The 121,896-nt window shown below is 42.2% G+C and overlaps 1 protein-coding gene, 1 long non-coding RNA gene and 1 other non-coding gene across 3 annotated transcripts; all 3 read right to left on the bottom strand.

Annotated features, from left to right (window-relative positions):
- Nucleotides 1-472: 472 nt before the first annotated feature.
- ZDHHC13 (zDHHC palmitoyltransferase 13) lies at nucleotides 473-48,836 on the bottom strand. The gene is made up of 17 exons (XM_019948132.3): nucleotides 48,710-48,836; nucleotides 33,760-33,905; nucleotides 30,844-30,966; nucleotides 29,182-29,259; nucleotides 27,801-27,945; nucleotides 26,321-26,385; nucleotides 24,760-24,922; nucleotides 24,399-24,524; nucleotides 21,264-21,397; nucleotides 18,068-18,168; nucleotides 13,155-13,279; nucleotides 12,224-12,286; nucleotides 11,429-11,522; nucleotides 9,705-9,788; nucleotides 5,771-5,928; nucleotides 3,390-3,487; nucleotides 473-1,085 (listed from the first exon to the last, which is right to left on the bottom strand). Exons 1-17 carry the CDS (start codon nucleotides 48,734-48,736, stop codon nucleotides 947-949), a joined length of 1,869 nt encoding a protein of 622 aa, XP_019803691.2. The 5' UTR covers nucleotides 48,737-48,836; the 3' UTR covers nucleotides 473-946.
- Nucleotides 47,038-47,109, bottom strand: TRNAE-UUC (transfer RNA glutamic acid (anticodon UUC)). Its single transcript has one exon. It is a non-coding gene; the product is annotated as a tRNA-Glu (tRNA).
- Nucleotides 48,837-49,957: 1,121 nt separating the features above from the next.
- Nucleotides 49,958-93,027, bottom strand: LOC109552250 (uncharacterized). Its single transcript, XR_002179053.3, has 3 exons — nucleotides 92,810-93,027; nucleotides 62,207-62,362; nucleotides 49,958-52,840 (listed from the first exon to the last, which is right to left on the bottom strand). It is a non-coding gene; the product is annotated as an uncharacterized lncRNA (long non-coding RNA).
- Nucleotides 93,028-121,896: the final 28,869 nt, after the last annotated feature.

Genomic DNA, 121,896 nt, shown 5'->3' with positions numbered 1-121,896 from the left:
GGTAAACAAAATAAGGCGCTATCATTCAGGGCCAGCTGGACATGATAAGAATTTTAGCTTTTACCCCAAGAGCAATGGGAACCTAAGGAGGGGTTTTCAGCGGGAAGGTGGCATGCATGTCCAGGGGCATATTCACACACACACACACAGACACACACACACACACACACACACAGACACACACACACACACACGAGTTCAAGTTGAATTACCATTTCTTCCAGAACAAAGAAAATGAGCAATTACAATCACACCAGTCGAATATTTTAAGGGTGCTAAGTAAAAACTGTAATTAATCTTTAAGATTTCCTGTTCAATTTTCTAAGCAAAACGGAAAACAAAATTAAATCTTGTTATTGCTACTAACAGTGATCTCAGCTCATTCCTGGGATTTGGGAATTTTTCTTCACATCCTATATATACCTTTTCTCGATTTAAGATTCAAGAAGTGTCAAGTGTCAGAAACCAAGTCTCAACTACAAAAAAAAAATTTTATTAAGTGTGAAAGCAAAACAGGTACATCTATTTAAATATTTTTTACATATTTATAGATAAAACAAAGACAAATAATTTATCAAAAATTACAAGTTTAAAGAATAATACTATTTTGAAACAGCCAATAAAAGTATCTGAAAATACCGCATTTTCTCCGTAATTGGTGAATATTATCTCCAAAAAAAAAAAAAGGAACTTGCATTTTCTTGTGAAAAATATAAAAGTTTTTTTTTTTAGATGTCTGCCAAGATTGTTCAGAAACAGTCCATCTTACTAAGTCTGAAAACGTGTAAGCCTTTCTCGAGAACTTCTGTTTTTACCAAATGCTTTAAAAACCACCTGTGTTTTCCTTTGGGCTTAGGTGAACTCTAAATCTTCACTTCACTTGCAGACCACAGGGCATCAACATAAATACAAACAAATCAGAGTGAGAGCTGTGGGTTGCTTTTCTTCACACTGAGCGAAGAACTTTCTCCTTAGCTGGGTGAAAGACCATGGTGTACTGTGACGTCCAGTCTACTGCACAGGGCTTGACCAAGCCAAAGCAGCCACACTGAAAGAAATCCGCGAGGTTCTGTGTGAACCCAAGGCTGCCAAGAAAGAAAGAGAACACGTCTTACTACATTTCCTGTTAGCATTTGACAAACATTCATTCAAACCATAAACAGTCACTGAGAATTTACAGTATACATCCTTCCAAGATCCTGCAGGAATCTAGAGGTGAATCAGACAGTTCTTGAATTTATGGCCCTTGAAACTGAAGCCCAGTTCCATTTCTGGACCTGAATCCCTATTTTGAGATTCCCTGGCTTGTGCCCAGCAACTCAAGTTCATTTTGGGTCCCCACTCACTAGAACAGTCACTGCCACCATTAAGTTTCTTTCTTTCCATTCCCACTGCTCTAATTCAGACTTGGACTATCTCAAAGGACAGACAGGCCAGAAAAACTATGATCAACAAGATGGGATTCTTCGAATTCTAAGAAACTCTAAATGGTGTCTCTGTCTCAATTCCTTCTAATTCATCCTACATACTGGAGACTGGTCCTCCAAACACCTGATATATTCATAGCCCCTAACCTCCCAGTCAAAACCCTTTAACAATATTCCTCTGCCCAGAGGCTCAAAGCCAAATCCCTCATCTTTGTACTCACAGCCCTATACAATAAAGCCCAGGACTCCTCGGGTATTGAAGCTCCAAACTCATCTTTTGTTATAGCTACTCTGGCTTTATTTTTTCCCATGATCACAACTGCATGGGCCATTCTTCTACCCTGGAACCCACACTCCCCTACTCTTCCATCAGGTAACACCCTTATCCTTTTAAGCCCTACCAGTTCTCAAGGCCTAGGTCAAGGCCCACTTCCCCTTTGGAGCCTTCCTGACTACATATCTTCAGCATCATTTTTCCCTCCATTAAATTCCTGAATGCTACTGTCTGTTCCAGTTATCATGAATATTCATTTTTAGGCATATGCCCCATCTTTCAAGTGCCTAACCCAACGTCTTAAACACATCAGAACACATCTGTGTGTGAGGATGCATGTGCCACTGCTGGTTACTGAGAGTGGTCAAGAAATTTGCAAGGCTTCTAAGAAGGTAGCTTCCCAGGCAGGGGGCTGCCCACACGGAACTGATGGGGTGGAAGCAGGGAGGCATGCTGGGGACCGACAGGGCCCAGTTCAAGAGCTGGCTAGTGAGTAAAAGTAACTTTGGGGAAGACAATAAGACAAATCTTGGGAAGCTAGTTTCAAAGTGGCTCCAAGGCTTTACCTTTAGTTCCTCCAGTAATGCTGCCATGTCTTAGCAATTCCCCAAAACGCCCCAACTCTCTCGCCTCTGGTCCTTTATTCAGACACTTCTCCAGGGCTCGGGATGCCCTTCCTTCCTGCTCCCCACCCCACACCTTTCAAGGCTCAGCTTAAAATTCCACCTCTATCACAAAGAGGTCCATACTTCGGTGGAGTAAATATTCCTCTGGTTAAGTCACTGAGAAAGGGATTTTATTATCACTGCCAGTCTGAAACAATCATCACAAGCTTAACACGACTCTCTACACTCCATCACTTTGGCCGTCTCTTCCCAATTAAGTCAATTTCTCTCCTCTAAACACACATCATAGTCATATCCCAGGCTCTGATTTCCTTGTCTAACAGCCTAACAGTTTCATCTTGTACCGTGAGTGTGCTTTAAAATAGACTGCTCATGAGATATGCAGCGAGCAGTCAAATCCCTAGAGGGCACTGGGTCACCTCTGCAGCGCTCTCAGCCTCCAAGATCCCGACATATCTGACAGGAAGATAAGCTGCAAACCCTGATCTCTCATCTCATAAGATGACGGCAATCCTACAAACACTCTCATTTTCAGCTGGGGACAGGTTTTACACAACCAGTGCTCTGGGGAAAACATATCCCAAACCTGAAAAAGTAACTCTTCCCTGACACAGGTGGGCACTTTAAACATCGGGCTAAAAGAATTACTGGTGATAGAAAGTCAGGTTGAAAATCCTGGCAAAGCTCACAATCTAACGCTTTCTACAGAGAGCCCCGTGGCTGGCTTTCTCAGCCACGTGCTTAGTTATCTCACGCTGACTTCATGCCAGCAATATGCAACCTTGTGACCATGTGGCTTGACTGAAGAGATCTCCCATCTTGGCAAAACTTCAAAGTCACTTACTGTTTGTGCTGAGTCCAGCAGACTAAATCTTACCACCTTGGGGCTCATGACCTTACCACTCATCTCCTGTCACTGAGGCTTCCAAGAAAGAAGAGGTTCAACTCCGTCAGCCAGTTAGAGGATGGCAGCAGGGCTGTGGGTGGTGACACTAGGTCGGGAAACCCATGGCGAGGCCAGCACCTTCCACCGGCTCAGTGGGCAGAATAGGTCCCACTTACTTGTATGGGGTCCTCCTGAGGGACAATGTCTGTTTCATGTGCCTGCTCTGCTTCAGCAGGCTGGTTCTCTCATGAGAGGTCAGGCCCAGAAAAGCAATCTGAAAATGAAGGTGGGAAGGTACATGAAAAACACCACCACATCGAGGCTCATCACTCTTGGCATCCCATCACAGGACACTGGCAAACATTCAGTTCTCCCCTAAAGGCAACATCACCTGGACTGCTAAACAATGATCACGGTGAGGGCAAGGACAGAGCAGCTCAAAACAAGACTCCTATGTAAATCTAGTAGCTGGGCAATTTTTTTTTTTTTTATTGTCTGACTTTTATTAACCTTCAAGAAAGCAGAGTGCATTGACTCAGTCGTGAAATGATTGCTTTAGTAATTCAAGCTGTGGCTTACGGCCATGTTTAGACTCTCAACACATTCAGCATTCAACTTCCAGGTGAATCAAACAACATAAGGTCAGTGTTAATGCAATTATCTCAACCTCTATACGCTTCTTAGTATCTCTTTGAAAAGGGCCAAATAAAAAAGTTAATCTGAAGTGAAGAACATTTAAATCCATAAATTTGGGGAAGTGTAAGAATTAAGGTAACTTTAAAAACTCTCAAATCATTAAAACCAGTATTATTCACTAAGCTATCTCACCTAATCCTCAAAATAATTCAAACATCAAGTTCCTTATCTGTAAGACGGAGATTATCACAGCATCCTCATCGGATTCTCTAAGGATCTGCGATAAGATATTTAAAATGATCCAGTGCACAGGCTGACAGAGATGAAGTAACTGGTCCAAGGCCACACAGCTTAGAAAGTGGCAGAACTGGGGCGGACACCTCAGTCAGTGTGAGAATAAAGCCCACGGTCCTTGCCAGCCATCTATATGCTCAGTTTGACTCCCTACGGTCAAAACCATGACTCACCTGAGCCCTCAGGAAACGAAAGGCTTTAAATAACTGGACTGTCTTGTTTATTAAGAAAACAACTTTACTCTGAATTCCTGTTTTTGAAAACTATCCAAAATTTTGAATCCACTCTCCTGCCTCAGAGAGTATAAACAAACTTTCTTTTAAAAAGTAAAGATATTATAGCCTCAAATGTACTTATTCTAAGAGTCCAGGAAAGAAGAAAGAGAATTAGAACTGATGTCCCAAATCTTAGGTTCTGCTTCTAACTCCACCTCTGACTGAGCCCTATGGCCATAAGCAAGGCGCTCAACATCTCTTAGGTTTAGTTTTCTCATCCATAAAATGGAAACACGACTTTGGCACAGACTCCATCTCAAATGTCTGTGAGGCCATTGACGGGAAAGTGCTTTGGAATACGTAAAGCATATATAAATATTAGGTATTACAAATGATTATAATATTAATAATCATTGATGCTAATATCCATTCTTACTGCCTGAGTCTGTAGATGTCAGATAGGAGACTAGGATGGGTATTATTCAGAAACCTCAGTTCAGCCAGTATTATTAGCTTAATTCCTTTCCTTAGCCTTTTCCCCCTTTTTTCTTACTTTATTTTTTATTGTTATTGCAGAATTGGTTACTCCTCCATAAAAATGGAATACATCTTGCTTTTGCTGAGTAATGCTCTAATGATCTGAGCTCTGGCAATAACCGGCTCAGATGATCACGGCTGTCCATTCCACGGGGGCAGGCCGTAGCAACAATGAGAATGAGGTTATGCTCGTAAGCGAAGGCAGGCAGCAGGGAGGGGACAGGAGCTTCACAGAAAGCTGAAGGTGGTGGCTACTGCCCCGGAGCATGAGCTTTCTAACGGTCACGACCTACTCTGCAAGTGTAATTACCATGTCTGTTGGTTAGTGATACATCTTTCATTTCTTCCCCACTTCTATCCACTTAAGTACTGCATAATAAGAAGGATAACAAACAGGGCTGGGAAAAGTGAGGGAACATAATCATCTCATATTTGCACAATGCTTTACAGTTCATACCATGCTTTCATACGCCATATAATTTAATTATATGATGGAAAAAACCCTTGAAATGAACTGTCAGAAGACCTAAGTTTCCAGTTCTGATTTTGCCACTCACTGGGTGACCTTGAGCAATTCAATTCACCTCTCTGTACCTCTATCTGTAAAAGAGGTCAGATTAGATAAATCCTAGGGCTACACTAACATCTTATTACTCTATCCTTTAAACCACCCTGCGAGAGTAGACAGGCATTATTATCCCCATTTTACAGACAAGGAAACTGAAATTCGGGAGTCAAATGACATGCCCAGACCCACAGAGTAAGTGACAGAAGTGGAACTCAAATCTAAGTCTTCTGATTTGAAATTCTAGTCTTTCTATCTCACTATGGGGTATTGGAAATTTTACTCAAAGGCATTATAAGAAGATAAATACCTGAAAGAGCTGAATTAGTAATAAAAATGTTGACCATGAGAAATGGAAAGTTGCTAACGTGAAGATATATACGACCCAAGGGGAACAGGCCACGATCTGATTGAGGTAGGTCCACAGTCCATCTGCTTTGAATGTTGTGACACAATGATTTGACCAATCTGTGAATTCACAAAAAAGGAACCCATTATTTAAAAAGGCAACAAACTAGTGATCATTCCTCAAGAAGATAAAAATCACTGCAGTTCTGTTTAGGGAGAAGAGAAAGTAAGACATGATAGCACAGATCAGAACTCAACTTTAAGATTTTATCTTCCAAATAAATGTCAGCTCAACAGAGATTTAAAAAAAAAAAAGATACCTCACTGTTAAGGCTATGATAATACTGCATTGGTAGTTGGCAATGAGGGAATAAAAGCAAAAAAGGTCTATAAAATCATCACTAAAATTAGCATATTCAGTATAAAATACACTGGCCAGAAGTGAATTGTTCAAGGACTTGATAACTGGGAATGATTATATATTTAATAAATATTTGTCCTAGAAAATTCTCTATCGTATCCATGTTACAGCAAGATAAGGGTCTATTACAGAACAGAATATAAACTCTTACTAAGGGTTCAGATCAACGGGCCATTCCTGTGGGCACAAGAAATCCTATACCACTGTACCACAGCCTACAGCATGCAGTTACTGGGTGTACTACTGCACTGGGACCATAATTAATCCTGCAGGGGTAGAAAAGCCAGGTGAGAGAACTCATGAGTCAGACACCCCTAGGAAAAGAACAGAGAACAAGATTCATATGGTCGCAGCTCAGTTTTTCCCCAGGAACATCTATTTACATGCCAATCAAAAGTGAGGTCTTCACTATGGTCTTCATGATATTGACCCCCTAACCACAGCCAAGAGCAGCAGTAAGAACACAGGTAGGAAGCAGCAGAAATAAGGGAACAGATCTTCAAGGTTATGTAAAACCAATGACTTTAAACAGGCATCATGAGCATTCATAAAGGACAAGGAAATAAGAATTGTGTAGATTTGCACCTTGAGGTTTCATAAATGCCTCTGACAACTTGATAAGTAGTTTCAGACATTTTCCCAAAGCAGCACTTAAGAGCCCCTGGGACAGGAAGAAAATGAGTCCATGACTTAACTATCAACTGTCTGTCCATTTTTTCTTTTTGAGTCTCATTTGATTTCCAACCACCTTTCATGAATATATGCCAGAAGAATTCTAAGGGCAATCATCATACAGTAACAATCAAGGTAAAAAACGTAAGGTAAATTACACTTTCTTTAGAGCTTCTCATTAGGACTGCAAAGAAAGATGCATTCCATGTACCTGACATAACAAAAAAAAGAATATCATTTCCAACAGCAGGCAGAGGAAACAGCTGCTGAGTGGGAAAGAGTATCTACTTTCTTTCAGCTTATGGATTTCTACTGCTCCCTTCTGGGAATTTTTTTGATAACACAGCATGACTTTGAATGGAAATTTTCATAGGACTGATTTCAGATTTATCAAAGATATGGCTGCAAATGGCCACATACATTATGTTATGCAATATAACACTTTAATATGTACTAACAATACATTCTTATCAGGTGGTCACTGGCTAATGACAGGGAACGCATATTGCTCCAGGTCAATCATTTTGATCTTCAAACAACTCTGACAGTTACGATGTTCTTTCTAACAATGATCTAAAATCTTTCTCCCTGTAACTTGCGGGATGCTGACACTTTGAGTGACTTACTGTCCACCCTGAAAACAGACCTCACAAAAGGGGAAATGCATGGAGGCTGCACAGAGTCAGAGTAGCTGGAACCGGATCCCACGAGGAGGATGAGGGTGCACAGCAGCATTCTGGCACCAGAAGCGTTAATGAGAAACAAAGAAGATGGGATGACAATGAGGCCTCATTAGAAAAATGGAGCACAAGTTCGTTTTTGCCGTCTGTGAAATAACGATAAATGACAGGATGCGTGCATTCGGTGTAAAGAAATACTGTCAGTATATAAATGGGATAAAAGTAACAAAACATGTTCAGCTAGTCTATACAGCTGTTAGTAAATGTAAGGTGGGACTGTTCCTAAGAAACAAAAAAACGTGATACAAAAATTGGTTCAGAGCCAGAGAATAAAGACAAAGAGGAGGGAAGAACCAAACGCATGTAATAAGCAAGCAACTTGGAAAGAATGAATGTGATGGAAAATTACTTCTGTCCTTATCAATACAGTTGTATGCTGGACATAGCCACCACACAAAGATGACTATTTTTAGTGAAGAGAGAGAATGGGGAGAGACAAGAGTGGTGTAAAATCTGGCTCCTCTCCCCGAGGATCAAGTCCAAGGGACAAGTTGGTCCATGGGCCAGCTTAAAAAGGTTTTCCAGGAATATGCTTTATTCTCAGGCCTTAAAAAGGCAGCTCTTTCGACAGAAAGTAGCGCTGTCAAAAAAATCTTTTATTTCTTACACCACAGGACATAATCTAAGAGGTTTTAAAATTTCAATGCTTAGGACTTCTGATGGCCTTTTGACAAGAACTGAGATCAGGGATCACAACCTTCTGACTTAGGTCCATTTGAGATGGTGGCAGTTACAGTGAGCTATGAAAGCATTCCCTAGTGATCAGAGACACCAAAGGTGTCTGTTACGGAGAAGGGCTGACAAGGTAACTGAGACCCCCTCCATGCCTACGGCAGGGTTAAAAATAGATCATTTCGTAGATTTTAATTAACAATCTCTAAACATGAAACCCTAAACAAAACAAAACTTGTAATACTGGATGTTTCTGGAGAAGAGATCTGGGAGGCTGGGGACAGCACAGGAGGAACTGTCTTTCAAAAACTAAACAAAGTTTAAATTAGAGAAAGCCAGTGGGTGAGTGGGGTGGGGAGTGTAAGGTGCGGTGGGACTTGGGATGCTAAGGGGAAAAGAAAAATTGTAGGAAAAAACTTTCCACGTCTTCCTGCATCATTTCAGATTTTAGCTCAAGCAACAAACTAGTATTATTCTACCGGCAAAATCTAAGACTTAAGCATGAATACAACAGGAGGGTGGATGGAAACAGATCAGTAGCGAAGCCTCTGCCTCTAGATCCAAATTCTCCTAAAACCTTCAGAATAAATGAATAATAAACAGTTAAACAAATAAAGTCAAAATAAACTACAAGCACAGTGTTTCTGGTTAGGTAACCTATTCCAAGGTCTGAAAAGCATAGTCATGCAATTCTTAAGAGCTAACCAAAATCCTCCCTGCTTCAATTTAAACCCTGTTCTTAGTCGCTCACCTTGGAACAGCTCAACGTCACTCCCTACATGAGACCCCCTCAATGCCCTTCTGCGCTGCTGATGAAAAGTTATTTGCTTTTCTCAGGGATGCAGAATAAGTGAGCTAATGTTTTCTTCCAAGTTATTATTTCCGACCTTTCGATCATTGTTACTGTTTTCCCATCAGTTCTAAGTTGTGACTTGACATCTGTCAAATGGCATGAGCTTTCAGTTTTGTTCCTTAATTACTGTGACCACCTCCACCTCCCTCCCACAACCTCTCTAGCACCAACCTTTTTTTTTTCCTAGTTTATTTACTTATCACTTCCCTTGCTTTGTACTTGAACACCTACCTGATTTTTACTCATTTCACTGGGGGATAAATCTGCACTTACCTTAAATGAATCTCTATTTCTGACCACTTCTCAAATTTATCAAGGTCACTTTAGAGTAGAATCTCTTCCAAACTACCGACAACTAACCTCTTCTAGCACTTCCTGCAGCTTCCCAATGCTGAGAGAGTCTTAGAGACATTTGTTTCATTTTTATTAGGGTATGGTTTATAGTCATCCAGCCGGAATGTGAGATACAAGAGTTTACAAGAAAAAGTATATGTGAGTGCGGGTGCATAAGTTTGCTATAAGAAAAATTTATACTTACAGATGAAAGATTCATATATAATCCAGTCACACACGATGGAAAGGAAAAATAAGAAGAATATGTAATAATGATGGTTGCCAAAACCTACATCAAAAAGAAAAACATGTTTAATACTTTCTTCCAATGATTTTCCAGATCAAGACCTTATTAAACCACTTCCCTGTCAAAAGCCTTCATCAAAGTAAAAAAGAAATAAGCAGTTGTTTTGCTTTTAAATACAATTAAACCCAAACCAAACAGCTCTGATATGTCATGTTCAATTGTCCATGTTCACTAAACTAATATTTATTCATTACCTACCTAAAAGAAGACACTTCTTTTTTGGATAGAACAAATACATCTCTAGGATGGCCTATACAGCATTGGAGGGAGGGGAGGAGGCAGGATTTGGGGCAAGTCATACCCTGTCTCTTCCTTCCTTCTGTGTAATAAGTTTATATAAGTACAACTTCTGGACATCAAGTACTGACTTAATCAGGGGAACAGAGAAAACAAATCTGAGGGGCAACAGATATATTGCAGGAGACTGACACAGCAAAAGAGGGGCAACCTGCGGCCTGAGAAAGGCCTACAGAAGCAAAGAAGGGGTGAGGGGGCCGGGCAACCAAGCCCCACTGTTGCACATGCTGCCCCCTTGATGCTGGAGATGGCAGCATTTTGATGCTGATGACACAAAAGCTCCTTAGCCACCATCACGTTCCCACCTCCTCCTGAGGTAGCAAAGCCCAGCAGAAGGAGCAACACCCACTGGAACCAGGAGACCCAGATTTATGAATGACAAGCTGTGTGACTACAGGTACATCATTTAATGTCTCTGATTCAGTGTTCTCACTTTTAATATGGGGAAAACATCTCTTCTGTCTACTTCACAGGCCTGTGGCAACCAAACAGGATGATATATACGAAAACACTACGTAAACGCAATGTGATAAAAATATGTGGGCTCATACTATTGTTTTCCCACTGCCATTCAAAGGTGCCTGCTATAATGCCAATCATCTCATCTCTACGGTGGGATGGGGTACACGAAGCCTGGAAGCCCAGGAATTCTCTCTTCACCTGTTCTCTAGGAACAGTGGAGAACATCAAAATGCACCGAGGAAAGCTGCCTGAGCTGAGGCAGCCTTTTGTTCATCAAGATTATACATGCATAGCCTCCCCTGAAGACCCATGACCATAGTTCCTCTGAAGTTCCTCATAATAAAGCCCTGGCTTTTACTGTGACGGCTCGGAGGAAACCCAGGGCTTCAGATCAGAACACTGCCTGGGTGGAAGGCAATCCCCAGACCCCTGCCATCTCTGGTTCTAGCACCTACCTGAGCCTTAGAGGCAAGTAGAGAAGGTGAATGAAAGGGACAAGACACAAAATATGGAAAAGACATGGTATCTAGAGTGGAAGACTGGCACTACTAAAGAGATCTCAAGCAAATAATTTGACCTTTAATATTTTTTCAACTCTAAAATGGAGGTAATAATACCAACCTCTGATGTGCAAAAAGGATACTATATATGAAGGTACTTTATACATGTTAAAATATTATACAAATGACATTAATTATTATTATTAACATCAAGAGTCAGTGTTCCAAAGGTGTTAGACCACAAAGCTGATTCTCTGACAAGCAAGAGTGGACCCCTTACATGCTTTCCACTTTTTCTGAGTCACACACATAACTAAAGAGAGCTGAACTTCAAAATGGTAAATGGAAACTTGAGCCTCTCACCGATGCACCGTCCAGTCCACAGGCAATGTTGATCATACCGAGCCACACAGGAGTCGCACACGTGGCAGTGGAGTGACCTTAATGGCTTCCTTATCTAAGTGGACAATTAAGAGAGATCTAAGCAAAAATCAGAATCTCAAAGTGGTAACAAATCAAAAGCAAAATCTTATTCCTAAATTATAGCGACACTGGCACAAATAATCCTACATCGATCATCAATTCACTTAGAGGCTCTGGGATGCCTTATTACTATTTACTTCCACATGTCTAATTAGGCCATCACTAAAAGGGATTTGAATTCCAGAGCTTACTGACACTGACGAAGGGGAAAAGAGGCAGCACCACACAGCAGAATGAGCCCTGGACTAAGAAAAAGGGAACCGAGTTACACTTCTGGTTCTGCCAATAATTTAGGGAAAGTTACTTCCTCCCTTTAGGCTATGAATCTTCAGTTGCTAAATCAAAGGTTTCACTAAGTGGTTTCTAGGGTCATCATGAGCCTCTGACTCCAAGTTAGTTCTAACATATGCTTCATGGCAGGAAAAAGCAAAGAAAACACACAAAGAGATTTAACCACAGGCAACTTCAAGAGATTACAAACATCATTCTCCCACATGTTCAAGGCAGAAGACTGTTCTGACAGTAATGCAAAATTTTAAAAAACAAATTTTACACCTGGTAAAAAGAAAGGTGTATAAATATACCATGAAGATTTGAGAAATGCTTACATGAGCAATGTAACCAAGAATTTGTTTTTACGATGGGAAAAAAATTATAAAGAAAAGACTCACTCACAAGACATGATGTACAAAATGTTCTGAAATCCAGACAGCCGGTCTCTGCAAGGGTGATGATATTCTGAAAGACATCAAGTTTGACCTTACGTTTGCGTTTTGTTGGGGAATGGATGATGCATGGTTACATACCGTTCTCACAGCTCTCTCTTCAAACTGAGGTAGCTAGAAAGCAACTTAGAAGACTTGCCACCATATCATTCTGTGCTTGAAATATGTGACTTTTCAAGGCTGCATTTTCAACCATAGCCAATAAATTAGAATGCACAAAAATTACACCCCCCTTTTCTCCATGAATGGCAATGATTTTTCAGTTATAATATGCTATAGAAAAATAAATACATACATTATACACTCATAAAAAAGGAACAAAAACCACCTACACATCAGAACTGATGGTTATAAGCACCAAAGGCAGTCTTTCAGGAACACTGGCTTTAGGTAACACAGAAGACAACAGTCTCCCCAACTTCTAAACATTCACGAGCAATGGAAGACACATAATGTCATCTGACAATTTCATGTCTGAGGAAGAGAAGGGGCCTCTTCTCAGCCAGTAAGGAGAAGGACTCTCCTTGATTCCTGCCTAGATACCCTCCATGTACTTAATGGGGGAATTTAAACTGTATGATCATTATCTAAGTATTACTATAAAGAAGTAGGCGCTCACATCTACTGACAGAAATTATACCTGAAAAAGTCCCAGTGGGATATTACTGTAATAAAAAATAAAAATATTTTTTAAACTTTCATATAAATAAATGACAGTGGAGAAATCTGTTTGTTGATTTTAATCATCCCACATTTACAGTGCATCTATTAGGTCCCAGGCACTAGAGACATAGGCACGACAAAAACCAACATGGTTGTGACCCTCTACAGTTTCCATACCCTCCTATAAAAAAATCAGTAACATTACAGAGAAAGCTCACCATCTTCCTTTCTTCTTCGGAAGCCTTAGTGAAGCCTGGATCAGTTGCCCAAGTCTTGTAGAAAAAGTAGAGGAAGGCTACTAGGCTGAGAATGAAAACGAAATAGAAAATGGTGCCTGCTAAATGTTAAAGCAAAGTTAAGGAACATATCAGACTTCCAGTAAGAACAGCCTAATTATGATGAAAGAAAATTTCATCACTGGTGCCTAAGAGTCTCTTCTCTCTGCATTCTAGCCTCACCTTCCCTTACGTACACATATCCCTACCCTCAAACCTGGCCCCATTCTATGCTCTAATCCTGTAGGAATTTGCTCACAGTTGGCTAATAATTAATCTCTTCTCATTAGTTGAAACTCATAAAATATTGATAGGAATAGTTATAATATAGGAAGAACCTCCTAAAAATTGAAAAACCTTCCAGATCCAAATAAATTAATATCTAAACGGTGTAACTGTGGCTCTCCTGTGCACATCTAAAACAGTATTTTCTGATCATTTTAACAAAATTAGTCAAAGAAACAAACCACTGAATTCAGAGAGGCCAACTAAAACTATTTCCCTATATATTAAATTAATGCCAGCAAAGATTTCCTACTGGAAAGTTTTCATAACTTAATCCTTGTAACTGTATTAGGCTGAGTTAATTCAGAAACAAATTGCTCTCCTTGCAAAGACATTACAAATCAGATACTATTTGGAAAGGCAGATATTACGGATAAGTTAAGATAAAGTGTTTCAAGGATAAACATTACCCACTTTGAAGTGTTTTTGAAATGGTACAAATTCTTTGTATAAAAAAGTAAAACTCTGCCCCAGGGAAAGACAAATGAATATGCAATAATAAACCGATACTGCCAGTAGTAAACCAGTTCTCCTTGCCCAATTAAAATCACTATATTGACATAGTAACTGTATCTGCCTTCCAAGGTGTTGCCAAGATGTTCTTGTGCTAAACTTCAGAGTGGAAAAGGTGGCCATAAAATAAAATTCTGAACGCTTGCTATTCAAAGTGTGGTCCATGGGTCCCACAGTAATGGCTTTACCTGGAAGCTTGCTACAAGGGCAGAATTCCAGACCTCACCCCAGACCTGCAGAAGCAGACTCTGGATTTTAACAAGATCCCTAGAGGATGCGCACGCACATTATAGTTTGAGAAGCACTCCTCTAGCCCACAAAAAACAACACAACCACATCTGGTTCAGGTAGGCAGGAACTAATCCTGTTGGTTTAGTTTATCTGTTTATCTGCAGATGGGCCTGGCTTTAAGAAAGATAGGATCCAAAAAAGTTGTGTGAAACTGAAATTTAATTCCCATAAAATCCTGATCAACACACATGACACAGTCTCAAAAACACATTCAGTTTAATCACATGATAATCTCATGTGTATTGACTGGACCAAATTTTGGGCTCTTATTCTGAATAACTTTCAAAACCAATCCCAGGAGAATCAATGGATTTTCTCCTTCCAAGTAACCTGAATTGCACTACATTCCCTCACATAAAAGCCAAACATTCCTTGCTTCCATGTCCTTGCTTTGTGTGGTTCATTGCCCTCAAGTGCTCCCTACTTCACCCCATCTACTTCTAAAACCACATTTTTGGGACGTCCGAGTCCTAACTGCCTTCAAGACCTAACTTAAAATCCTCCTTCCCCCTTTAGGTCTTTCCTGATTCCCTATGGGAAAGGATTCTCTCCCTTCCCTGAACCTAAGAATGCTTATTGTACAGCACTTAGCCCTTAGGTCATAGTTGTTTGTAGACATCGTGGCCTCACCAGTTAACTTGTGACCCTTTTGCAGTTAAAAAGTTTCTCAAAGTGGTTCTAAAATCTGCCTTTTTATAACTTGGACTAACTGGTTTTCATTCTTTAGCTCCTTTATTTCTACACTGTAGATCTACACTATAGGTGTCCTGTAGATAGACCCTATAGAAGCTGCTTCCCCATTTGTTCAATAATTATTGAGTGCTCATTCTATACAGTGCACTGGCTTCCAAATGACAGACTTCCAAACACCTGAAATTGGAAGGCAGCGCTCATACCTCCAGGATAAGCAGCAACAGCATTCCTCCTACAACACGCTCTCCTGGGTATGTTCCTGCTTTGTTCCTGCTCTCTTTTAAAAGAACACATCTCAGCTGTGTCCTGACCAGGGCAGAAGACAGTGAGATTGCTGATGTCTTTTCCTTGGACACTCACATCGTCCTTATATACTGGCTTCCTTGAAAGCTGCATCACTACCCATGCTGGGTTTTTAGTCAAAGCTCCTGGTTCTTTTTCACTTGACCGGAACCTATGTCATTCCCAGAACAATGCACACTTGTACACGTTGATCCTCTGAAACCCAGTATTAGGGGCTTCACATATTTATCCTTCTTAAACTTAACTCAGCTAGAGACAGAATCACAAATGTAACGTTCAGTGGTTCGCCATCTCTTTCCTGAATCCTCATCTTACTTCCAAACTCATCAGTTAGGTCCTCTCTCCTCTCAAACCTGCCTCATAAAAGATAAACACATTATTTGCTGAATATATAAAAGGCACCAGAAGAAACTGTTCATCTGAGGAGCTAACCTAGAGCTGCTCTTAAAATTAATCCCAACATGTAGCCTTCCCACAGATTTTATTCATAAGAGCAATTAATAATAATAATAAAATAACAGGTATTCTTTACAGAATGGGGACTATGGTCAGCACCTTACAGACATCCTAGCGCAGTAGTCCTTGCAGCTGCCCCATGAACTTGGTACTGTTATCTCCAATTTATAGAAAAACTGAGACTCAGTGAAATTATTTGCCCAATGGTACATAACTAGTAAGAAAAAAAAGCCTCAACTCCAATTCATTCTGTCTGATTCCAAAGACCATACTCTTTCCACAGTTTCCCAGACTCTCTTCCCACGATGGGCAAGGCGGCTGTGGGAGTGGAAGCCCCATGCAATCCACACTTGGCAACACGGCTAGTCTACACTCTCAGGCTGGGTCTTTCCAGGGCAGCGCCTCAGTGCACACCCGAGGCGGTTCAAACAGCATTTACCATTCAGCCTGAAAACCACTGATCTGATGGCGCCACCTACTGACCGACCTGCCCTCACCAGCAGTGGCCTCACACGGGTGCTTAGAACAAACGGCTTCATGCTGTACGTGTGAGTAACATACCTTCCTGTCAACTCCAACATCTTAAGATTCTGTCCAGCTACGGAAATCAAAACAGTTCTTCTGATATAATGACATCTTCACAAATATTGAACAGCAGTAAACTCAACTGAATACGAAGCTGAATACTAACTAAATACCTCTGTAATTGAGGTTTTCAAACTACAGTGCAGTAACATGTTTGTTAATACTAATGCTGCAAATTTGAAATAATTCAATGTAAAAACTACCACATTTTAGGTACAAAATTTGGAATAGTGTGAGTTTCTCACATTTTAAAAATTCATCAAGAAACACAATTTTTAAACTGTGCTTACTCCACTGCATGTGAGTTGGTATATAAAAGTATCAGCCAGCCCTTTCAGTACCATGTCAACTACAATAAGATTTACCAGCCTTGGGACTCCTACAAGTGATAAAGTATTTTTGTATCACATTATGATATCATCCAAGCCTTTATTAAGTGGTGGTAATAAGGCTAGTGCTTAAAAAGCTGCTCTCAAATCAATAATTATGAGACAAAGGTTAGATGTAATAAAATCTTTTGAAAAAAGTCAAATGCCCTCCGTAGTATGCTGTGCCATTCATTTAGATTAAAGGAATCTGAAAAATATGAGAGCTAATGCTCAGAAATAAAAAGCATCCTTAAAGTAAAAACATGCTATATAGTGAGGGGAGATGCACTCTGAGAACTCATATGCCTCTCTCACTTTACATTTATTCCTATGAAAAAGTATTCTTGAACTGAGCGTATGCATCTCTCTCATAAACAGTATTCTTTCTTTTCAAGTGTGTCACTACTAGAAAGAGAAATAACATAGAGCTAAAGGAATACGCTTAAAGGTACATGTCTATCTACCATACCCCTTCTTCCCTTACCCTGTAAGGAAAACAAGACTTTAATGTCTTCCTAGGGTCCTTCGAAGGGGAAAAAGGAGCCTGGAAAGAGGTGGGAACATCAAAAATTGGAGAAAATGCCTCTTTCCCAATGGGAGCTATAAGTAACTATAAAGTAAGAAGTAACCCCTATCCCCACTTCTAGGTGACTAGACTTGGCCTGGGCCCTGCTCCTCAAGTGATAAACCTATCCCTTAGATGAGATTTTTTAAGCTACGGGCTGCCATCCATTAGTCGGTCATGAAAGAAATAAATGGGCTATGACCAGCACTTGTTAAAAAGGAAATAGAATAGGATAAAACAACAAAATATCAGAGTAAAGCACATATTCAGATTATTGCTTTCTGAAACATTTTTCACATATGTTTTGGGTGGCAATGCAAATTTATTTATACTGTGTACTGAAAATCACTGCCTTAGATAATAACACTGCACTGACCATTGCTGAGGAGGACATATTTCCTCCAGTATTCTTCCCATGCAGGAGACCTTGGTACCCAGAAGATTTATTCATCACCTATAACTGCTGACCAAGTTAAAAGAACCATCGGACCTTGAAGAGAATCTCAAGGCAATACAACAAATTTTTATGGATCTAAATAAAACAGTAATTCATTATATTGTTTCCTTCCTATGAGTAATCAATACTAGACACCTGCTGTTTCCATAGTGTACTCTGAGATCATTTCCAGAATTCAGTAGATTTCCAACATTAAACATCTTCAACCAGGACCATTAAATGAATATAAATTTGACTTACTTTCCCTGGATCTCTTCTAGTAGCTAAATTTCTAACAATGGCATTAGTAATTTTTAAAAGCAAAATGAGATATGCATTTAAATGTAACCTGGAAGGATATCAGGAACAAATAAGATGAACCAAGTCACAAATATCCAAAAAATGGAACTCAGCAGAAAGACTGTTGGTAAGTACATAAGGCTCTTATACCCGACCAAGAACCTACAAGAAAAAAAAGGATAAAGTATTAGTGAAAATAAGCTCGAATCATATTAATTTTAGCTCTAAATCCCCTTAAGTAATAATAGTAATAATAATGATGCCCTCACATAACAACAACAGCTTTCACTGAGTGCTGTGCGCCACTTTCCATGTGGTAACAGAGTTACACACCATCATCACCCCATTTTACATGTGAGAAAACTGAAGCACCGGGACCTCATAAAGTGAATGTTCTAGTTCCCACAATTAGCTTATAGATTATTCCATTCCCAATAACTTTACACTTTCAAATCTTTTTTACTTCTATTGCAACATATATTTGTATTTCTTTCTTTTCTGGCATATCATATTTTCAAATACTCCAAAATGCAAAAATATAAGTCCTTGGAGATTCACCTTCGCATTTAACAAGCTTTCTTCTAGAGGCTAACAGTGTATTTCTGAAACATACAGATGCACACAACCTTGAGCACTTTCATCCCACAAACAGCTTGCAAAGCAGACCCTCGATGTGAGAAGACACATAAAGGCTAACGGTGACATTAGTCATCAAACACCAACCGTCTCGCTTGGGTCAAAAGCAACCTGGAAGTCCACATATAACTTACTCAAACGTTTAATATTGTTGTTTCAAATGAAAAAATCTGTCTTTTACAATAAATACTCGATATAGTAAATCGGTGCATGAATAGAGTTTACCTGGATCTACTTTAAAATTTATACCAGAAAAAAAAAAGGGTGATGGTAGATATTAAAGGGTTTTTAAAAAGCTATCAAGATCATAAACACAATTATGATAAAATAATATCTGACAACAACTAAAGATCCCAAACCTCAGGTCCCCAGTATGCTGCCAGAATAGGCCAAATAGCGCCCATGTAATCTCCTTGGCATGGCTTGTCTGAGATTTTGCAGCAAAATATGTTTGACCTAATTAAGTGGTGCAGTGAACCACCTAGTTTGTAACAGCCTGCTACTACGACCTGTCTACTTCTAACAGGTATCTCATAGCAGCCTGGATCAATAAGCAACCTCCCGTGGAGCCTAATAACAGTGGAAGTTTACAGCTGCTTACCTCCGTGAAATTGGGACTCTATAGAGTGGGAGAAATAAAAGCAGTTACCATATGAATTTCTCTCCTGTTTGAATAGTGTACATATGCTAAGCCTAGCATACGAAGCCCTCAGCTCGCAAACAAAAGTTTCCATATACATTTTTTGTAATGTGAGTTTCTATTAAAACAAACAAAATCTCAAATGCCCCTATCCTAGGTGAGTAGATATAGCCAGCCTTTGCTTTCTCTCTGGAAAAAAGAAAAAGTGATGATTGTAATTTGGCTTAAAATTTATCTGAAGACCAAGTCAACCCAATTAGTGGAAAATAAATGAATATCTCTAACTTATAAGTTTTCTGAATAGCAGACAATTTTAGGCATTTTGCTATTTTTCAGAAATTTGAACTTTTATTTAACATTTAAATTCATTTCCAGCCTACTGTCCTGCTCTTGAGTGATTAAGAGGTAAAATTCCTCTAATGCTTTGTTTTTTGTTATAACAAAAGCAACTCATGCTTATTCTACAAAACGCTGGTAATCAAAAGAAGGACACAGAAATACTCATAATCGCACCCTGAAGAGAGCAACACAGCGCTTCCTTCCAGATTCTCTTTTATGGATCATCATCGTTACATTTTCCTTTCAGTGACTGAAAATGTTCAACAGGAGAGACAAGTGTCCTGCTTGTATGAGCCTTACATTCAAGGAAACAGTGATTAAGTGCCATGAAGAAAATACAATGGGGTGATGCAGTACAGTCAGTCAGGCATGGCCTCGCTGAGGAGGGGACGCTGCAACTGAGGCCTGACTGACGTCTCCCGCTATGCAACAATATGGTATCAGAACCCTTCAGACAGAGACACAAGCAAGAGCCAAGGCCAAAGGTGGGAATGAGCTTGACGTGTTTTAGAAACAGAAAGAAGGATGGAGGGCAGTGAAGGGAAGAGATGATGTCAGAGGGGAGGGAATGAATTACATAATACCTCACAGGCAAGGAGTTTGGATGTCATTCTGAGAACAAGGAAAAGCCACTTGAGGGCTTTATACAAGGAGAAAAGACAGAAACTGGTTTGCCTTTTTAAAAGACCACCCTGACTGCCAAGTGAGGAGGAACTACAGCGGGTAAGAGATGGAATCAGGAGACCAGTTGGGAGGCTTGGTCTAGGGTGCCAGCTGAGGAGAGGCAGAGAGCAGACCAGAGAGCAGGAAGGACTTGGTAATGTGCTGAGTGGGGGAAGCGAGGAGAAAGGAAGAACAGAGGAGGACAGTAATCCAAGGATGGTACCCCTTATTCATGTGAGGAACTGGGTGCCATTCTACAGGGAAAGGGAGGTGAGAAGATGAGACTGGGGTGTGACGTGATTATTGAGTACTGTGTGTTGGCCACTGTTTAACCATTGTATTTGTATTAACGATGAGGCAGGCATTGTCACAATTTTCATCCTCATTTTATAGACGAAGAAATCGAGGCACAGAGAGGTAAACCAACTGGCTCAAGGTCAGACTGTTATGTGGTAAAGCTTGACTTGAACCCAGGCAATCTTTATATATATCATGTATGAATATTTTCCTAAAAATAGAACCATACCATAGTTACTATTTTATAACTTCCTGTGATTTAATTAGGTTGTTTCAACTAAAAAACATTAAGAGCAAAAGTAACTAGTTTACTAGTTTAGATTTAGAATCTAGATTTAGAATAGGAAAAAACAAAATTTCTGAAAAATGGGCAAAAATGCTTCAAGATGCAAAACAGTTACAAAAATCTCCCCATTATTCACTGAGATTAACAATTCAAAAAGTGAGCTAGGATATTTATTTTCCACCAATTGTCAGTGCAGTTAAATTACTGGATTGACCAATTTGCTTTCAGTCAAATCATATGCCAGCAAAGCTCTTCCCTCCCACCCTGAGGATGTTTCTACGTGATAAGTAACATGCACAGTTCAATAAAAATCTGCAACTCCAGCTAATCAGCAATAGAAATAAGCACTCAAATTGGAAATGCTATAACCAGCCTTGCAGAGATTGATATACACACCTTGGAAACAAAGATGTCAGAAAAAACAATACTATTAGAAGAAATCCTTTTAAAAGCCAAGAATCTGAACTGAAGTCCAATATGTATCCAACAGCCCACATGGTAATCACACAAAGCATCATCAGCAGGAAGAGCTATTAAGAGATTCAGAATTTTAGAACTTTATGGATTTTACCACCTAAGTATCTAATAATAATTAGTTCAATAGAAAAACTACTTCCTAAATATACAGTAACAATTAATACAACAGCAGAACACAGAATTTTTCTTCAAAATTGCAGATTGATAAATCTGAAGTTTGAGAAATTACAAATCTTGGAAACAATCTTTTAAAAGCCTTACATTAATAAAACGTTGCTTAAACATGTTTTGTTTTGCTTTCTTCCACTCCAAGAAATGGTGATCTTTTAAGAAAAGTGTTGATGATAGCTGACATTTAAAAAAATAATTTCTTTCAAACAGTATTATATGTCAGAAAGCATAAAGCAAGACAAAAAGACCACACAAAAATCAACACACCCAAGATTCAACGAAGAGAGTATAAGAGTTCCAACCTGGGCACCGCATGGTGCCATCCCCTGATAAAGAAGGTTAGAAGGAACAAGTCTGAATTGCGTTTAGGGCACATGGAACTGTAGATGCCTATGGACGTCTAGGAGATAGCCAGGAGTCAGTCAGAAAAGCAGGCCTACCACACAGGAGAAAACCTGGTGTTCATCAGTATACAGGTGGGAAAACCAGGAATGAAGAGCATCCTGAGGACTGTGTGCAGGTAGAAAGGGGCAGAATCTTGGCCGTCGGAAACACTCAAGGGTCAAAAAGGTAAGTCCCCAAAGGTAAGTAAGTAGAGTGATCAGTATGACCAGAAAGGCAGGACGAGAACCAGAAGAAAGGTTCCAGTAAAGCCAGGGGAGAGAGCTTCAAGAAGGGAGTAGTTCTCAGTGTCAATGTCACATGGAGGCCAAAGACTTAAACATATCCTCAGTATGCTAATAATTCGGGTTTATTCTGAAAAGTTAAAAGAATGAAGCGTCTACAAACCAACAGTGTGGCTATCTGCATTGAAGCCAGGCACCACATCTGTACAATGCAATCCCTTAAGTGCAACATACATGACCTTGGAAGTAAGCAGGGCTCATGCGACAGCAAAGGGAGAAAATATATTCTGCCCTATCTTCTTCAATCTTTACTTCCCTGAGCCACGTTCTGAGGACGGATAATTTCAAATGATATGAAATCTTTAATATGCTTCCAATTCTAATTTGCATGATAACACAAAATGTGCAAGTCTAGATTTCTTTTTAAAAAAGGTAAACTTGGAATCTACAAGCAACATAATCTCAGTACAGAAATAACAATTAAATGTGGATCTCAAAATTTTAATCCCAGATACAGTACTCACAGATGAGCCACACTATTTCCTCATTCAACAAATATTCCAGTGTGTACCATATGCTAGGCACTGTTCCAGGCACTTAGGGGCACATCGATGAATTTAAGGTCTTTCTCTCAATGGGGCCTAAATTCTAGACAGACAAATGTACTAACTGAATTTTATAGTATATAAAAAGCTGGGGGCTTCCCTGGTGGCACAGTGGTTGAGGGTCCGCCTGCAGATGCAGGGGACGCGGGTTTGTGCCCCGGTCCGGGAAGATCCCACATGCCGCAGAGCGGCTGGGCCCGTGAGCCACGGCCGCTGAGCCTGCGCGTCCGGAGCCTGAGCTCCGCAACGGGAGAGGCCACAACGGTGAGAGGCCCACGTACCGCAAAAAAAAAAAAAAAAAAAAAAAAAAGCTGGATGGAAACCAATGTAAGGACTTCGGCTTTTTTTTTTTTTTTCTTTTGCGGTATGCGGGCCTCTCACCGTTGTGGCCTCTCCCGTTGCGGAGCTCAGGCTCCGGACGCGCAGGCTCAGCGGCCGTGGCTCACGGGCCCAGCCGCCCTGCGGCATGTGGGATCTTCCCGGACCGGGGCACAAACCCGCGTCCCCTGCATCTGCAGGCGGACCCTCAACCACTGTGCCACCAGGGAAGCCCGACTTTGGCTTTTACTCTGGGAGAAAGTGGGAGACATCATAGGATTCTGAGCAGATGAATGATAGTATCTGACTTACACTTTAAGATTCACCTGGCTGCTCTGTTGAGAAGAGACTAGAGGTGAGTAGAGGCAGGGAGATGTCAGAGAGCTGCAGAAATCCACATGAAAGATAACGGTGGCTGGACCAAAATGCCATGGTAAAATGGTAAGAAGGGTCAGATTCTGGATATATACTGAGGGCAGAACTAGCCAATACGTTTTCCTGACGGACTGGATACGTGATTTGACAGAGAAAAGGCAAAGATAACTGGAGAGTGGGAGTTGCCACCTACTGAGATGGGGAAAGCTGTAGATGAAACAGGGACAGTGGGGAGGAGAGATCAGGAGCTCAGTTTTGGATGTTATGTTGATGATGCCTATTGGACGGTGAACTGGACAAATCAAGTTAGCTGGATATACAAGTATGGAAAGGTCTGAACTAGAGATAACTTTGGGAGTTGTCAACATAGAGAGGGCATGTAAAGCCATGGAAGTTCATGAAATCACCAAGAGAATGACTAGAAAGAACAGGGCACTCTACCAATAAAGGGGGGGAGAGAGCAGAGGAGATGGCAAAGGAGACTGAGGAGTAACCGTTACTTCTTTTTCTCTCCCTCCACATACCTAAATGCAAAATTGGTGTAGTATTCATGATGACCCTCTGCATAGAAATCCCATGCCTATTAATCTAGAGTCATCCTGAAGGTATAATTACTAATTATTATTCAATAAGACGATGCTATCATATATGAAAACGTTAAATAGTGAAATCAATTCAATACCCCATTTTAATAATTTTAATTATATTCTCTATTACAACTTAGATTTTCCTGGCCATTCGTGGAGCTTTGGAGCCATCTAGATAAGGACCAACAATAAATTGCCAATAAAAGTGCCAAATTTCCAACTGTGGGTTATGGGATGTGTGGGAAAGATATAATCAGCAGATATAATGCAGCACTAGGCCAGCTCCCTGGTTTCCCCTGATGCCTTAAAAAACAAAAACAAATGAACAAAACAGTTCTTATAGCCCACAGAATAGGCCCCGAATGAAAGTACCTCGCACTTCTGCAGCCACCTCCAAAGTCTGAAATTTTTGTTGGCTCGCATTTTGGCCTCTGATTTTAGCATATGAATAATGAGCCGATTTTTGTTTTGCGCAGCCATATCAAGAGGGGTTTCTCCCTAAAAAAAAAAGTTCAATTATATTTTTGATATATCAATACCATAGATGCTAAACATTTTTAAAAACTCACCAGAATCACAGATTCACTGTATTTATTCCAAGGGTAGCCAACTATTATTGTTTATACTTATCTCGTGGTAACCGAAAACATATGTATAGCTTATCTTTATGTTAATTTATCAGTCTTCTAACTCAAGATATAATAAATTAAGGGAGATAAACACCTGGTCATACCTTAACATTTCGGATATCCAGGCTAGCACCAGCTTCCAAGAGTTTATCAACGGCATTAACATTTCCTGCGGCAACTGCCCAGTGAAGTGGAGTGTTTTGGTGTATTTTGTCAACTACATTGAGAGAGGGATTAAACTTTAAGAGAAATCCAGTTGGTTCTGACCTGTCTCAAAACAATAAAACACCAAGAGATATTAGACAGCTGAATGATTTGAAGGGTAAATGTAAACAATGAAACTGTTTGCTAACGTATCAATGAACCAATCAGTAAGTATTCTGAAAACTGAGGAACTTCTCTGTGCAGAGTTCCATTCTAGGTGCTAATACTGGAGAGTTCCCGCCCCAAGAGATCTATTAAGTGATAGTCTGCTATATAATGTAATTTTAACATCAATACTGTGGGATAACAGCTTTTGTTTTTCAAATTTTTACTTTCATGTTGCTGTTCTATTGGTTAACATTTTTTTTTACACTTAACTTCGGCCAACATTAAATGCTATGTTATTTATCCAATTAAAAAATTAAATGTACAACATTATATTTGAGGAGATAAACCAAAGCTAACTTCACATTCTCCCTCCAACCAATTACTGCATAAAGTGGTATAAATAATGTCCTAAAATATTTGTTTGTCATAGAAAGTGATGGACTTGAAAGCAGAATTCAATGAAATATTTTTACTTTATCGTCAACACCTTCCCTTCTTTTATGACTACTCAAGAGATTCCTTTAATAAAACAATATTCTACCTTACTTATTCTATCAAGATTTTTAAACATTATACCTGACTTTACAGTTACCAGCAATGACAAAATGCTTTCTGACAAAATTCTACCCCAGCCCCACCTCTACATGAGCTAAAAGGAAATGGCATCAGAACTAACTCAGTTCCTAGGGGAGACATCCTAAGTAAAAGCAGAATCAGAAATTAAGTACAACGTTGGAAACAAAACTGATACAGGGCAAACTGTAGCACGTATTTGAATAGAAGAATAACAGAAGTTGGACAATATGGTGATCAATAATCACAAGTGATGATCAATAATCACAATATGGTGATCAATAATCACAAAAACTTAAATATGTAAATAACTGATATGAACATATAAACATACTATTTTCATAGATCAGTTATAATTAATATTTTCAGAGCAGTCAACAATGTCAGAGAACCTCAAAATTTATTGTTTTCTGGAAAGTCTATTTCTCATCTACATTTCAAATTATGAGAGCATTTAAACCTGTAGCCATTCTTGAAAAATGTAAACTAAGAAATGTACGTCATGTTAATAAGTGTATGCTGTGGAATCTCTACCTGTTCTGTAAGGAAATATTTTTTCTTATTAGTAGCTTTCAAACTTTTCCCCAAAGCTACCAGAAAACAGAAAATTTACTTCAATGGTGCTTTTCTAACTACAACTACATTAAAAGTCCATATCACAGTCACAAGATGGAAAATCTTACTTTCTTCCTCAGAATGCTGTGTCATCTCACAAAGACTAAGATACTTAAATTGCTGGATCAAGAGTCAGAATAAGGCAATTCAATTAAACTCACTTACCCAAGTACTTTGTGAGCTGATAACATGAGAGGTGTCTGCCCATTTACATCTGTCATATTCACACTCTGTTCAAAAAGAAGAGTCAATCAGCCTAATTGTAAACAAAGTCAAGATTCTGTCTCCTCTCTTAGTAGAAGTATCTCTTTAATACATTCAATACCACTAGTGTGTCTATAAGAAGGATTCAAATATCATTTGAATAAAAGAATGTTCTGCTTCACATCCATAGGGTTAAAATCCATTGATCCCTACAAAACTTTTTAAAGGGAAAATCTGAATATATGATTTTAAATGTCGTACGCTGTGAGTGGAAGAGAGCTAAGGGAAAGAGAAAAATGTTGATAAACACCATCAAATATGAGACAGTAGAGACCTTAGAAGTCACTTAGTTTAGACTTTAACCGAAACATTAATTCATACTACCCCCTCCTACACAAAGTCATCCAGTCTCTACTTAAAAACTTCCAGTAATAGTGAACTCTTGATCTTCTGAGGCAACTTGCAATTTTGAACTTATGTTTCAAAAAGTAAAATATGAAAAGTTCTTTTTTATTTTCTAGAATATAGAAAAAAAGGGAAATCATACCTCCAAGAGGATATGTTCCTTTTAATAAAATGGACCCAGATTTGAGGTATATGATACCTCAACCAAGCCAAAAAAAAAAAGTCAATTACTGAATATTCTAATGGGCCTTGGAGGAATAAGCCCAAAGAGAAGCAGAAAAGATGACTCGTCATATAGCTTTCCAAAATGAGACCCAGGAAGTTATAATTATTCTACTTGAGTTGAAGAGAGAGTGCTTATTTGAGTCTAAGAGAAAGTGCTTATTTTAAGAGGACACAATCATCCCAACAGCATTTGTGCAAACATGTTTCCACGCCTGTTACAGACGAGACTACTGATATATAAACTACTTGCTACCAGAAAGCATATCCCAGGCAAGCAGAGCTGACAGTGAAACTCCCACCGCCAGCAACCTATAATTTAACCAGTGCCATAAATGGATGCCACTTAAGGCAAGCCATTTTTCATGGATTTACTTTAGGGAACAATAAGAAACATACATTCAAATTGGTCTCCACTGGACTTAAATAATGCAAGCAAATGATGGGTTAATTTAGTGATCTGACTACCATTTCCACATTCAATCAGAAGAAAAATACAGGCTTTGAAGTCATGTTTTTGAAAAACTCTGCAAATTACTTGGGATCATAAGGAAAACTATTATAGGCTTACAAGTTTCAGAAACATCTATTATATGTTACTGAGCTAAATGACCTATCCTTTTTGCTCCAGTGAAGCTGGAAAAGCAGTATTCAATAGCTAGACTTACTGAGGCTAGTATTTGAATATTTGGATATCTGTAACTTCTACTTTAAAAATGAGGACAGAAAAAAAAAATGAGGACTACTAGTAATCATCCTCTGAATCCCTTCAGATTTACAACAGCTGGAGTACAAGAAACATTTCAAAACATACCTGTCCTTTTGAGATGAGATATGCTATAATGGGCATGTGTTGAAATAACACTGCCAGGTGGATGCTGCTGAATCCCTCTCCATCGATAAGAGTGGGGTCTGCACCATACTGCAGTAATAATATGACCATAGGTAAATGCCCTTGTCTGGAAAGAAAGGACAAAAATTATACTGTATTCTGTCACGCAAAAAAGAGAAAAATTCAGGGAGAAACCAATGTTCCTAAGACACGAAGGATTTTGGTTAGATTTAAAGAGTACTGCCTAACAATACACAGATTTTTAAAACACTGGAGATTCTCTAAATGTCTTTTACATAGATGCTCCAAACTTAGAACTATCTGGACGGTCCTTCTTGAGTGCAGGTAATAAACTTAATAACCTCCCAATCTACCTTAAATCTTATGTGTAAGATTACTACCATGTGTAAATAATTTTACATAACTAATGATAAAAATGGAAATTAAAAACCACTTAGACTTTACTGCTGCTATTTTAAAAACAAAAAATAATCATGAAGCAGATATGCCACAGAGTAACATTCACAGACTGCAGGTATACTGTGATAATCTTTTTCTTAGGAACTACATATTTCTCTTTGAATACGGCTCATTTCTCTGTAAAGCACTGTACCTCAGTAGCTTAACAGGGGGATGAGCTAACCCCAGATTCCTCAAAATCCTTGGCTATGGAGAAAAGATTCAATTCCTTGCCTTAAACGAACAATTATTCACTTCACTTTCAGGTTCATATCAATCCCACCAACCACAGAAAGAATGGAGTTAAAATGAAAGATGAAGAAGTTGTTAAGTATCCGCACAGACACTTACTAACTTCAGCTTCAGATGCCAACACATACGAGAGAAAAGAACTGATTGAGTTTACACTCACTGAACTACCACTTTTATCCATGTGATCAAATATTAAACATATTTATTTTGATTATAAAATATAATACAAATATTTGAGGTTGAGCATCATAGTGGAGCCCCAAATTAAACACAAAAACATCATCTCTGGAAACTCTTTAAAACTGTAATTTATTTATTTATTTATTTATTTTTGAATGAAGGGGTAAAAAGGAAAGAAAGCCTTGCAAATACTCTGTAACTGCAATTTTCAATATGGACTACTAGTCATATACAGCTATTTAAATTCAAATTAGTTAAAATTAATTAAAATTATAAATTCCATTCCTTAACTGCATTAGCCACATTTTGCATTTCATGTATGGCTAGTGGCTACCTTACTGGACAGCACAGAATAGAACATTTCCATCATCACAGAAAATTCTACTGGAAAGTGCTGGTCTGTAATATTCAGAAAATGAGTAAGTCACTTTTGATTCTGAGCAGCAATTTCAGTATTTAAAGAAACCTTTACCTGATGGCCCAGTGAAGAGGAGTTGAATTTAAATCTCCACCCAACTGATCTACCACAGCACCTTTCGAAATATAAAACCTGTTAAAAGCAGACATAAATGAAAATAAGATTTAAAACTTAAAATTCATACTAAGAAAGAAAACATCAATTTTTCTTAGTAATAAATGTATTAGAAAACAAAAATTATAATAATACCCCTCCCTAAAAACACTCAGATCTACAGAGGTCTGAAAGATTCACACAACAGCATCAAACAGATCCCTGGTGAAATATTCTCATCATGTTAAGTAGTTACTCCTGCTGTCATGAGCATTCCATGACAACTATACACCAAACACATAATAACTACTCTCTGCATATTCTAACCACCACAACACTCTTGGAATGGTTTATATTCAAAAAAGGTTTCTATGACAGATATTCTACTTAACTGGCAAGAAGAAAGGTAAAACTATGTCACTGCTAACAGTTTAAAATTAGAATTACTATGTGGGAATGAATTCTAAAAGTAGGTAGCAAAAATTAATTCAAAATCCTTTTGGAGGAGTTAGACATTTTGAGCATTTCACTCTCTATTTTGGGGGCACAGATGGGATACACTGTATAAAGTGAAACTATAAAGAGACTTATTTTCTTCAGCAGTTTACAGGCATTAGTCTCATTATTTCAAAGTTGTGCTTCATATATATTATCTAAACAATACACCAGTTTATTTCCACAGAAAAGGAGTTTGCTTGTGAGTATATCTGTATATCTGTTTATTCTAAACTTTAGTATATTTCTACTTTTTTAAACCTCAAGGATTTTAAGTACGTATAATACAAAACATATACACATTCACACACATACACATTTTACATGCTAAGGTATAAACAAAGAAAAAACAAAAACAATGGGTAGGCAGTAGTGCTTTATGAAAGGGAACTATTTTATACAATCCCACACATGCCTACTTTAAAATGTATTCCATATTTAATTTTGTTTTTAAAGTTAAATTATTCCCCTACCTAACCATTCCTCCTGGCGTTATTACAACATAAAATATTTCAGTGATTCTTCTAAACTAGATGAAACTATCTGTTCTATCCTGGAAAATGTGTTATGCTTTCCCTTTTCAAAAAGTGTTCAATTTCATTGCCTGAACTCTATCTTTATGATGGGTCTCTGTGGCTCTCTCTCTCTCTCTCTCTCTCTGGCTGCATTGGGTCTTCGTTGCTGCGCGCGGGCTTTCTCTAGTTGTGGCGAGTGGGGCCTACTCTTCGTTGCAGTGCGTGGGCTTCTCATTGCAGTGGCTTCTCCTGTTGTAGAGCACGGGCTCTAGGCACGCGGGATTCAGTAGTTGTGGCTCACGGGCTCTAGAGCACAGGCTCAGCAGTTGTGACGCACGGGCTTAGTTGCTCCGCAGCATGTGGGACCTTCCCGGACCAGGGCTCGAACCCCTGTCCCCTGCATTGGCAGGTGGATTCTTAACCACTGTGCCACCAGGGATGTCCCCTGTGGCTTTATTTTTAATTTTCCTTTTTGGGCCAGTGAGAGTCCTGCTCCAGACGATCTCTGAGGTCCTTTTCAATACTATGATAACCAATGTGCATGGCACAAAGTTTCAAATATTCATTTACAGTAAAGGATTAGAGATGGTTCAACTAATATATCCCATCTTACTTTACAAGATCCAGCCTGTTGTTAATAGCAGCCCAATGAAGAAGCGACACATTTTCTTTGTCTGGTTGCCTGACATCATATCCTGCTTCCACCAACTCTTTACATCGTTCAAAAATCCCATATCTGAAATAAGAAAATGCATAATTGATACCATTAAAATAATTTCAAATATCAAAATTTCTTCCTTTTACTATGTCTTTATCCCATCTGTCTTTCAGCCAACATAGAAATACAATAATTAACAAAGATATGCACAAAGAGGACAGATTATAAAGCCAAACAACAAAAGTAAACCTGGCTATTGAATGATCAGATTAATCCATTTGGAGCTGAACTTGATTTTCTTAAATAAACTTTAACATTCACATTTGCCCTCTTTCAATAAATTTCATTTGATTTTCCACCAGGAATGCACCAGGAATACATGGTGTTGATTCTGTATGACAATCTTATCCCTGAATCAAACAAAGTCCAAGCAATGACCTCACAATAAGGGAGAGAGACTAAAAGCAAACTTGGAATGGGATAAATTCAACAATAAAATATGCACACAGTATAGGTATAGAAAAGGAAGGAATGATTAGCCCTTCCTGAAGGAGATGGAAGCTGATATACAAGCTATGTTTTATAGGGTGAAGGGAAGACATTTCAGGCAGAAGGAATAGCATGTACGAAAACCAGAGATATAAAACTGCGTGGATGTTTGGTGAAATATAAGCAATTTAGCACCACAGAAGCATCAGCATAAGAAAGGCAATGGCAAGAGATGAGGCTAGGAGAGGTAAGCAAAGACTGCATGAACCTTCTCTGCCATGCTTTGAAATTTAGACTTTATAGTGCAAGGGGAAGCCACTGAAGGTTTTAAAGAGGAAAGCACTCAGATTTTGGGCTGTAAGAAAGATCACATTAGTGGCAGTGTGGAAGCTAATTCAAGGCCAAGACTGAGAAACCAGTTTAGAGGATCTTACAATAGAGACAGGAGAGCAGCAATGGGAGCCTGAAGAAAAAGAGGCAACAGGAATGTAAAAGGAGGGACAGACTGAAGGGATATTTAAGAGAGTTATTTAACTGACTCACTATCAGAATGAAAAACAGCAGAGAAATACCTCCTTTTTAATGCTAAAATAATTTAAAAAATCGTTCATTAGCACTATTTCTTTTCCACAGAAACTATTAAGACCCACCAGACCATTTAGCGCTTTCTCTGAAACTTACTTCTATTTAGAGGGAACTGAAAGTTTCGATATGTCTTCAAGGGTCAAAATCAAACAAAATGGCAGAATTGTCTCTACTTCCTACACTGTTAAATAACCTCTGCCTCACCAAAACGTGTGTGTGCACCTGTCTGTCTGTCTTTATGGCATTTTTTAAAAGATGGAGGTACCCATTTGACAATGCTAAGTGAAAATATTAATAAGAGAATGAATTGTTGATAATGATACATATGTATTGGGGTGGCCAAAAAGTTTGTACGATGTTACAGAAAAACCCGAATGAACTTTCTGACCCAATATTTATATTCTCCATCTTTTAAATATCAACTTTAACATTTTACTGGAAAAGAAATACTCCCTTTACATAAGAAATATAAAGGGTACACAATAATTAGGATTTTGGTGGTTTAGAAAATACAAAAACACCTATCCTAGCTAGCTCTCTTTCACCCTTCCCAAATACTACCTAAATATATTCTCACAACCACTTAAAGTCCAAGACCTGAAGAAAATTTGGGGAAATATACATAATGTGAGTTTTTATTGATATTCCCTGTGAACATAACCTAATTTCTCACACTTATCATTACAGAGCTTTACTGGTTGCAGAGAAACATTTAAATGTTTCCATTCTAATTAAAGCAAATATCTATTTACCTTAAGCCCACTCTCATATTCATATAAATATAATAATACAAACAATATCAAACAATATTCACCTAATGTAGTGGTTCCCAGAGCCTCCAGAGTTCATATAAATTAGTAATTAGAATATTCAAATAATTGTCAATAACTTTTTAACTAACATAAGCAATACATGAGTCTACATTAAAGCCAAACAGGTTAACTAATCACCAAACATCTTTGCTTTTGACAGAAATTATATCAAGTTAGTATAGTAACATTAGTTTCTTTCATGCAGATTAGAAGCTCTGATGGGCAGGCTTATATTTGAGTACTAAGAAAATGGATTACTAATTAACATAATCTGACAGATAAAATATTTCAAAATATATTCAATGGCAAGAGGCGGGGTAGATGTTAACAGTCAATGAGATCCACAAGGGTGAAAACGTTGGAAATGGTTTAATGCAAAAACCCACAAATGGAGATCTTAAGGGGAAACTTTCAAAACATATTTCATTTTCAGTGCAAGCAAAATAACCGACTATAGTTTCAAGTGGTCAGAAAACCTACTTCAATTATACTGACTTTTTTCTAGGGCACCCACAAAAATAGGTACATAGAAAGTACTCAATAAATGAATGTTTAAACCACACACCAGTGTGTGAGTTGATATTTTTCTATCCCATCTTCATATTTAGGTTGTAGTACATTTTAAAAGATTCAGATTTGTGTTCCAAACTCAGAGTCTAGTTTTAGTGTCATTTAAAACCATTCATTCAATCAACAAACATTTATTGGGCATTTAATAGAAGACAGCAACTGTGTAAAAGTACTGGGGTTACAAAGATGAAAAAGACATGCTTTTGCTCAGAAGTTGCTCACAATCTAATGGGAGAGACTAATAATAAACAGCTAAGGTGTACTGTATTAAATGCTCTGATGTTGGTATGACAAACATACTATCACTGGAGAATGAAGGGAGGAAGGTGTACACTGGAGTGCCATGAACCACACATGCGTCATTATAACAATTCAACAGAACCTAAGGATAAAACAAAACATTGGGAAGACTTACTGAGTAGCTTTTACAATGTCACAGTTACTAGAATCCTCTATAAGAGGAAGAGCTTCTCTCGCCTTGGCAAGTTCTTTGTTTTCATGTGCACAGACTTCGTGTCGACCAAATCCTGGAGGGTGGGGGCTGTGGCTGTGATTCCTGCACTGAAGAGTAAGAGTAATTTGACAAGGCTCAGTAAGAGAATTAATGTCACATTCAATTACATCATGAAGCCCTTGGTACTATCAACAATATCTATTAATTAAAAGATTATTTTTCAGTATTAGAGGTATATCTTACAGAAGATTTTCATTTTAATTCTACCCACTAGGATTAGATGCTTAATATTAGAAAATTCCAAATTATATATTTTTTCATAAAACAAAGGTCATCTGCAAAGGCACCAATGGCTTTTGCTACTTGTAGTAGGTGGAGGGTCATGGGTATTGACAGTAGGCCTCTGCTTCAGGGAGTCGTGGTAGACACACCCTAAGGATATCTCCCAATGAATCAAGTTCTTGAATATGTATAACTGGAGTCCCAGAAGAGGAAGAGGAAATAGTTTTAAATATTTGACTAAAGAATAGACAAAAATCTTCCAAATTTGGTGAAAATTATAAACACACAGCTCCTACAAGCTCAACAAACCCAAGCAGAACCAACCTCATAATATTACACCAAGGCATATAATAATCACTTGAAACCAATGATAAAAAGAGCAGCCGAAGGAAAAAGACATATTATGTTCAAGAAAACAAAGATAAGAATGAATTCAGACTTCTTATCAGTAAGTACCAGCCAGAAGACAAAAGCAAAAAAAGCTGAAAGAAAAAACTAAACCTGGAAACACCGACAAAAATATTCTCGAAAAATAGGGGTGAAATATACACTTTTTTCAAACAAACAAAAGCTAAGAAAACTGCCAACAGACCTAATGCTACAAGAAATGATACAGGACGTTCTTCAGGCTAAAGGAAAATAATACCAGATGGAAATCTGAACCAATACAAAGGAATAAAGAGTGATAGAACTACATGGGTAAATATGTATAATTATGTGGGTAAATGTAACACACTTTTTTACATTTTTTAATTCCTTGATGATAACAGAGAAACAGAAATATACTGTTATAAGAGATGTTATAATAGTATTTGCAGAAAGACAGTGATAAGTTAATGTGTATAATGTTAACCCAAGAGCAATCTTTAAACAAATAAAACAAAGTCATATAATAAGCCAACAGCAGAGATAAAATAAAACACTTAAAAGACACTCAATTAATATTCTTTTAAATGCAGGAAAAGTAGGGAAAAAATGAACAAAAACAGACAAGGAAAAAACATACAAGATAATATACTTATACTTAACTATATTGATAATCACATTAAATACAAATGGTCTAAAGAAAACCAAATGAAAGAGTTTGTTAGATTGGATTTTAAAAAAAAAATTTTTTTTTTCAAAAAAACTACATATTGTCTACAAGAAACCTACTTTAAATATAAAAACATATATAAGTTAAAAGTAAAAGGACAGAAAAATATATACCATGCATAAAGGAATACTAAGCATAAGGAATGTAGTGGTTATATTAGTATAAGACAAAGTAGACATCCGCACAAGAAATATTACCAGAGATGAGGAGGGACACTGCAAAATATTAAAGAAGCCAATTTATTAAGAAGCATAACAGGGACTTCCTGGTGGTCCAGTGGTAAAGAATCTGCCTTCCAATTAAGGGGACATGGGTTCGATCCCTGGTCAGGAAACTAAAATCCCACATTCTGCAGGGCAACTAAGCCCACGCGCCACAACTACTGAGCTCGCGCATCTCAAAGAGAGAGCCCACATGCCACAAACTACAGAGCCCATGTGCTCTGGAGCCACAACTAAAGAGAAAACCTGCACGCCACAACTAGAGAGAAGCCCACGTGCCGCGATGAAGATCCTGCATGCCACAACTAAGACCCGATGCAGCCAGAAAAATAAAGAAAATAAATAAATACACAAATTTTTAAGTGACTTAAGGAAAAAAAGACATAACAATCTTAAATACATATGCACCCAAAAGGAACTTTAAAATTCATGAAGCAAAAAAGAAAAATAGAAAGATTCACAATTAAAGTTGAATATTTTAATACTTCTTTCAGCAACTGATGGAATGAGTAAACAGAAAACCATACTGCATAGAGAAGAGGAGAGAAATCAGAAAAGGACAGAGAACACTTAACACTATCCACCAACTGGATCCAGCTGACATTTTCATAAAATTACATCCAACAAGAGAAAAGATATTGTTTCAAGTACACATTTAACACTCAGCAAGACAGATAATACATTGGGCCATAAAACAAGCCTCAACAAACTTAAATGGGTTGAATTCATACAGAGTATATTCTCTGACCACAAATGGAATTAAATTAAAAATCAAGAGATTACTACAAGCAACTATGTGCCAATAAAATGGACCACCTGGAAGAAATGGACAAATTCTTAGAAAACTACAACCCTCCAAGACCGAACCAGGAAAAAAACAGAAAATATGAACATACCTATCACAAGCACTGAAAGTGAAACTGTGAATAGAAATCTTCCAACAAACAAAAGTCCAGGATGAGACGGCTTCACAGGTGAATTCTATCAAAGAGAAGAGCTAACACCTACCCTTCTCAAACTCTTCCAAAATGTAGCGGAGGGAGGAACACTCCCAAACTCATTCTACGAGGCCACCATCACCCTGAGACCAAAACCAGACAAAGGTGTCACAAAAAAAGAAAACTACAGGCCAATATCACTGATTAACATAGATGCAAAAATCCTTAATAAAATACTAGCAAACAGAATCCAGCAGCACATTAAAAGGATCATACGCCATGATCAAGTGGGGTTTAACCCAGCAATGCAAGGATTCTTCAATATACACAAATCAATCAATGTGATACACCATATTAACAAACTGAAGGATAAAAGCCATATGATCAACTCAATAGATGCAGAAAAAGCTTTTGACAAAATTCAACTCCCATTTATGATAAAAACTCTCCAGAAAGTAGGCATAGAGGGAACCTACATCAACATAATAGAGGCCAAATATGACAAACCCACAGCCAACATCATTCTCAATGGTGAAAAACTGAAACCATTTCCTCTAAGATCAGGAAAAAGTCAAGGTTGCCCACTCTCACCACTAGTATTCAAAATAGTTTTTGGAAGTTTTAGCCATGGCAATCAGAGAAGAAAAAGAAATAAAAGTAACCCAAATTGGAAAAGAAGTAAAACTGTCACTGTTTGCAGATGACATGATACTATACATAGAGAATCCTAAAGATGCTACCAGAAAACTACTAGAGCTAATCAATGAACCTGGTAAAGTAGCAGGATACAAAAGTAATGCACAGAAATCTTTTGCATTCCTATACACTAAGGACAAAAAATATGAAAGAGAAATTAAAGAAACACTCCCATTTACCACTGCAACAAAAAGAATAAAATAGCTAGGAATAAACCTACCTAGGGAGACAAAAGACCTGTATGCAGGAAACTATAAGACACTGATGAAAGAAGTTAAAGATAACACCAACAGATGGAGAGATATACCATGTTCTTGGATTGGAAGAATCAATATTGTGAAAATGACTATACTCCCCAAACCAATCTACAGATTCAATGCAATTCCTATCAAACTACCACTGGCATTTTTCACAGAACTAGAACAAAAAATTTCACAATTTGTATGGAATCACAAAGGACCCCAAACAGCCAAAGCAATCTTGAGAAAGAAAAACGGAGCTGGAGGAATCAGGCTCCCTGAATTCAGACTATACTACAAAGCTACAGTAATCAAGACAGTATGGTACTGGCACAAAAACAGAAATATAGATCAATGGAACAGGATAGAAAGCCCAGAGATAAACCCATGCACATACGGTCACCTTATCTTTGATAAAGGAGGCAAGAATATACAATGGAGAAAAGACAGCCTCTTCAATAAGTGGTGCTGGGAAAACTGGACAGCTACATGTAAAAGAATGAAATTAGAACACTCCCTAACACCATACACAAAAATAAACTCAAAATGGATTAAAGACCTAAACGTAAGGCCAGACACTATCAAACTCTTAGAGGAAAACACAGGCAGAACACTCTATGACATAAATCACAGCAAGATCCTTTTTGACCCACCTCCTAGAGAAATGGAAATAAAAACAAAAATTTAAAAATGGGACCTAATGAAACAAGCTTTTGCATAGCAAAGGAAACCATAAACAAGACCAAAAGACAACCCTCAGAATGGGAGAAAATATCTGCAAACAAAGGAACTGACAAAGGATTAATCTCCAAAATATACAAGCAGCTCATGCAGCTCAATATCCAAAAAACCGAATCCAAAAATGGGCAGATCTAAATAGACATTTCTCCAAAGAAGACATACAGATTGCCAACAAACACATGAAAGGATGCTCAACATCACAAATCATTAGAGAAATGCAAATCAAAACCACTATGAGGTATCACTTCACACTGGTCAGAATGGCCATCATCAAAAAATCTACACACAATAAATGCTGAAGAGGGTGTGGAGCAAAGGGAACCCTCTTGCACTGTTGGTGGGAATGTAAATTGTCCTCCCTATGGAGAACAATATGGAGTTTCCTTGAAAAACTAAAAGTAGAACTACCATACGACCCAGCAATCCCACTACTGGGCATATACCCTGAGAAAACCATAATTCAAAAAGAGTCACATACCACAATGTTCACTGCAGCTCTATTTACAATAGCCAGGACATGGAAGCAGCCTATGTGTCCATCGACAGATGAATGGATAAAGAAGACGTGGCACATATATACAATGGAATATTACTCAGCCATAAAAAGAAATGAAATTGAGTTATTTGTAGTGAGGCAGATGGACCTAGCGTCTGTCATACAGAGTGAAGTAAGTCAGAAAGAGAAAAATAAATACCGTATGCTAACGTATATATATGGAATCTAAAAAAAAAGAGGTTCTGAAGAACCTAGGGGCAGGACATGAATAAAGACGCAGACGTAGAGAATGTACTTGAGGACACGGGGAGGGGGAAGGGAAGCTAGGACGAAGTGAAAGAGTAGCACTGGTATATATACACTGCCAAATGTAAAATAGATAGCTAGTGGGAAGCAGCTGCATCACACAGGGAGATCAGCTCGGTGCTTTGTGACCACCTAGAGGGGTGGGATAGGGAGGGTGGGAGGGAGGTGCAAGAGCAAAGGGATATGGGGATAAATGTATAAATATAGCTGATTCACTTTGTTATACAGCAGAAACTAACACAACATTGTAAAGCAATTATACTCCAATAAAGATGTTTTAAAAAATCAATAACTAAACGATACGTGGAATATTCTCAAATATTTGGAAACAAAACAACACTTTTCTTTTTTTTTTTTTTTTTTTTAACATCTTTATTGGGGTATAATTACTTTACAATGGTGTGTTAGTTTCTGCTTTATAACAAAACACTTTTCTAAATAGAGTGAATTTTTAGCTTTAAATGCTTATAATAGGAAAAAAGAAGAAACTAAAATAAATGATCTAAGCTTTCATCTTAAGGATCTAGAGGAAAAAAAAATTAAATCCCAAGTAGACAGAATGAAGGAAACAATAAAGATAGGGAAATCCATGAAATATAAAAAAGAAAAAAATGCATAAAATCACTGAAACCAAAAGCTGGTTCTTTGGAAAGAATAAATCAATAAAATTGATAAAGCTCTAGTCAGACTGATCAAGAAAAAAGATGTCAATGACAAATAGCAAGTTTAAAAAAGGGGACATCATTATAAGATTCTGCAAATATTAAAAGGGTAATAAGGGGCTTCTGTGAACATCTTTATGCCACTAAATTCAACAACCTAGGTGAAATGCATAAAATATCTCGAAAGACACAAGTTATCAAAATGGACTTAAAAAGAAATGAGTAGCACTCTATCTATTAAAGAAATTGAGTTCATAATTTTAAAACTTCCCATTAAACAAAACAAAACAACTCCAGGCCCACATGACTTTTAACTGGCAAAGTCTATGAAAACACTCAAGGAAGAAATGATACCAACTCCTTCAGAATACAGAGGGACTGCTTCCCAGCTCATTTTAGAAGGCAGCATTATCCTGATACTAAAAGCAACAGACATAAGCAGTAAAGAAAACTATAGACTCAATATCCTTCATGAACACAGATGAAAAGATCCTAAATGAAATATTAGCAGAACTGTATTCAGTAATATATAAAAAGGATAATATACATTACAACCAAGCTTAAACATTTCAAAAGAAATCAGTGCAATTCACCATATTAACAAAATAAATATACTCACTTCAGTAGAATAAGCATTTGACAGAATTCAACACCCATGTATGATAAAAACTCTTAGCACACTAGGGAAAGAAGGGAACTTCCTCAACCTAATCAGGAGCATTTTTTAAAAATCTACAGCTACCATACAGTCAACGGTAAAAGACTGAATGCTTGAACTCTAAAGACTGAAACAAAGCAAGGATGCCCACTATCACCACTTCTAATCAACAATGTACTGAAGTCCTAGACACAATAACAGAGTAAGGGAAAGAAAAATGCATACAGATTAGAAAAGAAGCAAATCTACCTTTATTTGCAGACAGCATGATCCTGTACACAGAGAATCCTCAGGAATCTTTTTTAAAATTTATAATAGCATCAAAAATATAAAACACTTAAGATTTTATACTGTATCCAGCATTTTTAGTTGCATTTAAGGTGGAGGTTCACATCAAATACCTAGCAAATCATTCCTAGAGATCAAAACTGGCTATTTTATAATCCCATCTTGTTCTTTACCATAAAGTTGTTACCTGGCTTTTATCGACCTTATTCACCACAACTGTCTCTCTGACCAACTTTTCATTGTTTTAAGAAAATTCTCAAAGGATGAATACACATTAAGAACAGAAAATTGAAGATACTTGAAATGATGTGACTACATCAATTCTCCAGGAATTCCAAAAAAGATTTAACAAATAGTAGTTTTATTGCAGTAAGTCCATAACCCCTCAACAGGTTACTCTGAAGGAGCAAATCCTTTTGTTCTAAGTTACCTTACAGTTAAATTGACTTTTTGGTATATAGTTCTGTAAATTGTAACCACTACCACCATCAAGATCCAGAACGGTTCCAACACCTCAAAAACCTCCCTCAGGACATTCCTTTTTAGCCACACCCTCTCCCTACCTCAACTCCTGGCAACCACAGACATGTCCTTCATCACTAGTTTTACCTTTCCCAGAATGTCATACAATGGAATTAGACAGAATATAATCTTCTAAGACTGGCTTCTTTCACTCAGCATAATGCTGTATGTTATTAATAGTTCCTTCCTTGCTATAAAGTATTCCATTATATGTATGTATCACCGTTTATCCATTCAAACTCACGTGGGTTGTTTCCAGCTTTTGGCAATTATAAATGGAGCTGTATAAACATTCATTTTGTGTGAACATATGTTCTTGCTTCTCTAAGAGTGAGACTGCTTGGCCCTCTGGTAAGTTGATGTTAAGTTTATAAGAAATGGCCGAACTGTTTTCCAGAGTAGCTGTACCACTCTGCATTGCCATTAGCAACGTATGAGAGCTCCAATTGCTCTGCATCCTCTCTGGCGCTTGATACTGTCAGTGTAATAGATGTGTAGTAGTGTCTCATCATGGTCTCAATTTGCATATCCCTAATGGCTAATGGGGCTGAGTGTCATTTCATGTGCTATTTGCTATCTGTTTATCTTCTTTGGTGAATTGTCTAAGTCTTTTTACCCATTTTTAATTAGGCTATTTATTTTCTCATTGCTAAGTTTTGAGAGTTCCTTATATTACACATGCTAGACAAAAGTCCTTTGTCAGATATGTGATTTGTAAACTTGTTCTCCCAGTCTGTAGCTTACCTTCCCATTTCTTACATCTCTTTCATAGAACAAAAATTTTTAATTTTGATGAAGTATAATGTATCAGTTTTTTTCTTTTATGGATCATGCTTCAGGTGTCACCTCTAAGAACTGTCTTGGGACTACAACTCCTCTGTTCAGAGAGGAAGTCCTCCTGCCTCAGAGTTTCAGTGCCTGTGCTGCCAGGAGTCCACTTTCCTGCTCCTTGAACCTGAACTAGAGGGCTTCTCCAGAAGTGCTCTCTCTCTGCAGGGATGCTCACTTCCAGGGTTCAAGTCCAGGGAGAGGGCGGTGGAAGAGAGGAGGGGACCCAGATGGGAAAAAGGTAAATTAGTTCCTGGTTCAGTGGTTTTCTGAATTCTGGTTTTTTCCCCCACCCTACCTGCTAAAATTTTCTTTTGGGAATCCTTAAATAGCTTTCTATCTAGTGCATTCAGTGGGACAGACAGGGTGGAGTGTGCTTTACTCCATCTTACCCAGAGCTAGAACCACAAATGCTTATTTGAATACATAAGTTCCGATTTATCTGGTAACACACACACACACTCACACACACTCACACAGCTAAATAATAAACATATAGGTAGTTAGATTAAAACATAAATAAGAACGTTACTTTTCACCATATCACAGTAACTATAATTACATCTAACTGGAAGAAGACAAGGGGTCAAGGAAAGAGCTGAATATACTATACTCAGAATTTCTCCAGCGTCAATAAACAGCAGATGTAGCTAAAATTGACAGAGAAATCAGTCTGCTTTTCACATAAAACTTAGACTTTTTAAATTATAAAATTTTAAAACTTTCAGTTTAAAACACCAGCAATACCAAAGTGAATAAAGAGTTGATAATCTGGACACTTTCCCTTCCAATCTTGTACCAACAGAGATACTATTATTAACAGTTTGGTGTATCCTTCCTCACTATGTGTATATACTTTAACATATATAACATTACACAGGATACATAGGTTTTTATCATTTTCTTCTTATATTTAACAAAATTTATCCCCAAACATGGGATCCAGTTATATAATTATTCATCAACTTGCCTGTCTCACCTAACAATATATCATGTACAGCGCTGCAGGTCAGTAACAAGTAATAGTTGAATACTATTCCACTGTATAGACCTAGCATAATTTATTCAACCATTTCCCTATTGTTAGACATGCAGGTTGATTTCAGCATTCACTCTCTAAACAACCCTATAATTAACATCCTGTACATTCTATAACACTGATTCCCCAACACAGGACTGCTGGGTCAAAAAATATGTGTATTTTAAACATAAACAGATACTGACCTTCCCTAATTCACACTCCCAACAGGCAACTATGTAAGTGTTCTTTTTCCCTACAAACCTCCTAACTGAATATTATCAATCTTTTTACAATCTTGCCAATCTGATGGCTAAAAAAACGGCATCTTGTTTTGCATTTGCATGCCCCTAGTTGCTAATGAATCTGAGTTCGATTGTTTGTTCTTTATTGGCTCTCATACTTTCTCTTTTGTGGGTTGCCTTTTCATAGTCTACTGTTTTTCTAGTGGATTGTATATCAGTTTCCATTTATATATTAGGAAGATCAAGACTTTGTTTATATACAGACTTTTCATCACAAATAAATGTCACATATTATACAGATACAAATTTATTGCTTCTCATTATGCCTTAAGGCATTAAGGACATCAGCTTCACTTTTCATGCAGAAAGTTGAGGTGGATTACACATTTCAATGTAAAGAGCATGTATTTATTCAGCAATTAATTACTGTGTATTTATGATGTGCAAAGCATTATGCTAGGAAAACAGAAGATGTGGGTACGTATCCTCCAGGAGTTTAAGTCTAATTGGGCAGCTAAGTCAGAGACAAAGAGCGTAAAGTGATAATGGAAGCAATATGTGATTAAATGGCAAAAATGGGTGACAAAGACGAGAGAACAAGAGGTACTTTCTGTTCACGTCATCATTTTTTGTCCAAATCCAGATCAGAGTAAAACCTAAAAATGATTATATAAACTCAAAGCCTGTTTTCAAAGTCAATGGTCTCCAAAGTGAGGCAAGTGCACTCAAGGCCAACCACTCAGTGACCCATTAGGTAACGGAAGAAAATGTTAAAGCTGTTATAATGACTTTTCCTTTTTAAAAAAAAAAAAAGAGGGGAACCCACAAAAATTTATACATTTGGCTTCTTTAAGATTTATGAATTCTGGGGGCTTCCCTGGTGGTGCAGTGGTTAAGAATCCGCCTGCCAACGCAGGGGATACCGGTTAGAGTCCTGCTCCAGGAAGATCCCACATGCCGTGGAGCAACTAAGCCCCTGCGCCACAACTACTGGGCCTGCACTCTAGAGCCCACGAGCCACAACTACTGAAGCCCACGTGCCACAACTACTGAAGCCCACGCGCCTAGAGCCCGAGCTCCACAACAACAGAAGCCACCGCAATGAGAAGCCCACGCACCGCAACAAAGAGTACCCCCTGCTCGCCACAACTAGAGAAAAGACCACGCAGCAACAAAGACCCAACACAGCCAAAAATAAATAAATTAAATAAATGAATTTATGTAAAAAAAAAGATTTATGAATTCTTAGCCCTCGCAGCCTCACTTAATCTGTATATCAAGTAGGTCACTCCTCATGGTCTGTTTACAAGGTAACTTGGGGACAGAGTAAAAGTCCACACCCAGAGGGGTTACAGTGGGACCTTCAACATTTTGCAGTATACATCAGGCTAAGTAATTTTCAAGGTATAGTATCTCATTTTAACTACTTACTAATTTTAAAGTTACCCCTCCCAAAATAAGCAAGTGGCTTAAACTGATTACTACCACCAAGAAGCCACGAACTGAAATAATAATGATAGTAAAAGTACAAGCAAACAAGAAAATGGCAGAGCTGACACTTCTCATAGCAGGTGCTCTTTACTGGCCACATAAAGTAGAAACAAAGACAATCTAAGCTGATGTAACAAAAAGCCAGCCTCCCTCCAAAAAAAATTACAAATTATCAAGAAGGCTGATTTGAAGCAGACTTACATTTACTATCTTTAATTCAAAACCTTACCATGAGTATATACTAAGCTATTCACTCATGAATACAATTTAGAAACACATTGTCAAATCCTACAATAACATGCCCCATGACAATATGAATTTAGAGACTGGCTCCTTTCCCCAGCCCCCAGGTACATCAAACAGAGGGGAGCTGAACTTTTTAAGTCCCAGCCAACCACATGACACGGAATCATCCCCATTAACACATAAGTTAGAGTGATCAATGGCCAACCATGGACAACAAACTGCAGTCAGTGGTACCTGGATGATTTGGACTGCACAGCTGGCGGCCTGAGCTCCCAGCCAGCTTGCAGTGCACGTGCCACTCATCATTCCCTTAATCTCACAACACATGACATTTTACAAAAATGAACATTTCAAATCCTACTTGTCACACTGCGGTTTTACTCTAGGGGTGCAAGCTCAACACTGCTTTACTGATAGGAGTGCATGACCAAAAAAGCTTAGCGGCCACAGCTCTAAGCTATGTCCTGTGCTCTAGGTATCACTCCCTCCCAGGATTCTGCCATAAGAGCTACAGGTGAGAAAGGAGATGACCTGCTTTGGGAGAGGTTACCTTCAGAGACAGTCGCATAAAAATGTTTAAGGAAAACAACCATACATTCCCATCACAAAGATTAAAGCAAAGTTTGTCATGATACTATATCCTTCTTAGAAATTACTCTCTGGTTATCAAGAAAATGTTTTTCTAAGTACTCTCTAGTTGTTTCATTTTACCATGGTGAAAGGTAAACTCCTTGAGAACAAGGCCCAAGTCTCAGATTTCAGGCGGCTGTATGATGGTGGCTAATCATCTACCCGATTTTTGGCTTCAGTTTCTACATTTGTAAAATGAAAGGAGCAGGTCAATATAGCTATACAGTTCTTTCCAAATCCATGTTGTATGGTTCTAAGAGGAGCTGTTACAGTAGTCATTATTGACATGTGTACTGGTAAAGGCATCACCGCATAAACAAACACCCTTTGTGGCAGTGGAAGCGTAACTGATGTATGGCTGCCTACAATGTTAAGGTAACAGAATAGACCAAGCAAATTCTTAAGACACCAGCAAACTCATAAGAGTTTTATTAGTGACTGCTTCACTAATAAAATACCACAGAAGTGATGCTCTGCCAGCTTGCAGGTTCAGGCCTCAGAAACTGGCAGCTTCCTCTTTCTGCCTCTTGAAATGCTCACTCTTGGAACCCAGCTACCATGCTGTCCAGAGGCCCAGGCCACATGTAGGTGTCCCTGCTCAAAGTCAGCATCAACCACCAGACATGTGAGTGAGGGAACCATCAGATGTTACCAGCCCCAGCTAGCAAGTCATCCCAGGTGACAAGTCTTTCCAGCAGAGGCTCCGGACATGGTGGAGCAGAAACAAACCATCCCTGCTTTGCCCTGGCCAAAGTCCTGACGCACAGTCCATGAGCATGACAATGGCTGGTTTACACCACTATGATTTGGGATGGTTACACAGCAATAGATGACTGGAACATACTTAAGATATAAGAGATATTTCTCACATGGAGATATCTTAAATCCAATTATATTTTCTAAATAGTAAATAAGTACTGTTAATTAATTTAAGAGAAAACCAAGATCTAGAAAACCATATTTAAACTCTGATGAGGGTCAAAATCCTGACAGATTATCAAATAAAACAAAGAGAGAAACAGAGATCTGACAGCCATTAAAATTTCTCATGGCATTAACAGAAGCATTCTGTATTAACAGAGCTAAGTATCCAAGCTCATTCACTGGACAATTATTTACAGAGTATGTTAATGGTATTGAAAGCCGAGAAGAAATATAAAGGAAGGAAGGAGGTTAAGGAATGTTGCTGGTAGTGGTGGTGATGGGGAAGGCCTACCACATTGAGGTGACGATTGTGTCAAGACCTTACAAAGGTGGGGGGGGTAAGCCATGTGGTTATATGAAGAAAGAGTTCTCCAGATAGAGCGAATACTAAGTGCAAAGGCCTTGGGGCCAGCATAGCTGTGGTTGATTGAGCAAGCAAGAAAGTAGTAAAAAATGAGGTCAGAGAGGAAAACTGGGGGCCAGACAGTTCTGGCAAAAACCTATCAGTTGGAATCAGGGGAACCAAATTCAACCAGAGCAGGAATGTTTTTATCTGTTTTGTTCACTGATTTATCTCCAGCACCTGTAACAGTGCTTAACACCTGGTAGAATGAATGAAGTCTTGGCTCTCTCAGCAGCTATTTGACTTTTAACAACTGACTCCAATTTTTTTTTTTTTTATGGCCACATCACACGGCTTGCAGGATCTTAGTTCCCCGACCAGGGATTGAACCTGGGCCACAGCAGTGAAAGCACTGAGTCCTAACCACTGGACCACCAGGGATCTCCATGACTCCAGTTTTTTGAACCTCAATTCTTATCTCTAAAACTGGAATAATAATCCCTCCCCACCTCACAGGGTCACAGTGAGGAATAACAATAAGGAAGTATTTTGCAAACTGTAGAGCATCTTATATAGGTAAAATCTATTGCTATTATTGAAAAAGTTAATACCAATAATTATTAACAACAACAATGATCTCTCTACCTTGGCCCATTTAATTTCAACCCCTGAATCATTCTCTCCCTCCATCTGGCAGGGAATTCGGGCAGGGCAATCTTCCCTGCAGAACAAGGTAATGAACTTTAAGCACTTGAAGGCTTTTGTAAATGAGTGGCAGTAATTAAGGTATGATCATTACTGCTACCAACGTTTCCCTGAAACTCTGAGGGGAAAAAAACAAACAACAAATGAGACATAGTTTCCATGTGAAGATTCTACACCCTTTTGTAATATATGGTCTGCTTGCAAACCTTTTTTATTCTATCAAAATGCAAGAACACCCGACAGCTTCCCCACCTGTCTTGTTCCTCACTTAAACCTACATCAGATTGCTGAAAGCAGGAAGGGAAAGGGGGAGTGTGAGGGAACACTCAATATGCGAAAGACTTTTTTTTAGAGGCCAACTAACCCAATCATCTCAAACTGCTTGAATCCCACTAGGGACAGAAAATCTTCTACCTAATTCACTCCAGCTGCTGGAGAGAGCTTCGGTTTTCTCATCTGTAAATGGGGATGATATCTCCTTCTTAAGGATGCTTCAATTCTGGAATTAAATAATGCATATAAAAGCACTTGGCATATGCTAAGAACTCACTAAACATTGGCTGAATCTGAATATTTTTCATGTATTCAACAAAAATTAAGTAAACAGCTATAATATGCCAGTCGGGACCATAAGCAAAAAGGACAAAAATCTAGTTTTCTTGGAGCTAACATATATCTCCTGTAACTTTCCCCACTGGCCCCTTCTGTTTTCTGAAACTACATCTGGCTTCTAGTACGACCTCCTCCACAGAACAGAGTCCTTTGGGATTTTGCAGATAGCTATCACGTACCTCCCTTTCCTGCCACCGCCCGCCCCCCCCCCCCCCCCGCCTTTCTCCAGCCTAAACAAACAGCCTCAAATCTTTCAAAGAGTAAGCAAGGATGTGGAAACGAGAGCTAAAACAGGGCTGGGAGGAGCGAAGGCGGGTTCCCAGACGCCCCGGCCGAAAAAGAAATGATTAGAACCTCATAGACTCCAGGCCAATGTCAAAACGGGCTGGTCCAACTCAGGTGTGTCACCTGACACCTCTCCCAGGAACGCCACCCTCCCCTCCCAGGGCCCGCATGGGTCCCTGCCGGGCACGGGGCGCCCCGGACCGCAGGTGGATGGAGGGCCGGTATGGCACTCATCCCTGTCCTTGCCTTTTCTTCCCGTTCGCCTCGGAGAGAATTCCCTGCATCATTCTCGGTGTTTCCAGGCTTCCTCCTCCCTGGACCCGGCCCCTCTGCCCCCGGAAGCCCCTCTGGGAGCTACCTAACACCCATGCCCTCCCTCTCTCCACAGCCGCGGCCGCCCTCCGAGCCCCCGGGACAGCCTGCGCCCAACCGCACTCACCTGCGAGCCCAGTCCCGGCCCCTCCATCTCCGCAGTGGCGGCGGCGACTCGGCAAAGCGGCGGCAGCTGCCCGCTGGCCAGCCTGTCTGGAGCCGCCTCCACTCTCACTTCCTGCTCGTGGCCCCGCCTCCACCGCGGCTGCCGCTCGAGCCCTGAGCCGTCAATCGGCATCGAGAGAGCCAATCCCTGCCTTCTCCTCGGCTGGGGGCGGGACTTTCGCGCCCCCAGAGAAGCTAGCTGCGAGTAGCCAGTCGGAGGCTCAGTCCCCGAGCCACCCGCGCCGGGCGGTAACAGTCGCTGGCCGAGACTGTGCACTGCTCGCCCAGGTAGGTGTCCACCGGTCCGCATGCTTCATCCTGCCCCTCGTACAGGTCCAGGATCGGGCTGTTATTCCAACATCAACCACCATCTACCGAGTGCACATCCGGACTTGGCTGCGTAATAGCTAGATGACCTTGTGAAAGTCTCTTACTTTACCTCCATTTTCCTCATCTGTGAAATGGAGAAAATAAGGGTACCTACTTCACAGAATTGTCAGAAGGATTAAATGAGAAAAAGCATGTAAAGCCCCTTAGCCAATGTTTGACGTAAGAAGGAATCAATAAATGTTAACTATTAAAACATTTGCCACTGTCTGTTCCTGTGATCTTGGGCAAGTCCCTTTCACCATCTGGGGTTCTGTTTCCTCACACAAAACAGAAAATATATGAGTTCCACCGCTCAGACTAGAGGAGTATTGGGCAAGAGCCCCCCATCTACACTCTCCACGCCGTTTTTTGGGCTGCCCTGAAAAAGGTGGCATCTAAGCTCTGTTCAGCTTGAAGGACAGCTATGAAGCTAGGAGAAAGCTTGGTTCCTGCCCTTGGGGAGTCCAGTGGGCCAATGGGGCTCTCCTACCTCAGCCCCCAGAAAATACTGGAGCCTTTTTCTAGCCCACCATTTAATACAGTCTTTGCAATTATTCCTTAATGTATCTGTTGCCAAAGCAAACCTTTGGAAGTTAAATTGGAAAAGAATTGAAAACATTATGACTCCCTTATTCTATTAAAATAGTTCTAAATCATAAAATAAATGTCTAGAAATTGAACAAAGTGCTTGTTTTTCCTATGATAAATACTTCAGTACAATATAATTGTAAATTTGTATTGTTATTGTTATAGTACCCCTGCCTATTGGGCACACCCAGCCCTGAGTTGCCCCAAAAGCCCTACACCTTCAAGGGTGGGACCTTATTGTATCCACCTGTGAACTTCCAGTGCCTGGCACAGCACTGGGACATAAAAAAAATGCTACAATTTTACTGAGTGGATGCACAGATGGATAGGTGTGTCATCAACTTCTATGATGGAAGGAAGGACAAACTGAGTGACAAATAGAAGTGCAAGCAACTTCCCTCAAGAGCCAGTAGAGCAAGCAATGAATTTGGACAGACAGGATGAGACATTGGGCAAGGCTTCACAGAGGAGAACCTTTAGGTATGGTCATTTTGCTTAGCTAACAAGAGCTCTGTTTATTGATCACTTACTACATATAGGCACCTGTGACAATGTTTTTGAATATATTATGTCTAATCCGTGAGATGGGTGTCATTTTCCCCATCTCCCAGAAGGAAAAACTGTGGTTCAGATGGATTTCATAAACCCCAAGTCACTCAGCTGGTAAGTGGTTGAGAAAGGATTCAAACCCAGGCCTCTTACTGCAAAGTGCTTTGGCTGAAGTGGTTTGGTTGTTTCACTTTTAAGGACTGAATTAGAAGACGTTTTTGCTGGGGCTTCCCTGGTGGTGCAGTGGCTGAGAGTCCGCCTGCCGATGTAGGGGACGCGGGTTCATGCCCCGGTCTGGGAGGATCCCACATGCCACGGAGCGGCTGGGCCCGTGAGCCATGGCCACCGAGCCTGCGCATCCGGAGCCTGTGCTCCCCAACGGGAGAGGCCACAACAGTGAGAGGCCCGCGTACTGCAAAAAAAAAAAAAAAAGAAGATGTTTTTGCTGGAGGGAGGCTTGAAATCTGCTATTTCAATGTTTCCTCACTGATGTCCTAACATATAAGAAGATTCTGGAACAAATAAATCCTAATGCTCTCCTCTTTAGCAAGGCTCCTGCTTCCCTCTGCTTGTTTGTTTTATGCTTCCAGTGAGCCACTTCAGATTGGGATGAGTATGTCCATAATTTATGGCTATAGGAAAGCAAACCCAGTGAGGCCTCAAAGTGCCATCATTACCTCTCATCTTTGAAAATGCCTCTGGCTTGGCATGTAGACATAACACTGGAGAACAGCCAGATGGGTGAGGGCACGTTCCTGGAGCAGACTGCCTGGGCCTGAATCCCAGTACAAGCACTGAGTTGTCATATGCTCTTGGGCAAGTTGCTCAACCTCTTTGTGTTTCAGTTTCCTCATCTGTAAAAATGGGAAAATAGGGACCTCCGTGGTAGCACAGTGGTTAAAGAACCCTCCTGCCAATGCAGGGGACAGGGGTTCGATCCCTGCTCTGGGCAGATCCCACATGCCGTGGAGCAACTAAGGCCGTGCGCCACAACTACTGAGCCTGCGCTCTAGGGTCCGCGAGCCACCACTACTGAGCTCACGTGCCACAACTACTGAAGCCCGTGCTCCTAGAGCCTGTGCTCCACAGCAAGAGAAACCACCACAGTGAGAAGCCCATGCACCGAAACGAAGAGTAGCCCCTGCTCGCCGCAACTAGAGAAAGCCTGCACGCAGCAACGAAGACCCAACGCAGCCAAAAATAAATAATTTTTTTTTTAAATGGGACAATAAATAATGCTTACTTAACAGGGCTGTTGGGAGAACTAAATGAGCTATTGTGTGTAAAGTACTGAGAAGCGTGTGTGATACATGATAGGCAGTATACGTGCGTTAGCTGTTATCATCATCGTCATCCTCCTCATCAGCAGTGGGTGTTGGAGAGAGTACCAAATGGACCATCTGGATGGTGTCATGTAAAGGGCTTAGGAGAGAGATTCAGCAGACCTGGCTTCTAGACCAAACTTTACTGTGTGTATTAGTTGGCTTAGGGTTGCCATAACAAAATACCACAGGCTGGCTGGCTTAAACAACAGAAATTTATTTTCTCACAATTCTAAAGGCCAGCGTCCAAGATCAAGGTGTCAGCAGGGTTGTTTCTTCTAATGCCTCTCTCCTTGGCTTGCAGACGGCCGTCTTCTCCCTGTGTCTTCACATCATCTTCCCTCTGTGCATGTTATCTGTGACCTAATCTCCTCTTCTTATAACGACACTAGTCATGTGGATTAGGGCCCCAAAATCACCTCATTTTAACTTTCTTCTTTAAAGACCCTACTTCCAAATTCAGTCACGTTCTGAGGTATTAGGTGTTAAGATTTCAATATATGAATTGGGGGTGAAGGGGCAAAATTCGGCCCTTAACACTGTGTGACCCTGGGCAAATCCCTTTCCCCCTCTGTGACAGTTTCCTCATTTGTAAAATGGGCCTGAGAGCAGCAGTGGGAACACTAACCCTAACCTTGATGGTCCCTCTCAGTTTTGATCATGTGATGTCCCCAGCTGAGACTAATCTCTACCTCTCCAATCCCCACAGCACATTTTCTTAATCTCTTTTAGATGGCACTATTTCCCTCATTCTGCAAGTATATATTGAGTTCCTACCACAGACCAAGCACCATTCAGCACTGGGGATTCAATATGGAACAAGACAAAAACCCTATCCCCTGGCTTCCTGCGGCTTCCTGTCTAGCAGCAAGAGACAGACTTTAATCAAACAGGCTCACCAGGGCTTCCCTGGTGGCGCAGTGGTTGAGAGTCCGCCTGCTGATGCAGGGCACACGGGTTCGTGCCCTGGTCCGGGAAGATCCCACATGCCACAGAGCGGCTGGGCCCGTGAGCCATGGCCACTGAGCCTGCGCGTCCGGAGCCTGTGCTCTGCAACGGGAGAGGCCACAACAGTGAGAGGCCCGCGTACCGCAAAAAAAACAAAACAGGCTCACAAACACTGACCTCTTAGAGTCAGCCTTGCAGTTCTTGGTAGATCCTCTTTCCTCTACTTGGCCATGGGCTTCTGGTGCGCATCCATCTTTACGTCCCTCACCCTGCTTTGCACAAGGTCTGGCACGTGGTAAAGCCTAAAAAAAGAAATGCTGTCCAAACAAACAAACCAGTGAATGAATACAGCTCAAGTGATGGTTTACAAAAGGAAATCAAAGGCGGTTCGACTCCATAAATCACTCTAAGAAGTGCTGACTGCACAATGCTTAACGATTCTTAGCTTTGAAAACAATTTCTACATTAAGGTTTGCTAATCCTCACTGTCACACTATGGGCAGCAACTGACTTCAATCTGACTCAACTTTTGATTCTGGCCTCATTTCTTCCATGGCCCTGGAAAGGACAGGGGCAATTTTTTTGAAACGGGGGCTCATTGTAATCACTTCAATGTTGGCGCTAAAGTGACCCTTTGGAATGTCGACAACAACAACAACAAAACAACCAGAAAAGCCCACACATTTGTTAGCATAGAGATTCCCACAGATACCAGTTAGGAAACCCCAATGCTCTCTGGTACCAAACCAGCAGGGCTGGGGTGGGGATGAGTGCTTGCTAGGAACATTTCAGGCAACAAATGTTTATTGAGCTCCTAATGTGTGCCAGACACAGGCTAAAACATACGAGTACAGTGGTGAACAGTACAGTCTCGGCTCTTCTGGAGTTCAAGTTTTTTGGAGAGGGCAAATACTGATAGAGATAAAGAAATAAATTTTTTTTTTTTTTTTTTGCGGTACGCGGGCCTCTCACTGTTGTGGCCTCTCCCGTTGCAGAGCACCATCTCCGGAGGCGCAGGCTCAGTGGCCATGGCTCACGGGCCTAGCCACTCCGTGGCATGTGGGATCTTCCCGGACCGGGGCACGAACCCGTGTTCCCTGCATCGGCAGGCAGACTCTCAACCACTGCACCACCAGGGAAGCCCCAATAAATAGATTTTTTTGAAAAGAAGAAGTAACAATGATAAGTTCTAACAAGGAAAACTGCCAAGGATATAACCCAGGGACCCGCTTTAGCCTGGGAGGATAGGGTAGGGTAGAGGTTCCTTTTCATAATTCATAAAACTAGCTCAAAAGGACTTTTCCAACTTCCTCTATTTATAAATGGGGAACATGGGGCTCAGGGAGGGAAGTGACTTGTCCAAGATCACTCTGCAAGTTAGTGATGAAAGTAGGATTAGGGCAACTCTCCTGACCCGCTCATGGCTATCTCACCAGCCCTCAAGCAGCCTCAGCTTTCTAAATACAACCAATCTCACAGATTTTCAGGGCTGTGGGTTGAGGGACAGGGCAGGGATTGCTTAGAAGTCTTGCTCAGTCTCTTGTCTTCTATCTATGAAAATGCTTCACAGTTAAAAAGTGAAAGTGACTCTCGCTTCATTTTATATACCCATCATCAAGATCTGGTGATGAGATACTCTGAGAACCTCAGTTAATACGGTCTGGGTTAGGAGGATATGGTGGACATCTTATATTTTACTTGCCAGATTAACTGGATTCATATGGGGGTGTGTGTATGTCTGTGTGTGTGAGAGAGAGAGAGGAAGAGAAAGAAGGTGAAGCAGGAAGTATTTTTTGCTGTTTGCTATTTTGAGTCTTAGTCACCTGATGGCAGTCACATATTTAAATAGCTACTCCTATGGAAAATTTTCTGGTTGTGTCCAAATTGTGACAGCAACACTCAGAACTGGGGAATACATCTACCTTGACTCTCTTGTGGCAAGAACCCCCCTCTCTACCTTCTATATCCACCTATCATAGCTCTATTGGTTTACATACCCATCTCCCCTAGTCTCTGCTCCTAGAAGACATTTAAATATCACTTCCTGGGGAAGACCTTCCTGGACTCCTAGACCAGGTTAGGATCCCTGGTAGGTGCCCCCATATCACCTGTAATTCTTCTAACGGCATTCATGGAACATTATTGAATTCACACTGTGAACGTCTATCTTCTCTGTGTACCATAAACAGCTCTGTGAGTATAGAACTTGGCCCTGTCTCAGCCATAGATGCATTCCCAGTGCATAGCACAGTCCCTGGTCCCTGGGAGCCACTCACTATTCGGTTGTTGAAATGAACAAACAACCCTATATTATTCATTTTTATTTATATCCCTGGCACCTAGCATATTTCCCATCCCAGGCTAAGTGCTCAAAAAATGTTGACTTGAGTTAAAGAATCCCATCTATGGCTCTACACAGTTTGCAAAACACACTTTCTTCTTTTAGATTGAGACTCATAACATCCCTGTGGAGTAAGCAGAGCAGCGATTAACATCCTACTTTATAGACTATGGCTCTGGGAGCTTTAGCAATTGCCCCCGGGCATCAGGCTAGAGTCTGTGGAAGAGACCTTACCATTTTGAGCCTCCATGCTCTCATCTGCAAAATGGGACTAGTAATAAAACCTACTCCGTAGAGTAGTTGTAGGGATTAAATGAACAAATGTACGTAATGTGCATACAGTAAGTGCTGTATACATGTTGGATGTTACTAGGTACAAAGGCAACTGAGAAAACCTGAGATCTTAGGGAAAACTCAGCCAACAATGATCATGACCCAACTCTGGAATATTCCTGACTTTATAGAAAATATGATCAAGGTTCCACTGGCCAGTATTCACCCCTTGTTTAAACAAGGACATTGGGTTGTGACATCTGATAGAATTGTACTTCTCTTTCCTCCACCACCCTGTCCCGCACACTAAACTATTTATGTGAGTGAGAAAAGTTACATCTCCCTCAGCTCTGCCTTCACTAGAAGACAACACACTGGTTAAATCTGCTGTTAGCTGCTGCCTGTTGGCTCCGATTATAGCGAGAGTGTGGTGTCCATGGTAACCAGCCAAGCTGGCTTGCTGTGGTGCAAGTTGTTGGAGAATATAGAAGAAGGGACCATCGGAGGCTGAACTGGCTGTCATCTCAGTTTCTAAATGAAAGAATTCCACACTGTGCTTTGGATAGTTGGTGAATCCAGACAAAATCTGGATTTCCTAAGCAGAAGGCACTGAGTTCATTCCAAGGCCACTGAGTTTCTGATGAATCTGACAAGTAGAGATATGGATTGTTGGCAAGGGCAGTAGTGGGTGAGATGGTAGGAGGACAGAATGCCAAATAAAATGATAGAGTGAAATCCTGCCACTCCCTTGAACCTTCTGTGGCTCCTTATTCCCTGCTGCCAAGTCTTTTGTGGGACTGGACTTAAACGCTGAGTTACTCTCAAGAACCAAGGTAGCCACGGTCACTATTTTCTCTCTCTTGTCTCTGTGCCTCTGGACATCTGTTCTGTTCTCTCTGTAGAACGGGGCCTTCTGCTTTCTCATGGTTCCTGCTTCCCCACAATTTCTGCTTGTGTATGACATTGACTCCAGCCCTGACTCTACAAGATTTTACAGGTCCAGCACCGGCTACCTGCTTGTCACTGTCTCTGTGCCTCTTCGTTCAGAATTTTGAAAAAGGGAATCCATTTGGTTGTTATTATTCAATGGCTCAGACGGCCTTCGGTCGCTTATCTACCCTGACCAGTCAGCTGCGATGGAGTAGCTTGTTTTTACCATGATCACCAAGGGATTTTAGCAAGGACTACAAGTGGGGACAATTCACAGAGAAGGGGACATACACCACCTGAAATTCCATGAATTAGAGATCCCTTTGTCCTTACAAGTAAACGCATTCAGTAGGATGTATTCGTTTCCTAGGGCTGCCATAACAAAACACCAGAGTGGGTGGCTTAATTCTGGAGGCTAGTCCTAAATCAGGACTGGTCCTAATTTAGGACTTTTAGGAAGTCCTAAATCAAGGGGTAGGCAGGGCCATGCTGTCTCTGAAAGCTCTAAGAGAGGATTCTTCCTTGCGTCCTCCTAGCTTCTAGTGGTTGCTGGCAATCCTCATTCCTTGGTTTATGGGCACATCACTCCAGTCTCTGCCTCCTTTGTGGCATTCTCCCTGTGTGTCTCTCTGTGTGTCCAAACGTTCCTCTTCCTATAAAGACAGTCATTGGATTAGGGCCCACCCTGATCCTGTATGAGCTCATCTTAGCTTGACTGTGTCTGCAAAGACCCCATTTCCAAATAAGGTCACGCTCACAGGTGCCAGGAGTTAGGACTTCAACATATCTTTTGGGGGGACACAATTCAACCCACAATAGAGGGTAAGGAAAATAAAGAGAATTAGTCTAATCTCAGTGCACCTGTCTGAGAGGTCCTGAGAAAACAGCAGTTTTGATTTGGGAGTAAGCAGACATGAGCTAGAGGTAATTTTGAGACCAGGCGCACTTCCTGGAGGGAGAGGCCAGTTAGGTGGGACAATGAGGGACTTTGGACAACCTGGAGATAGTGAAGGGAACTGGATTCCTGGGTGGTTGGGAAACAAAAGCATCAGGAAATGGGAGAAGATAGACTTTATTTATTTTAAAATGTGGTCCAGGACCCACTAAGAATGGTCACAGACATCTGGAGCCAACTGCACATAACACCTAGGAGAGTATCTCTTAAATGATAGGCACTCAGGGCATTTTAGTGAGAGAGCAAGAAAGAGAGGAAAGAGAAGGCGGTGGGTTGGGTTCGGGGGGGCAAAGGGGAAAGAGGAGAAAGACTGGATGTGTTGTGCAAAGTCTCCCACCACCCCCCGGGGCTGGAGGGACTGCCATTGTCCACACGCCACAGCTTTCCAGCTTGGTGCTTCCCTTACTGTATGAAGCTGCCTGCTGACTTGCCCACCTCTGCCTCCCGTCTGTGACTGTGAGCCAAGGGGCTGTATCCTTTCTGTTCACCACTGCATGCCCGAAGCCCACAATGCGTGGGCTCACAATTATGCTCGATGGTTATACACAGGTGAGGGAGTAAAGATTGTCAGGACGAAGTGAGAGAGTGGTATGGACATATATACACTACCAAATGTAAAATAGCTAGCTAGTGGGAAGCAGCCGCATAGCACAGGGAGATCAGCTCGGTGCTTTGTGACCACCTAGAGGGGTGGGATAGGGAGGGTGGGAGGGAGACACAAGAGGGAGGAGATATGGGGATGTATGTATATGTATAGCTGATTCACTTTGTTATAAAGCAGAAACTAACACACCACTGTAAAGCAATTATACTCCAATAAAGATGTTAAGAAAAACAAAACAAACAAATAAAAAGAGATTGTCAGGAGCCCCAACCTAAGTCCTGGGCTGACAAGGTTGTGGGGAGCAGAGGAGAAAAGGCTATAAATTGGAGGTTGACCCAGGGCCTAATGGTTCCTAATTTCAGTTAGTCACATGACTCATGTTCATGGTCCACATGCACCCCGCCTTCCGCAGGACCGGTTCAGGAGCAGCGAAGCCACGGTCGCCTTGGCTAAGGGCAGCAGTGGTGAAGCCCAGGGCACACGTTCTGACACAGCTGTCTCAGGCCATGGAGGCTGCACACAACCCAACCAGGAAGAGCTCACAGGGCCCGGATAACCCCAGGGTGGGGTGGATCAGAAAGGAGAATCAAGACCTATGACCTGAATCCAGGGCACCAGAGACCAGGCCTCCAGCTGTGTTCAGACCCACCACGGAAGGCCTGAGGCAAGAGCCCCATCTCTCCTTGGCCCAGCTTCCTCCTCCGTCAATGTTGACACTGGGTGGCCTGAAGGGGACGTGTGGGACAGTGCAAGAAGATGGGCAAAGAGTCAGAAGGGACAGTTTTCAAGTCTTTACACAGCCAGTTACTAGCTGAATGGCTTCTCGTGAGACATCAAAGCTCTGTAGGTCTTAGTTTCCTCACCTGCAAACAGAACTTTGGCCAGAGCACACCTGAGTAGCGCTTAGGAATCGGGGCCATGGAAATATCATCCGTGTAGTTCCTCATATGCCACAGACAAGAAGGAAGGGAGTCCTGAGTTCCAAGGCCAAGTTAGTTTGGTCTCAGCCCCAAACATGAACACTTACAGGTGATTCTCCTCATGGTGAAGGACAAACTGGGTTCCTGCCTCAGGAAGAAGAGACAGTTCCACATCATTACCTTAGCTCAGAGCCTGGGGTGAGGGACCCACAGGCAGGCAGAGGGAGACAAAAAGAAGAGCCAAAATGGTGCCTCCGAGACGCCTCCTGCTCTGCGGTATTGTTAGCGCCTCAGCTCATGCCCCATCTGGGTCCTTTTCCTCAGGCAATTCACTTAGAGTCTGAGGCAGAATATTAAAATCAGTAAAAATATTTTCCAGCAAGAATCATCTTAATTGGATAAATATGGAGTACTTTTTAAAGGATAAACATGAAACTAAAAACGCTGGAAAAGTTGAAGGCAGAGTTAAATGCTTAAAGATGCATAAAAGTTTGCAAAACATCCCTGTGGTGTATCTGATTATCAAAACATGCTTTTGTGGTGTTTTTTTTTTTAATATATATAACCAATGTGTCATTTTGACATGTAAAAAAAATCAATTTACCATCTGGAGTTGACCTGGAATCTTGGGTCAGCCTTGTGAGAATTCTAACTTCAGGAAATGGGGTGGGCAGAAAGCAAGGAGTAATTTCATAATCATAGAATCTGCAAAAACCCTCCACCGATCTGCTCCCTCAGCCAGGATTCTCTCGCTCTCCCCATTCACTTAAAAGCTGTTGGCACTGTCTTTTTAAATGTCCACACTTTTTTCTATCATTTTAATTATATTGAGCAGAACTCTACCTCGTTATAACTTTTACAGTTAGCCCTGTTTCTGGCTCACGGAGCCATAAAAATTCCAATGAATTCTCTCTTCTATCTCATAGCCCATTAGATATTTGAATGAATAATATGACACCCCTAAGTGTGCTGTCCTCCTGGTTAAACCTCCCCAGTTCTTTCAACCATTCCTCCATTCGCATGAAGACGAAGTGGGGGAAATGCTGCTATTTTGGGAGCCAGACAGAGGTAGCTTTATACCCTGACTCTTGCCAAGTAGCTGTGTACCCTTGGCCAAGTCACACAATTTTTCTGGGACTCCACTACTATTTCGTGAGGTTGTAAATAAGCCTCGTTGAGAGAATGTGTGTAAGACACTGGTGCGGCGCCTGCCTCACGGTTGGTGCTTTGTATGATGGTCGGGCCAGTATTGACGTGGGACCAGGGAAAAGTTGCTTGCAACCACTCCTCCTTCAGGATAATTCTACATAAAAAAGGAATGGGGGGCTTCCCTGGTGGCGCAGTGGTTGAGGGTCCGCCTGCCGATGCGGGGGGGCGCGGGTTCGTGCCCCGGTCCGGGAGGATCCCACGAGCCGCTGGGCCTGCGCGTGCGGAGCCTGTGCTCCGCGACGGGAGAGGCCACAGCAGTGAGAGGCCCGCGTACCGCAAAAAAAAAAAAAAAAAAAAAAAAAAGGAATGGGGTTGAGATACGTGGAAGTGGAGAGAAAACTTGGGTGGGTGTGGCCTGGCCAAGGGAACTGGGCAGAGAGGGGCTCTGAGTCAAAAAGGGGAGAAGGGACCAGTCACAGGAGGCTAAAGAAGATTCTGTGAAATGAAGATGAAAATGCCTGCTTCTTAGTGGCTGGATAATGAGGAACAAATGATATAGTGTATGCAAAGTGCTTTGTAGAATACATGCTCCTCTGTGCCCCAGAGCACTTGGTGCTTCACCATATGTATGATAACAATGTCAGCGTGTCTATTTCCCCCTGAAGACTCTTAGTTCATTGTGGTGGGGAATTTTTTTTCTGCCCAACTTCCTCCTGCCATTGAGGAAGTGCCTCTCCTTCATCCCAAGTGGTGCAGGTGGGACTGTCAATTTCAGTATCCTGTGAACCATAGGGCTGAGTCCCTGAGCCATGCTTGACCAATCAATGTGCTCCAGCTCTTTGTCCAGAGGGACTGGTCCAAGGTGTAGGTTGGGGGCGGGGGAAGGGGGAATGGCATGTGACCCAACCAAGGCCAGTCAGAGTCCTTCCATGTAACTTGATCTATGGATGCTGGAAAAGACATGTTTCTTTCTTTTGAATGATAAGCTCTAAGAATATTAGCATGGCATTACAATTTATTCATTCAACGAGTATTTATTGAAGGCCTAAATATCAGTCAGGGTTGGAAGGGTCTGATCATGAGAACATATACCTCTCTAGGTATTTTAAACAGAAAGAATTGAATATAGGGAAGTGACTATACAGTGTTAGAATAGCTGAGAGCAAAAAAAAAAAAAAAAAGGTGTATCAATTAATCTAGAGCATAGAAACTGCTGGAAGAAGCTGCCATCCCTAAAACTGGAAGAACAGGACAGAAGTGGTGTTACCAAGAGTCCAGACCTCGGAGAAAGAGAGCTTAGGCTGATGCTTTGAGCCATAGAGGTTTCCAAAGGTGACTGGTGTTAAGATCATGGTGGGGGCACTGCATGCTGGTACCTGGACCATTTTGTAGATATAGGCTTTAAGGAAAATGTCCCACCTGCCAGTGCTATAAATACCAAAGGCACCTGTTGCTCTCTACACCTGCTGCAGGGATGCTAATGGAAGTCCAAAGCAGAAGAGCCTCTTCTCTGCTTCTGTCTTATTGACAATCTCCCACCAGTGCCTAATTGACAGAGCCTATCTGAAAGCCTGCTGGCAAGAGAGTCTGGGGAATGTGGTTGCAGGGTCCAAGCCTCTCTAAAATACACAGCAGACTCCCCAGTACATGTCCACTGTAAATAACCATCATCACCAGGGCTGCCACCAAGGCCCAAAGCACAGACAGGACAATGAACCACGGCATGCTGATCATGTGCTGAGATACCCTTCAACCACGGATCTGACTACGTGACAACCTTCCCGAGCAGTTCCTCTGTGCTGGCTGCCACAGATTTCACCAGCTATACCTCCCCAGGGCTTGTCGGAGCCATACTGAGAAAGGAATCTTTTTTTTTTTCAGGACTTTGCAACTACTAAAATAAATTACCCAGTCTCAAAACCAGGATACCCACCCACTTCCTGAATAAAATATTGCACTTGCTTAGGATGGAGGAGTTCGGTGGTGCTGGGTGGTAATGAAAGTGTGTGATGTGATGCATTAGCTCACGTGGGGTTCCTTTAGGGTTTCTGTACATAAAGACAGCAGTGATTTGAGGTTATTCTAGGCCAGAGAAGATCTGGCTTAACTGAAGTGCTGCTAAATCCTGCTCATTCTCGGCTGTTCTGGTCCCAAGGTAACTTGAAACTTGTTTCCCTAGGGTAACTCGGGTAGCGCCTAATAAACCAGATTAACACACTCTAAATGGAACTTTTTCCTTACTCAGCCAAGGGTAAAGTGGCCAGTTTCCTAATCCCACCCAATACCTGTTATAGATTAACTTGATTTAGCACGTGCCTAGGGGAGCCTGGAGATGAGGCCCATGCCGGCTTTAATAAGGTGAGCAGTGTGTGCCCTGGGAAGCAGTGTGGTCACTAGGAAAGGGCTGAGGCCAAGGAGTAAGGTTTCTACTGCACATTAACTCACCGTAGACCACTGAACTCTCAGCCTCAGGATCATGTGAAATGGGGGCGGGGTGGTTGCATTAAATACCTTCAGTCCAAGCAAAGCACCCAGGACTACCAGCCACCCATCAGGGACGTCCACTCTGGGGAAAATCTTCACTGAGGCTCTTTTGACAGTGATTTTTCTGATGGTTCCATGTCTTCTGCGTCTTCTTATAGCAGATGTTGCTCCTGAGTGTGGCATCTGTGGAATATTAAAAAACAGAAATGGCACAGTGACTCACAATTTAATATTTGCGTTGTGATTATCTATGACAGCCATCTTTTGAATCCTCTGATATTAACATGCTCAACCTCTCCCAATTCACATTTCATAACCTCCCACACACACAACCATTCATGAATAGGATTTCATTATTAAGAATTTCATTTCTCATAATGGATTTTATTTTCTAATTTAGGCTCCATGGGCAATGCACTGAAATGACATGATTTATTTTTTCCAGTTTGCTGGCTCATCCTGCCTGTGTACTAATTTTATGGCAGGCCGAACTTCTGCTCCTTTACCAGCCTCTTCCCGAAAGAGGAAAAACTGTAGCCCTAACACCTTCAAAACAAACAACAACAAAAAACACCCTCAGACTGTAGAGGCAAACCTTTCCCTTAGAATGAAAGGCTCACACTTGTTCAAAATGCTATTATCCCACCCATGAGCTATTGAAGATGGACTGAAGAAAATGTCAGACAAATAACTGTTCTGGTAGAAAATGGAGCAGACTGATTAATTCTTAATTCGTATCCATGTAGAGTAAACATCCTTGTACAGTAAACATCTAAGCATGGTCTTAACAGACATTAGATTCTGCATTAAACGTATCTACTCATATTGGAGGTCTCTCCTATTGGCAATGAAATTTATATGGAAATACATACTATTTGTTGCATAATACATGTGCATGTTTATTTTCCAGAGCTCAGAAAGATTGCAAAAAGAGGGAAAATTAATACTACTGAGTGTACAATGTTCATAGCAGCATTATTTACAATAGCCAAGATATGGAAGCAACCTAAGTGTCCATGAACAGATGAATAGATAAAGAAAATGTGGGGTACACACACACACACACACAATGGACTATTAGTCAGCTATAAGAAAAAGAATGAAATTTTGCCATTTGCAACATCATGGATGGACTTGGAGGGTATTATGTTTAGTGAAATAAGTCAAAGACAAATACTGTATGATATCACTTATATGTGGAACTAAAAACTAAAACAAACTAGTGAATATAACAAAAAAGAAACAGACTTACAGATATAGAGAGCAAACCAGTGGTCACCAGGGAGTGGGGAGATGGAGTGGAGGAGGGGCAGGAGAAGGGTAGGGAATTAAGAGGTACAAACTCCTATGTATAAAATAAATAAGCTATAAGGATATATTGGACAACACGGGAATATAGCCGATATGTTATAATAATTATAAATGGGGTATAACCTTTAAAAATTGTGACTATCTTGTACACCTGAAACTTCTATAATATTGTACATCAACTATACCTCAATACAAAAAAAACTTACTGAGTATATTTGCTTCCTGTGGCTGCTGTAACAATTTGCCACAAACTTGGTGGCTTAAAATAACAGAAATCTATTCTCTCACAGTGCTGGAGGCCAGACGTCTGAAATCAGCATTAGTGGGCCAAAATCAAGGTGTTGGCAGGGCTGCACCACTTTCAAAGGCCCTAGGGAAGAATCCATTCCTTGTCGCTTCCAACTCCTTGTCAGCGTTCCTTGGCTTGTGGATACATCTCCAAATCTCTCTTTGCCATAACTTCACCTTCTTCTCTCTGAAATCTCTCTCTGGCCCCCTCTTGTGAATATACACATGATTGCATTTATTTTTTAAATTAATTTTAAAAGTTATTTTAAATTTATTTTTATGATTATTATTATTTTTGGCTGCGTTGGGTCTTCATTGCTGCGTGCGGGCTTTCTCTAGTTGCAGCGAGCAGGGGCTACTCTTTGTTGTGGTGCATGGGCTTCTCACTGCAGTGGCTGCTGTTGTTGCAGAGCACAGGCTCTAGGCTCGCGGGCTCCAGTAGTTGTGGCACGTGGGCTCAGGAGTCATGGCTCGCAGGCTCTAGAATGCAGGCTCAGTAGCTGTGGCACACGGGCTTAGTGGCTCCGCAGCATGTGGGATCTTCCCGGACCAGGACTTGAACCCATGTCCCCTGCATTGGCAGTCGGATTCTATTTTTTTTTTTTTTTTTTTGCATTACGCGGGCCTCTCACTGTTGTGGCCTCTCCCGTTGCGGAGCACAGGCTCCGGACACACAGGCTCCGTGGCCATGGTTCACGGGCCTAGCCGCTCCGCGGCATGTGGGATCCTCCTGCACCGGGGCACGAACCCGTGTACCCTGCACTGGCAGGCAGACTCTCAACCACTGCGCCACCAGGGAAGCCCAGCAGTCGGATTCTTAACCACTGTGCCACCAGGGAAGTACCCACATGATTGCGTTGAGGGCCAACTTGGATAATTCAGGATACTCTTCCTACCTCAAGATCCTAAATCACATTCACAAAGTCCACCCAAAACACATGGTTTTTTGTTTGTTTGTTTGTTTTTGCTATATAAGATAATATTCACAGATTCCAGGGATTAGGACATGGATATCTTTTGGAGGGCCATTTTCAGCCTACCACACTGAGCATTTAGTCTGTACCATTTCCTACTTGTATCTATGTACCGGCACCTCCTCCCACAAGCTCTCTATGAGGCACATGCGGTAGGAAAAAACCGTGGCTGGGAATTAGGAAGCTTAAGTTCTTTAACTTACAGCATGGGTACCTCCTTATCTGTGTCCAGGGCAGACATTGCTAATTGATTACAGCATTAGTTTTTGCTGAACCCCTAGACCTTACCTCAGAACCCTCAATACGGTGGTCCAGGAAGTCAATGTGAATAGAAGCCTACTTGTCACCTTTACGTTAAACACTCAATTTCCTCCTGTGTAAAATAGGAATACTTCCTGCACATTTTCCTCCTAAGGACAGTGTAAGGATCAAATGACATAATGGATGGGAAAGCACTTTATGAACACTTAAAACAGGTGACTAAAGAAGATATGTCCTCAACAGGAACTCATGGGAAGATTGTCGAGGAGACCCCTGTCTAAAACCGTAGAGGGCTCTCAGTGCGAGGGCATTGTGAAGGTCAGGTTCAGGGAGTGAGCGTAGGTCTGAAACCTAGAAGATCATTCTTCTCTTTATTTCATCCAATAACATAACAAGCAAACACAGCCTACACATTCAGTAAGGATACCTTAAAGATAACATCACTAAGCATGTACATTTTGCTCTACTGCTTGCTTGGCTCACAATAGCCATCTGGTATGTGTCAGCCTGAAGTCTGGACTGTACACTTACCAGGTCTCCAGGAACCACCAACTCTGTTCAAATTATATCAACCCTTCAACCACTACTGAAAATGCATCCCTCTAGTCAGTCTTCCCTGATATAACAGGAAGTACTCTTTCCCAACTGCACATGCATTTTTGTCACTTTGCATATGCATTTCAAGGTTCCTGTAGACAGGAACAGGGACAACTCATCCCTACCTCCACAGATGTTTCATGGGCTCTTGCCAAAAAGCCTTTAAGTGAATACTTTAAATCCCTCTTCAAGACTTCAAAGTGTCTCCTCTTTTCTTCCCACTTTAGGAATCAGAAGGCTATCTATCCCTCAATATTTCAGTGACTGCTTTGCGTGACAGCTCCACCTGGGGTGCCTTTACTGGGATCTGGTTCTAGGCTTGGCTCTGCTACAGACCAGGTGTGTGATCTTGACACGCTCTGAGCCTTAGCTTGCTCCTCTATAAAATGAGAAGAGGGTTGAACACCTGTCCTCCCTGCCTCTCCTGGTCGTTGGCGATGACTAACAACATGGGCTTGGTTGCATACAGACTGGTTCAAATCCCAGCTTATTCACACTCTTGCTGTGTGACCTTGGGAAAGCTGCTAAACTTTGCTGAGACAGTTTTTTCACCTGTAAAATGGAAATGCCTACCTCCTGGGACTGTCAGTAGGGATAATACATGTATAATTCTTAGCACAGTACCCGGCATCTAATATGTGCTCACTACCTGTGAGCGAGAGTTTATTTTAAAGGAACTGCTTTAGTTAAAAGAAATGGTATTATCAAACGAGGTGCAGCCAGGCAGGACAGAGGCGGCTGGGACCAGACAGAGTCTAGCAGCAGGCAGGTTCAGGAAGGGGGATCTTGCGGTCTGAAGTTCAAGATTAGGCAGGTTGTGTTGAAATAAACCTAATGTTAATCATTGGCACACACAATGCAATTGTCCTAGACATTCGCAACCCTCTTCCTCTTCCCCTCACCCTCCACTCCAGTCTCCAGCTGTTTCTGGACCCAGCTTGATAGGAATCAAGAATATGGGCAATGTGGTATTGAGTTCAAGGTGAAGACCCTAACTGTGGTAGCAAACAAGGACTTGTTCTTAGAAGCTAAACAGGACCCAGGTTGTAAGCACAGAAGTCCAGGGTCAGCTCCTTCCCTGCACTAAGGCAGCAATTCCCTGGTGAGAGTCAGGCTGTAACATGTCCAGCCGTATGTAAGGCAAGGCAGGCCGAGATAAACGCTCTAACACAGGATAATGCTATTTTATAGATGAAGAAACTGAGGCTCAGAGAGGTTAAATGACTTGCCTAAAGGTCACACAACCTGTAAATGACAGAGCTACCCATCAGAGCCAGGTCTTTGAGGACCTCATTCTTGGTGCTCTCTGCTACTTAATGCTGTCCTGAGATTCCACGAAAAGAAAAGGTAGTCCACACCACTTCCTCCCCTCCCCGAGCATTTTCTGTTTCTAATGGATTCACCATTTTGGTACCACTGTTCAGCCCACTTGGCATCTCTATGGGGAAGCTTCATCTCACACCCTTCAAACATTTTCCTCCTGAGAGTTTTTTTTTATTGCTCACTGGGAGGCTGGGTGAGGAGGGGAGCGGCTATGGGACCAATAGGAAAATCTGGGGGTTACATTACTGGAGGTATATAAGTTGGTACACATTTTCTGGAGAGTTGGTAGCAATGCCTATCAAAATCTTAATAATGTGGATATGCTTTGATGCAGCAAGTTCTTTTTTTGTTTTAAGATCTTTTTTGATGTGGACCATTTTTAAAGTCTTTATTGAATTTGTTACAGTATTGCTTCTGTTTTATGTTTTGGATTTTTGGCGGCGAGGCACGTGGGATCTCAGCTCCCCAACCAGGGATCAAATCCACACTCCCTGCACTGCAAGGGAAAGTCTTAACCACTGGACCACCATGGAAGTCCCTGATGCAGCAATTTCACTACTAGAAATTTATCCTGAGGAAATAATCAAACAAGTATATAAAAATACAAACAAGTGCAGGGCTTCCCTGGTGGCGCAGTGGTTAAGAGTCCGCCTGCCAATGCAAGGGACACGGGTTTGAGCCCTGGTCCGGGAAGATCCCACATGCCACGGAGCAACTAAGCCTGTGAGCCACAACTACTGAGCCTGCACTCTAGAGCCCAGGAACTACAACTACTGAGCCCGCGAGCCACAACTGCTGAAACCCACGCACCTAGAGCCTGTGCTCCGCAACAAGAGAAGCCACCACAATGAAAAGCCCTCGCACCACAACAAAGAGTAGCCCCTGCTCACAGCAACTAGAGAAAGCCCACGCAGCCAAAAATCAATTAATTAATTTTTAAAAATACAAACAAGAGCAAAGAAAAAGAAAACAAAGTCTACAAGGTCTTAGTAAGGGATTAGGTAAAGATGGCACACCCATACAATGGAATACTATGCAATCACTCAAAGTGATGATGTCAGACTATATGTATTGTCATGTAAACAGGTTAAACCAAAAAGTGGGCCATATGGATTTCAAACTTTGTAAATAGATTATATTAATGTCTGTTGTGTGTGTGTGTTTGCTTACAGTGTCAGCTCTCCTAATTGACATCCAACCACCTAGGGGACTCATCATTTGAGTCAACCCTCCCTTTCCACCAGGGCCGCTGCTCAGGCCCACTGAAGGTTCTGGATGGAAGGCTGTGTATCTTTGTGCCCAGCCACCTGTGCTCCCGCCAGACAGCTCATGTGTTTAGCAGGAGTCAGTTTTACAGTTCTCTAGCCTCTTTATTCCAATTTACTTATTATTATATTCATAGTTAAATATTATATAAATTAGAAAAAATGAGTAAAAACAGAGAAACGTATTTTTAAAAACTAAGTTGAATTCTTTGAAGAATTCAATTGCTCTTGTAGTGAGGGAGCTATAATGGGTTGGGGGAGGGGATAATTGTAAAGGTTCAAGATTTTGCTCTCAGAATGCTTCATAAATGTTTTTAAGTTTTCTTTCTTCTTCAAAGAAGCCAATACAAGAATTTGGAGACAAAATATTATGGTGACTATATGAGAAAGATAAACGTGAATTCCCTTCAGCAGAGTAACAAGTGACATAAAAGGCTATATTAAAACATCGATATATTTTAAACGAAATAAAAGATTTAAAGTACGTATATATATATATATATATATATATATATATATATATATACACAGTTTGATATTATTATCATTTCTTATTTAAACTATGTTTTTTTCTTAACCCACTAAGCACAGTCCCACTACTATCAGATAAAAAGCCTTCTGCTACATAGGTCTAGAAAAAGGAAGGATATAGTGATATTTCTGGAAGGATACAGTGAGATTATGGTTGATTTTTACTTCTTTGTACCTTTCTGCACTTTTAAAAATAAGAATGTCTATTACTTTTATAATCAGGAAATATCACAAAGCCATCATGATCTTGGGAAAGAAAAACAGAAAGAGAAACTTCAGGATGAAGGGAACGACATGCTGATGCTTGCAGGTGCCCCAGGCAGACCCTGTCTGTCTCCCCTGAAGACTGGAACTGTTTGGATTATTTTGTTACAAATCCTAATGGTGATAATGAGTTTGGCTCCTTGGTTTCGCCCCATCCTGAGGGTCAGGTTGACGTCAGCACTCAGACATCTCAATACACTTAATTATCAGGGGAAGGGGGCTCGGGACTCAGGCAAGCAGGTCTCAGGAGGAGAGACGGACCTTCCTGGGTGATGCAAGCCAAGGAGCCCATGAGTAAGCCACATCAGAGTCAGGAGGCAAACCAGTGGGGGCAGTTCTGAACACCTCAGGTTACTCTCATTCACAGAGGTTACAGCAAGTAGTTAAAGGTCACACACCAGCAGATGCAGCCTTGCACAAAGATGGGCTGAACTTCCTGTATAAATAAAACCACAATCTTTATTTTTTAAATAAATATATTCTTCCCATCAAAACTAAAATATTCATGCTTGACTTATAGAAATATTTGTTGAAAACAAACTTCCGACTATAATAACTAATTCTAAAATCATAATAAAGTTGTTCAAAGTCTGGCATTAGAAAAAAAACATTGGAAACAAAAATCTGTTCTTATTCCAACGTCTTCCCACAATACACTCTGTTTCAATGCTAGAAACGCTGGGACCATTGGTCAGAGAAAAGGCAAACCTGACAGGGTTGAAGTCCTGCCCTTGGCAACAGGATTATTAATTGTGCAAGGACGTTCTGGGGAGATGGAGTTTAGCAGCAGCTCAAAGAGGACTTAGGACTCTTCTTAGAATGATAGTCCGGGCAGGGGGTCATGTATGAAAGCAAATGGGAGGCACTGCACACGGTCTAGCTCTGACTGGCACAGGGACACTGGGCTTAAGGAACAGAGTCGGGCTGGAGCACAGACAAGTGCAATGGAGCAGAGATGAGGAGGACTCCACCTTCCCTTCCAGTTTGCCATCAAGAGCAATGGCAGGCAGCTCTCAGTTTGGGATTAGAGCCCCAACTGCAATCCCATTCCAGGCACTATTTGGCGAATTAACTTCACTCTAATGCTGAGTGACGGGCTTTGGAGTCAGCCAGACCTGGACGCACATGCTGGCTCTACCACATACGCGTTCTTAAACACAGATCTTTTTTAAACCAATTCAAAATAGAGGGCATGTTGGAGGGCATTCGTGCTAAAATTCAATCAATATTTCCCTCATTTTACATAACTGATATGTCCCAGCAAGGTGACGTGCAAAGCAAGTGCTGGGTTAAATGCATGAAAGGCACATTTCTCTCTCTACCTCTCTCTCTCTCTCTCCCCACCCCTCACCATATTCACACACACAAATCAGTGTAACCCACAAGACTCAAACAGAAGAAGCATCACTTTTTACATTTTTTAAATCAACGCAAATCCTGCTAGGCCCCCACTCGCGTGGTTGGCAGAGCCAGGAGATTCAAGCTTGGTCATTTTGAGGTCTGCTCCCCGTCACTGTGATTGTACATGAAGTGATTAATTTCTCAGTAACTCAATGTCTTTATTTATTTTTTTAACATCTTTATTGTAGTATCATTGCTTTACAATGGTGTGTTAGTTTCTGCTTTATAATAAAGTGAATCAGCTATACATATATATATATATATCCCCATATCTCCTCCCTCTTGCGTCTCCCTCCCACCCTCCCTATCCCACTCCTCTAGGTGGTCACAAAGCACCGAGCTGATCTCCCTGTGCTATGTGGCTGCTTCCCACTAGCTATCTATTTTACATTTGGTAGTGTATATATGTCCATGCCACTCTCTCACTTCGTCCCAGCTTACCCTTCCCCCTCCCCGTGTCCTCAATTCCATTCTCTAGGTCTGCATCTTTATTCCTATCCTGACCCTAGGTTCTTAAGAACCACTTTTTTTTTTTAGATTCCATATATATCTGTTAGCATATGGTATTTGTTTTTCTCTTTCTGACTTACTTCACTCTGTATGACAGACTCTAGGTCCATCCACCTCACTACAAATAACTCAATTTCGTTTCTTTTTATGGCTGAGTAATATTCCATTGTATATATGTGCCACATCTTACTTATCTATTCATCTGTTGATGGACACTTAGGCTGCTTCCATGTCCTGGCTATTGTAAATAGAGCTTCAGTGAACATTGTGGTACATGACTCTTTTTGAATTTTGGTTTTCTCAGGGTATATGCCCAGTAGTGGGATTGCTGGGTCATAAGGTAGTTCTATTTTTAGTTTTTTAAGGAACCTCCATACTGTTCTCCATAGTAGCTGTATCAATTTACATTCCCACCAACAGCACAAGAAGGTTCCCTATTCTCCACACCCTCTCCAGCATTTATTGTTTGTAGATTTTTTGATGATGGCCATTCTGACTGGTGTGAGGTGATACCTTATTGTGGTTTTGATTTGCATTTCTCTAATGATTAGTGATGTTGAGCATCCTTTCACGTGTTTGTTGGCAATCTGTATATCTTCTTCGGGGAAATGTCTATTTAGGTCTTCTGCCCATTTTGGGATTGGGTTTTTTGTTTTCTTGATATTGAGCTGCATGAGCTGCTTGTAAATTTTGAAGATTAATCCTTTGTCAGATGCTTCATTTGCAAATATTTTCTCCCATTCTGAGGGTTGTCCTTTCATCTTGTAATAGATATGGTTTCCTTTGCTGTGCAAAAGGTTTTAAGCTTCATTAGGTCCCATTTTTAAATCTTTGCTTTTATTTCCATTTCTCTAGGAGGTGGGTCAAAAAGGATCTTGCTGTGATTTATGTAATAGAGTATTCTGCCTATGTTTTCCTCTAAGAGTTTTATAGTGTCTGGCCTTACATATAGGTCTTTAATCCATTTTGAGTTTATTTTTGTGAATGGTGTTAGGGAGTGTTCTAATTTAACTCTTTTACATGTAGCTGTCCAGTTTTCCCAGCACCACTTATTGAAGGGGCTATCTTCTCTCCATTGTATATTCTTGCCTACTGTATCAAAAATAAGGTGACCATATGTGTGTGGGTTTATCTCTGGGCTTTCTATCCTGTTCCATTGATCTATATTTCTGTTTTTGTGCCAGTACCATACTGTCTTGATTACTGTAGCTTTGTAGTATAGTCTGAAGTCAGGGAGCCTGATTGCTCCAGCTCCATTTTTCTTTCTCAAGATTGCTTTGGCTATTCAGGGTCTTTTGTGTTTCCATACAAATTGTGAAATTTTTTGTTCTAGTTCTGTGAAAAATGCCATTGGTAGTTTGATAGGGATTGCATTGAATCTGTAGATTGCTTTGGGGAGTATAGTCATTTTCACAATGTTGATTCTTCCAAACCAAGAACATGGTTTATCTCTCCATCTGTCTGTATTGTCTTTAATTTCTTTAATCAGTGTCTTATAGTTTTCTGCATACAGTTCTTTTGCTCCTTAGGTAGGTTTATTCCTAGGTATTTTATTCTTTTTGTTGCAATGGTAAATGGGAGGGTTTCCTTAAGTTCTCTTTCAGATTTTTTATCATTAGTGTATTGGAATGCAAGAGATTTCTGTGCATTAATTTTGTATCCTGCTACTTTACCAAATTTCCTGAATAGCTCTAGTAGTTTTCTAGTAGCATCTTTAGGATTCTCTATGTATAGTATCATGTCATCTGCCAACAGTGATAGCTTTACTTCTTAATTTCCTATTCAGATTCTTTTATTGCTTTTTCTTTTCTGATTGCTGTGGCTAAAACTTCCAAAACTATGTTGAATAACACTGGTGAGAGTGGACAACCTTGTATTGTTCCTGATCTTAGAGGAAATGGTTTCAGTTTTTCACCATTGAGAACAATGCTGGCTGTGGGCTTTTCATATGTGGCCTTTATTATGTTGAGGTAGGTTCCCTCTATGCCTACTTTCTGGAGTGTTTTTATCATAAATGGGTGTTGAATTTTGTCAAAAGTTTCTTCTGCGTCTATTGAGATGATCATATGATTTTTATCCTTCAATTTGTTAATATGGTGTATCACATTGATTGATTTGCATATATTGAAGAATCCTTGCATTCCTGGGATAAACCCCACTTGATCATGGTGTATGATCCTTTTAATGTGCTGTTGGATTCTGTTTGCTAGTATTTTGTTGAGGATTTTTTCATGTATGTCCATCAGTGATAGTGGCCTGTAGTTTTCTTTTTTTGTGACATCTTTGCTGGTTTTGGTACCAGGGTGATGGTGGCCTCATAGAATGAGTTTGGGAGTGTTCCTCCCTCTGCTATATTTTGGAAGAGTTTGAGAAGGATAGGTGTTAACTCTTCTCTAAATGGTTGATAGAATTTGCCTGTGAAGCCATCTGGTCCTGGGCTTTTGTTTGTTGGAAGATTTTTAATCACTGTGTCAATTTCAGTGCTTGTGACTGGTCTGTTTATATTTTCTATTTCTTCCTGTTTCAGTCTCAGAAGGTTGTGCTTTCTAAGAATTTTTCCATTTCTTCCTGGTTGTCCAATTTATTGGCATATAGTTGCTTGTAGTAATGTCTTATGATACTTTGTATCCCTGCAGTGTCAGTTGTTACTTCTCCTTTTTTTCTAATTCTATTGATTTGAGTCTTCTCCCTTCCTTTCTTGATGAATGTGACTAATGGTTTATTAATTTCGTTTATCTTCTCAAAGAACCAGCTTTTAGTTGTATTGATCTTTGCTATTGTTTCCTTCATTTCTTTCATTTATTTCTGATCTGATCTTTATGATTTCTTTCCTTCTGCTGACACTGGGGTTTTTTTGTTCTTCTTTCTCTAATTGCTCTAGGTGTAAGTTTAGGTTGTTTATTTGAGATGTTTCTTGTTTCTTGAGGTAGGATTGTATTGCTATAAACTTCCCTCTTAGAACTGATTTTGCTGCATCCCATAGGTTTTGGGTCGTCGTGTCTCCACTGTCATTTGTTTCTAGGTATTTTTTGATTTCCTCTTTGATTTATTCAGTGATCTCTTCGTTATTAAGTAGTGTATTGTTTAGCATTCATGTGTTTCTATTTTTCACAGAGTTTTTTCCTGTAATTGATATCTAGTCTCCTAGCACTGTAGTCAGAAAAGATACTTGATATGATTTCAATTTTCTTAAATTTACCGAGGCTTGATTTGTGACCCAAGATATGATCTATCCTGGAGAATGTTCCATGAGAAGAAAGTGTATTGTTGTTTTTGGATGGAATGTCCTATAAATATCAATTAAGTCCATCTTGTTTAATGTATCATTTAAAGCTTGTGTTTCCTTATTTAGTTTCATTTTGGATGATCTGTCCATTGGTGAAAGTTGGGTGTTTAAGTCCCCTACTATGATTGTGTTACTGTCAATTTCCCCTTTTATGGCTGTCTGCATTTGCCTTATGTATCGAGCTGCTCCTATGTTGGGTGCATAAATATTTACAATTGTTATATCTTCTTGGATTGATCCCTTGACCATTATGTAGTGTCCTTCTTTGTCTCTTGTAATAGTCTTTATTTTAAAGTCTGTTTTGTCTGATATGAGAATTGCTACTCCAGCTTTCTTTTGATTTCCATTTGCATGGAATATCTTTTTCCATCCCCTCACTTTCAGTCTGTATGTGTCTCTAGGTCTGAAGTGGGTTCTCTTGTAGACAGCATATATATGGGTCTTGTTTTTGTATCCATTCAGCCAGTCTATGTCTTTTGGTTGGAGCATTTAATCCATTTACATTTAAGGTAGTTATCAACATGTATGTTCCTATTACCATTTTCTTAATTGTTTTAGGTTTATTATTGTAGGTCTTTTCCTTCTCTTGTGTTTCCTGCCTAGAGAAGTTCCTTTAGCATTTGTTGTAAAGCTGGTTTGGTGGTGCTGAGTTTTCCTAGCTTTTGCTTGTCTGTAAAGGTTTTAATTTCTCTGTCGAATCTGAAAGAGATCCTTGCTGGGTGGAGTAATCTTGGTTGTAGCTTTTTCCCTTTCATCACTTTAAATATGTCCTGCCAGTCCCTTCTGGCTTGCAGAGTTTCTGCTGAGAAATCAGCTGTTAACCTTATGGGGATTCTGTTGTATGTTATTTGTTGCTTTTCCCTTACTACTTTTAATATTTTTTCTTTGTATTTAATTTTTGATAGTTTAATCAATATGAGTCTTGGCATGTTTCTCCTTGGATTTATCCTGTATGGGACTCTCTGCACTTCCTGGACTTGACTGGCTATTTCCTTTCCCATATTAGGGAAGTTTCCAACTATAATCTCTTCAAATATTTTCTCAGTCCCTTTCTTTTTCTCTTCTTCTTCTGGGACCCCTATAATTCGAATGTTGGTGCATTTAATGTTGTCCCAGAGGTCTCTGAGACTGTCCTCAATTCTTTTCATTCTTTTTTCTTTATTCTGTTCTGCAGTAGTTATTTCCACTATTCTTTCTTCCAGGTCACTTATCCATTCTTCTGCCACCTATCAGTTATTCTGCTATTGCTTCTTTCTAGAGAACTTTTAATTTCATTTTTTGTGTTGTTCATTGTTTCTTTGCTCTTTAGTTCTTCTAGGTTCTTGTTAAATGTTCCTTGTATTTTCTCCATTCTATTCCCTAGATTTTGGATCATCTTTACTATCATTACTCTGAATACTTTTTCAGGTAGGTTGCCTATTTCCTCTTCATTTGTTAGGTCTGGTGGGTTTTTATCTTGCTCCTTCATCTGCTGTGTGTTTTCCTGTCTTCTCATGTTGCTTAACTTACTGTGTTTGGGGTCTCCTTTTCGCAGGCTGCAGGTTCGTAGTTCCCGTTGTTTTTGGTGTCTGTCCCCAGTGGCTAAAGTTGGTTCAGTGGGTTGTGTAGGCTTCCTGGTACAGGGGACTAGTGCCTGTGTTCTGGTGGATGAGGATGGATCTTATCTTTCTTGTGGGCAGGACCGCATCTGGTGGTGTGTTTTGGGGTGTCTGTGACCTTATCATGATTTTAGGCAGCCTCTCTGCTAATGGGTAGGGTTGTGTTCCTGTCTTGCTAGTTGTTTGGCATAGGGTGTTCAGCACTGTAGCTTGCTGGTCATTGAGTGGAGCTGGGTCTTAGCATTGAGATGGAGATCTCTGGGAAAGCTTTCACCATTTGATATTATGTGGAGCCGGGAGGTCTCTGGTGGACCAATATCATGAATTTGGTTCTCCCCCCTCAGAGGCACAGGCCTGACACCCGGCCAGAGCACCAAGACCCTGTCAGCCACATGGCTCAGAAGAAACTGGAGAAAGAAAGAAAGAAAGAAAGAGAGAGAGAAAGAGAGAGAGAGAGAAAGGAAGGAAGGAAGGAAGGAAGGAAGAGTGAGAGAGAGAGAGAGAGAGAGCGAGGGAGGGAGAAAGGAGGAAGGAAGGAAGCAAGCAAAGAAGGAAGGAAGGAAGGAAAGAAGGAAGGAAGGAAGGAAAGAAGGAAGAAAGGAAGGAAGGAAGAAAGAAAGAAGGGGAGAGAGAGAGAGGGAGGAAGGAATGAAGGAAGGAAAAAAATAAAATGAAACAAAGTTATTAAAATAAAAAAAATTTTTTAATTATTAAAAATTAAAAAGTAATAATAAAAAGAAGAGAGCCACCAAACCAAAAAACCAATCCACCAATGATAACAAGCACTAAAAACCATACTAAAAAAAAAAAAAAGCAGACAGACAGAACCCTAGGACAAATGGTAAAAGCTAAGCTATACAGACAAAATCACACAAAGAAGCATACACATACTCACTCACAAAAAGGGAAAAAGGAAAAAAAATATGTATATATTTTGGGAAGTCAGAGGTTTCTGCCAGCGTTCAGCAGGTGTTCTGTAGGAGTGTTCCACATGTAGATGTATTTCTGATGTATTTGCGGGGAGGAAGGTGATCTCCTCTGCCATCTTGAAGGTCCCCCCCAATGTTTTTTAAATAAGGAAGCCCTGTAGCAAATCCTCTAATAGAGTAAAAGCACCCTCTAGAGATTTGATGCATAATCACCTCCCAATATAATTGCTCTGCACATAGGTTTTTTTTTTAAGTGACAAAACCAATAGTGTAAATATATAATGGTCACGTGGTACTTTAAAAAATTCTAGAGACAGCTTTGCTTTTGAGGTCAGGGGTCATTGTTTTATGTTTTTTAAGTTTCATTGGCTTATACATTTCTTTTATTCCAATGTTTAATGTGGTATCCATTGAATTACAAATTTTCTTGAGAAAATAAGTCATCACCTTTATTCAGTTGTGTGGCTAGATTATCTTTATGATATAGATAGTCACTGGTAGCCTTCTTGAGACTGAAAACACAAAGTTGAGGTTATAGCCTTAATTAAGGTTGACATGACATGAAATTTTAATCAGCAGGAAATAAAAGATAAATTATTTTTCTATTTTTATAACTTCTGAGTTTGGTTGTAATGTTCCATAGAAGGTAACTCTGATTTTTATGTAATTTCCAGAAATGATCTGGGTCCATAGTTTTGAATTCAATTCCATCCCTTACCAGTGTGTGATCTTGGGCAAGTTACTTAACCTTCTGATCTAGACTGTAAATATCAAAAAGGCAGTAACTATTTGTTTACTTTTAATTTTCAGGCATAGTGCATGGTATACAGAAGGCATCCAATAAATTATCGAAGAAATGAACAGACTAAAGGCACCTAGCACAAGTCAGATGTTTAATAAGTATGAGGATCCTTTGCCTCTTTCTTCTCAGTCCACTTTTTAACTTTTAATTTTGAAATAATTGTAGACCCACAAGGAGATGCAAAAATAGTGTGGGGATGTCCCGTGTACCCATCATCCAGCTACCTGCAATGGTGACATTTTACACACCTATAGTGCATTACTGACTGACTGGCACATAGTCTGACCAGTTTCTGCACGCTCTCACTCTTTTTGTAGTATTTGTATATGTATTGATTTGTATAATCACTGCCACATCAAGACACAGAGCTGCCCATCACCACAAAGCAGCTGTCTAGCGCTGCCCCTTTATAATCACACACTTCCTCCCCTTTCCAAGCCCCTGGCAACCACTTAGCTCTTCTCCATCTCCATAATTTTGTCAATTTGAGAATGTTTTATAAATGAAATCATACAGTATCTAACCTTTCAAGATTGGCTTTTTTCACTCAGCATAATAGCCTCATGATACTTCCCAGGTGTTGCATTTATTCGTTCCTTTTTCTTGCCAGGTAGTGTTCCGTGGAATGGATGTACCTCAGTTTGTTCAACCTTCACCTACTGAAGGACACTTGGGTCGTTTCCAGTTTGGGGCTACTACAAATAAAGCATCTTTGAACATTTGCATATAGGACATTTTATGTGAGCATGTGCTGTGAACATTTTGTGTGAGAATGTTTTCGTTTCTCTGAAATAAATTCCCGAGATTGAGATTCATGGGTCATACAGCAAGTATATATTTAACATTTTAAGAAGTTGCCAGACAGATTTCCAGAATGGCTGTTACCATTTCACATGCTCTCCAAGAGCATATGCAAGACCCAGTATCTCCACATCCTTGCCAGCATTTGTTTTATTGGTATTTTTATCAGCATTTTTTATTTTAGCCATTCTGTGTAGTGGTATCTCATTGTGGTTTTAATTTGCGTTTCCCTAACAACTAGTGATGGTGAACATCTTTTCCTGTGTTTATTTGCCACCTGTGTATTAGTAAAGTGTCCAAGTCCTTTGTTCATTTTCTCATTGGATTATTTGTTGCCTTACTGTTGAGTTTAGAGTTCTTTATTCTGAAAACAAGTCTTTTGTCAGGTAGTTTGCAAATACCTTCTCCCAAATGGTACTTGTCATTTCATCTTTTTCCCTGTCTCCTACAGAGCAAAAGTTTTTAACTTTAATGAAGTCTAATTAGTCTAGTCTTTCCTTTTATGGATTGTGCTTTTGGTGCCGTGTCTAAGACCTCTTCTCCTAACTTTAGATCACAAAGCTTTTCTCCTATGTTCTCCTCTAAAAGTTTCATGGTTTTATATTTTACATTTAAATCTATGATCCATTTTCAGTTTATTTCTGTATAAGGTGTGAGGTGTAGGTCAAGTTTCATGTTCTTGGCTATTGATGTCCTGTCCATTTGTTTCTGCCAAGTGAGATAATAGCACCAGGTTCTACAGAAGCCACGGAAGTAAGATACTACCCAGAGGGGCAGGCTGTCTAAACAGCCCCTTGTAAAATTCATCGCCCTCCCCGGGTTACCTAGAATGAGCTCGATGCTACAGAAACCAAACATTTCACCACTGAGTCTTCCTTCTGCAATCATACTGTGAAACCAAATGAAGAGTCCCCTGCGGCCCCTTGCACCACCACCTAGAGTGAATTTTTGTTTGAAACAAGAAATGAGCATTGACCATTTCTGTTGCACATGATAAAATACCACTTAAGGGTAGGAAAGGGTGTGTTTTATGGAAACATGGTCCCAGAGGTAGAAAGGGCCCAAAGCAGGAATCCCTTCTATAGCATCTCTGCAAAGAAGGACAATATTTCATTCAACAAATATATTCTGAGCAGCTACTATGTGTCAGGAACTAGGCAATGAAGATGTGGAGTGAAAAAAACAGACATGGTCCCTGCCCTCTACTGGGGAAGGGGGTGGAGTACAGGTAATTACATACACATATACACACACACACACACACACACACACACACACACACACACACACACACTACTGTATGCCAAAGGCTAGCAACAGAACGCTAAGGCAATATACAGCAGGGATATCGAACCCAGACTTGGGAAGCCTGGCAATGCTTCCTGGAAGATGAGACACTGAACCTGAGGCCTAGTAGATGAATTGCAGAGAGCTGGGAGGAGTGGAGTGGGTGGGATAGGAATGGTAATAAGAAAGAAGACGCTTCCAGGTGAGGGGGAACAGCATGTGCAAAGGCCCAGAGGTAGGAGTGAGTGTGGTGGAGCAGGGATCTAAGCCTCCAGTACTGCTGGTGTGTAAGATGCAGGGGAAAGAACAAGGGATGAGGCTGCCCAGGTCAGACCATGAAGAGCCTTGAAAGTTCAGCCATTTCATGAGGACACCAGGAATCCACTGCAGGGCTCTAGGCAAGAGCGCAACAGATGCACATTTGCATTTTAGAAATCTCACTCTGGCAGCATGGAGGCAGGTTGGTGGGAATCTAGGCGGCTGGCTGGGGCACTGGTTAGGAGACTGTTGCAAGAGCTGATGGAACAAAATGGGGGCAGTGGAGAAGGGTTGATGCATTTACACCAGAGGAGGAGCCAAGGTTTAAGGAGAGAAGATGCAGTTTTAAAGATCTCTTTGAGGGCTTCCCTGGTGGCGCAGTGGTTGAGAGTCAGCCTGCCGATGCAGGGGACACGGGTTCGTGCCCCGGTCCGGGAAGATCCCACATGCCGCGGAGCGGCTGGGCCCGTGAGCCATGGCCGCTGAGCCTGCGCGTCCGGAGCCTGTGCTCCGCAACGGGAGAGGCCACAGCAGTGAGAGGCCCGCATACCGCAAAAAAAAAAAAAAAGATCTCTTTGAGAAATGGAGGGATAAGTTGTGCAGAGAAACAGAGGTGAGTTGAGGGATCAGTGAGGATGGAGCCTTTGCTTGGACACTCCTACTGAGGAAGAGCTGGCTTATTCCTTCCCCTTTGTGACCCGCCCATGTTTGACAGGTCTGCCTGAGCAGAACCCTGCTACCCTGTAACTTCCCTGCCTTGGTCCAACCTTGGCCCTGAGGGACCACACTGAACGAGTCCACCTCTGCTGGTCATGGCAGCCCTTTGACTGTTTTAAAGACATGGGTCACATTCTCTCAAGCTTTCTTTCCTCCAATTTATTCACTTCCCACTTGGCATGGGTTCCTCTTCCGGGTAGTCCCTCCACTCCCCACCTTTAGTTTAATCACGCGATGCCCAAACTCTGGATAGAGTCTGATCAGCCAGAAAACAATAAGCAGCCCCTTTTGGAGCCTGACATTCCTACCTGCGGCATCCCCACACTCCTCTGCCTCCCCTCCCTGAACATTTGAGGCAACATCTCCCAGTGGGATCTGTGGTAGCCTGGGCACTGGGGACAAGCCTGGGCCCAGAGCCTCAGCTGGGGAAACAGGTTTGATGAGGCCCTCGCTGCCTCACTTCCGATAGCAAACAAGCCATGCCTGGGAGGACACGACCCAGCCTCACCAGCCAATGGATCTCCTGCCTTTTCTCCTCTGGTGAGAATCAGGGCACCAGCGACTATTCACTGACCGCCGTTGGGTGTGTGGCTTGGTGAGGAAAATAGAGCTGGGACACTGACTCCGTCTTCAGGGACTATGCAGCCTTGTTGGGAGAGAGGATATAGAACAGGTGGTCAGAGACGGGCCTTTACAGAGGAGATAGGGCCACAGCTAGACCTCGAAGGATGGGGGAGTATCACCTGGTGAGAAGAATAAGGCAATGCACTAGGACGGCAAGGAAAGACGCAGAGGTCAGAGGACTGAAGGTGGACCCAGTGAAGGAAAAGAAGACACTCTGGTCAGAGCAGAGACTCTCTATGCGTGAACATTGAGAGAAAATGCTGTAAAGGTAGGTTGGAACCATAGCGGGCTAGACTCTCCTCTAGGTAGGGAGCTGCCGAGGGCTCTTGAACCAAAGGAGATGATTAAAGTGGTGAGTGGTTTGGGGTCCGGGTCTGGCAAAGTTAGCGATGAATCCTGCCCTCTGCTGTGGCCCAGGATGCCCAGGGAGGGTAAAACCCTTCCCGGAAGTCATCCAGGGAACCTAGCTGGCACCTGGCTGGCCTAGTTTTAAGTCCCCTTCGGGTGATCTTTCCAATAGCCTTTCCTAGGGGGATAAAGACAGGGACAACAGTGAACTATTCAAATGAGTGACCTGGGAAGTGCTTTGAGCGGCAACAACAAAGGCTGTAATCTGGGAGCAGAACTGGCTACATCATCCCGTTGGTCCCTTGGTTACAAATTGTTAAGGATTTCAAGATGGCAACGTTAAAACAAGCCTGGGGCCCCTCTAAGCACAGAGTCCTGTGCAACTTTGGAGGTTGCACGCTCATGATGCTGGCTCTGTCTGGGGGTCAAGACGAGAGCAGGTTCTTATCCAAAAGCACACAGTGGGCTTGCAGTGGGGCTCCCACACCCAGAAGGCTCACAGTCAGTCATCTCCCTCTCTGTCCTGGACAGGTGACAGCCCAGCAATCCAGCTCAGGCAGCTTATGGCTCTTGGCCACAGGAAAAGAATAGATCAGGGACAGGAAACCTGAGTTCCAATCTTGATTTTGCTTTCAATCTGATGTAAGAATCACTTAACTTCTGGGTCTTGGTTTTATGGCCCATATTAAGTGTTCAGCAGGTATTGTTTCTCTCCCTTTCCATAAAGAAGCCCCAATTGTAGGACCTCTACCGCATGGCCTCTTGCTGGAGTATTTGAAGCAAAACACAGGTTCCAATGATGGGTCTTGAGTTGCAGAAAGAACTCAGTGAAATGCATTTGTATCTTGGAGAAAACTCCAAATACTCTTTTGCACCCCATACCTTCCAACTTCACTAGAAAAGTCATCTTTAGCCATTCTCCGCTAGAGATGTGTTTGAAGAGATTTCAGGTCTACGCTTGGCTCTTCTGCTGACTCTCTGTAGGACTGCAGGACACTGACTTCCTCTCCCTGTGCCTCAGTTTCCGCTCCTGTAAAATGTGAGAATATGACAAGGTTCTTTTCTGCTCTCAGTTCTGCATTTTCTTAAATCTGTGAAGTAACTGGTCCAGCATTGCATGATGTCATCACATGATGTTGGGATGAACTTCTCTGGCTCTGTCATTAGAAAATAAGCTCACTGAGGTCAAGAATGATTGTGATCTGTCTCTGAACCTCCAGTTCCTGGCACGGCAGTTTGCACTCAACTGAGTGTTGAATGAACAGAGACATCAATGGATGGACGAGGTCTCTGGGTGGGGGGGGGGGGCATCAGAACAAATGAGCCACGAAGTGAAAACAGAGATATGATTAAAAGGTGAGGCCTAAGGGGAAGAAAGAGAACCAGGGCAACATTGTATGGAGGGAGATTGAGTACTGGCTGACCAACATCTTAAATAACAATACAAAGGAAACAGAAACTTTAAGGCTTAAAGAAAAAAAACACTGGATTTCATAATTAGGAGGTCAGTGGTGACTTCTGAGAGAAGCCAGGCTGCCCAAAGTTAAGGAATGGGTGGGTGATGAAGAAGTGTGAACAGCAGACATAAATGAATCAAGAAATTTTGTGGAAGAGAAAGATACAAAAGTCACAAAGCATCTGGGAAAACTGAAACAAGAAGCATCAATCGTTTATTGGTCTGTTTGCTTTGAGAAAAGGAGAACCAAAACATTTGTTAATCCAGAGGAAGGAGACAAGGAGGAAGAGACTGAAGACTTTAGAGAGTGAGAGAGGAGGCCGTTGATGGATTTATGTCCTTGAGGAGTCAGGAGAGAGAGAGAACCAAGGGCACAGCTCTTTCACCCCCACTCTCTGCCACCTGCAAATGTGACAAGTGTATCAGCGGGTTCTCTAGAGGGAAGCCAGACCTCAGAAAGGGGTTGGGCAAGGTGACTTTTAAGGTGCCCTCCCACCAATTCTATGACCACCGTGTCCATCCATCCTTATTGTGCCACATGGCCCACAAGCAGATGATGGCAGACAACGTGAAGAACATCTTTGAAATACAGTCCAGTGCCCACAGCATTCCCTGATCTACCAACAGCCCTGACTGATCAAACAGGAAATGAGCCCTTGGAGACAAACTCCACGTGTTTTGGGCTGTGGCCCAAGGAGGGAGAGTGGCCGAGTAGGAAAAACACCAGATTGGGAGTCTAGAGTCCAGATCCTGTCTCTCCTTATCACTCTCTAAGTGTCCTTGGGTACTCCCCTTCTCTGTGAGTCACAGTCTTCCCTGGAGAAACAGGAGTGTGAGATCAGTGACTGGTTTACTTCTATGTTCTCTGACTCGAGTTTTTTTACAGAGTCATCCTGAAAGAGCTGGCACTGTCTCTGAGGTTCTTGGGCAGTTCTGCACTTCGTGTGATCACCACATACAATGGGCAAAACAGGTCCCGTGAGGGTGAAGCAAATAAGTCCTCCCTGGCAATTCACACTCGTGTCACTGCAGAGCTCACAGCACTGGCACCGGCTCCAACAAGAAAACCCACATGCTTGTCAGTGACATCCTGGACCCTCCCATTTGGGCTGTGGCACCAGCATAACCGAATCATGTCTGGCGAAGGAAAGATCCTGCCTGGCTTTGTGCTAATGACACTGAAGAAAAAGTCAGTACTCTTTGGGGGACTGAATTCCTAACTGACTTCCAAGTTCTGAGTTCAGAACTAGGTTTGCCCTTTCTTGACAAATCTCCCCCAGGACTAAAGGGAGCTGATGTATCTTTGTCATCAAACACATCATGACAAATTAGTCTTTCACTAATTCATCCAAAAATGCATTGAGCAACTGCTTTGTCCATTAAAGGTATGTGAACCGATGGATGGATGGACAGAATGGATGGATGATGGGTGAGTTCACTCACCAGCTGCGCATATGAGACAGGGTTTTCTCTCTCACAAGTGACAAAAACTTAAATTTAAGTAGCTTAAGAGAGAATAAAAAAAGAAACGCATTGATTTATGTATCTGAAAACTTATCAAGAGTTTGCAAAAGTTCCTCTTTACCTTGCAGCTCTGCTTTCTTCTGTGTTAGCTTCAGTTTTAGATAGTTTTTTCTCCAGTGGCCAGGCTTACCCCCAGCAGCTCCAGGCTTACATTCTTCTAGCTTTGCAACCCCAAAGGAAAGAGTGCCTTGCCTCCAGGAGTGCTAGAAAAAGTCAAGAGGATGTTCACTGGCTCAGCGTGTGTCGTGTGCTCATCCCTGGACAGATCCTGTGGCCAGGAGGGTCCAGTGCTGAGTCTGAGTCCTGGGCATACCCACAAAGTCTAGAGGTGATGTCAGCCCCAAAGAAACCCCACAGACTGAGAGTGAGGATAGAAGAGAAGAGAATGGATCCCCGGCAGGCAAAGTCCTCAGATGCCCTCTCACTGGGTAACTAAATATAAGGCAGTCCCTTTGCCACTTAGAACCTCTCACTTTCCTCCCCGGTCAACCTCAACACACAGGCTTGTGATATGAAGGCCCTTTGAGAAGGTGGGGAGTATTTTTCTCACTGGTCATTTATTAACAACCATCACAGTTCCTCCTCCCTCTTAAAGCTTTCCCCAACATCTTGGCCTCCAGACTCTTCCCTTTTCTGACCTAGGCCACTTAACATTTCGTGTCATCCAATGGGACAACTAATCATTCAGTGTATCTGGAGCAGAAACAGTACCTAGATTTTTGTCTGGCCCAACAAGAAAGAGTGCCATGAATAAGATCCTCTCTCCCCACACAGGAAACTCGCAATCTAGTCAGTGACAAATCTTGCATTGTTCTCTAATTGCTCTGTGTGGAAGTCTAATCTCCAAAACAGAACTACCGGCTCCCTGTGGGCGAGGCCAGGCCTCACCCTTCTCTCCTGTCACCCGCATCCCTCCAGGCTGTCTCACCTTGAGTGGACCAGTCATGGGGCCTTGGAGCCCCCAGCAGTGAAAGTGCTGGAAGCCTGACATGCTAAAGGACGCTCATGTTCCCAGCGGCCAGGACAGTCCTCCTCTTTGCCACCTCACACCGCACGCCCTGCTTCCCACGCCACCTCATCCTGGGCCCTCGGTCACCGCATCATAGTCACCCTCACCCCCAGCTTAACAGTGACTTCCGTCTTTGGTTCTGAAGTCACTGGAGCTGTGTGGCCCTGGCTGTCCTTTGCATCCAACCATTTCCAAGCCAAAGGGAGGAAGGATCCTTGTCTAATCTGTATCAGACCAGCCAACAGAGTGGCAGCTTCATGATCTGCTCCTGCAGTCAACAGATATGTTCTCAGCATCCACCGCTCTGTGCCCAGAACATGTGCTGGGTTAAGTGGTGAATGGCAGGCAGGGCTCTGTCCTCCAGGAGCTCACACACCAGCAGGAAAGACCACTGGCCCCTCACCCAACCCTGGGAGAGGTTTTCATGCTCCCTAGTGATCCCTCCTATCCATTCATCGGAATGGGGATGAAAGGAACTTGGTACAAGTAGCCAGGTGTCTTGGTCATGGTACAGGGGAGTAGGGAGGAGAGGAATGGAGTGGCCTCATGATGGGTGACTCAAAGCGGTCCTTCTGTGTCATTTGTCAATCAGGTCCCTGGACTAAACCCAAACTCACTCTCCCTCACCTACTGCCCAGTAGGTGTTGGGGTAGCCACTGGCCACATGCTGGGGCATCTTGGCTTTGGCCTTAGCCATTTTTTTTTAATTGGGGTATAGTTGTTTTACAATGTTGTATTAGTTTCTACTGTACAGCTAAGTGGAGTTCCTGTGCTATACAGCAGGTTCTCATTAGTTATCTATTTTATATATATTAGTGTATATATGTCAATCCCAATCTCCCAATTCATCCCACCTCCTTCCCCCTTTCATGTCCATATGTTTGTTCTCTACATCTGTGTCTCTATTTCTGCCTTGCAAACTGATTCACCTGTACCATTTTTCTAGATACCACATATATGTGTTAATATACGATATTCACTTTTCTCTTTCTGACTTACTTCACTCTGTATGACACTCTCTATGTCCATCCACGTCTCTACAAATGACCCAATTTCGTTCCTTTTTAGGGCTGAGTAATATTCCATTGTATATATGTGCCACATCTTCTTTATCCATTTGTCTGTCAGTGGACATTTAGGTTGCTTCCATGACCTAGCTACTGTAAATAGTGCTGCAGTGAACATTGGGGTGCATATGTCTTTTTGAATTATGGTTTTCTCTGGGTGTATGCCCAGTAGTGGGATTGCTGGATCATATGGTAATTTTATTTGTAGTTTTTTAAGGAACCTCCATACTGTTCTCCAAAGTGGCTGTATCAATTTACATTCCCACCAACAGTGCAAGAGGGTTCTCTTTTCTCCAAACCCTCACCAGCATTTATCATTTGTAGATTTTATGATGATGGCCATTCTGAATGGTGTGAGGTGATACCTCACTGTAGTTTTGATTTGCATTTCTCTAATGATCAGTGATGTTGAGCATCGTTTCATGTGCCTCTTTGGCCTTAGCCATTTGTTTAAGGCAGCCACCAGGACTCTCCTGGGAGGTTCCTGTGCCCTACTACTTACCCCAATGTGCCCAAGTCTGCAGTGGGTACACTCGGAAAGCCTTGCTTCCCTCACATCTTTCAAATCAGCACAGGCCTGAGTGCTAGAGAGCAGCTCAAAGGACAGCTCATGGACAAGTCTAAAGTGAAATAAAGCAGCCAAACTGAACTGAGCCAAACTGAACGACCCTCTCCTAGGCACACAGGAATTGATTTGTTTTTTAAAGGAGGAATATTTCCTGATCCATCTGCTCTTCACTGAGTATCTCTTGAACTCCCAAAGGTGAGGCTTTCCCTGGCAAATTTCTGCTCTTATCGCCTTTGAACTCATAGGTGAAATTAATCCCGGGATCCCAGTCCCCTTCTCTCTCCCCCCACCTCCTCTTTCTAACATTAAAATCTGTTTCTGTCTTTCATATCCACACAGGAGGGGCAGAGCTCCACTAATGAATGTTTGAGAAGCCCTTTGAGATCCTGGATGAAAGGCACCTTATAAAATACAATAAAAAATAATAGGAGTAATTACTAGCTGGGCTAATCCCTGTAGGATAATTTGAGAGCTTTCCTCAGGCAGATTCTGAATTCATGCAGAAACACATGGATTCACGAGGCAAAACTAATTTGAGAGTTCGGGGGCCATTGCTATGCTTCTCCCATTCTAGGGTCGTGTACTAGAATCTTTCTGAAACCTGAGGTGCACTGCAGCGGGCCAGAGCTGGAAAGGATCTTTGAGATGATCTGTCTAACCTCTTTGGTGTGCAGATGATGCGGTTAGGCCCAGAGAGGCGAGGTGACCAGCTCAAAGTTGCACAGCAAGTGTGAGAGCTACAGCTCTAGAGGTCCAGTCCCTGGATACCCCAATTCGGGGGCTCCTGTTACCCCACTCTCAATCAATAACACACCCTTTCCCATCTCTGTATACTGATCACCTTCTCTTGCACAGCAGAGCATTGGAATAAGAGTCAGATAGAGCTGAGTATGAATCCTAGCGTATGAAAGACAGTAGCAGACAAGTAAGCCTCAGTTTCCTCATGCGTAAAATGGGAATAATGATGCCTTCCTATAGAGGTGCTGTGAGGAGCCAGTGAGAAGTGCACACAGGAGTACCTGGCATGGAGCACATGTTCAGTCAATGCTGCTTGAACGAATGCTCCAAGAATGAGCCTGGCAGTGCCAGGGTTTGACCTACAGTCCTTGTTTTATACAGCTATGTTCAATCTGTATTTAATGAGCACCTACTATGTGCTGATCTCTATGCTAAGCTCTCCAGGACGCTATCTCATTCAATCATCATCACCATCCCCATGAGGCCAGCAGTGTCAAATTGAGGTTCGGGGAGGTTAGCTAACTTGTGCAAGGTCACACAGCTGAAGAGGAGGCAGGACTTGAACCCGTGCTCCCAGCCACTATGTAACACTGCCTTCCCTTACAAAAAGAGGCATGAACATTGTTGTAACCACAGTGGAGCCCGCAAAGGAGTCTCTGCTGTGATACAGGAAAGGAGTGATGGAGGGGCCGGGAACAGTAGTAGCCTAACATGATCCACTGAAGCACTTTTACCTTCAAGGTTATGAAAGTAACACTCTTCTCCTTACGTCAGATTATTTCTTCTGAGCGCTGCACTGAAGCAAGCCACACGATCTCCCTCAGGAAGGGCAGTTAGTAGCTATAGCTGAATTTGGAATCAAGAAATCTTGAGACTTCCCTGGCGGTTCAGTGGTTCGGAGTCTGTGCTTTCACTGCCGAGGGCTCGGGTTCAATCCTTGGCTGGGGAACTAAGATCCCACAAGCCGTGAGGTGCAGCCAAAAAAGAAAAAAAAAAACTAGATCCGGGTCCTGGATCTGCTCCTTAGAAGCCAAGTACCTTAAGCACTCTGCCTTCAGAGTCCCGTGCTCCTGGTCTGTATAACAAGGATAACTCTTCCCACTTCACCCCTCCAAATGGGCTCTTTGGAGTCTCAAATGGGAATGAACATGGAAGTACTCTGTCAGTTGCAACCTTCTGTATGAATGTAAATCATTGCTGTTACTAGTGATAGTTTTAAGCCTTTCAATGTGATAAAGCAAGTGGCTAGGGTCCCAGGCTGGTGGTGGACTTCAGGAAGACTGACTCAACACAGCTGGCAGGCAGGGGACAATATGCATTACCCGTCTTCGAAGGACAGTTTAGTGCATTCAGAGCTCTGACCTCAGATTATTTGATTGGAAGAGGGCACTTTAGGGGCCCAGCCCTTTGAAATTCAATTGTAAACCTAATGGGTTCCATTTATTTCACGTTTCATCTTTTTCCCAGATGAGACCCAAGGTCAGAACCTGTTGTTTCACATTCTCTGCTTCTGTAAGTGTGGAAGAAACCAGCCCCTGTGAAAGGCCACTCACTGGGTGAGGCCGGCAAAGGAGGAAAGAGGCTGATGCGAGCGTTGTTAATCACTCCCGGGTGATTTCTTCATCGATGAAGACTTTCCCAAATACCACCTAGAAACTAGAATAACCAGGACTGTGCCCTTCTGAACTACCCTCCTCAGGATGGATGGCTCTGAGTCACCCTCTCCAGAGATTTCCAGGGCTGATCAAGACTGTCAGAGCTAAAGGGAACTCCCAAGTTGCCCTCTTCCAGCCTTTGGGCCTCTTGGAGAGACAGCCGTCTGACACCCCAGAGACGGGGTGCTCACTCCCTCATGTTGTTGGACACTCTCCAGCCACCATCTGCCTCCAGGTGATTCTCTCTCACTGCTCATGGGGCCTCCAGCACCACTGGTATCATGTCAACTTCAAGACACCCCTTCCCAAGACTAAATTCCCCATATTAGAGGGCAAACCAAAAGTACAACCAAAAGTGCATGGCTTTAGGCATCAGAAAGAAAGGTCTGAATTCAAACCCTGGATCAATAACTCATCAGCTGTGTGACTTTGGGAAATTTAATTAACCTCTCTGACCTTCAGTGTGCTTATCTTTAAAACAAATAATAATCATCAGTACCTTTCTGGATTGTTGTTAGGATCCAAACTAACATAGAGAACGTGCTTGCACATAGTAGGCATTCAATAGGCAGTAGTCTTTATATGGCAAGACTCATTCATTTTAGAAAACAGGTATTGAGGGTTTACTTTGTGCCAGGTGCTCTGCTGGGTGCTGCACACAGGAGAGCAGAAAAGAGGAGTGGAAAGAGAATGGGCTTTGGTGTCAAAGACCTGCGTTCTAATCCAAACTCAACCATTTACCAACCTGGTAACCTTGGACAGTGGACTGACTGAGCCTCCCTGGACCTCCCTTATCTCATCTCTGCACAGGGATGGTGTAGGTGTTAAATGAGATGATGTACATCAAGTGCTGAACCCAGGTCCTCGCTCAGCATGAATGCTGAGTAAGTGGGAGCCGCACTGCAAGATTCAGGGATGCTGAGTATGTGAAGAAGTTAATGCAAGGCCGAGTTCAGGCAGGACAGGGGATATTTTATTATGTAGAAGTTAAAGTAATCTTATTTAATGTTATGGTTCCTGACACTGTTTGGACTGTTTCCTTTGTCTACTTATTTTCCCAGGGAAATAGACTCTTGAATATAGAGGGACAAAGTCCTGTCCCTTTAGCTTTGCCGTGTTGTCTTTGAGACTAGAAGGGGGTCAAGGCTGGGGTTCAGGGCCAGCTCCATCCAGCTTCCATTCAGAGCGGAGAAACTAAGGCAGAAGATCAGTCGTGTAGGCAGGACATCAGGGAGGGGAACGGGGAAGAGGGGGCAGAAAACTCAGTAGGCACAAGGCCTCCCTGGCCCTACAAACACAGGGCAGGGACAGCACTGAGACCTCTGAGCCCATCCCTGGGGGTCATGCCCAGCTCAAGAACTGCTCAGGGCTGGGTCCATCCATCCAGGGCCTCTGTGGAGCTGAGAAAGGCAGCAGCTGACAGAGACATCACACTAATCCTAGTCTTTTTTTTTTTAATATTTTTTTTGATGAGGACCATTTTTAAAGTCTTTATTGAACTTGTTGCAATATTGCTTCTGTTTTGTGTTTTCGTTTTTTGGCCGTGGGGCATGTGGAATCTTAGCTCTGCAACCAGGGATGGAACTTGCACCCCCTGCACTGGAAGGCGAAGTCTTAACCACTGGGATGCCAAGGAATTCCCAATCCTAGTCTTTCTTCGTTTGAGCCACTGGACCCGGGAGAAGCCAGGGGGGAGGAAAAGAACAGTTTCATTTTGTCCCTATCCTGGAATATCCACGCAAAGTGCCTGTCCTGCTTCTGTTTCAGGTAATATGGTAAAGGAAAGCCGTGCTTCTCAACCTATATAAGTCCTCTGGGGTTGTATAAAAATGTAGATTCTGATTCTGTGGGTCTGGGTGGAGCCTAAAACTCTGCATCTCTAAAGAGTTCCCAGGTGATGCTGAGGCTTCCCTGAAACTGTCTGCCTATGAAACATATCCAAATGTTAGAAAAAAATCTTTAAAAAACATATTTTTAAATCAGTGGAAGAGACTTCAAGGAAGGGGAACCTAAGGCCAGGAGTGAAGCCGGCCCCCAGTCCAAGTGGATGCATGTAAAGAAACGGTCACATTCTCTGGGGGACCCTGCACAGCCTCGTGACCTAGAACTGCTATGCGTAGAACTATGCTAGGAATGGGGGAGGGGTGACACTCAGCATTAATTCTGTACCCACGCAGGCTGGGGAGTCACACTGGAGACCCCTCCATGTAAAGCCAGGATTCAGGAAGGGCTATATCCTGAGGAAAACGGTGAGAGATAAGAACAGCAACCACACAACAAAAGAAAAACAAAAACAAGGAAAAGGGTCTGTGCCAGACTTGATTTGGGGTAGTTGGAGAAAAAAATTGTCCTCTGAGATTTGAGGGCTACTGGCTGACCCTTGCTTGACCAAGCAGGAGTCTGAAATGACATGGGAGCGTGGTCTTAAAACTCCCCTAAATTATCCTTTCAATTTCAAGTGGACCCTGGTCTATTTTATGTCCTGATGCCCAGTGGAAGCAATCACAAGTCCTCCTGCAGGAATGTACCTCAAGCCAAACCGTACAGTATTATCATAGGATTCCCCCGCAAAAGGGCCTCACAGTCCAAATCTCAACGCATCCAAGGAAACAGACCACCACGAGTGAGAGGCGGCAGAAAACAGCACTCTGTAGAATCAGACCCACAAAGACTTCAGAGATTGGGATATAGACGATTGAACGATAATGTTAATATGTTTAAAGAAATAAAAAGAAAATTAAAAGTGAGTAAAGAGTAAGAGACTATAAAAACGACCAGGAAGATTTGAAAAAATAATCAAAGTGCCTACTAATGATGATTACGTTTCCCCAGCTTCCTACATCAAAGGCAACACATTTTCTATTAGAAAAAAGTTTGGAACGTGCCCATCCCCTCCCTGGCCATTAAGTGCAGCCTGTTCACACCTGTCCTGTGTCAGCAGCCGGGAATGTTATTGCAAATATTTTTCCAGAATCATCCCTCTGCCTGGCCCATCCTGTCTTGGGCTACTCCTCCTAGCTCTGGGATTCCCCGGCTTCCTTCTCCAGTTCCCAGATCCTACTTCTGGCCCTCCTCCTTATTTAGGTGACACATCCAGACAGTCCCTGGGTCCCCTCCCAACTCCACATGAGCCCCTCTTTCACAGTGGGACCCTCGGTCCCAGTGTGAGGGGTTGCAAACGTGACGGTGCTAGCAGCGGTTATAATCTCACCCCATTCTACCACCACCGCCTGCTTACCTGTTTACAAAGCACCTTTCATGTCTGCCAGAGCACTATCGTTCTCACAAACAGAGAAGAAGGCTCACAGCCATCATCAAGTGTCTAGAAGTCAAAAGAACCAGGATACAAAATAGGACTCACTCCTGTGCTCCCATCTTGGCCCCGCGCTCGTTCTGCTGCTTCACAGCTGCCTCCAATTACAGCAATGCTCAATCACCAACCAGCGCTTTCTGCTCCCTTTTTATGTCAAACCCTTACCAGCCTTCACTGATTGATCTGAACTGACATTTCCTTAGTCTTACCCAGTTGGTTGGGAAATCTCTGCGTCATAGCCAAATATATATTTATGGTCAAGAAAATGTTAATTTAGGTCCCATCTAGCTGAAGATAATCTGTCTCTGGCTACAATCAATGGAGACATAAGGACAAGTTGGCTCAAGTAAGAGTCAGTGAAAGCTTAGCAGAGAAGAGGTGTGGGAGTGAGCCAGGGTCCCATGCAGATTCCCTTCCCCGTCTCAAGGCGGTATCTCAAAATCCCACAGAAAAACATTTTATTTTACTCCCAGAAACATGAAAGACCATGATACATGACAGTATGGGTATATACTACAGATACTAGGCAAATTGTGAAATTTCAGTTAGGGTTCTGTTAGTTTTACTCCTGGGAGATTTTCCAGCCAGAAACTGAAAAGGAAATTTATGGGCGCCCTCTTGTGGGCGTATCTAGCACTGCAGGGCCGCCCCCAGCCACCCCTGCGCGTGGGGGGAGTTGACGGAGCCAGGCGCTGTTCTGTCTGCCTTCACAGAGTCTGCATTCTAGTGGAGCCAGGTGGGGAAAGGAGCAAGCAGGTAAATGGGCAAGATCCTTTCAGATAGTGAAAGAACATAAAATAGGGTGACGTGATAGAGAGTGCCTGGGTGGAGGGGGTCTGAGTAGGGGGTACCAGTTGTGTGTTCAGGGAAGGTGGCTAGGGGAGGGGATGGCTGAGCTCGGCCCCCAAGACAAGAAGTTACCGACCACGAGGAGATCAGAGACTAGCGTCCCAGGCAGTGCAAAGGTCTGGAGGCTGAAACGAGCTCGGAGTATCTGAGCACAGAGAAACCAGTGTGGCAGGTGACGCAGAACAAAGAGAAGACCACCGGGCAGTCAGGGCAAAGGAGGAGGCGTCTCTGGGAACACCCACCTCATGCAGGTGGGAAAACGGGGTCTGTTGTACCTTTTCAGAACATCTGATTCTCACCCCTGCATCCGCCCCCCCATACCAGGTCCTTCAGCAAATCTAACCAGCTCCGACTCAGACCGTCCACTTCCCCCCTCTCTACAGCCACCCGCAGCCCATTGTCCTCCTCTCCTACAGCAGCTTCCTAATGGATCTCCTCGCCTCCTGCAAGGCAGAAAAGTGATCTTTTACCTGTAAATGGATAGTAGCTCACCCTTGCTTAGAACCCTTCAATGACTGTGCATTTAGAATAAACCCAACTCAGGCCGTCCTTCTCCCTCCCTCCCTCTGCTCCAGCCATAGTAGACGCTTACCTCTTTTCTGCCACAGGGCCTTTGCACTTGCGGTTCCCCACACCAAGAATGCTCTTCCCCTGGTTCTCGCCAAGTCTGGTTCCTTTTCATCCTCCAGGGCTCAGCTTAAACTTCTCAGAGAAGGCCCCAGGTTACTCCAGATCCCATCACCATGTTGATTTCCTTCATGGTACCCACCACATTGTGTAATTATTTTATTTAATCATTGTTTTCTTGCCTTTTGTCTTTTTCCATCTTGGGTTTTGACCTCCACGAGGGCGGAGACTATAACACTTTTATCCACCACGGGATCTTCTGTGCCTCCGAGGTCCTGGCATTCAAGTGATATTTGTGGAATGAACAAACGAGCCCCAGGAGATGGGAGCCCATGAAGACCTTAGTGATAATGTAGCCCAGTAGCAATTTTTATTTTTAGCACAGAACCTCCTTCCAAATGAAATCTTGTACAGAACCTCAGTGCTGAGACAGCAGACGTGAGCCCTGCCCTCCTGGTTCTGTCTTTGTACCACCAAGAGCCCTGAGTGAGCTGAGGGTGCTACGGGCTCTTAAGAAATCCCCCCGCCCCGCCCCCGGTGGCTGAGTTGTCCTGAACGGCCCCTCAGCCCGGCATTTCTCTGGCAGTTGCCCCTGCTTTGATCCTTAGAACAGAAGCAGGATGGAACATGGCATTTCGGACTGGCATAAGCAATTTAGGAAGTGCTTAGAGTTAAACGTTTTGGAGGAAATTTACACTCGGAAACATATTTGGGAACCTGATGATTTACTCCTGGGGGGGCAGGTGTGAGCACGGTGGTTTTCACTTCAAAGAGCAGCGAATGATTGTGGGCTCAGGCAAACTGGGAGAATTCCCTGGAAGCCCTGTGTACCCAGGAGAGGGGGCATGGACCACCCGCTTCTGACACCAGGCAGCACAGCCCAGTGGGCCCAAATGGAGCATGAGACAGCAGAGGCTGGGCTCACAGGGCATCTGGGTGCCCTGGGGAAGGGGCCTACGTGTGTTGGACATCTTTTATGCCACACTTCACATATCCTAGGCTTACCTTTTTACCTTGGCCATTGCTGTGGCAACGAGCGCTACAATAATTACACAGAGTATCTCTTGCTTTCTGATGGCTACTTATTAGCTGTGTGATCTTGGGCAAGTTGCTTAACCTCTCTGTCTCTCACTTTCATCGTCTGGAAAAGGGGGGTATAATGGTACTCCCTTCATATGGCTGTAGTGAAGATTATACGAGTTAATACATGTGAAGTGCTTGTAACAGTGCCTGGCACAGAGTACGTACTACCAAAAAGAGAGACGTTACTATTATTATTATTATTATTATTACTACTCTATCTAGGGCTGGGTGCTAGAGGAGAGAGATGGGCCTCCTAACTCCGAGTCTGCTAAGTTAGGGCCTGCCGTGGATGGGAGTTGACTGCAGACCTCGGGCCTATGGTTGGGAGTGGGGCAGGGGAGCACAGGAACTACCATTTCTCGAACGTGTAGAATCTCAGAAAACTCTCAGGGAGAAGACACTCTTGCTATCTCCTTTTTAGAGGTGAGGAAACCATGGCTTAGAGAGGTAGCGAGTGTTGCCCGAGGTCCCGTGGCCAGGAGTGGCTGACCAGGGCTCCAGCCAGACCCGGCGAGCCTGGACCTGGTGCCCATGGACACCGTGGGAGGCTGCAGAGACCAGAGAGGAAAGGATGTGTCCCTATCGTTCCTTGATTGGTAGCGTCCAGAGATGGTGGAGAGGTGCCTCCCAGCCGTCCAAACACAGGGGATTGCCTGTCTGGGCTGAGAGGAAGGTGGGTCCTGAACCCTGCCTGCCTGAAGTCCAACCAGAGGGCCGGGCTCTGGGGCATGAGGGTGGGGCAGAGGGGCTGTTGGAAAGAGCACTGGGCCAGGCAGGAGTCAGGAGCCGGATTTCAGGCCTGGCTTCCTGTGCAAATACCAGCACCAAAAACAGGGCCCTCCAGGCAACGGGTGCTCAATCAATATTTGCTGAACAAATGGATGAATAAACCAATGACTGAATGACGTGGTCCCTGCTCTTGGGGAGTTTCCAACCTGGAGGACAGACTCATGAATGTCATTATAGAGCAGGATGTGCTGTGTCACTTCTATGGGGTGGCTCGCAGGGGCTGCAGGAGTCAGCCGAGGAAAGCGCCCTGTGAGCCAGGATGTATTCCAAGAAGGGAACTTGACTGGGCCTAAAGGATAAAGGCGGATCCAGGTAGCAGGGAAGAGTGGCAAGCACAGAGCAATGGCAGGCCTGCACACACAGTGCCTCTGGGGCAGCAACAGTTCAGCGTTTGAAAGGCATGTGAGAAGGTGGCTCGACACTGCACAGACCTTTATACTCTGGAACATATTCTGCTCCAGCAAGCCCCTCCCCTCCATTCTCCTAAAGCATAACTGCAAACTGCACCGTTATCTGTAAACTGGTCATGCGCCCAGCTCCCCGGTACTGGTTTCCTTTTTTTTTTTTTTAATTATTTATTTATTTTTGGCTGTGTTGGGTCCCCGTTGCTGCACGCAGGCTTTCTCTGGTTGCGGCGAGCGGGGGCTACTCTTTGTTGCGGTGCATGGGGCTTCTCATTGCCGTGGCTTCTCTTGTTGCGGAGCACAGGCTCCAGGCGCGCGGGCTTCAGTATTTGTGGCACATGGGCTCAGCAGTTGTGGCTCGTGGGCTCTAGAGCGTAGGCTCAGTAGTTGCAGCTCACAGGCTTAGTTGCTCTGTGGCATGTGGGATCCTCCCGGACCAGGGCTCGAACCTATGTCCCCTGCATTGGCAGGCGGATTCTTAACCACTGCACCACCAGGGAAGCCCCCCAGTACTGGTTTTCTTAAGTCTGGCCCCATATCAGGAGCTGGCGTAGTACAGAGAACTGCAGGGCCCCAGCCCCACGGGTGTCCTCCTTCCAGCAACTCCCGCCTCAGGGAGCTGCAGGCCGAGGCTGAACCCAGGCCTGGGCCTGCACCTTTGCCCTCCCCCTCCTCAGCCGCCTGCCCAACCCATCACCACGGCGTTCACACACCCCCTACCCGCCCTGCACTGGCCAAACATGGCAGAGGGAAGCCAGAGAAAACCAGACTGGCAGGCCTCACCAGGTGGCAGCCAGGCCTCACCAGGAATTTGGGGAGGAGAGGGTGACATGGGAGTCACTTGGGCTCCCTGAAGCTAGGAAGCCGTGAAGGGGAACTGCCCTCAGCGGGGACCCAAGGGCCAGGAGTCTCATTCTTTTCTTCTTACCCAGTAGCCCTGTAAGAGTTGAGAGAATTATACCAGCTATAACGACGCTTTATACCTTTAGAGGGCTTTACAGTTTACAGCCCATGTTTGCACAAGGTATCTACTCTAACAGAGATGCAGCAGCAGAAGTGGAAATGGGCTCGCCCTGAAGAGCCAGTTCGGGCCCGGTGCTCTGCCCCAGAGACTCACAGGGGAAGACGTGGCCTGAGCAGCTTCAGACCCTGCTGGCCTTGGGGACTTGAATTTCAGGACCAAGATTCAGAGGCTCTGAAGTGTGGGAAAGGAATGGGATGATAAAGATGATGGCGACGAGGATGAGCGCGTTGCTGGCAATCCTAGGGCTCTTACCATGTGCTGAGCACTCGCTAGTGTTTGAGGACCTCGAAACAACCCCATACGCGGGCACCACCATCTCACACGTGAAGAAACTGAGCGTCAGTGAGGTTAAGCAACGTAACTGGTAGCAAAGTTAAGTTAGTAATCCTGTTAGATCCAGGATCTGAGACTGGGAATGACCATTCCAGAGGCTGATTTCATAGACACTGCCCTACACTGGCAGGAATAGCTGTCCTTACTACCATCCATGAATAACCACCCAGAAGTAACATGGGTCCCTTTGCTATCCTACTTCAAATTGGATCGCTTTCCAAACTTCATGGACATCAGCCCCCTGCTGGCCAGTCAAGGGTGATACGAGCCCCACAATAATCATCGACTGCCACCTAGTGGCGCCATGTGGAATGTCAATTTCTTTTCTTTCCCCTCTTCATCCTATGTGATACTTCAAAAACCAGAAACCAAAATGTTAAAAGCTGACTCCTTGCTTCTCCCTGCTTCGACAACCTAAGAAGAACTGCAGGTAGATGCTATTCCAATTTTATGAATGATGAAATGAAGACCCAAGGGAGTTAAGCAGCTTCTTAAAGGTAACACAATGAGGATCGTATATAGAAGTTAAGGGTCAGAATCATTTATTGAAAGTGTGACCCTGAGTAAGACATTCTATTATTTGTTTCTGGTGGACACCAAAAAACCCCTCTGCTACAATAACAATTTTTTCTTGGCTTTATTTAATAAGAAGTTCCTCCTTTACCCATCTAGCTCCCATGCTAGCTCTACTGTATTTCAGTTCGGTATTTGAGTGAATCTGTTTCTGGGCTGTCTTTTCTAATCTACTGGTCAATTTGTCTCTCACTAGGTTTGTACCATATAGTCTTAACTGCTACAGCTTCATAATAAAGTGCAGATCCTCTCTCCTTATGCTTCTTTTTCAGAAGCATATTGTCTATTGTTGATGCTTCTTTGTGAATTTAAAAATCAGTTTATCAAAGCTTCACATAATCCGATTGAGATTTTTATTGGAGTTGCATTGACTATATAATAGAGAAACTGAAGAGAATTCATCTTTATAATGTTAAATTTTCCTATCCATGAACATATGCTATCACTTCATTTACTTAAGTAATCCTTAATGTCATTCAAAAAATTTTTCTTAAGTTTATACATTCTTTCAGATTTTTTCCCAATTACAGTTTCGATATTATAAATGGTTCTTTCTAAAATTATGTTTTTAACATTTTTATACAACTACAAAAATGCAATAATCATTTTTTTTTTTTTTTTTTTTTGCGGTATGCGGGCCTCTCACCGTTGTGGCCTCTCCCGTTGTGGAGCACAGGCTCCAGATGCACAGGCTCAGCGGCCATGGCTCACGGGCCCAGCCGCTCTGCGGCATGTGGGATCTTCCCGGACCGGGGCACGAACCTGCGTCCCCTGTATCGGCAGGCGGACTCTCAACCACTGCGCCACCAGGGAAGCCCAATAATCATTTTTATAACTAAAAACTCCTGTGTACATCTTATAACCATAAATATTAATATATCATTAACTACATTTCTTCCTTTTGGTTAGTGTTTGCCTGGTGAATCTTTTTCCATTCCTTTACTTTTAATCTTTTTGTATCCTTAGGTTTTAAATTAATATCTCATAAATAGTATATAGTTGGATCTCAATAGATTGCATTAATGGTGTAAGAGAGCCAGTAAAGAAGTACGGGGGGCACTGCTGTTTACTCAGGACAGAAGATCCCAAGAAAAGACAGATCCTGCTCTCACCACAATAAATATCCATCCACCATACAAGGAATGTAGCCATGCTCAGCGATGGGCCATAGAGGGGTAAGATGGCGACAGAGCAAGGTGGCCACAGAGAGCTTGCCAGGCAGCCACAACTGGGAGCTGTGCTGTACCTCAATGATCAGGCTGAGGCTGGACACACACACACACACACACACACACACACACACACACACACACACTGAGCTCCAGTTCTGGGCGCTCCAGTTCAAGGGAGCTGGGCAGATTACAGCTGCCCCTTCTGAAAAGAGCCACCAGTAGGAACAGACACTGAGCAGGACACACAACAGCTAATGCGTTCTGGGCTTGAGTGTTAGGGTTACCAGAGCAGGAGGACGACAGAGATGCAGCACTTGTGGCTGACAGCCAGCAGGATGCTCAGGTCTAGCATGTAGGAGAAGCAGGTGGCATGGATAACAAGGGGAAGCAGTAGGAGCACAATTTTCATTCAAGACCTCATGGTTAAAGGAGAAGAGAAGCATACAGGAAAGGCGGAGGCTGTCAGCAGAGGAAAGGGATGGAGAAGCCCACTCCATCTGCCGCTTGACCACAGAAGGCAATGAGCTGAGTCAGCGAAATCCAGGCTCAAGACCCCTGGAAAGCCATCAGAAGGGGTCCTCTTTTTTTTTTTTTTTTTTGCGGTACGCGGGCCTCTCACTGCTGTGGCCTCTCCCGTCGTGGAGCACAGGCTCCGGACGCACAGGCTCAGCGGCCATGGCTCACGGGCCCAGCCGCTCTGCGGCATGTGGGATCTTCCCGGACTGGGTCACGAACCCGTGTCCCCTGCATCGGCAGGCGGACTCTCAAACACTGCGCCACCAGGGAAGCCCAAGAAGGGGTCCTCTTTATAGAGCTCCCCTAGGGTTAGAGTAGAAGCCATCAGAAGAACTCCCCTAGGGCCAGGGTGCTCAGGCAGGCTGCAGCGGCTGGGTCCACAGTCAGGGGCCTTCTAGCTATTGCTGGACATCCCTTAGAACACAAAACACCTGGAAATGCACTGGAATCTTCTTGTCACTGTCTTCACAAAGTATACAGAGGTATTTACAAACATCAGACTTACTACCATCCTTTACTCATAAACCTCTGGTCCCAACAAGTAGCTCAGGCCCAATTCCAAGCATCCGTTCCTCCAGAGTCAGCAAGGCTACTGGGAGCTACTCTCCCCAGCCCTTTCCCTTTTCCTTTGCCTCCACACGCTTGCTACCAAAGGACCAGATGCCCGCTGCCTTTGTTCTGCATGCTCAGTTTCCCTCATAGGGCCTGCCTGCACACCCTGGAGCTGACACCAACTTCAGGGAAGTGCCTGACTCTATGACTCCAGCTCTGGATCCAGCAGAAACTCTCCAGAGACCTTCCAAGTCCTGCCCCTGCTTCTCCCATGGTCCTCACACACCTCCATGGTCCCCAGACTGAGTTGTTAATGAGAAGAATGGGGCCCTAATGAGGACCGGCAGAGATAATCCCCTCAAACTGCTGAAGGTGATGTGAAGGTCTGGGAATGAGGGCATGGATAGGAGTGACATACGGAACCAGGGACAGAAAGAAGAAAAGCAGAAATAGAGGCGGGCAGAGATAAACAGAGAGGGAACAAAGACGGCAAAACACCTAGACAGAGTCAGAGACAGGCAGACAGGGAGAACCCATCCGGTGGGCAACGGTATGGGCAAAGAGTCATCACCTTGATAGCGACACAAGAGGCTCCTTGGTCACATGGCCACCAGGTCAGTCAGAGCAGCAGTTTGGCTGCTGACCGACCCGGGGGCGGTCCTAGTGCCTCCAGCGGTCAGTGATCGCATCCTCAGACAGTGCCCCTTTTCTGAAAAAGGTGAGATTATCAGTGCAATTCCCTCCCCAGCAAGATCACCCAAAGGTGAAGCAGTCAAAGGGAGGGCTTTGTGGCGAGGCGGAGGGGGCAGCGCCAGCCCCAGGGAGGAGCCTGCAGTTCTGTTCCCTGCTCTGTGTCTCACCTTGACGTGGCACATGCCCTCCCTGACTCTCAGTTTCCCCAAATGCAGTGTGGCCGCTAATATCCCCTCCACCTGTGAGATCTGGGCACCTGTGAGCCTTGGCGAGAAACTGATGGAGTGAAAGAAACAAATGCGGGTCAGCACAATGCGGGGAGCTTCAGGAAAGAAAGGAACACCAATGCCTTTCACAGCACAGAGGTTGCTAGCACTGAATTGAATACGACCAGATCAAACAGGAAAAATCAGCCAGAGTTGTACTCAGTTAATCCAAGCCTACCGACTACGCACACACGTGTGTCCAGAATGGAACTTTTAACAGGCACTGGGATTTCTGTCTGTGATGCTCACTCCTTATAATCAGTGCCTGCCACAGTGCCCTGTACAAAGCAGCCATTCAAGAAATATTTGTGAATGAATTTATGTGATGCTTGGAGGAAAAAGAAATTCCAACGAGGAAAACTAGAGCATTGGTTGTCCCAAGTTTTTCATTCCCAGAATCCCCCCAGACCATGCTCCCTGACGGCAGATCTGAACAGCTGACAGATGGAAGGACACGGTATGAAGGACCAGAGAGGAGCTGGCTCTCCCCACTCAGATGAACCTGGCCGCGGGCTTCCCTGACCACTCAGCTGCTAGGAGCCCTGGAACTCCTGCCTCCAGGATCCTCTGACTTTCTGAGGAGCCCTTGTCCGAACAAGAGCAGATTGACCTAAATGACAAAGGATGGGAAGAAAGGAATTCAATAAGCCTTCTTTCTCCTCTACTCCAGTAGAAAGTCAGCTCAGAACTGCCTTGAAGCAGGAGGTCCTTCCTGGAGCCCCTGACTCTGTAGTAAACTTCTGGTCCTCTGGCTGGGAGAGCCCTGGAGAAGCTGCTGCCTTATCTGGTGTTGCCAAGAATCTGAGAAGCCGTGTGATTTCCTATTCAAGGATCATGGTTGCTCTCACAAGGGAGGCTCCGACCTCTTGCCCTCCTCAGCTCTCCCCAGCTTAACTCCTCTTTCCCTCACTGAAGTCATATAACTGTTTCTCCTTCCAACCAACCAGTTCAGACTAACTTTGATCCAGTCCTCCAGCACCCCATGGCAGGGCCACCATAGATCAACCGTCATTCTGATTACGCACCCTTAGTCTTCCATCCCTGGTCAAGAAGAGACAAGAGGGACTTCCCTGTTGGTTCAGTGGTTAAGACTCTGTGCTCTCAACACAGGGGGCACGGTTTCGATCCCTGAGCAGGGAACTAACATTCTGCATGCCGCACCACACAGCCAAAAAAATAAAATAAAATAAGGCTACAATCTGTTAAAAAAAAAAAGAAGAAGAAGAAGAGACAAGAGATTGGTGAAGCCCATTTTCCAAAGGGGTTTTTATAGGAAGGATCCTGCAACCCAGGGACCTTTCTGTCCCCACCTCCAACCCCAGCAATATTCTGCTTCCACTTTCCTGGAACCCCCGTGACTCTCCATGTCACTGTGGCCTGCTCCCCCACTCTCTCAATACACTGCTTCCCAAATAGTACAGGTATTGGGAAACTAATCTAAGTCAACTACAGGTACATTCTATTTCCCACAAGGGTTGGGCTTCTTAACTGTTGGGTACATTTTAAAGTGGACTTTAACCTGTCAAGTTTTCTTTGCCTTCATTTTGTTTTGCTCTTCTATTGGCAGATGTTTCTCACAGTGAAGCTTTAAAAGTTCTCTGCCCAGAATGACTTCCCAACCTTCACCTCTCCAAGTCATCTATTCAATCACTAATTCACTCATGCTTGCAGACACAAGTGTATGCACTTCAAAAAAAAATTGCTGAGCATGAGGTCAGGCACTATCCCAGGCCCTGGGACTCAAAGACATGTTCGTTATTCTCAAAGAGCTCATAGTGCAGTGGGAGAGAAATCATGTCCTCAGATGCTTAAAGTACTGTGTGATAAATGCTTTGATATGGACACATGTATGGCTGTGTGAGCAAAGAAAAGGCCCAAATGAAATTCATTTTGGCAAAAATGGGACATTGGTTCAAATAACTCAGTGTCTGCAAGAGAACCTGGCTCCAGGCATAGTAGGATCCAAGTTCAAATGACATCATCAGGATACTCCCCCTCTCCTGGTTTCATTGCACCTGCTTGGCTTTCAGTGGCTGGTGATAACTGCACGGAGTGGAATGAGAAGAGACCCAGATCAGCGATGAGCCACCACCCCTTCCAAAATATGTACCTGTGCAAGCTCATGTAGTAAAATCAGCTACACACACACACACACACACACACACACACACACACACACACACCCTCCCCGCAACACATACTCCCCCAACAAAACTGTCCTCTATAGGGACTTTCTAAATGACACTGCCCTGCATTCTCAATTCTAATGGAAAGAATTCATAACAAAATTTGGGGCCACGGAGAGGAGCCTACGTTGATGAGAATATCACAATGATGAGAAGGGGAGCCTCCAGGAACCATAAAGGACCTAATGAATGACAATCATCCTGGGATCAAGTTTGGCCTCAGAGAGATCCCCATTTGAGGTCTCCACTCTCTTTGGAACAAAACAAATCCAAGGAGAGGGGAGGGTACATGAAGGAAAGAAAGAAGCCTCCACACATACCAGGGATTTCATTTTAGATTCATCACAGCTGGAAAGCATCTCATTTTAAGGATAAGGAACTATGACAAAACAGGTTCCACAATTAATAATTATCGAACTGGAAATATATTACATATTACAAAACGGCATAAATAGTTGTATGCTTTGTATGCATGTATCATAGTATTCATGCAGTTGTTTCCATGTGACGAGAGATTTATAGTTTCATCTATATTCTATATATTCTCCTCCCAGCAGCCTGAGAGACTCTTCTGAAGTGCAGAGCTGATCAAGTTACTTCCTTGCTTAAATTCCTTAAATGGACCCCTTTGCTCTCAGAAGGAAACTCGTATTTCCTAGTATGACTACTACAAGCCCTGCATGATCTAGCAAGGGTAGAAGATAAAGTTTTAGGACAACCCAAAAGTGGGAAGTCTAACAGGGGTGCCCCATGAAAAATTGAGATCTCAAAGACTAAACCTTGGTGTAGTTTTCATTAGTGAGAAATAAAACCACCAAGAAATTGACCAAGCTTGGATGTAGGTGAAGAGAAATTTTCTCTTGAGAATTTGTAGCCACAAGACACACTGTGGTCCAAACTCACACAACCTGTTGTCTCCCTAAAAATTCAAATGACAGATGAGGTTTCTGGGGACATCCTGATAGACGAGAGCCATGTTGGGAAGTTTCCCGAGTCAATCAGCAAAAAAACCCCCACAAGTCTTCTCTAGAAGAACTCAACTATAATTCAGACCTCAAGGAATTCCCACAAATAAAGTCCCAAGGAAAGTGAGCATCTGACAGCCTAAAATTACAAATACACAAAGAAACAAGGCACCATATGAAAAGATAGAAGAAACAATAGACAGTAAAATCAGACATAGATAGACTTTGGCACTGGAATTTTCAGATGGAGAATTATAGTATTGCTATGCTTAAATAGGGTTAAAGACATAAAAGAGAATTGACAATGTGAGTCAGCATCAAGACCAAGCCAAAGCTGCCCCAGCAAATTTAAAAACAAAATCTCAAGTAGAACTTCTAGAAATTAATAATATAAAAATTGAATTTAAAATTCAGTGGATGAGTTAAACAGAAGATTAGACACAGTGGAAAAGAGACCAGAAACTTAGAAGATCCATCTGTAGAAATTACCCAGAAAGCTGCCTAGGAGCCAGAGAGATGGAAAATAAGAAAAAGGTGTTAAGGGATATAGAGAGTAGAAAGAGAAACACTAACATATGTTGAATGAAACTTCTAGAAAGAGATAATAATAAAAATGATCACAGGAGCCAATAAGTATATAGTACTTACCATGTGTCCTTGTTCTGAACTATTACATAATTAACTCACTAATGTTCACAACAAACCTATAGGTAGGTCATAATGTCATCCCCGTTTTTTTTTTTTTTTTTTTTTTTGCGGTACGCAGGCCTCTCACTGCTGTGGCCTCTCCCGTTGCGGAGCACAGGCTCCGGACGCGCCGGCTCAGCGGCCATGGCTCACGGGCCCAGCCGCTCCACGGCATGTGGGATCTTCCCGGACCGGGGCACGAAGCCGTGTCCCCTGCATCGGCAGGCGGACTCTCAACCACTGCTCCACCAGGGAAGCCCTCATTATGTTTTAATTTGAATTTCCCAAATGACTTATGAAATTGAGCATATTTTCATATGCTTATTGGCTACTTGTTTTTCTTTGAAGTGTCTGTTTACCTTTTGCCTGTTTTCATTCTTTCCCTTTTTCATTATTTATTTGTAGGAGTTTTTATGTGCTAAATATAAGTACTTCGTGAGTTATGTGTATTATAAATATTCATCTAGTTGGTGGTTTGCCTATTCATTTTTAATAGATTTTCTATTTTAAAGCACTTTTAGATTTATAGAAAAATTTTGCAGAAAATACAGGGGGTTCCCATATACTCCCTCTCCCCATCCCCACTCCACTACACAGGTTTTCCTGTTACTAACATTTTCCATTAATATGGCACATCTATTGAAACTGATGAACCGATATTGACACATTATTATAAGCTGAATTCCATAGTTTACATTAGGGTTCAATCTTTGTGTTGTAAAGTTCAATGGTTTTGACAAATGCAGAATATCATGCATCTACCATTACAATATCATATAGAATACTTTCTCTGTCCCCAAAATGAATTGAATACCTAGCATATTAATCACAGTTATTTAAAATTCCCAGTCTGATAATTCCAAATATCTCAGCCATATTCTAAATTCTTATATGGAGAATCTTATGTGGGGAATCATATCTTACATGGGGGATCAATTGATTCTGTTGTTAATACTGATAAATTACAAATTAGAAATATAAGTTTACTATTCAAATCTATAACCACTACTGATAGAATTTAGAAAAAAAAACTAAAACAAGTTGTTTCTTCTGGAGAATAGGATTCAGGAAGACTTTTACTTTTACCATTTAATTGAAACTGGCAAGAAATTGTAAACCTGTATGCGTTACTACTATGATGAAGAGAAAGGGTGGGACAGGCCATGGAGAACCTTGAATGACAAGGAAGGAGGGTGTGCTTTATTCTTGGCATTGCTGTCCAAACACACAGTTGGGCAGCAAAAGGCTCCACAACAACAATCCCTTGCAGGGACCAGCACTGAACGTGGTGGGGATGGGCAAAGGCTGAGAGATAGGAGAAGAGCTGGACCAAATGTTGAGAAACATCTCATGAGGGATCATGACTCAGAGAACTCCACACGCTCATTTGCCAGCAGGTCTCTCTACAGGAAATCACAGGGACTGTGCAGTATCTTGATAAGTCTCACCCGGGCACCAGGCTTCACCCCTGCCCCTGCTGGCACCTCTCCAAGGCAGAGAAGCATCCTCTAGAGATTGTCAATCCCACGAGACTTTTCCCTACATCATGGGTCAGCATGTCACCTCCAGCAACAAGAATGGAGGAAAGGTACATTTATCAAATATTTATTTCCAAAGCCAGCGTTGGGTTTTTCCTCTTAGTACCCATTCACATAACTCCACCTGGGGGTGGAGTATTCAGGAAGCCACAGGGGCTGCAACAGGAAAAGGCAGGAGACAGGAAGCTCCCTCCTGGCAATTCTGGGTGCTGTCAGCCTCAGCCATGAAGATCTGAACTGATGAACCAACACTGTTTATTAGACTTTATCCCTACTCTCCCCTGCTTCTCAATCATTCAAATGTGCTATCATGGTGAGAAATCTGCTGCTGTCCTTAATTCAGGGAGCAAGATAGGGCACATGCATGCATCCCAAAGCTAAAGTGATGTGAATAATCCAGTCATCTGTTTTACTTCCTTTTCAAATGTTCTTTTCCTTTCTGTATCTCTCGGGCTCCCAGCAGGAAACAGATGGCCGAATATGTAATGATTAAAAAGAGTTTAATTAAAGGACAATTTACTAATATGAGCAGATGAGGGAAAGTTACATGGGATGATGACCTCTCCCCACGGAGGAAAGTAACAGAAGGGAGCCGTAGCATCACTAGGCTTGAAAGACAAGGGAAGGAGAAGTTACTAGAACTCAGGGAGGGCTCTGGGCTGTAGCTGTAGTTGTCACTGTGGCTGTAGGAAAGGGCCACCAGACAGGGGCTACATCCCTGTACGTAGAGTCACATCATCACAGCCTGGCAGGAGAAAGCCAGGAAGCTAAAAAAAATCCCCAAATCGCTCTCCTCCTGCCTTCCCATCACTGTTAGTGTCTCCCTTCCACTGAAAGCAACCAGGAGCCAGAGGGAAAGGGAGGCCATCATGAGACACAGAGAGATCTCCCAGGATATAGAGAAGGAAACAGAAGATGTAAATGAGAGTTCATGGCAAATGGAGAAAATCCACCTCATCTTACAGCCTCATCATAGTTGGTATTTCCTGGGACTTTCTCTATCTCATTGTGATTGGATCAATCTCTCATTGTGTCTCCTCAGTTTGTTTCTTTGTTTGTTGGTACCTCTATCTGTGTCACTTCTTTGGAATAATCTCTCACTATCATCATAAATGCCTTGAGAATGGAATGCAGATATTCTTTAAAGAGGAAGGAGTACACAGGGACTTATAAGTATTTTCAGTTTGTGATTTGAGCTTCTCTAGAAAGAAATTCATTATAAGATTGACTTAAGAGAGAAGTTACTAGGACTGGACTGGTGCTTCCAAGGCCTTAGACACCAAGCCTCTTTTAAATTGCTGCTCCCATCTGCAGAGAGGTGTAGAGAGGTGACTTTGTCCCCGACGTCCTGCGTAGCTCCTGGACACATCAGCATTCCATCCAGAGGAGAAGAGGAGGAGGAAACGCACAACCCAGGAGTTGGTTACATCACTTCTGCTCACCTCCCATTGGTCAGTGCCTAATCACATGCTGCCATACAGCATTAAGGGAGGCTGGGATAAGGATCCTTTTTCTGGTCTAAAACTCTCAGAATTATTATGTGAGAGAAGAAGACATGGATATCTGGAGCCACTAGCAGTTTCTACACCTCGGAGTATCACATTCTGAGCTCACATGAAGATTTTTTCCTGGGGGCTCCTTCCATAATAAATGATGTGGTGAAGAACAGTGGAAAAGCCTCAGGCAGGGCTCGAGGAGCCCAGAGCTGGTGTTGGACCTGCTATTCACTATGTCATCTCAGGGAAATCCTTTGACTCTTTAAGCCTCGGCTTCGTCCTGTGTTAAACAGGAGCATTATAACAGGTGGTCTCTCAGAGAGGGACATGTGCTAGATGCTGAGGATACAAGAGTGAACAACAACCAAAAAAACCCAGGCAGATCTAGGTGTTACTGAGCACTGACTTTAACAAGGGAGATTAAAAAAACCCAAAAGACATACACTTAAAAATTAGAGCTGCAACCTGTGTTCAGTGCCATGAATAAGAAATACATGGTGAAGAGCGGCCAAGATAGCAAAGTAGAGACCCTGAGCTCACCTCCTCTCACAAGCACACCAAAATCACAACCATCAGTGAAAAAGACTGCAACCTACCCGAAAAAGATCTTCTACAACTAAAGACATAAAGAAGGAACCACAACGAGATGGGTAGGAAGGGGAGACTCACAATGCAATCTAATCCCATACCCGCCAGGTGGGTGACCCACAAACTGGAGAATAATTATACTGCAGACGTTCTCCCACAGGAGTGAGAGTTCTGAACCCCAAGTCAGGTTCCCCAGCCTGGGGGTCCAGCACTGTGAAGACAAGCCCTCAGAGCATTTGGCTTAATTGCAGGAGCCCCACAGGACTGGGAGAAATAGAGACTTCACTCTGAAAGGGTGAACACAAAATCTCACATGCACCTGGACATACGGCAAAAGCAGTAATTTGATAGGAGCCTGGGCCAGACCTAGCTGCTGGTCTTGGAGAGTCTCCTGGAGAGGTGGGGGGTGAGATGGGGGGGGATGGCTGTGGTTCACCCTGGGGACATAGACACTGATGTCAAACATTTTTAGGAACATTCAACTGCATGAACATCGCTGCTGGTGGCTGATATCTTGGCTCATTAGCACCAAGACTGGCCCCACCAAACAGCCTGTAGGCACCAGTGCTGGAACGCCTCAGGCCAAACAACTAACTGGGCTGGGACACAGCCCCACGCATCAGCAGACAGGCTGCCAAAAGACTTCCACAGCCCACAGCTGCCTCTAGACATGCCCCTAAGCACGGCCTTGCCCACCAGAGGGCCAAGTCCCAACTCCACCCACCAGTGGGCAGGTACCAGACACAAGAAAACTACAATCCAGCAGCCTATGGACAGAGTCTGCCGACAGTAGGCCAGAGCCTACCCTCGGGCCAGCTGGGCCCTGGCCCCGCCCACTAGCAGACAAATGCAACCTTTGGGATACCTTGGACCCTACACCCATCTGTGTTAGGAACTGGCCCCCTAACATCAACGATCTGAAAGAAGCTCTGGGATCCCCGGGTCCAGCAGCCAGACTCCAGGAACCAGCTCTGCCTGCCAGGAGCCTGGCACTAACCCCAGGACCTGCTTCATCTGCCAGTGGGGGGGCAGCAGTGCCAGAGTCTTCAGGACCCTGACTCCTCCCACCAGTGAGGCAGCATTAGCCCCGGGGCCACCTAGGATCCAGCAGCTAGACACCTCACCACCAGGCACCAGTAAACAGTAGCCAGCAGCATCCACGCAAGGCACGGCCCAGCAACTAACCAGACGACTGCCCATGTAGTCAGCCCACCACAGCAGAAGGACCCCTGCAGCCCTCTTAGGGGAATCCCCTAGAGCATGTAGCTTGGGTGACGAGAGGCGAGTACACTGCTGGGATGCACAGGACGCCTCCTACAGGAGGCCACTTCTCCAAGGTCAAGGAATGTAACTAACCTACCACATACATAAAAACACAAATAGCAACGTAGACAAAATGAAGCAGCAGAGGAATATGTTCCAGACGAAGGAACAAGATAAAACCCCAGAAGAAGAACTAAGTGAAGTGGGGATAGGCAATCTACCTAAGACAGAGTTCAGAGTGATGATGAGTATTATTGGTTGTAGGTTTTTCCCTTTCATCACTTGCAATATATGGTGCCACTCCCTTCTGGCCTGCAGGAGAATGGATGCACAGAGTGAGAAGTTATAAGTTTTTAACAAAAAGTTAGAAAATATAAAGAACAACCAAACAGAGATGAAGAACACAATAACTGAAATGAAAAACAAACTAGAAGGAATCAATAGTAGACTAAATGATACAGAAGAATGGATGAGTGACCTGGAAGACTGAGTAATGGAAATCACTGCTGCTGAACAGAAAAAAGCAAAAAGAGTGAAAAGAAATGAGGACAGTTTAAGAGACCTTTGGGACAACATCAAGTGCACTAAGATTCACATTATAGGTGTCCCAGAAGGAGAAAAGAGAAAAAAGCGGCCTGAGAAAATATTGAAAGAGATAATAGCTGAAAACCTCCCTAACCTGGGAAAGGAAATGGTCCCCCAAGTCCGGGAAGCACAGAGGCTCATGCAGGCTTAACCTAAAGAGGAACAGAACAAGATACATTGTAATCAAAATGACAAAAATTGAAGGTAAAGAGAGAATACTAAAAGCAGCAAGGGAAAAGCAACAAATAACATACAATGGAACTCCCATGAGGCTATCAGCTGATTTTTCAGCAGAAACTGCAGGCCAGAAGGGAGTATATTTAAAGTGATAAAAGGGGAAAACCTACAACCAATAATGCTCTACCCAACAAGGTTCGCATTCAGATTTGATGGAGAAATCAAAACCTTCACAGACAAGAGAAAGCTAAAAGAATTCGGCACCACCAAACCAGCTTTACAACAAATGTTAAAGGAACTTCTCTAGGCAAGAAAGAAAAGGCCATAACTAGAAACAAGAAAATTGCAAAATGAGAAAGTTCACCAGTAGGCAAACATACAGTAAAGGCAGGAAATCATCTACACACAAAGTTAGTAAGGAGGTTAAAAGACAAAAGCAGTAAAATCATCTGTACCCACAATAAGCAGTTAAGGTATACACGGAACAATTATATGTAAAATATGGTACTGAAAACAGTAAGCATGAGGGGAGGAGAATACGAATGCAGGATTTTTTTTTTTTTTTTTTTTTTTTTTTTGTGGTACGAGGGCCTCTCACTGTTGTGGCCTCCCCCGTTGTGGAGCACAGGCTCCGGACGTGCAGGCTCAGCGGCCATGGCTCACAGGCCCAGCTGCTCCACGGCATGTGGGATCTTCCCAGACCAGGGCACGAACCCATGTCCCCTGCATCGGCAGGCGGACTCTCAACCACTGCGCCACCAGGGAAGCCCCAAATGCAGGATTTTTAAAGTGCATTTGAAATTAAGAGATCAGCAACTTAAAACAATCATATATATATATATAGATAGATTTATAGATATATATATAGACTGCTATACAAAAACCTCATGGTAACCACAAACCAAAAATCTATAATAGATATACACACAAAAAAGGAAAAAGAATCCAAACATAACACTAAAGATAGTCATCAAATCACAACAGAAGAGAAGAAAAGATGAAAGGGGGAAAAAGACCTAGAAAAACAAATCTGAACAATTAACAAAATGGCAATAAGAACATAGATATCGATAATTACCTTAAATGTAAGTGAACTAAATGCTCCAACCAAAAGACACAGACTGGCTGAATGGATACAAAAACAGGCTGTGTATACATGCTGCCTGCAAGAGACTCACTTCAGATCTAGAGACACATAAAGACTGAAAGGGAGGGGATGGAAAAAGGTATTCCACACAAATGGAAATCAAAAGAAAGCTGGAGTAGCAATACTTGTATCAGCCAAAATAGACTGTAAAATAAAGACTGTTATAAGACGCAAAGAAGGACACTACATAATGCTTAAGGGATCACTCCATGAAGAAGATATAACAATTGTAAATATATATGGACCCAACATAGGAGCACATCAAAGTATAAGGCAAATATTAACAGACATAAAAGGAAAAATCAACAATGACACAATAATAGTAGGGGACTTTAACACCTCACTTACATCAATGGACAGATCATCTAGACAGAAAATCAATAAGGAAAACTAGACCTTAAATGACACATTAGACCAAATGGTCTATAGAAAGCATTCCATCCAAAAGCAGCAGAATACACATTCTTTTCAAGTGCACATGGAACACTCTCCAGGATAGATCACATCCTAGGCCACAGAACAGGCCTCAGTAAATTTAAGAAAACTGACATTATATCAAGCATCTTTTCTGACCAGAGCACTATGAGATTAGAAATCAACTACAAGAAAAAAATGCAAAAAACACAACATTAGGAGGCTAAACAATATGTTACTAAACAACGAATGGACCACTGAAGAAATCAAAGAGGAAATAAATATCTAGAGACAAATGAAATCAAAACACAAGATGATCCAAAACCTATGGGATGCAGCAAAAGCAATTCTAAGAGGGAAGTTTATAATGATACAAACTTACCTCAGGAGTGTATCACCTCACACCAGTCAAAATGGCCATCGTCAAAAAGTCTACAAACAATAAATGCTGGAAAGGGTGTGGAGAAAAGGGAACACTCCCACACTATTGGTGGGAATGTAAATTGGTACACCCACTATGGAGAACAGTATGGACATTCCTTAAAAAACTACAAATAGAGCTACCATATGATCTAGCAATCCCACTCCCGGGCATATATCTGGAGAAAACCATGGTTCGAAAGGATACAAGCACCCCAAAGTTCATTGCAGCACTGTTTACGATAGCCAAGACATGGAAACAACCTAAATGTCCATTGACAGATGAATCGATAAAGATGTGGTACATATATACAATGGAATATTACTCAGCCATTAAAAAAATGAAATAATGCCATTTGCAGCAACACGGATGGACCTGGAGATTATCACACTAAGTGAAGTAAGTCAGACAGAGAAAGACAAATATCATATCTATAGCTTATATGCAGAATCTTAAAAAATGATACAAATGAATTTATTTACACAACAGAAACAGACTCATAGACTTAGAAAACAAACTTATGGTTACCAAAGGAGAAAGGTGGGGGGAGGTATAAGTTGGGAGTTTGGGATTGACATACACACACTACTATATTTAAAATAGATAACAAACAAGGAACTACTGTATAGCACAGGGAACTCTGCTCAATATTCTGTAATAACCTAAATGGGAAAAGAATTTGAAAAAGAATAGATATGTGTATATGTATAACTGAATTACTTTGCTGTACACCTGAAACTAACACAACATTGTTAAATCAACTATACTCCAATATAAATTGTTTTTTTAATTTAAAGCACTATATATTGGTCAAAATGCTTTTGGTTGGGAAGGAAGACAAAACAATAAAATAAAAAACTTACCTCAGGAAAAAACAAATCTCAAATAAACAATCTAACTTTACACCAAAAGCAACTAAAGAAAGAAGAACAGGAAAAACTCAAAGTTAGTAGAAGGAAAGAAATCATAAAGATCAGAGAAGAAATAAATGAAATAGAGACTAAAAAAAATAGAAAAGATCAATGAAACTAAAAGCTGATTCTTTGAAAAGATAAACAAAATTGATAAACCTTTAGCCAGACTCATTAAGAAAAAAGGAGAAAGGGCCCAAATCAATAAAATCAGAAATGAAAAAGGAGAAGTTACAACTAACATCACAGAACTACAAAGGATCATAAGAGACTACTACAAACAACTATACACTAATAAAATGGACAACCCAGAAGAAATGGACAAATTCTTAGAAAGGTACAATCTCCCAAGACTGAACCAGGAAGAAATAGAAAATATGAACGGACCAATTACCAGTACTGAAATTGAATCAGTAATTTTAAAACTCCCAACAAACAGAAGTCCAGGATCAGATCGCTTCACAGGTAAATTCTACCAAACATTTAGAGAAGAGTTAACACCCATCCTTCTTAAACTATTCAAAAAAATTGCAGAGGAAGGAACACTTCTGAACTCATTCTATGAGGCTGCCATCACCCTGGTACCAAAACCAGGCAAAGATATCACAAAAAAAGAAAATTACAGGCCAAAGTCACTGATGAACACAGACGCAAAAATCCTCAGCAAAATACTAGCAAATCGAATCCAACTATACATTAAAAGGATCATACACCATGATCAAATGGAACTTATCCCAGGGATGCAAGGATTTTTCAATATCTGCAAATCAATCAATGTGATACACCACATTAACAAAGTGAAGAATAAAAACCATATGATCATCTCAATGTGTGCAGAAAAAAAACTTATGATAAAATTCAACATCCATTCACAATAAAAACTCTCCAGAAAGTGCGCATAGAGGGAACACACCTCAACATAATAAAGGTCATATATGACAAACCCAATGCTAACATCATACTCAATGGTGAAAAGCTGAAAGCATTTCCTCTAAGATCAGGAACAAGACAAGGATTCCTACTCTCGCCATTTTTATTCAACATAGTTTTGAAAGTCCTAGGCACAGCAATCAGAGAAGAAAACAAAATAAAAGAAATCCAAAATGGAAAGAAAGAAGTAAAACTGTTACTGTTTGCAAATGACATTATACTATACATAGAAAATCCTAAAGATGCCATCAGAAAACTACTAGAGCTCATCAATTAATTTGGTAAAGTTGTAGGATACAAAATTAATATACAGAAATCTGCTGCATTTATACACACTAACAATAAAATATCAGAAAGAGAAATTAAGGAAACAATCCCATTTACCACTGCCTCAAAAAGAATAAAATACCTAGGAATAAACCTACCTAAGGAGGCAAAAGACCTGTACTCTGAAAACTATAAGACACTGATGAAAGAAACTGAAGATGACATAAACAAATGGAAAGATATATCATGTTCTTGAATTGAAAGAATCAACATTGTTAAAATGACCATACTACCCAAGGCAATTTAGAGTCAACACAATCCCTATCAAAATACCAATGGCATTTTTCACAGAACTAGAACATAAAATTTTTAAATTTGTATGGAAATACAAAAGACCCCAAATAGCCAAAACAATCTTGAGAAAGAACAGAGCTGGGGGAATCACACTCCCTGAATTCAGACTATACTACAAAGCTACAGTCATCAAAACAGAATGGGTTCAATAACAAAAAAAAAAACAACCCAATCCAAAAATGGGCAGAAGACCTAAACAGACATTTCTCCAAAGAAGATATACAGATTGCCAACAAACACATGAAAGAATCCTCAACATCATTAATCATTAGAGAAATGCAAATCAAAACTACAATGAGATATCATCTCACACTGGTCAGAATGGCCATCATCAAAAAATCTACAAACAATAAATGCTGGAGAGGGTGTGGAGAAAAGGGAACACTCTTGCACTGCTGGTGGGAATGTGAATTGGTACAGCCACTATGGAGAATAGTATGGAGGTTCCTTAAAAAACTACAAATAGAACTACCATATGACCCAGCAATCCCACTACTGGGCATATACCCTGAGAAAACCATAATTCAAAAAGAGTCATGTACCAAAATGTCCATTGCAGCTCTATTTACAATAGCCAGGACATGGAAACAACCTAAGCATCCATCATCGGATGAATGGATAAAGAAGATGTGGCACATATATACAATGGAATATTACTCAGCCATAACAAGAAACGAAATTGAGTTATTTGTAGTGAGGTGGATGGACCTAGAGACTGTCATACAGAGTGAAGTAAGTCAGAAAGAGAAAGACAAATACCGTATGCTAACACATATATATGGAATCTAAGAAAAAAAAATGTCATGAAGAACCTAGGGGTACACCCCTAGGAATAAAGACACAGACCTACTAGAGAAAGGACTTGAGGATATGGGGAGGGGAAGGGTAAGCTGTGACAAAGTGAGAGAGTGGCATGGACATATATACACTACCAAAAGTAAAATAGATAGCTAGTGTGAAGCAGCCGCATAGCACAGGGAGATCAGCTCAGTGCTTTGTGACCACCTGGATGGGTGGGATAGGGAGGGTGGGAGGGAGGGAGACGCAAGAGGGAGGAGATATGGGAACATATGTATATGTATAACTGATTCACTTTGTTATAAAGCAGAAACTAACACACCATTGTAAAGCAATTATACTCCAATAAAGATGTAAAAAAAAAAAAAAAAACCAGAATGGTATTGGCACAAAAACAGACACATAAATTAATGGTACAGGATAGAAACCCCAGAAAGAAACCCATCACTATGGTCAATTAATCTATAACAAAGGAGGCAAGAATATACAATGGAGAAAAGACTTCAAGAAGTGGTACTGGGAAAACTGGACAGTTACAGGTAAAAGAATGAAATTAGAACATTCTCTAACACCATATACAAAAATAAACTCAAAATGTATTAAAGACCTAAAGTAAGTAAGACCAGATACTATCAAACTCCTAGAGGAAAACATAGGCAGAACACTCTTTGACATAAATATTTTACACTGAAGCAATATTTTTTTGGATCCATCTCCTAAAGCAAAGGAAATAAAAGCAAACGTAAAACAAATGGGACCTAATTAAACTTAAAAGCTTTTGCACAGCAAAGGAAACCATTGAAAAAATGAAAACACAACCTACTGAATGGGAGAAAATATTTGCAAATGATATGACCAATAAGGGGTTAATATCCAACATATATAAACAGCTCATACAACTCAACATCAAAAAAAAAAACAATCTGATTAAAAAATGGGCAGAAGAACTGAATAGACATTTTTTCATAGAGGAAATGCAGATATCCAACAGGCACATGAAAAGATGCTCAACATCACTAACCATCAGGGAAATGCAAATCAAAACCACAGTAAGGGACTTCCCTGGTGGCCCAGTGGTTGGGACTCCGTGCTCCCAAAGCAGGGGGCCCAGGTTCCATCCCTGTTCAGGGAACTAGATCTCACATGCCATAACTAAAGATCCCGTATGTGGCAACGAAGATCCCGTGTGCCGCAACTAAGACCCGGCACGGCCAAATAAATAAATAAACAAATAAATAAATAAATTTTGTTTAAAAAACCACAATGAGATATCACCTCACACCTGTCAGAATAGCTGTCATCAAAAAGTCTACAAATAGCAAATGTTGGTGAGGATGTGGAGAAAAGGGAACTCTCATACAATGTTGATGGTAATGTATCAATAAATTGGTGCAGCCACTGTGGAAAACAGCACGGAGGTTTCTCAAAAACTAAAAATAGAACTACCATATGACCCAGCAATTTCACTCCTGGGTATATATCCAAAACAAAAACAAAAACAAACACTGATCCAAAAAGATACATGCACCCCAATGTTCGTAGCAGCATTATTTATAATTGCCAAGACATGGAAACAAACTGAATGTCTATCAACAGATGAACTGATAAAGATATGGTGTGTGTGTGTGTGTATGTGTGTGTGTGTAAATACTGTACGATATCACTTATATGTGGAATCTAAAAAGTACAACAAACTAGTGAAGTGAATATAACATAAAAGAAGCCGACTCACAGATATAAAGAACAAACTAGTGGTTACCAGTGGGGAGGGGTGAAGAATCAATACAGGCATGGGAGGAAGCCTTCTCCAGGAAACCCTGGAGATGTCCAGAAGCAGTCTAGGGTGGTGCTGAAGAGCCTCTGCCCTGGTCAGTCACAAGTGACTTTGAGAGGGACTTCCCTGGTGGTGCAGTGGTTAAGAATCCGCCTGCCAATGCAGGGGACATGGGCTCGAGCCCTGGTCCAGGAAGATCCCACATATCGCGGAGCAACTAAGCCCGTGCACCACAACTACTGAGCCTGCGCTCTAGAGCCCGCGAGCCACGACTACTGAAGCCTGCACGCCTAGAGCCCGTGCTGTGCGACAAACAGAAGCCACCGCAATGAGAAGCCCACGCACCGCAACGAAGAGTAGCCTCCGCTCGCCACAGCTAGAGAAAGCCCGCGAGCAGCAATGAAGATTCAGTGCAGCCAAAAATAAATAAATAAATAAAAAGAAGTGACTTTGAGAGGCAATGCTGCCCTGCCAGACTTGGCAATTATCCACTCTTCTCTCAGCCTTATGCCTCTGAAATGCCTCAGTGACACCCCGGTGCCTTCAAACCGATTTTTTAAAACCTGGCTCTTCTGTTTTTCTCAGAAAAGCGTTTTTCTGAAAGTAGAATATCTGTATCTCTCTGTACATTATAAATAAATTTCTCATGTTATCTTCTTTGAATCTTTTCTTATTCAAAGCTTTCTACTTCTAGTTTCATTTCAATGGGAAAAAATATTTGTCTAAAATCATAAAACCCTGTCTATAATTGTTTTCTACTTGATGATATAGAAAAAGAAGAATCCTTATTTTTCTCTGAGACTCTGTTCCTCTAAGATTCATGTTTGGGCCTGTGTTTGGAAGCATGCTGCCAATAAAAAAACTTCATTCTAAATGAGTATCTAGAGTTCATTGGATTCTCTGGTCTTTGGGAAAAGAATGTCCTTAGAGTTAGATTCTGCCTGCGTAAGAACAGTCCAGGAAATCAGGTTTAGGAAAGGTCCTCTGGAGATATTTGTCCCTGACATGGTGGCCAGTTTGCCATGGGTTCTAGGAGTGAAAAACACAGCCTTTACCTTTGAAAACTTATGAGTGGTTATTTAGCTTTTGCTCCAACCAATGGAGAGTCAAAAAATATGCCCACTAGTTCTAATTTGGCCATTGCAACTTCAGTGTCGATTTCAAAATAGAAATTACCTTGGAAACCATTTATCACTAGCTTTTGGAACAGTCTGTAAGCCTCAAGGTTTTGTACCAATTGTTCCGGCTGTGACTTTTAGTCAGTTTCATGGCCAGTCCCCAAGAGGAGCGGGATTGAAAACATTTGAACCTTCACGTCAATCGTATTGATAAAAAAGTTGCGTTTGGTACAGAATTCTTAACTGTTCTCTGCCAGTGGTTACTCATTCCTCACAGCATTCGGGCAGACAGGGAAGGGTCGCCATGAGATGGTGTGATAACACCCCCCCAGAAAGGAGAGCTAACAAATAAACTCTTGATACTTAGGAGACAATACACGGTAGCTAGGAAAATAATACCATTTACAGTTTACAGTTTTTCCAACCAAATATATTGATCATTCCTAGAACACAGCTCAATACTCAGATCTCAGATCCAGATCCAATGGTCTTCCCAGACTAGCACTCAGCTGTATCCTATATGCAACCCTTGATTTCCAAGTGCCACAGCAGGGCTTGGCTGTAGGTGAGGGCTCCTTAGCTGGGGCACAGGGTGGTGGGAGGAGACAGGAAGACAGTGCTGGTGGCCTATGCACCAGGCAGGGTGCCTTGATGCTGTGCCGCCAACTTAGACAGGTTCGTATGAGAGTCATTCCTGTGAGTCCTGTGAGTTTATTAATTGTACAGCTTTGGCTGGATTTTGTACATCACGAGAGCCCTGTGGCGGGAGAGGAAAAAATGGCTCACCTCTAAATTAAATTCAACATTTTAAGCCTTACAGAAAAATTCAGTTCTGAACATTTTTATACCCTGATATGCATGATAGCTTAAGAGTTGTGTAACCAGTGGTCAGAAGCTTTACTTTTAAATTCTACAAGTCATGTTGCATTCCTCTTGAAATGTATTTTGTGGAATATCTTGATATTTAGATAAACCTTCTATTTTGACATCCTGTCATGCATATGGGAGAATAAGACACATCAATTTCAGAAGAACTGAAGAGTGACAGATCCAACTGAGCTGCAGGCTTGGGCTATAGTTGTATCTTTAGTTTTATTTATTCGTTTTTAAAGAGAAATTGGCAAATATAATAGAACTTCAATATATGCTTGATTTTGAGGCGGGTATGTGAATGTTTATTTTCTAGCCTAAGTACCTGGTTTATAGTCATCTCCAGCACCACCCCAGCCTCACTCTGGGGCCTTGAATATCCATTTAGATGGTTAATCCAACATTCTAACCTCTCAGCTTTCTAAACACCTCCTTCCTTTAACCTTGTCTCCCACTGCCTTCTAATCATCCAGTCCTGGATCTCGTCATCACCCACAATAGCATCACCTCCAAATTATGTTTCAAGTTTGCACTGCCTCCCCTTCACCTCTGATCTGCACAATTTATTTTCCCTAATATCCCAAATCCAATGACCAGCAAATACCATCCTGACCTCCCATCTCTTGACTCAACACATCTCATTGCCCATGATTCCCTCATGCCCTCACTTCCATTCCTGCCATGTTTAGATTCCATGACCTGTTGCTATAATCACTGCTTTGCACACACCCTCCTGGCCCTTATCCCACTCCCCTCTGCCACACTCGTCAGAAAAAACCCGATTCTGGTGAAATCTGTCTCTCACTCACGCCATACTTGTTCCTAGAGACCCAAGTATGGCTGGTATGTGTGCTAACTTCTTTACATCTCAAAGGGAAGTCAATTTATCCACTTTAGCACAGATCAATTTTAAAAACAGAAACCGAATTCTATTGTTCAAAGCTATAATAATAACTAATGAAAGATTTAAGAATAATAACTAACAAAGCGTTGCTTTTGGAGAATAGCATTCAGAAAGACTTTCATCTTTTATTTGATATACTTCTGTGCCATTTGGAAAGAAACTGTAAACATGCACACATTAGAACTATAATAAAGAAAAATGGTGGGATAGGCCATGGAGGGCCTTGAATGATAAGTAAGGAGGGTATGCTTTATTCTTAATATAAAGTCGCCCAGTGCAGGCTTACTTTGCTTGGCATTGCTGCCCAGACACACAGTTGGCAGCAAAAGGCTCCACAACAACAATCCCTTGCAGGGACCCGCACCAAATCGGGTGGGGATGGGCAGAAGTTGAGAGACAGGAGAAGAGTTGGACCAAGTGTTGAGAAACATCTCACGAGGGGTCATGACTCAGAGAACTCCACACGCTCATTTGCTAGCAGGTCCCTGTACAGGAAATCACAGGGACTGTGCAGCACCTTGATAAGCCTTGCTTGGTCACCAGGCTTCACCCCTCCTCCTGCTGGCACTTCTCAGAGGCAGAGGAGTGTCCTCTAGTGACTGTCAATCCCAGGAAGCTCTTCCCTTTAGCATGAATCAGCTTGTCAATTCCAGCAAGAAGAATGGAGGAAACATACATTTATCAAGTATTTATTTCCAAAGCCACTGTTGGGTTTTTCCTCTTAGTACCCATTCACAT

The sequence above is a fragment of the Tursiops truncatus genome, chromosome 8, assembly GCF_011762595.2.
Source record: "Tursiops truncatus isolate mTurTru1 chromosome 8, mTurTru1.mat.Y, whole genome shotgun sequence".
Taxonomy (NCBI): domain Eukaryota; kingdom Metazoa; phylum Chordata; class Mammalia; order Artiodactyla; family Delphinidae; genus Tursiops; species Tursiops truncatus.
Note: the sequence above shows the minus strand (reverse complement) of the source record. Positions and strands in the feature narration are given on the sequence as shown.

Bases quoted from the DNA above. Each gene is read 5' to 3' on its own strand.
- ZDHHC13 (XM_019948132.3), bottom strand. From the start codon at position 48,736: ATGGAGGGGCCGGGACTGGGCTCGCAG. The intron at 26,386-27,800 runs GTATGTTTTGAA...CTTTTTGAACAG, and splicing joins ATCTCATCTCAAAAGGACAG to AGTGTGAATATGACAGATGT. The intron at 21,398-24,398 runs GTACTTTCATTC...ATCTCTTAATAG, and splicing joins GGTGGCTGCAGAAGTGCGAG to CTCTTCCTGCTGATGATGCT.